This window comes from Carcharodon carcharias, chromosome 1 (genome assembly GCF_017639515.1).
Source record: "Carcharodon carcharias isolate sCarCar2 chromosome 1, sCarCar2.pri, whole genome shotgun sequence".
Taxonomy (NCBI): Eukaryota; Metazoa; Chordata; class Chondrichthyes; order Lamniformes; family Lamnidae; genus Carcharodon; species Carcharodon carcharias.
The window spans coordinates 261,308,847-261,411,688 of record NC_054467.1 but is presented as its reverse complement, the minus strand read 5'-3'; the positions used below and the strand labels follow the sequence as shown (position 1 = coordinate 261,411,688).

Here is a 102,842-nt window from a genome sequence, read left to right as displayed (position 1 = left end):
GTGCCCTCTCTATCTCTCTGGGAGCAGTTTAATTATACACTGCGCTCCCTCTCTCTGGGAGCAGTGTAATTATACACTGGGCTCTCTCCCTCTCTCTGGGAGCAGTGTAATTATACACTGGGCTCTCTCCCTCTCTCTGGGAGCAGTGTAATTATACACTGGGCTCTCTCCCTCTCTCTGGGAGCAGTGAAATTATACACTGGGCTCTCTCCTCTCTCTGGGAGCAGTGAAATTATACACTGGGCTCTCTCTCTCGGAGCAGTGTAATTATACACTGGGCTCTCTCTCCCTGGGAGCAGTGTCATTATACAACGGGCTCTCTCTGGGAGCAGTGTAATTGTACACTGGGGTCTCTCTATCTCCCTCTGTATCTCCCTCTGAGCATTGTTATTATATACCAGGATTTCTTTCTCCCCTTTCAGACTGCATAAGTACTTACCACAGCGCTTATATATTCCCATTTCACTTCCTTTACATCGGCGAGCAGCAACCTGATACTTGTGAGATGCAGGAAGTCTGAGTGCATGCATCCACTCAGCCCATGATGGAGAGAGCTGCTTTTGGTTCGAGTTTGGAGAGAAGGAGTTCTCAGCCGCTGTCAGGTATCCAGTTTTGGTCCTCTTGCTGTGATGAAGTGGATGCAGCTCATGTGCCGATAGGCGAGACTCTTTTATAAAAGGGCCTTTCTGTCAGGCACTTTCTGAGCTAAACCACATTCTTTGATGCTGGCTGAGAAACAGCTACAACCAGCCGAGAGTCTAGAGACTGACTGACTGATAGCTGAGTGTCTCAGTGACACTTTCCTACTGGTGTCGAGGTTGGCCACCCCCCCGGAGATGTGCCCTTGCGTAGAGACATGTCTGTTACTGCTTTCTGTCTGTCTTTCGAATGGTTGATCAATCAGGGAAGGGCACAGTACGGGGTAGGGGGGTGAGAGGTCAGGAGGCACCAGCACAACCTCCAAATTACTCGTTTGTACAGGGTTTGCTGTAGTACACCCAGAGTGATCGAGTGCACCCAAGGGATCCAGTGATCCCAAAGGTATCCAGTAGCCCTCGAGTGATCTAGTCATAACATTCTCCATTTCAGGAATTGTTCCTTTAGATTGGAAAGTTGTGAAAGTAACTCCTCTCTTTAAGAAAAGTGAAAGGGAGTAACTCAGAAATTATAGACTTGTTAGTTTAACAAGTGTGTGGAGAAGCTATTGGCATCTGTGAGTAAGGAGAGAGTGACTGTGCACTTAGAGACATTCGGAGCTGATTAAAGAGAGGCAGGTTTGTAAAGCGTAGGTCTAGTCTAACAAACCTCATCATATTTTTTGAGGATGTAATTCAATTAGTGACAGGGGATTGTCCATGGATTGAGTTTACATGAGGTTTCAGAAAGTATTCAATCGGTTTGCACACAAGAGACTGTTAGCTAGACTGTTAGTTATGGAAGCTCACAGAAACAAAGGTAAATTATTGACTCGTTAGGGAGGTTGTTTAGGCAATGGAAGGCCGAGAACAGGGGCAACGGGTGTGCACTGGAACCTGGACGATAGTGACAATGGCGCCCCGCAAAGATCTGTGCCGGGACCTCAACAATCCACTATATTTATCAAAGAGTTGGAAAAGACAGTCGAGAGTCATACATCCACGTGTGTCAATGGCACAAAGATTGGTGACATTGTAAGCAGTGTAGACTGGATCATTAAATTACAAAGAGTCATCGAGTGATGGATTGAATGGTTAATCTGTGGCAGGTGGCCTTCAACACAGGCAAGGTTGTGGTCATGCATTTTGGGCCCAAGATTCAAACATTATTTAAATGATCAGAATCTAGGAACAGTGGGAGTCCAGAGAGATTTAAAAGTACACGTACATAGCTCACTATTACGTAGCTGTACGATATGTATGAACTAGAAAGGCTAATGGAATGTTCACCTTTTATAATAAATGCTACAATACAAGGGAGAGAAGGTTTTGTTGCAGCTGTACAAAAACCCTGGCTAGACCAGACCTGGGGTACGGTGTACAGTTCCGGGCACCGGACCTTAGGAAGGATATATGGGCCTCGGAAGGAGTGCAAATTCACCAGAATGTTACACCAGAGGGTTGCAAAGGTCAGATTATGAGCAGAGATTATATAAACCGAGTTTGTATTTCCTGGAACATTAATTGGTTAAGGAGCAATTTGATTGCGGTTTATAGGATTTTCAAAGAAATCGATAGGGTAGGTGGGGAGAACCCTTTTCTGCCAGTGGAAGAGTCAAGGACAAGAGCGCATAACCTTAAAACCAGAGCCAGGTTACTCAGCAGAGAAGTTAAGAAATCCTTCTTCATGCAAGTGGGGAACTGTCTCCTACATAAAAACTAAGTTTATGAGGAACAAATGCTGCCAAATTCATAGTGAAAGAAGAAGTAGTTGAGACACTGGATGGAGTAAAAATTGATAAAGAGGAGGTATTAGAAAGGCTGTTTGTTGGTACATCACAAGAAATGGATGAGATGCATCCAAGTCCGCTGAGGGAGGTAAGGGTGGAAATTGCGGAGACACTGGCCCTAGTCTTCCAATGCCCCTTAGGTACAGGAGTGGTGCCAGAGGACTGGAAAATTGTTCAAAAAAGCAGTGTCGGGCTAAACCCTGCAACTACAGGTCAGTCAGTTAAATCTCACCCACCGGTGGGGAAGCTTTTAGAGACAATAATGTGGGACAAAATTAACAGCCACTTGGACACGTGCAGATTAAGGAAAGGCAAAGAGTTTGTTAGTGGCAAATTGTGTTTAACTAACTTGATTGAATTTTTTGATGAGGTGATAAAGCAGGTTGATGAGGGGAATCCAATTGACGTGGTGTATATGGAGTTCCAAAAGGCATTTGATAAAGTGCCACATGATAGACTTGGGAGAGCAGTTGAAACCCACAATAAAAGGGAAAGTGGCAGCATGGTAATGAAGTTGGCTGAGCGACAAGAAATAGAAAGTAGTGGTGAACAAAATAAAAGCAGAAAATGCTAGAAGTACTCAGCATATCTGGCAGTAGCTGTGGAGAGAGAAACAGAGTTAACGTTTCAGGTCTGTGACCTTACATCAGAACCAATCAGAAGTATTGGTGAATGGTTTCTCAGGTAGGAGAGAAGAAGGTATACAGCAGGGTTCCCCAGGGATCGATACTAGAACCACTGATTCTCTTAATTTATATTAATGTCCTAGGCTTAGACGTACAAGCAAACAATTCCAAAATTTGTAGATGGAACAAAACTATGAGAGAATTCAAGAGGACGTAGATAGGTTGGTGGAATGGATGGACAGGTTGGAGCAGCAGTTTAATGACGAGAAGTGTGAAGTGATAGGTTTTCACAGGAAGACCAAGAATAGGCAATTATGAGATAAAAAGTACAATTCTAAAGATTTACAAGAATGATTGTAGAGATGAGGGATCTCAGTTATGTAGATAGGTTGGAGAAAAGGTTGAGAGGAGACTTGATAGAATAATTCCAAATCATGAGGGGTCTGGACAGAGTAGATCGGGAGGAACTCTTCCCTTTGGTGGAAGGATGGAGAACCAGAGAGCAAAAGATCCAACGGTGACGTGAGAAGAACCTTTCCTTTGCACCAAATGTTTAGGATCCAAAATGCACCGCCAGAGGCAGATACAAAAAGGAGTTGGATAAGCATCTAGAGAGAAAGAATATGTAGGGCCTCAGTGAAATGGTGGGGGAGTGGGTTTAGCTGACTTGATCTTGCAGAGAGCTAGCGCTCACAGGACAGGCTGAGTGGTCTCACTCCGTGCTTTGACCATTCTATTATTCTAGAGATAGCTCCTCAATTAATAGTTTTAAATTGGGGATTGTTCAATTTTTGCAAGCCAAGGGCATTAATGGTTGCAGTGCAAAGGCAGCTAATTGGCAGTAGTGTACAGATCAGCCATCATCTCAGTAAGTGACTAGTTGAGTGATCTGGCCTGTTGAGAGTGCTCCTGTACATGTGAAATCACGCAGTACAAATAGAGTGATCCAGTCCACCCAGAGTAATCTAGTACACACTGTGATCTTGGATAGCAACTGGTGTGATCCAAAGAAAGATCTTGCATTTTAATGATGCTTTTAACAAGCTCTGGATCGCCCAAAGGACTTGACGCCATTGAAGTATTTTGAAGTGCAGTCATCGTTGTAAAGTAGGAAATGTAGCAGCCAGGTAGCAGAATGAGATCATGATCTGATCATCTGTCTTGGTAATGTTGGCTGTGGAATAAATGTTGGTCAGGATACCGGGGAGAAGTGTGCTGCTTGGTATAGCGACATGGGATCTTTTACACCCTTCATCCAAAAGACAGCAGCTCCAACAGTGCAGCACTCCCTCAGTACCACCCTGGGAGTGTCATCTGTATAGCAGGCTCACGTCTCTGAAACAGGACTTTAAAAAACATGTTTCCTTTCATGCCACGTGGGCATCACTGGCAAGGCCAGCATTTGTTGTCCATCACTAATTGCCCCTTGAGCTATGTTATTTCCAAGGGCTGTTTCATGCTGTGGGTCTGGACTCACACATAGGCCAGATCAGGGGAGGATAGCAAGTTTCCTTTCTCTTTCCTGAAGAGCATGAGTGAACCAGGTGGGTTTATAACAACAGTCAATGATAGCTTCATGGTCACCATTGCTGAGATTAGTTTTCAATCCCAGATTTGGATTAATTGAATTTAAACTCCACCAGCTGCTGCGGTGAGATTTGAACCCTTGTTCCCACAGCTTTAGCCAATGCTTCTGGATAACTGGCCTAGTGATGTTACTACCACACCACCATCTCTCCCTAAAACCCCGAAGCTTAAACTCATAATCTTCTGATTCAGAGGTGGGCGTGCTACACACTGAACCAGATTGATTGATTGGGTGTTGGGTGAAGGAGGTCAATTGACTCCACTTTGAATATTTCCATCACTAGCAAGAACACTGTCCTGTTAGAAGTCACTGTCGGCCTCCACTCGAGCCCTGTGCTATGTACTCGGCTCCTGGGCTGTGAGCCAACAAATATTTCCCATCAGTCAGGCGACACCAGGAGGAAGCTGAAAAAGGAACACATTGGCTGCAGTTCATTTTCTTTAACATGTTGAGGAAGTCAATTCTTGGGACTTTTTCCTTCAAGTAATAAAGGCTCAAAGGGCAGTTGCAGTTCTCGGACTGGGTTGGGGAGATGGTGGTGTAGTGGTAATATCACTGGACTAATAACCCACAGACCCAGGCTAAACTCTGGGGACAAGGGTTCACATCCTAGCACAGCAGACAGTGATGTTTGAATTCAGCTAATAAACCTGGAATTGAAAGTTGGTCTCAGTATTTTTTTTAATTCACTCAAGGGATGTGGGCTTCGCTGGCTGGGTCAGCATTTATTGCCCATCCCTAGCTGCCCTTGAGAAGGTGGTGGTGAGCTGCCTTCTTGAACCGCTGCAGTCCATGTGGTGTAGGTACACTCCAGTGCTGTTAGGGAGGGAGTTCCAGGATTTTGACCCAGCGACAGTGAAGGAACGGCGATATATTTCCAAGTCAGGATGGTGAGTGGCTTGGAGGGGAACTTCCAGGTGGTGGTGTTCCCATCTATCTGCTGCCCTTGTCCTTCTAGATGGTAGTGGTTGTGGGTTTGGAATGGCAATCATAAAATTATGATTGATTTATGTAAAAACCCACCTGATTCACTACCACCTGGAAGTCCCCCTCCAAGTCACTCACCATCCTGACTTGGAAATATATCGCTGTTCCTTCACTGTCGCTGGGTCAAAATCCTGGAACTCCCTCCCTAACAGCACTGTGGGTGTACCTACACCACATGGACTGCAGCGGTTCAAGAAGGCAGCTCACCACCACCTTCTCAAGGGCAACTAGGGATGGGCAATAAATGCTGGGCCCAGCCAGCGAAACCCACATCCCGTGAACGAATTAAAAAAGACTAATGCCCTTCAGGGAAGGAAATTTGCTGTCCTTACTCAGTCTGGCCTACATGTGACTCCAGACCCACAGCAATGTGGTTGACTCTTAACTGCCCTCTGAAATGACCTAGCATGGTCAGTTCAAGGGCAGTTAGGGATGGGCAACAAATGCTGGCCTTGCCAGTGACACCCATATCCCAGGAAAGAATTTTAAAAATGTTTTTTTTAAAAACCATGGTTCCCCAAGCTCTGTATTGGTTCAGCTGGTCTTTATGATAATTACCTGAACTTGAGGCATCATTTTAAAGTTTGCAGATGGTGCAAGGAGGAAGTGTAGCAAACAACGAGGAGAATAGTAACAGACTTCAAGAGGACACCGACCGGTAAAAAGGGCAGACGTGTGACATGAGGATATGAAATGCTGAGATGTCTAACATGATACATCTTGGTAGGAAGATAGATAAAAGGCAACATAAAACCAAGATATAATTTTGAAAGAGGTGCAGGAACAGAGAGACATTGGGTAGATGTATCTTTGAAGGTGGCAGGATATGTTGAGGAGTCTGTCAGAAAGCAGACAGGAACCTGGACTTTATCAATAGGGACATAGAGCACAAAAGCAAGGAGGTTAAACCTGTACCAAAGACTGGTCCAGCCTCAGCTAGAGTTTTGTGTCCAGTTCCAGGTCCAGGCGAAGAAGGATGTGAAGGCATTGGAAAGAGGGAAGAAAGAGGTTTACTTGAACGATTCCAGGGATGAGGGATTTTAGTTACACAGAGAGACTGACGAAGATGGGATTGTTCACCTTAGAACAGAGAAGCTTAAGAGGAAATTATTGATTAAGGTGGTTAAAATCATGAAAGATTTTGATAGAGTGAATAAGGGGAAACCATTTCCAATGGCAGGAGGGTCGATAAAGGGAGGACAGCGATTTCAGGTAATTGGAAAACAAGGGTGACATGGGGGATCTATTTTTTACCCAGATGGTGGTTGTGATCTGGAGCGTGCTGCCTGACAGTACAATGGAAGCAGATTCAATAGTAACTTTTAAAAGGGATTTGGATAAATACCTGAAAGGGAAGGGTATGGGTGGCTATGAGGGGAGGACAGGAGAGAGTGTGACTAACTGGATAGCTCTACAAAAGTGCTGACACAGGTATGATGGTCCGAAGCCTTCTCCTGTGCTGTATGATTCTCTGATCCTTTGATTTATTCTGTTTCTACCCGCAGCCATTGAAGAGAGTGGTCCCAACCTGAATGATGATGAGGAGGTGAGTTAGTTTAGGAATTGCAGGGAAGAAGGTGAGGTAAGGTGTGTTGTAAGGGTGGCCAAGCTGTGCTGTTAGTGATAGAGCTGATCTGCAGACACTTCTCGGGTGGAAACATTAAGTTTATTACCATATACTCAGCAGCAACTGCACGCTCTATCTCCATCTCCACACTGACTGCTGAGGTAGACCACGCTACTCTCCTATTGGTTACTACAGGTCATGTGATCTTTCCTAACACATATTATTCTTAAAGGTACATTTCACACTAAATAAAATAAAGCTATAATTACTACAAGGTGGATCTGAAAGGAACAGAATGATTTAACACCTACTCTAAATCTTTGTGCTTCTGCCTTTTGAAAGTACTGTTTGTGTTACAGCCGGCAGTGCAGTGGTTATGGTACTGGACTAGTATTCATAAAATAACGCAACACAGACGGAGGCCATTTGGCCCATTGTACCTGTGTCTGCTATCCAATGAATCCCACTCCGCTCCTTTTACCCCAAATTTCTGCTAATTTTTCCCCTTTCACCTTTTTTTTGCAAGTTACTATTTAAATCTGCTCCAACGCCCTTTCGGGCAGTGCATCGCAGATCCCAGAGAATGGAACTTCAAATCTCACCCACGGGCATTTGGAAATTTAAATTGTTATCTTTGCTAAGTTTGGAAATTAAAAAGGCTGGTGTCAGTAAAAGGACTCCTGCAGCGTCAGATTGTCAGTAAAAACCCCAACATGTTCACTAACGTCCTTTAGGGACGGTAAACTCGCCATCATTACCTGCTCTGGGCCTATTTTTTACTCACCCGAACATTGTTCTCCTTTAACATGATTGGCCACCTCAGACCACCTTGAGGCCTCTGCGTTGCTACCTACCTCCCCGGTCATTGTTTGCTCTTTGTGCCTCGTGAGTTTGAAGGGAATGAAGCCTTGGGCCTAATACCAAGGACAACACAGGCCTTGCCATTCAGGTTCAGGGATCATACCCTGCATCTCTTGTGGGCCCGAAATCGGGCTGCCCATGTTTCTGAACTAGAAATTGAAAGCAGACGGGAATGACAAGGGGAACCCATCAACATCTCCAACCCACTCCCCCTGCTGTGGATATTTTTTTAATTTATTCATTACTGGCATTTGTTGCCCTCATTTAAAAGGCATTTTTTCAAAGTCTACAACAGGTTTATTTATAGTGCTTTAAAATATTTCAGCAATCACAAGATGGAGGATTCTCTCTCTCTCGAAAGAGAATCTAACAATCACTGACTAGTGTCAGTGATACATCATCATCTATATCATACATTAAGGTATCCCATCTGTTAACCATTTATACTATGCCTCCCCGCAAGTACACTATCCTACTTTTTAACAACAACATGAAACGCTGTCTTTAACTATTTACATTAAATTTCTGTCACTCTCATTTTAACAACTACAGATCCTAGAAGGCTAATTATAACAATATTAAACAGGAACTGAGGAATCTAGACTGGAGGCAGATGTTTGAAGGCAAATCAACAACTGACATGTGGGGGGATTTCAAACATCAGTTGATAAGAATTCAGGACCAGCATGTTCCTGCTGGGATGAAGGATAAGCATGGCAAGTTTCAGGAACCTTGGATAACGAAGGATATTGTGAGATTAGTCAAAAAGAAAAGGGAAGCATTCGTAAGGGCTAGAAGGCTGGGAACAGATGAAGCCCGTGGAGAATATAAAGAAAGTAGGAAGAAACTTAAGTAAGGAGTCAGGAGGGCTAAAAGGGGTCATGAAAAGTCATTGGCAACCAGGATTAAGGAAAATCCCAAGGCCTTTTATACATATGTAAAAAGCAAGAGGGTAGCCAGGGAAAGGGTAGGTCCACTCAGGGACAGAGGTGGGAATCTGTGTGTGGAGCCAGAAGAAATGGGAGAGATACTAAATGAATACTTCTCATCAGTATTCACCAAAGAGAAGGACTTAGCGGTCGATTTGTCTAGGGAAGAGTGTGTAGATAGCCTGAATCATGTTGAGATCAAAAAAGAGGTGTTAGGCGTCTTGAAGAATATTAAGATGGATAAGTCCCCAGGGCCAGATGGGAATACCCCAGAGTACTGAGGGAGGCAAGAGAGGAGATTGCTGGGGCCTTGACAGAAATCTTTGTATCCTGTATGGCTATGGGTGAGGTCCCAGAGGACTGGAGAATGGCCAATGTTGTTCCATTGTTTGAGAAGGGTAGCAGGGATAATCCAGGAAACTACAGGCCGGTGAGCCTGACGTCAGTGGTAGGGAAATTATTGGAGAAGATTCTTCGTGACAGGATTTACTACCATTTGGAAGCAAATGGGCATATTAGTGAAGGCAGCATGGTTTTGTGAAGGGGAGGTTGTGTCTCACTAACTTGATCGAGTTTTTCGAGGAAGTGACAAAGATGATCGACGATGGAAGGGCAGTGGATGTTATCTACATGGATTTCAGTAAGGCCTTTGACAAGGTCCCTCATGGCAGACTGGTACAGAGGGTAAAGTCGCACGGGATCAGAGGTGAGCTGGCAGGGTGGATACAGAATTGGCTTGGTCATAGAAGACAGAGGGTAGCAGTGGAAGGGTGCTTTTCTGAATGGAGAGCTGTGACTAGTGGAGTTCCGCAGGGATCAGTGCTGGGGCCTTTGCTGTTTGTAGTATATGTAAATGATTTGGAGGAAAATGTAACTTGGCTAATTAGTAAGTTTGCAGACAACACTAAGGTTGGAGGAGTTGCAGATAGTGAAGAGGATTGTCAAAGGATACAACGGGATATAGATCAGTTGTAGACTTGGCCAGCGAAATGGCAGATGGAGTTTAATCTGGACAAATGCGAGGTAATGCATTTTGGAAGGTCTGATACAGGCAGGAATTATACAGGAAATGGCAGAAACCTTAAGTGCATCGATGGGCAGAGGGATCTGGGTGTACAGGTTCACAGGTCACTGAAAGTGGCAACGTAGATGGATAAGGTAGTCAGGAAGGCATATGGCATGCTTGCCTTCATTGGCAGGGGTATTGAGTATAAAAGCTGGGAAGTCATGCTGCAGCTGTATAGAACCTTGGTTAGGCCACACTTGGAATATTGCGTGCAATTCTGGTCGCCACATTACCAGAAGGATATGGAGGCATTGGAGAGGGTGCAGAGGAGGTTTACCAGGATGCTGCCTATTCTGGAGGTTATTAGCTATGAGGAGAGGTTGGAGAAACTTGGATTGTTCTCACTAGAGCGACGGAGATTGAGGGGCGACTTGATAGAAGTTTACAATATTGTGAGTGGCATCGACAGAGTAGATAGTCAGAAGCTTTTTCCCAGGGTGGAAGAGCCAATTACTAGGGGGACATAGATTTAAGGTGAGAGGAGAAAACTTTCGAGGAGATGTGCGGGGCAAGTTTTTTACGCAGAGGGTAGTGAGTGCTTGAATTCGCTGCCAGAGGAGGTGGTGGAAGCAGGTACGATAGTGGTGTTTAAGAGGCAGCTTGACAAATACATGAATAGGATGGGAATAGAGGGATACGGACCCCGGAAGTGCAAAATGTTTTAATTGGCGGGCAATATGATCGGCGCAGGCTTGGAGGGCCGAAGGGCCTGTTCCTGTGCTGTACTTTTCTTTGTTCTTTGTTATTTATTCACTCCCTCCACCACCGACACACAGTAGCAGCAGTGTGTGTGTCACCCAGAAGATGCACGGCAAGGAACTCACCAAGGCTCCTTCGACAGCACCTCCCCAAACCCACGACCACTACCATCTAGAAGGACAAGGGTAGCAGACACACAGGAACACCACCACCTGGAAGTTCCCCTCCAAGCCACTCACCATCCTAACTTGGAAATATATCGCCATTTCTGTCACTGGGTCAAGACCCTGGAACTCCCTCCCTAACAGCACGGTGGGTGTACCTACACCACATGGACTGCAGCAGTTCAAGAAGGCAGCTCACCACCACCTTCTCAAGGGGCAACTAGGGATGGGCAATGAATGCTGGGCCCAGCCAGCGAAGCCCACATCCCGTGAATGAATTTTAAAAAAAGCCCCACTTCTCTCTGTACACGGTTACTTCACTAGGGACAATGAGAAGAAATGCTCAGGATATGGAGGCAAGACAGTCTCACATTCAGGTACGAGAGGAAATTCCTGTAGACAACCAATTCGGGCACAAGGTTTCTTTATAAGACATAGGAGCAGAAATTAGGCCATTCGGCCCATCGAGTCTGCTCCGCCATTCAATCATGGCTGATAAGTTTCTCAACCCCATTCTCCCGCCTTCTCCCCATAACCTTTGATCCCCTTACCAATCAAGAACCTATCTATCTCGGTCTTACATACACTCAATGACCTGGCCTGCACAGCCTTCTGTGGCAATGAATTCCATAGATTCACCACTCTCTGGCTAAAGAAGTTTCTCCTCATCTCTGTTCTAAAAGGTCTTCCCTTTACTCTGAGGCTGTGCCCCTCGGGTCCTAGTCTCTCCTACTAATGGAAACATCTTCCCCCACGTCCACTCTATCCAGGCCTTTCAGTATTCTGTAAGTTTCAATCAGATCCCCCCCCTCATCCTTCTAAACTCCATCGAGTATAGACCCAGAGTCCTCAAACGTTCCTCATATGTTAAGCCTTTCGTTCCTGGGATCATTGTGCTGCCCGGGATTGTGCAGCTTTGGGACAGCTGAAGATTCTGCTGCAGCTTCTGTTCTGACCCAAGCTCTGAAGGGAGGAAGATTTTCAGCTGAGGTTGAAGTATGAGCGTCAACTTGACGTTCACCCTGGGAAGGTGCCAGCTCTTTAGCGGTGTGATCCTCATTCGACTCAGGCCTAACATTCTGTGCGGACCGACCCAATTTACGGAGCGATGCGAAGCCTCAGAGTGGCTGTGAATTATACCCGATTAAATGCTGGAAGCTCGGCCTGCCTCACGTACTGGACCCGCTTGATCCAAAGTCGATCTGACCTTTGTTCTGCAGGAAGTCGGAGAGCATCTCATTCCAAACACCCACGCCTCTGCTCGTCCTTCAGTGCCCCATCTCCACTAGAACTCGTTAGGCAAATAGGCCTGTTAGGAAATATTCAATGGAATCTCCAGGTCGTTGCAAGCGCTCATTAACATGTGCTCATTCTATTACTAAATTTTGTTGCAGGATAAAATAGGTGTCAATGGTTTTAATGACAAAATAAAGAATCCACAGTAGATTCTTGCACACCCTCCCCTAGGAGAATGTTATCTGTTACCAGGCCTATTGCATGAAGAAACGAACTGACTTGGAGATTTGGCTGTATTTCATGAGGACCTGTTGCTAGTTGATACCAGAGAGAATGGCGTTTCCATAACTCCCTCCCCTGCCCTGTCAGTGGGTGCCTGAGTCAGTCGAATGGATGGGACAAAGGGCAGGGACTGCTCACTTGGGTACGGCCAGCTGTACTTCTCTCAGTGTGTGCCTCCCCCCTACAGCTGAAATCTCTTGAGCTGCTTTCAATGGTTTCTTCACTCTCTGGTTCCTTCGGTAACACCTTTTACATCGGTGTCTCCATCATTGGTACTGTGTTCTGAGACTGGGTCCTTCTGTCTGGGTGTGGGGCTTGGTTATTAGACAGACAGTAGACATACTCTGGTATCTAGTTAACACTTGTTTTATTTGGACTACATCTACACAGGTTACAGAGTAGGTACGTAGCTCTTTGGCAGAAGCCCAACCTCTCTCTCTCGCGAGAGAGTCTAGCACACTAGTGTCAGTAGTAAACCATCATCTATATCATACATTAACATATCCCATCTAAAGTTTTTTTGGGAATTATGAACATGTCCCAACTCAAGTGACATTGTCACATGAGGGGACATGTAAGGGAATTTTTTTTTTCTATTTTTAATATTTTTGAAAGCAGAAGTGATCTCCCTGAGGCTGCACTTAGCCTCAAGGGGATGTGCGCATAGAGCTTCCCTGCAGACATCACGCTGGGCGGGCCTTAATTGGCCCATCCAGGTAAAATGGTGGTGTGCCACTGATCGGGAGCGCCGATTGGAAACGCACCCATCAATCAACTTCCCCCCCCCGACAGGGGGAAAATTCAGCCCCATGAAACTCTGCCTTTAACTATTTACATTAAATTTCTGCGACTCCCATTTTAACAACTACAGATCCTAGCCAGATCCAACTCCCACTCTTCACCTCCCCAAGCCACAGTCCTGAGGGATTCAATCCCCCTCAGTACTCTTGTCCCTTAGGGAAGATGCCTTGGAAATATTGGAGCATTCCCCTGCATCCAGTAGGACATCATCATCCATGGAATAGGACAGCAGTGTATCAGCATTGCTGTCAGCGTATCGTTCTTAGGCATGGTTCCACCCGCTCTCTATCGAGAGAGAGAGTCTAACACATGATTGGCTGATGTCAGTAGTACATCATCACCTCCATCATAAATTAGCATATCCCATCTGTTAACGCTTTATATTACAGATGAAAGCATTGAGTGCCACAAAACCCATTTTAGAGGGTGCATGAATAAATTTAAACTGAGCAAGAGGGAGAGTCGGAGGGAGCCAGACTAAAAGGCCAAGGAGACTGAAAAGGCTTTGTTATCCCATAGGAGCCCGTTGGATTCTCGGGTTAGGACAGCGGATGTGCAATAGCAGAGTTAATGCATTAGAGAATGGGTTTCAATGGGAGATCAAGTTGGGGTATTAGAAAGATGGGTTTAATTGGGAAAGTGAGGGTATTAGAGGAATAGGTTTTGATGGGACAGTAAGGGTATTATGGGAATGAGATTCAGTGGGAGAGTGAAGGTATTGGAGAGATGGGTTGCAGTAGGAGAGTTAGGGTATTAGGGAGATGGGTTTTGATGCGAGAGTGAGGGTACTAGAGGGATGGGTTTAATTGGGAGACTGAGGATATTAGAGAGATGGGTTGCGATTAGAGATTGAGCATATTAGAAAGATGGGAGAGTGAGGGTATTTGAGAGATGTGTTTCAGTGAGAGTGTGAGGGTATTAGAGAGATGGGTTTTGAGGGGAAAGTGGGGGTATTAGAGGAATGGGTTTTGTGGGAGAATGAGAGTATTAGGTGGCCGGATTTTGGTGGGAGAGTGAAGTATTAGGGGCATGGGTTTTGATGGGAGAGTGAGACAGTTCCAATCCTACTCCGGCCCCCTCCCACAACTCTTTCTCCGGTACATCAATGACTGCTTCAGTGCTACTTCATGCTCTCGTCAGGACCTGGAAAAATGTATTAATTTTGCTTCCAATTTCCACCCCTCCATCACCTTCACATGGTCCATCTCTGACACTTCCCTTCCCTTCCTTGACCTCTCTGTCTCAATTTCTGGTGATAGACTGTCCACCAATATTCATTACAAGCCTACCGACTCCCACAGCTACCTCGACTACAGATCCTCACACCCCGCTTCCTGTAAGGACTCCATCCCATTCTCTCAGTTCCTTCGCCTCCGTCACATCTGTTCTGATGATGCTACCTTCAAAAACAGTTCCTCTGACATGTCCTCCTTCTTCCTTAACCAATGTTTACCACCCACGGTCGTTGACAGGGCCCTCAACCGTGTCCGGCCCATCTCCCGCGCATCCGCCCTCACACTTTCCCCTCCCTCCCAGAACCATGATAGGGTCCCCCTTGTCCTTACATCACCCCACCAGCCTCCACATTCAAAGGATCATCCTCCACCATTTCCGCCAACTCCAGCATGATGCCACCACCAAACACATCTTCCCTTCACCCCCCTGGCGGCATTCCGTAGGGATCGTTCCCTCCGGGACACCCTGGTCCACTCCTCCATCACCCCTTACATCTCAACCCCCCTCCCACGGCACCTTCCCATGCAATTGCAGAAGGTGCAACACCTGCCCCTTTACTTCCCCTCTCCTCACCGTCCAAGGGCCCAAACACACCTTTCAAGTGAAGCAGCATTTCACTTGCACTTCCCTCAATTTAGTCTACTGCATTCACTGCTCCCAATGTGGTTTCCTCTACATTGGAGAGACCAAACGTAGACTGGGTGATCGCTTTGCAGAACACCTTCGGTCTGTCCGGAAGCATGACCCAGACCTCCCTGTCGCTTGCCATTTTAACACTGCACCCTGCTCTCATGCCCACATGTCCGACCTTGGCCTGCTGCATTGTTCCAGTGAAGCTCAACGCAACCTGGAGGAACAGCACCTCATCTTCCGACTAGACACTTTACAGCCTTCCGGAGTGAATATTGAATTCAACAACTTTAGATCATGAACTCTCTCCTCCATCCCCACCCCCTTTCCGATCCCCCTCTTTTACAATAATTTATATAGATTTTTCTTTTCTCACCTATTTCCATTATTTTTAAATGTATTTCCATCCATTGTTTTATCTCTACCTTTTGGCCTATTTCAATCCCTTCCCCCCCACCCCACCCCCGCTAGGGCTATCTGTACCTTGCTTGTCCTGCTTTCTACCCTTAATGTCACCTATTAGCACATTTCTTAGCTAATATCACCACCATCAACACCTCTTTGTACTTTTGTCTATGACATCTTTTGGCAATCTCCACCTATCGCTGGCCCTCTATCCAGCTCTACTTGTCCCACCCCCCCTTAAACCAGCTTATATTTCACCTCTTCTATTTTTACTCAGTTCTGTTGGAGAGTCATTCGGACTCGAAACGTTAACTGTGTTCCTCTCTGCAGATGCTGTCAGACCTGCTGAGTTTTTCCAGCTATTTTTATTTCTGTTTTTGTTTTGGATTTCCAGCATCCGCAGTTTTTGGCTTTTATTTTTGTATTACCATTTTCAGGGTGACAGTGGAATACGTTCCGATGACTGTAATGATACAGTGATGATGCGAAAGGAGATGGAATATGGTGAGTTACAGATTCCACAATTTGGATTCGGGACAAATGGCTCTGTCTCTGAGATTTGTGTCATCTTGGGGTTGTTACTTTTAGTCACATTTCATCAAGAAAAACTGGGGTCTAAATTGGGACAGAGGGAGGTCAGTAGGTTGAGAAAAAGTTATATATTGGAAGGGCTGGAGTAAGGAAGTGTGAGGGTGAGATAGGCAAAAGGTAGAGTGAATCAGAAAGATGGACAGAATGTGAGACACGGAAGCTGAGGGATAGAAAGAGAGATGGATGGACAGACAGACAGACAGACAGACAGAGGGACGAGATTGATCAGGGAGACTGTGAATGTGATTGAAGGATCTGTGACGTTGCGAGTCTGGTTACTGAATTCTGGCTGCTTGTTACTATTGGGTGGATAAACCATCGGTGTGAGACCCATCACGTGATCGCGGTGATTTGACCCAATCGTCCCATCACAGACTGATCCCCTCCTGCTCCACGCTGCTTTAAGATTGTTCCCTCATGTCTGGATTCCAGCAATAGGGGAACTACTTTCCCTGTATCTGCCCTGTCACATTCTTTAATTGGTATGTGGCTCTTGTGGTGCAGTGGTTCTATTAATACACGAGTAATACAGGCGCCTGGACTAATAATCTAAAGAGCTGTGAGTTCAAACCTTACCAAACCAGTTTGAGAATGAGAATTTTAATTCAGTAACGGCAGGTTGGTCTCAGTGAAAGTGTGTGTGAAGCTGTTGGATTGTCATAAAAGACCAACTGGGTCACTAAATCCTTCAGAGAATAAACCTGCCACCCTAATGCAGTCTGACCTGGATGTGATTCAAGTGCCACAGCTTCTCAACGAAGTGACCTAGCAAACCATTGGTTCAACACACAGGCGCCAGAGTAACCCCTTGGACAGCTTCCCGCCCCCTAAGACGGTGGTTTGCGCCGTGGTGGTTAACTCTGTGTTAAACAAGGCCTGGTGTGACCCAGGGGCCTCGCTCTGTCCTGACAGTCTCTGCCACATTTGCTGCAGAGGGAGACAGCGGGCTGGGAAGGTGCCCGATTCCGCTGGCCTCTGTTCTCCCTGGGCCTGCTTCTCGGTCAGCTGAGCTTTCCCTTTCTGCTCGCCTCTTCCACCGCCCTTCCAAACAGGGCATAAGACCGTTAGACCATAAGACATAGGAGCAGAAATTAGGCCATTCGGCCCATCGAGTCTGCTCCACCATTCAATTATGGCTGATAAGTTTCTCAACCCCATTCTCACACCTTCTCCCCGTAACCTTTGATCCTCTTACCAATCAAGAACCTATCTATCTCGGTCTTAAATACACTCAATGACCTGGCCTCCACAGCCTTCTGTGGCAATGAATTCCATAGATTCACCACCCTCTGGCTAAAGAAGTTTCTCCTCATCTCTGTTCTAAAAGGTCTTCCCTTTACTCTGAGGCTGTGCCCTCGGGTCCTAGTCTCTCCTACTAATGGAAACATCTTCCCCACGTCCACTCTATCCAGGCCTTTCAGTATTCTGTAAGTTTCAATCAGATCCCCCTCATCCTTCTAAACTCCATCGAATATAGACCCAGAGTCCTCAAATGTTCCTCATATGTTAAGCCTTTCATTCCTGGGATCGACATCACCACCTTCCCAGGGGCAATTAGGGATGGGAAATCCCGGTGACACCCACATCCTGTGAAAGAATAAAAACAAACAGGCAGCCTCGAGAGGTCCCGGCTGTCAGCGACTGTCTCCCAGCTGTCAGTGTCAATGTCCATCATCTTCATATCTCACTCACAGGGGTCCTTGTAGTGGAGGCATGGACACCCAGGAGGTTGTGACCCAGTGACCAGTTCACTGTACAGAATGTCTTTGGGTGTGTGGCCATCATTGACCTGATGAACATGAGTGAGCCAGTGCAGGCATCACCGGTTTAGCAGTGAGTGTCAGCTGATGGAATGAATGCACTCCAGAACCTCTGAGATGGTCACCAGGAGTAACCAAGGAAGAGCAATAAATGCCCAGCCTTCTCCAGGGACACTCACTCAACCCAAGAATGGACAGGAAGCAAATTCTAACCACCTCGATCACTCCTCGATGCTTCTAAACTTCAGGGAACGCAGCTTCCCCTCGTAGTTTAATCTGTCAAGTTTATAATCCCTGCACTGCCCCCCTCTCCAAAATTAACCTTCCTGACTTCTTAACATCCACCTCCTTATCTTTCAGCCTCCATGCAGATTATTGCAGAACTGGAAGAGCTGGAGACACAGCTGGAGATTGAGAAGGCTTGCCGTCAGAATGCAGAAGGATTCACTGTTAAGGTGCATTTTAAGACAGCGTGAGCTCGGTAATGCCATTTCCAAAGCCATGCAGGAACAGCGAGGGCTGTACATACACAAACCTTAGAGCGTGACAGGGGACGTTGGGAAAGCTGTTAGAAAATCAAGCAGGATTCTTATATAAAAGCAAAACACTGAAATCTGAAATAAACACAAAAAATGCTGGAAAAACTCAGCAGGTCTGGCAGCATCTGTGGAGAGAGAAACAAGAGTTAACTTCTCAAGTTTGAAGAAGAGTCATATGGACTCAAAACGTTAACTCTTGTTTCCCTCTCCACAGATGCTGCCAGACCCGTTGTGTTTATCCAGCATTTTCTGTTTTTATATAATCATCATTCTTTGCTTGATTCATCGAGGTACAGAATCGGAAGTAAGTTATGCTGAACCTTTGCAGGTCAGGCCTCAGTCACAGTATTATACGCAAAGCTGGGCATCAAAATTTAAGGAGGATGTCAAGGCCTTGGAGAGGGTGTCGGAGAGATTAACTCTATTGGCTCCAGGGATGAGGGATTCAGCTCTGTGGAGAGGCTGGGATTGTTCCCCATAGAGCAGACAAGGTTAAGCGGACATTTGATCAAAGTGTTCACAGTGATGAGGCATTTTATCACGAGACACTATAAATCTCCTTCCACTGGCTACCAACCACCCCTGATTGTGAAAACAAGTAGCGAAAGAACCAGATGGGAGGAGAGGAGAGTTGTCCTAATGCAGAGAGATATTCTGGTCAGGAAAGTGCAGCCTGTAAGTGAGCTGGAAGCATCAATGTAACTTTCAACAGGGACTTAGGGTGAGGGTATTAGAGAGATGGGCTTTGGTGGGATAGTGACGGCAATACAGAGATGGGCTTTGATGAGAGAGTGAAGGTATTTGAGGAATTGGTTTAAGTGGGAGAGTGAGGGTATGTATTAGAAAGATGGGTTTTGATAGGAGAGTGAGGGTATCAGAGAGCTGGGTTTCCGTGCAAGAGTGAGGTTATTAGAGGGATGGATTTTAATATGAGAGTGAGGGTATTAGGGAGATGGTTGTGATAGGAGATTGAGGACGTTAGAGAGATGGATTTCAGTGGGAGATTGAAGTACTTGAGGAATGAGTTTTGATAGAGTTAGTGTATTAGAGAGATTGGTTTCAGCGGACAGAGAGTTGGGTTTCAGTGGTGGAGTGAAGGTATGAAATAGACGGGTTTTGATGGGAGAGTGAGGGTATTAGAGATGGATTTTGGTGTGAGAGTGAGGGTATTAGAGATATGGGTGTTAATGGGAGAAAGAGGGTATTAGAGAGAAGGGTTTCTGTGGGAGAGTGAGGGTATTAGAGAGAAGGATTTTGATGAGAGAGTGAGGGTATTAGAGAGATGAGTTTCAATAGGTGGGTGAAGGTATTAGAGAGATAGGTGTCAGTAGGAGAGTGAGGGTATCAGAGAAATGGTTTTCAGGGAGAAAATGATGGTATTAGAGGGATGTGTTTTGTTGGGAGAGTGAGGGTATTAGAGATGGATTTTGGTGTGAGAGTGAGGGTATTAGAGATATGGGTGTTAATGGGAGAAAGAGGGTATTAGAGAGAAGGGTTTCTGTGGGAGAGTGAGGGTATTAGAGAGAAGGATTTTGATGAGAGAGTGAGGGTATTAGAGAGATGAGTTTCAATAGGTGTGTGAAGGTATTAGAGAGATAGGTGTCAGTAGGAGAGTGAGGGTATCAGAGAAATGGTTTTCAGGGAGAAAATGATGGTATTAGAGGGATGTGTTTTGTTGGGAGAGTGAGGGTATTAGAGAGATGGGTTTTGATGGGAGAGTGTGGTATTTGAGTGATGGGTTTCAGTGGGAGAATTAGGCTTTAGGGAGATGTTCTTCAGTGGAAGAATGAGGGTATTAGAGAGATGGGTTTCGATGGGAGAGTGATTGGGAACAGTTTAGAATTCAGCAAAGGAGGACCCAAGGGATTGATTAAGAAGGAGAAAATAGAGTATGAGAGTAAGCTTGCAGGGAACATAAAAACTGGCTGTAAAAGTTTCTATAGGTATGTGAAGAGAAAAAGATTGATGAAGACAAATGTAGGTCCCTTACAGTCAGAAACAGGGGAATTTATAATGGGGAACAAAGAAATGGCTGACCAACTAAATACATACTTTGGTTCTGTCTTCACAAAGGAGGACACTAATAACATCCCAGAAATGTTGGGGAACACAGGGTTTAGTGAGAGGGAGAAACTGAAAGAAATCAGTATTAGTAGGGGAATGCTGTTGGGGAAATTGATGGGATTGAAGGCTGATAAATCCCCAGGGCCTGATAATCTACATCCCAGAATACTTAAGGAAGTGGCCCTAGAAATAGTGGATGCATTGGTGGTCATCTTCCGAGATTCTATAGACTCTGAAACAGTTCCTACAGATTGGAGGGTAGCTAATGTAACCCCACTATTTAAGAAGGGAGGTAGAGAGAAAACAGGGAATTATAGACCAGTCAGCCTGACATCGGTAGTGGGGAAAATTCTGGAGTCCGTTATAAAAGATTTAATAGCTGAGTACGTGGGAGACTGAGGGTATTAGCGAGAAATGGGTTTCTGTGGGAGAGTGAGGGTATTAGAGAGATAGATTTTGATGGGAGAGGGAGGGTATTAGAGAGATAGATTTTGATGGGAGAGGGAGGGTATTAGAGAGATAGATTTTGATGGGAGAGGGAGGGTATTAGAGAGATAGATTTTGATGGGAGAGGGAGGGTATTAGAGAGATAGATTTTGATGGGAGAGTGAAGTTATTACAGAGAAATGGGTTTCTGTGGGAGAGTGAGGGTATTAGAGAGATGGGATTCTGCGTGAGAGTGAGGGTATTAGAGAGAAATGGGTTTCTGTGGGAGAGTGAGGGTATTAGAGAGAAATGGGTTTCTGTGGGAGAGTGAGGGTATTAGAGAGGTGGGTTTCTATGGGAGAGTGAGGGTATTAGAGAGATGGGTTTCTGTGGGAGAGTGAGGGTATTAGAGAGATGGGTTTCTGTGGGAGAGTGAGGGTATTAGAGAGATGGGTTTCTGTGGGAGAGTGAGGGTATTAGAGAGATGGGTTTCTGTGGGAGAGTGAGGGTATTAGAGAAATTGGATTCTGTGGGAGAGTGAGGGTATTAGAGAGGTGGGTTTCTGTGGGAGAGTGAGGGTATTAGAGAGATGGGTTTCTGTGGGAGAGTGAGGGTATTAGAGAGATGGGTTTTTGTGGGAGAGTGAGGGTATTAGAGAAATGGGTTTCTGTGGGAGAGTGAGGGTATTAGAGAAATGGGATTCTGTGGGAGAGTGAGGATATTAGAGAGATGGGTTTCTGTGGGAGAGTGAGGGTATTAGAGAGATGGGTTTTTGTGGGAGAGTGAGGGTATTAGAGAAATGGGTTTCTGTGGGAGAGTGAGGGTATTAGAGAAATGGGATTCTGTGGGAGAGTGAGGATATTAGAGAGATGGGTTTCTGTGGGAGAGTGAGGGTGTTTGAGAGATGGTTGTGATAGGAGGTTGAGGACATTAGAGAGATGGGTTTCTGTGGAAGAGTGAGGGTGTTAGAGAGATGGGTTTCTGCATGAGGCTGAGGGTGTTAGAGAGATGGGTTTCTGTGGGAGAGTGAGGGTGTTAGAGAAATGGGTTTCTGTGGGAGAGTGAGGGTATTTGAGAGATGGGTTTCAGTGGGAGAGGGAGGGTATTAGAGAGATGGGTTTTGATGGGAGAGTGAGGGTATTAGAGAGATGGGTTTTGATAGGAGTGTGAGGGTGTTAGAGAGAAATGGGTTTCTGTGGGAGAGCGAGGGTATTAGAGACATGGATTTTGATGGAAGGGTGAGGGTATTGAAGTGATGGGTTCCTGTGGGAGAGTGAGGGCATTCGAGAGAGATGTTTCTGTGGGAGAGTGAGGCTATTAGAGAGATAGATTTTGATGGGAGAGTGAGGGTATTAGAGAGAGATGAGGTTTCTGTGGGACAGTGAGGGTGTTAGAGAGATGGGTTTCTGTGGGAGAGTGAGGGTATTAGAGAGATGGATTTTGATGCTAGAGTGAGGGTATCAGAGAGATGGATTTTGATGGGAGAGTGAGGCTGTTTGAGGAATGGGTTTTGATAGACTGAAGAACAATGATTTTTGTATTAACATTTTCAGGGTGACAGTGGAATATGTTCCGATGACTGTAATGATACAGTGATGATGCGAAAGGAGATGGAATATGGTGAGTTACAGATTCCACGATTTGGATTCGGGACAAATGGCTCTGTCTCTGAGATTGGTGTCATCTTGGGGTTGTTACTTTTATTCACATTTCATCAAGAAAAAGCGAGGTCAGTAGGTTGAGAAAAAGTTATATATTGGAAGGGCTGGAGAAAGGAAGTGTGAGGGTGAGATAGGCAAAAGGTAGAGTGAATCAGAAAGATGGACAGAATGTGAGACATGGAAGCTGAGGGATAGAAAGAGAGAGATAGACGGACAGACAGACAGTCAGAGGGACGAGATTGATCAGGGAGACTGTGAGTGTGATTGAAGGATCTGTGACGTTGCGAGTCTGGTTACTGAATTCTGGCTGCTTGTTACTATTGGGTGGATAAACCATCGGTGTGAGACCCATCACGTGATCGCGGTGATTTGACCCAATCGTCCCATCACAGACTGATCCCCTCCTGCTCCACACTGCTTTAAGATTGTTCCCTCATGTCTGGATTCCAGCAATAGGGGAACTACTTTCCCTGTATCTGCCCTGTCACATTCTTTAATTGGTATGTGGCTCTTGTGGTGCAGTGGTTCTATTATTCTGTTCGCCTCTTCCACTGTCCTCCAAAACAGGCAGCGCATCACCACCTTCCCAGGGGCAATTAGGGATGGGAAATCCCAGTGACACCCACATCCTGTGAAAGAATAAAAACAAACAGGCAGCCTCGAGAGGTCCCGGCTGTCAGCGACTGTCTCCCAGCTGTCAGTGTCAATGTCCATCATCTTCATATCTCACTCACAGGGGTCCTTGTAGTGGAGGCATGGACACCCAGGAGGTTGTGACCCAGTGACCAGTTCACTGTACAGAATGTCTTTGGGTGTGTGGCCATCATTGACCTGATGAACATGAGTGAGCCAGTGCAGGCATCACCGGTTTAGCAGTGAGTGTCAGCTGATGGAATGAATGCACTCCAGAACCTCTGAGTTGGTCACCAGGAGTAACCAAGGAAGAGCAATAAATGCCCAGCCTTCACCAGGGACACTCACTCAACCCGAGAATGGACAGGAAGCAAATTCTAACCACCTCGATCACTCCTCGACGCTTCTAAACTTCAGGGAACGCAGCTTCCCCTCGTAGTTTAATCTGTCAAGTTTATAATCCCTGCACTGCCCCCCTCTCCAAAATTAACCTTCCTGACTTCTTAACATCCACCTCCTTATCTTTCAGCCTCCATGCAGATTATTGCAGAACTGGAAGAGCTGGAGACACAGCTGGAGATTGAGAAGGCTTGCCGTCAGAATGCAGAAGGATTCGCTGTTAAGGTGCATTTTAAGATAGCATGAGCTCGGCAATGCCATTTCCAAAGCCATGCAGGAACAGCGAGGGCTGTACATACACAAACCTTAGAGCGTGACAGGGGACGTTGGGAAAGCTGTTAGAAAATCAAGCAGGATTCTTATATAAAAGCAAAACACTGAAATCTGAAATAAACACAAAAAATGCTGGAAAAACTCAGCAGGTCTGGCAGCATCTGTGGAGAGAGAAACAAGAGTCAACTTCTCAAGTTTGAAGAAGAGTCATATGGACTCAAAACGTTAACTTTGTTTCCCTCTCCACAGATGCTGCCAGACAGGCCGAGTTTATCCAGAATTTTCTGTTTTTATATAGTCATCATTCTTAGCTTGATTCATCGAGGTACAGAATCGGAAGTAAGTTATGCTGAACCTTTGCAGGTCAGGCCTCAGTCACAGTATTATACGCAAAGCTGGGCATCAAAATTTAGGGAAGATGTCAAGGCCTTGGAGAGGGTTTAGGAAAGATTAACTCGATTGGCTCCAGGGATGAGGGATTCAGCTCTGTGGAGAGACTGGGATTGTTCCCCATAGAGAGCAGACAAGGTTAAGCGGACATTTGATCAAAGTGTTCACAGTGATGAGGGATTTTATCACAAGAAGCTATAAATCTCCTTCCACTGGCTCCCAACCACCCCTGATTGTGAAAACAAGTAGCGAAAGAACCAGATGGGAGGAGAGGAGAGTCGTCCTAATGCAGAGAGATGTTCTGGTCAGGAAAGTGCAGCCTGTAAGTGAGCTGGAAGCAGTTTCAACGTAACTTTCAACAGGGAACCAGATGAGATCTAGAAGGGGAAATACTTGCAGGGCTAAGGGGAAAGAGCAGGGGAGAGGAACTATTTCGAGAGCCCTTCAAACACACGACGGGACCTATGGCCCTCCTGCTGTAATACTGCATGATCACGAGTTGGGAGGGGGAGCTGAGTGATTGGTCCTCACTCCCCTGCAGCTCTCGATGGGGTTTTAATAAGCGCAGCAAAGTTTTCCACATGACGGAGAGACTGCGGAAGGACTCTGGTTTGTTATTGTTCCTCCCACAGCTGACCAAAGAGAATCAGAAACTCCAGCGCCTGAGCCTGGCTCTACAACCTGTCTGGGACACGCTCCCCAGTGACATCACACACCTGGCCCTGCAGGACAAGGAAAGCCCTGATCCCACTGCTGAGCCCGCCTTTTGTTACCAGCTCCAGGTCAAAGGTACCACAGCAATTCCAACTTACAGTGTGTATAGGAGGTCAAGCAGATCAGCCTTTTGACACCTAGAGTCCAGGATTAGGAGCATGTACAAGCTCCTACATCCAATCACCTCCAGTCAAACGCTGGAGGCATGACAATACATCAGTTACTGCATGGAATCAGGCCATTCGGCCCACCCAACCAATGCTATTGTTTACCTTCCACACCAAGTCAAATTCTCTTTTCTGTCCTGTTCAATCCCTTTCCCTACATCCACCTCTCCAATTTAATCTTGAATGTTAATCTGCCTCAACCACTCACCTTTGGAGTGATTCCCATAGCCTCCCAACTCTCTCTGTGAAGCAGCTTCTCCTCACCGCTATTCCAAACCTCTTACTTTTAAACTTGTGCCTGTGTCCCTCTCATTCTTGACCCCTTAACTACTGGGACCAATCTGCTTCTGTCCGTCCACCCTCTCATAATGTTAGCCATTGCCGTTAGGGTTATGTTAGCAGTGTGGTTACGTTGCTAGTGATTAGAGGCCTGGATCTATGTTCTGGTGACATGAGTTAAAATCCCACACAGCAACTGGGGAATTTAAATTTGGTTAATTAAATAAAGCTGGAATATAAAGCTAGTCTCAGTAATGACAATGATGAAACTACCCGATTGTCATAAAAACCCATCTGGTTCACTAAAGTCCTTTAGGGAAGGAAATCTGCTGTCCTTACCTGGTCTGGTCCGTACGTGACTCCAGACCCGCAGCAATGTGATTAAACTTAAAGACTGCCCTTACATGTTAATTGTACCAAAATGCTATAAGCACGATACAGACTGCGATGGTTTAGTGCTCACTACCACCTTCTAAAGGGCGATTAGGGAATGACAATAAACGCTGACAATGCCAGTGACGCTCCTGTGCATTAAAATATCTCAAGCAGAGGAACATGAGGCCCAACGGCCTTATCTAGGTGTAATCTTCCAATGGTGGAGCAGGGCTGAATGGCCTATCCCGTGCTCCGATTTCTTATTCCCAAGAGGGAACTGGGTGGGAGTTAGGCCACGAATAGTTCATGGAATCATAAAATCATAGAACTGATGCAGCACAGAAGAAGAGCATTCAGCCCATCGTGTCCGTGCTGGTTCTCCTAAGGACCAATTCACATACTGCCACTCCCCCACCCTCTCCCCACATCCCTGCACATTCCTCACTTTCAGATACTCAGAAAATTCAGAGAGATTTACAGCACGGAAGGGAGACAGGCCACTCTGCCCATCATTCCTACTCCAGCCGAAAAATGACCCACTCTCCCTAATCCTATTTTCCAACCGTTCCTTCACTGTCGCTGGGGCAAAATCCTGGAACTCCCTCCCTAACAGCACTGTGGGTGTACCTACACCACATGGACTGCAGCGGCTTAAGAAGGCAGCTCATCACCACCTTCTCAAGGGCAACTAGGGATGGGCAATAAATGCTGGCCCAGCCAGCGATACCCACATCCCGTGAAAAGAATTTTATAAAAGCATTCAGTCCGTAGGCCAGCAGGTTACAGCGCTTCAGGTGCACATCCAGACTCCTTTTTAAATGAGTTGAGGGTTTCTGCCTCTGCTACCCTTTCAGGCAGTGAGTTTCAGACCCCCACAACCCTCTGGGTGAAAGACCTTTCCTCATCTCCCCTCTGATATTTCTACCAATCACTTTAAATCTCTGCCCCCTGAGTCACTGACCTCTCTGCTAAAGTAAATAGGACCTTCCCATCTGCTGTATCCAGGACCCCTCACATCTCAATCAAGTCTCCCCTCAGCCTCCTCTGGTCCATGGAGAACAACCCCAGCCTCTCCAATCCTCCCTCATAGCTGCAACTTTCCAGTCCTGGCCACACTCCTCTGTAGCCTCTCCTTTCTGTAATGAGGTGACCAAGAACTGCAAACAGTCCTCAAATTGTGGCCTAACTAGTGTTTTATATAGTTCCAGCATAACGTCCCTGCTCTTGTATTCTATACCTTGGCTAATAAATGAAAGGGTTCCATATGTCTCCTTAACCACCTTACCAACCTGTCCTGCTACGGTCAGTGTTCTGTGGACATGTACTCCAATGTCTCTCACTTCCTCTACACCTCTCAGTATCCTCCCAGTTATTGTGTAATCCTTTGCCTTGTTTGACCTCCCCAAATGCATCACCCTACACTTCTCTGGGTTGAATTCCATTTGCCACTTTTCTGTCCACCTGACCAGTCCATTGATACCTTCCTGCAGTCTACAGCAATCCTCCTCACTATCTATAGGGAGCCAGATTATTACATTCCCTGGATCCCACGGGCTTTTATTTTTTTTAACCAGTCTACCATGTGGGATCTTGCTAAAATCCATGTAGACCACATCAACTGCACTACCCTCATCCATCTTCCTTGTTAACTCTGTAAAAAATTCAATCAAGTTAGTCAGACATTAGCTTCCTTTAACAACCCATGCTGACTGTCCGTGATCACTCTGTGTCTTTCCAAGTGACAGGTTATCCCATCTCTCAGAATTGATTCCAATAACGTACCCACTACCAAGGTCAGACTGACTGGCCTGTGATTATTCAGCCTATCCCCTGCTCTTATTTTAATCAAAGGTACAACATTAGCAGTTTTCCAATTCTCTGGCACCTCGCCTGTATCCAGTGGGGATGAGAAAATGATGGTCAGACCCTCCAAAATTTCCTCCCTGGCTTCTTTTAACACCCTGGGGTACATTTCATCCAGCCCGGATGATTGAAAAGGCCTTAAGACTATAAGATGTAGGAGCAGAAGTAGACCATTCGGCCCATCGAGTCTGCTCCGTCATTCAATGAGATCGTGGCTGATCTGATAATCCTCAACTCCACTTTCCTGCCTTTTCCCCATAACCTTCATTCCCTTACTGATTAAAAATCTGTCTATCTCAGCCTTGAATATACTTAATGACCCAGCCTCTACAGCCCTCTGCGGTAAAGAATTCCACAGATTCGCTACCCTCTGAGAGAAGATATTCCTCCTCATCTCTGTTTTAAGTGGGTGTCCCCTTACTCTGAAATTATGCCCTCTGGTCCTAGACTGTCTCACAAGGGGAAACAGCCTCTCAGCATCTTCCCTGTCAAGACCCCGAAGAATCTTATATGTTTCAATAATGTCGCCTCTCATTCTTCTAAACTCCAATGAGTACAGGCCCAACCTACTCAACCTCTCCTCATAAGAAAATCCCCCCATACCTGGGACCAACCTAGTCAACTTTCTCTGGACTGCCTCCAATGTCAGTATATCTTTCCTTAGATAAGGGGACCAAAACTGTTCACAGTATTCTAGGTGTGGTCTAACTAGTGCCTTGTATAGTTTTAGCAAGACTTCCCTATTTTTATACTACATTCCCTTTTGAAATAAAGGCCAACATTCCCTTTGCCTTCCCTATTACCAGTTGAACTTGTATGTTAGCTTTTTGTGATTCATACACGAGGATCCCCAAATCCCTCTGTGCTGCAGCTTTCTGCAGTCTTTCTCCATTTAAATAATATTCAGCTCCTCTATTCTTCCTGCCAAAGTGCAGAACATCACATTTTCCCACATTATATTCCACCTGCCAAGCTTTTGCCCACTCACTGGAGCTATATCCCTCTGTAGACTCCTTGTGTCATCCTCACCACTTGCTTCTCACCTATTTTTGTGTCATCCGCAAACTTGGCGATAGTACATTCACTTCCCTCATCTAAGTCATTAATATATATTGTAAATACCCACCTTCAAGGATGCTAATCCCTTTAATACTTCTTCTCTCCCTGTGTTTATCACATCCAATACTTCACACTCCTCCTCCTTAACTACAAGGTCTGCATCCTCCTCCTCTGGTTCTAGAATGATCTGTGAGGTCCTGAAGCCCAGTCTAGTATCAACACTGCTTATACCCTCACTGATGAATCTGTTGTTTTAACATCAGAATTTCAGGAAAGAATCTCTCACCTCCTGGAGGAAAAAAGGCAACTGGCCATCAAAGTGCAAGAGATGGAGAGTCGACTGATGGAATTGATGGAGCAAGTATGTGCTTTAATTATGGAACCATTTTTGAACCAAACACATGCAGCTGAAGCAGGAGGTCTCTTGTTAAACCATCGTAATATGGAGCAGACACTGCTGAGCACACACTGGGACTAGTTTTGATTACATTGATCCCTTCTCAGTCCTACATTCACACCCATTGCATTAGTTCCCAGTGAATCAAAGCCCTTCCCATTCACTCCCATTGTATCAAATCCAAATAGACCCAAACCCCTTCCCATTCACTCCCATTGTATCAAATCCAAATAGACCCAAAACACTTCCCATTCACTCCCATTGTATCAAATCCAAATAGACCCAAACCACTTCCCATTCACTCCCATTGTATCAAATCCAAATAGACCCAAACCCCTTCCCATTCACTCCCATTGTATCAAATCCAAATAGACCCAAACCACTTCCCATTCACTCCCATTGTATCAAATCCAAATAGACCCAAACCACTTCCCATTCACTCCCATTGTATCAAATCCAAATAGACCCAAACCCCTTCCCATTCACTCCCATTGTATCAAATCCAAATAGACCCAAACCACTTCCCATTCACTCCCATTGTATCAAATCCAAATAGACCCAAACCCTTCCCATTCACTCCCATTGTATCAAATCCAAATAGACCCAAACCACTTCCCATTCACTCCCATTGTATCAAATCCAAATAGACCCAAACCACTTCCCATTCACTCCCATTGTATCAAATCCAAATAGACCCAAACCCCTTCCCATTCACTCCCATTGTATCAAATCCAAATAGACCCAAACCCCTTCCCATTCACTCCCATTGTACCAAATCCAAATAGACCCAAACCCTTGCCATTCACTCCCATTGTACAGACTCTCAATGAACCAAAACCCTTCCCATTAATTCCATAGTGTAGGATCTCAGTGAATGGAAATCCTTCTCGTTCATGCACATTGGGCAGAATCCCAATAGAATCTCATTGGATAGAATCCCAATTAACAAACCCCTTCTGACTTACAGCTGGAATTAGCACCTGGACAGATGCAGCTATCAGGCTGGGAAGAGGTAATAGTGTAAGTCAGGAGAATGAGAAAATTGGAACCTGACACACTTTGTATTATCTCTTGAATTCACTATGGAGATGTTGATTAGGAGATGGAGCATCCCATCTCTTTGTTTGAGGGGAGGTAACATGATGAGTGGAAGAGATACATCAAAAAGTCACAGGAGCAAAGAATGTATCGTGTCCACTAGTCATTTGGATGATCAGGTTGCTAGTGAGATCTCTGGAGGTCCGGTACTTTGCCATGTTCCTAAAGCTGTAACTGGACTAGCACACTCACCAGAATACTGCAAGCTTTCTGAGACCAGTTAGCATTATTTGCCTTGGGTGAGTTGGTTCCAGCTGCAGCTCAGTGGGTAGTCATTTTGCCTCTCAGTTACTCGGCTGTGGGTTCAAGTCCCACTTCAGAGATGCATCATCGAAGCTGGCACCCCCAGTGCAGTACCGCAGGAGTGCTGCACTGTCACAAGCGTCATCTTTCAGGTGAGATATTAAACCAAGACTCCCCTCACCCCTTTGAGGTGGATATTAAAGATCCCACGGCACTATTTCAATGAGGAGCACGAGAGTCCTCGCCAGTGTCCTACCCCTGAACTAAAATCACTGAGAAGCCGAGAATCTGATCTTTTATCACATTGCTGTTTGTGGGATCTCACTGTGCACAAATTGGTTACCGCACTTTCTGCATTACAACAGTGACAACACTTCAAAAAGTATTTTATAGTTGCAAAATGCTTTGGAATGTCCTGAGGTTTTGAAAGGTGCTATAGAAATGCAAGCTCCTTGTTTTTTTTTGAGATAGGCTAAGCTGGGTTGTCTGGGGTGCAGTTTACTCCATACCCAGGGGCAGCGTTATAAAATCATAGAATCTTACAGTGCAGCAGGAAGTCACTCATCCCATTGTGCCTGTGCAGCAGAATACCACCAGGAGAATCTTCATTGATTTCTGGGCCAATCACTTATTCCTGTTTGTTAAAGTTCTACTGGTGTTTATAGTGTAATGACCTGTTCTGATTGGCCGCTCAATGACATATTGTAGGTGGAGAAGGAGCACGCAGAGAAGATGGATCTGCAGAAAGCCCTAGAGAGGCAGAACAAGAATCTACAACGATTCAACACAGGTGACAACTCACACTGCATTCGCTGCTGACATTTTATTTCCTTAAGGGTTGTTTTGATATCGATTATTGTACAAACTGTGCTTCTCACACTCACCTCAGCTACAATCTCTTTCAGGTTGTCTGTCTGTCTCTGTCTGGTGTGCTCTCTCTATCTTTCTTTCCCTCTCTCTCTCTCTCTCTCTCTCTCTCTCTCTCTCTGCTTCTCCCTCTTTGTCCTTCCCTCTATCTGTCTGATGATATCAAGCTATGTGGAAATCTGAGCTGTGGGAAGGACACAGAGAGTCTACAAAAAGATACGGACCGGGTAAGTGAGTGGGCAACAAGATGGCAGATGGAGTATAACATCAGGAAGTTTATATTCTCTGGAGTTTAGAAGAATGAGAGGTGATCTCATTGAGACCTACAAAATTCTGAAGGATAGATGCTGAGAGAAAGTTTTTGTTGGTCTAGGGGAGTCTCACAGTAAAGGACTGATTGTTTAAGATTGAAATGAGGAATTTCTTCATTCACAGGGTTGTGAATTTCTTGTGTTCTTGTGCCTCTTTATTGTTTACTCTGTTCCTTTGTCTCCATCTCTCCCTCTCTCTGTCTCTCTTTCTGTCTGTTTCTCTGCATGTTTCCCTCTGTCCCTCTCTTTTCCTCCCTCTCTTTTTCTCTCTCTCTTGCTGTCTCCATCTCTCTCTCCTTGATACCTCAGGATTAATTTGATGAGCGGATACATTAAGTGGGGAGCTGTGCCTGGCATGAGCACACATCCCAGATGCTAGCTCCATCCCTGATGTGTCAGCTCTCTAACCGGTAAGCACAGCGCCCCCCAACTGGCAGTGTGGGAATTATCTCAGTCCTTACTTCCCCCTCACCAACTCCAGACACCTCTCATCTACGTCAATTGCAAAATTCTTTCCAATAAATGTAGAATCCCGGAGAGAGGCCGTTTGGCCTATTGTGCCTGTGCCAACTCTTTGGCAGATTAACCCCACGGCCTCCTCCCCTTTCTCCTTAGCCCCATGTATATGACAGCTCCAAGCAATAACTAGGCTAATGTTTCCCCCTTTTCTTCTCGTCTCAGTCTCCTCGATGGTGACCCACGAATATGAGGAGCTCAGGCAACATCTGGAGCTGGAACAAGACCTCCGTCATGTGGCTGAGAACTACGCACATCAGGTAAAGGAACCATGAGGGTGCTCGGGCCCAGACATACCCCCCACCAGATTGTTGCACATAGGCTTCCGTGGTTGCCACCTATACACATCTGTATCAGAAATTCCAGCTGTGTGGTATGGCCATGGGGTCATGGAGCTTATAGGGAAAGTTACTACACTGATTGAGGGAGCGCAGTTGGGTCATATGAATAGTCCAGAGAACGCGAGTTTAAATCCCACCAGAGCCATTTGAGAATTTTCCCTCTGTTTCCAAATCTAGAACAACAAAATCTGATGTCAGGACAAAGTATCCATGGATACTGTCAGGTTGTCGCTGTGCGAGTGCCAGGAGGGGAGGAGGGGGGAAGCGAGCAGTGCCCATCGCTGAGCCTGTGGTTTTAATGTCGAGCCTAACGGAACTGAACTTGCAGCTGGAGGCCTCCAAGAGCCGCTGGTTAGGCCGCATTTAGACCTGGTTTTCCTGAACTCCTGCAGGCCAACTGTGTCCACCTCAAAGCTACATTGCAGAGGTGGGCATGGGTTTGGGTGGAGGGGGGTGTGGGGGGGGGGTGGTAGGGAGGTTAGGGGGGGTAGGGAGGTTAGGGGGGGTAGGAGTCCTCAAACAGGAATTAGGTCCCTGAGGGAGCAAAGACTAGTTTAGTCGCCATTTTGCTAAACTAAATATCACAGGAGTTGAACTCATACAGTTCCTCGTCACTCATTCCATAAAGAGCGATGCTCCTCCTGATTTCACAGTAATTCTGACCAGGGCATGTCCACGTTTAAAAAAAATTAATTCATGGGATGTGGGCTTCGCTGGCTGGGCCCAGCACTTATTCTCCATTCCCAATTGCCCTTGAGAAGATGGTGGTGAGCTGCCTTCTTGACCCGCTGCAGTCCATGTGGTGTAGGTACACCCACAGTGCTGTTAGGGAGGGAGTTCCAGGATTTTGACCCAGCGACAGTGAAGGAATGGTGATATATTTCCAAGTCAGGATGGTGAGTGACTTGGAGGGGAACTTCCAGGTGGTGGTGTTCCCATCTATCTGCTGCCCTTGTCCTTCTAGATGGTAGTGGTCGTGGGCTTAGAAGGTGCTGCCGAAGGAGCCTTGGTGAATCCCTGCAGTGCATCTTGTAGATGGTACACACACTGCTGCTACTGTGTGTCGGTGGTGGTGGGAGTGAATGTTTGTGGATGGGGTGCCAATCAAGCGGGTTACTTTGTCCTGGATGGTGTCAAGCTTCTTGAGTGTTGTGGGAGCTGCACTCATCCAGGAGAGTGGGGAGTAGTCCATCACGTTCCTGACTTGTGCCTTTGTAGATGGTGGACAGTTTTTGGGGAGTCAGGAGGTGAGTTACTCACCACAGGATTCCTAGTCTCTGACCTGCTCTTGTAGCCACAGTATTTATGTAGCTAGTCCAGTTCAGTTTCTGGTCAATGGTAACCCCCAGGATGTTGATAGTGGGGGATTCAGTGATGGTAATGCCATTGAACATCAAAGGGCGATGGTTGGATTCTCTCTTGTTGGAGATGGTCATTGCCTGGCACTTGTGTGGTGCGAATGTTACTTGACACTTGTCAGCCCAAGCCTGGATATTGTCCAGGTCTTGCTGCATTTGGACGTGGACTGCTTCAGTATCTGAGGAGTCATGAATGGTGCTGAACATTGTGCAATCATCAGCGAACATCCCCACTTCTGACCTTATGATGGAAGGAAGGTCATTGATGAAGCAGCTGAAGATGGTTGGGCCAAGGACACTACCCTGAGGAACTCCTGCAGTGATGTCCTGGAGCTGAGATGACTGAACTCCAACAACCACAACCATCTTCCTTTGTGCTGGGTATGACTCCAAGCAGAGGAGAGTTTCCCCCCTGATTCCCATTGACTCCAGTTTTGCTATTGCTCCTTGATGCCACATTCGGTCAAATGCTGCCTTGATGTCGAGGGCAGTCACTCTCACCTCACCTCGGGAGTTCAGCTCTTTTGTCCATGTTTGAACCAAGGCTGTAATGAGGTCAGGAGCTGAGTGGCCCTGGCAGAACCCAAACTGGGCATCAGTGAGCAGGTTAGTGCTAAGCAAGTGCCACTTGATAGCACTGTTGATGACCCCTTCCATTACTTTACTGATGATCGAGAGTAGCTGATGGGGCGGTAATTGGCCGGGTTGGATTTGTCCTGCTTTTTGTGTACAGGACGTACCTGGGCAATTTTCCACATAGCTGGGTAGATGCCAGTGTTGTAGCTGTACTGGAACAGCTTGGCTGGGGGTGCAGCAAGTTCTGGAGCACAAGTCTTCAGTACTATTGCCGGAATATTGTCAGGGCCCATAGCCTTTGCAGTTTCCAGTGTCTTCAACCGTTTATTGATAACACGTGGTTTACATCAAATTGGCTGAAGACTGGCATCTGTGATGCTGGGGACATCTGGAGGAGGCTGAGATGGATCATCCACTCGGCACTTCTGGCTGAAGATTGTAGCAAATGCTTCAGCCTTATCTCTTGAACTGATGTGCTGGGCTCCTCCATCATTGAGGATGGAGATATTGGTGGAGCCTCCTCCTCCAGTGAGTTGTTTAATTGTCCACCACCATTCACGGCTGGATGTGACAGCGATAAATGCTGGCCCAGCCAGCGATGCTCAGCCCCATGAATGAATTTTTTAAAATATTCAGGCAGAAAAGCAGCAATGTGGAAAAACTACCTGTCTGAGCAGTTCCATTAATACCTGGGGAGCCAGAGACAGGGAGCTCAAAGTGAAAACAGGTGAAGCATCATCATTTCAACCAACTGTAAAAAAGGATTTGAAACAGTAAAGAGTTTTCCACGAAAACAAGGCTTCGGGTTTTACTGTGCACATCTGCTCTCCACTCACCTCGACGGTTGTGATACCCAGAGTCTGGAAAGCTGCAAGAAAGGGAACTGGATGCCTTTGATACCAGGTCTCTTTGAAGGACTCTGGGTACACACTGGAGGGGCGTTGTACCTAACAATGAAGTAAGAAAACACTCAGAACAGCCTCCAGCTTCATCCACCATTTGCAAAGGATTGGCTAAACTGGTTTGGCTATGGCCAGCTGACAGCTGTCACCGAGGCCTGTCCATCAGAGCATGCAGTGGGATCCCACTAGATGTAGAAGAAGAGGGTAATCCAAGGTGAACCGGCTCCAGACTGTCAGTAAAGAGCACTGGAGTCTCGCGACGCTGGAGCTACTAACTTTCAGTCAGAAAGGGACAACCCCAGGACAATGACCAATCAGACCAACCCGTTCCTGTTGTGTAATCATTCCTTTTCAACTTGGCCTTAACCCTGGGCAGATTTCCTAGAGCCTTGGGTGAGTACAGAATGTTCACTTGCTTCTCTGGGGAAATGGGACAGATAGCTCAGGGAGTCCCGCTGTACTGTGTTCACTGCAGTTCTGCCAGGAAATTGTAGAGTTTGTGCATCTTTCTCGAATTACAGAGAACTTGCAGCACAGAAAGAGACCATTCAGCCCAGCCAGACTGTACTGGTGTGTATGCTCCACATGAGACTCCTGTACATGGGGTGTCGGACGTTCCCGTGTGTGTGGAGGCAGAGTCAGGACATGAGAGCACAATGTCCAGGACCTTTCAATCTAATGAAGGGTGTAATTATTTTAAAGAGAGGTCATTTCCTCTTTAATCGGCCTCTACCTCCTTGAATATAGATGCGTGTGCAAAAGCAGGAAGCAAACAGGCAAAGTATGATCCTCCTGGAGAACGTGACCCCAAGCACACAGCTTCTCAAAGCCTTGGAGGAAGTGGCCAATGCAACAAAGATCTTGGAGGAAGAAAGAATCCAACACGAACAACAGGTAAAGCAAGGCGGGGATGGAGAGGCTGCTCTCCCATTAACTGCCCTATCACCATGCAGCAACACAAGAGGGCCAGAGGCAGAGAAAACACCCAATGCCCATCAGAGTCAATCCATACAAAGGCCACCAGTCCCACTTCATCATGATCCCTCCGCCAGACACTCTCCATCGTTAACCCCCCCAATCCCCCTCCATCCCTAATCACCAATCCCTCTCGATTCTGAACCCCCAGTCCCCATCCATTCTGAACCCCCAGTCCCCCTCCATCCTGAACACCCCCAGTCCCTCTCCATCCTGAACCCCCCAGTCCCTCTCCATCCTGAACCCCCAGTCCCTCTCCATCCTGAACCCCCAGTCCCTCTCCATCCTGAACCCCCAGTCCCCATCCATTCTGAACCTCCAATCCCGCTCCATCCTGAACCCCCCAATCGCCCTCCATTCTGAACCTCCAGTCCATCTCCATCCTGAACCCTCAGTCCCTCACCATCCTGAGCCCACCAAACCCTCGCCATCCTGAAACCCCAGTCCCCCTCCATCCTGAACCCCCAATCCCCCTCCATCCTGAACCCCCCAATCCCCCTCCATCCTGAACCCCCCAGTCCCCCTCCATCCTGAACCCCCCAATCCCCCTCCATCCTGAACCCCCCAGTCTCCCTCCATCCTGAACCCCCATCCCCCTCCATCCTGAACCCTCAATCCCCCTCCATCCTGAACCCCCCAGTCCCCCTCCATCCTGAACCCCCAATCCCCCTCCATCCTGAACCCCCCAGTCTCCCTCCATCCTGAACCCCCATCCCCCTCCATCCTGAACCCTCAATCCCCCTCCATCCTGAACCCCCCAGTCCCCCTCCATCCTGAACCCCCAATCCCCCTCCATCCTGAACCCCCCAGTCCCTCTCCATCCTGAACCCCCCAGTCCCCCTCCATCCTGAACCCCCCCAGTCCCCCTCCATCCTGAACCCCCAGTCCCTCTCCATCCTGAACCCCCCAGTCCCTCTCCATCCTGAACCCCCCAGTCCCCCTCCATTCTGAACCCCCCCCAGTCCCCCTCCATCCTGAAACCCCAGTCCCTCTCCATCCTGAAACCCCCCAGTCCCCCTCCATCCTGAACCCCCAGTCCCCCTCCATCCTGAACCCCCCAGTACCTCTCCATCCTGAACCCCCAGTCCCTCTCCATCCTGAACCCCCAATCCCTCTCCATCCTGAACCCCCAGTCCCCCTCCATCCTGAACCCCCCCAGTCCCCCTCCATCCTGAACCCCCAGTCCCTCTCCATCCTGAACCCCCCAGTCCCTCTCCATCCTGAACCCCCCAGTCCCCCTCCATTCTGAACCCCCCCCAGTCCCCCTCCATCCTGAAACCCCAGTCCCTCTCCATCCTGAAACCCCCCAGTCCCCCTCCATCCTGAACCCCCAGTCCCCCACCATCCTGAACCCCCCAGTACCTCTCCATCCTGAACCCCCAGTCCCTCTCCATCCTGAACCCCCAATCCCTCTCCATCCTGAACCCCCAGTCCCTCTCCATCCTGAAACCCCAATCCCCCTCCATCCTGAACCCCCAGTCCCCATCCATCCTGAAACCCCCCAGTCCCCCTCCATCCTGAACCCCCAATCCCTCTCCATCTTGAACCCCCCAGACCCCCTCCATCCTGTACCCCCCCAGACCCCCTCCATCCTGGAGCCCCCCAGGCCCCCTCCATCCTGAACCCCCAGTACCTCTCCATCCTGAACCGCCCCAGACCCCCTCCATCCTGAACACCCCAGTCCCCCTCCATCCTTAACCCCCAGTCCCCCTCCATCCTGAACCCCCAGTCCCTCTCCATCCTGAACCCCCAGTCCCTCTCCATCCTGAACCCCCCCAGACCCCCTCCATCCTGAACCCCCCAGTCCCCCTCCATCCTTAACCCCCAGTCCCCCTCCATCCTGAACCCCCAGTCCCTCTCCATCCTGAACCCCCAGTCCCTCTCCATCCTGAACCCCCAGTCCCTCTCCATCCTGAACCCCCCAGTCCCTCTCCATCCTGAACCCCCCAGTCCTTCTCCATACTGAACCCCCAGTCCCTCTCCATTCTGAACCCCAAGTCCCCCTCCATCATGAACACCCAGTCCCCCTCCATTCTGAACCCGCCAGTCCCACTCCATCCTGAACCCCCAGTCCCTCTCCATCCTGAACCCCCCCAGACCCCCTCCATCCTGAACCCCCAGTACCCCTCCATCCTTAACCCCCAGTCCCTCTCCATCCTGAACCCCCCAGTCCCTCTCCATCCTGAACCCCCAGTCCCTCTCCATCCTGAACCCCCAGTCCCTCTCCATTCTGAACCTCCAATCCCGCTCCATCCTGAACCCCCCAATCGCCCTCCATTCTGAAACTCCAGTCCATCTCCATCCTGAACCCTCAGTCCCTCACCATCCTGAGCCCACCAAACCCTCGCCATCCTGAAACCCCAGTCCCCCTCCATCCTGAACCCCCAGTCCCCCTCCATCCTGAACCCCCCAATCCCCCTCCATCCTGAACCCCCCAGTCTCCCTCCATCCTGAACCCCCCAGTCCCCCTCCATCCTGAACCCCCCAGTCCCCCTCAATCCTGAACCCCCCAATCCCCCTCCATCCTTAACCCCCCAGTCCCCCTCCATCCTGAACCCCCATCCCCCTCCATCCTGAACCCTCAATCCCTCTCCATCCTGAACCCCCAGTCCCCCTCCATCCTAAACCCCCAGTCCCTCTCCATCCTGAACCCCCCAGTCCCTCTCCATCCTGAACCCCCAGTCCCCATCCATTCTGAACCTCCAATCCCGCTCCATCCTGAACCCCCCAATCGCCCTCCATTCTGAACCCCCCAATCGCCCTCCATTCTGAACCTCCAATCCCGCTCCATCCTGAACCCCCCAATCGCCCTCCATTCTGAACCTCCAGTCCATCTCCATCCTGAACCCTCAGTCCCTCACCATCCTGAGCCCACCAAACCCTCGCCATCCTGAAACCCCAGTCCCCCTCCATCCTGAACCCCCCAATCCCCCTCCATCCTGAACCCCCCAGTCTCCCTCCATCCTGAACCCCCATCCCCCTCCATCCTGAACCCTCAATCCCCCTCCATCCTGAACTCTAAGTCCCCCTCCATCCTGAACCCCCAATCCCCCTCCATCCTGAACCCCCCAGTACCTCTCCATCCTGAACCCCCAGTCCCCCTCCATCCTGAACCCCCCAGTCTCCCTCCATCCTGAACCCCCATCCCCCTCCATCCTGAACCCTCAATCCCCCTCCATCCTGAACCCCCCAGTCCCCCTCCATCCTGAACCCCCAATCCCCCTCCATCCGGAACCCCCAATCCCCCTCCATCCTGAACCCCCAGTCCCTCTCCATCCTGAACCCCCCAGTCCCCCTCCATCCTGAACCCCCCCAGTCCCCCTCCATCCTAAACCCCCAGTCCCTCTCCATCCTGAACCCCCCAGTCCCTCTCCATCCTGAACCCCCCCCAGTCCCCCTCCATCCTGAAACCCCAGTCCCTCTCCATCCTGAACCCCCCCAGTCCCCCTCCATCCTGAACCCCCAGTCCCCCTCCATCCTGAACCCCCCAGTACCTCTCCATCCTGAACCCCCAGTCCCTCTCCATCCTGAACCCCCAATCCCTCTCCATCCTGAACCCCCAGTCCCTCTCCATCCTGAAACCCCAATCCCCCTCCATCCTGAACCCCCAGTCCCTCTCCATCCTGAAACCCCCCAGTCCCCCTCCATCCTGAACCCCCAGTCCCTCTCCATCCTGAACCCCCAGTCCCTCTCCATCCTGAACCCCCAATCCCTCTCCATCCTGAACCCCCAGTCCCCCTCCATCCTGAACCCCCCAGTCCCTCTCCATCCTGAACCCCCCAGTCCTTCTCCATCCTGAACCCCCAGTCCCTCTCCATTCTGAACCCCAAGTCCCCCTCCATCATGAACCCCCAATCCCTCTCCATCCTGAACCCGCCAGTCCCACTCCATCCTGAACCCCCAGTCCCTATCCATCCTGAACCCCCCCAGACCCCCTCCATCCTGAACCCCCCAGTCCCCCTCCATCCTTAACCCCCAGTCCCCCTCCATCCTGAACCCCCCCAGACCCCCTCCATCCTGAACCCCCCAGTCCCCCTCCATCCTTAACCCCCAGTCCCCCTCCATCCTGAACCCCCAGTCCATCTCCATCCTGAACCCCCAGTCCCTCTCCATCCTGAACCCCCAATCCCTCTCCATCCTGAACCCCCAGTCCCCTTCCATCCTGAACGCCCCAGTCCCTCTCCATCCTGAATCCCCCAGTCCTTCTCCATCCTGAACCCCCAGTCCCTCTCCATTCTGAACCCCAAGTCCACCTCCATCATGAACACCCAGTCCCCCTCCATTCTGAACCCGCCAGTCCCACTCCATCCTGAACCCCCAGTCACTCTCCATTCTGAACCCCCAGTCCCCATCCATCCTGAGCCCCCAATCCCACTCCATCCTGAACCCCCAATCCCACTCCATCCTGAACCCCCAATCCCTCTCCATCCTGAACCCACAGTCCCCCTCCATCCTGAACCCCCCAGTCCCCCTCCATCCTGAACCCCCCAGTCCCTCTCCATTCTGAACCCCCCAGTCCCTCTCCATCCTGAAGCCCCAGTCCCTCTCCATCCTGAACCCCCAGTCCCTCTCCATCCTGAACCCCCAGTCCCTCTCCATCCTGAACCCCCCCAGACCCCCTCCATCCTGAACCCCCCAGTCCCCATCCATCCTTAACCCCAGTCCCCCTCCATCCTGAACCCCCAGTCCCTCTCCATCCTGAACCCCCAGTCCCTCTCCATCCTGAACCCCCAATCCCTCTCCATCCTGAACCCCCAGTCCCCCTCCATCCTGAACCCCCCAGTCCCTCTCCATCCTGAACCCCCCAGTCCTTCTCCATCCTGAACCCCCAGTCCCTCTCCATTCTGAACCCCAAGTCCCCCTCCATCATGAACACCCAGTCCCCCTCCATTCTGAACCCGCCAGTCCCACTCCATCCTGAACCCCCAGTCACTCTCCATCCTGAACCCCCAGTCACTCTACATCCTGAACCCCCAGTCACTTTCCATTCTGAACCCCCAGTCCCCCTCCATCCTGAACCCCCAATCCCACTCCATCCTGAAACCCCAATCCCACTCCATCCTGAACCCCCAATCCCTCTCCATCCTGAACCCACAGTCCCCCTCCATCCTGAACCCCCCAGTCCCCCTCCATCCTGAACCCCCCAGTCCATCTCCATCCTGAACCCCCTGGTCCCCCTCCATCCTGAACCCCCAGTCCCTCTCCATCCTGAACCCCCAGTCCCTCTCCATCCTGAACCCCCAATCCCTCTCGATCCTGAACCCCCCAGTCCCTCTCCATCCTGAACCCCCAGTCCCTCTCCATTCTGAACCCCCCCAGTCCCCCTCCATCCTGAACCCCCCCAGTCCACCGCCATCCTGAACCCCCAGACCCTCTCCATCCTGAACCCCCCCAGTCCCTCTCCATCCTGAACCCCCCCAGACCCCCTCCATCCTGAACCCCCAGACCCTCTCCATCCTGAACCCCCAGACCCTCTCCATCCTGAACCCCCCCAGACCCTCTGAATCCTGAACCCCCCCAGTCCCTCTCCATCCTGAACCCCCAGTCCCTCTCTATCCTGAACCCCCCCAGACCCTCTGCATCCTTAACCCCCAATCCCTCTCCATCCTGAAACCCCAGTCCCCCTCCATTCTGAACCCCCAGACCCTCTCCATCCTGAACCGCCCCCAGTCCCTCTCCATCCTGAACCCCCCAGTCCATCTCCATCCTGAACCCCCCAGTCCATCTCCATCCTGAACCCCCCAGTCCCCCTCCATCCTGAACCCCCAGTCCCTCTCCATCCTGAACCCCCAGTCCCTCTCCATTCTGAACCCCCAATCCCGCTCCACCCTGAACACCCCAATCGCCCTCCATTCTGAAACTCCGGACCCCGTCCATCCTGAACCCTCAGTCCCTCACCGTCCTGAACCCCCCAATCCCCCTCCATCCTGAACCCCCAATCCCTCTCCGTCCTGAACCCCTCAGTCCCTCTCAGTCCTGAACCCCCCAATCCCCCTCCATCCTGAACCCCCAGTGCCCCTCCATCCTGAACCCCCAATCCCTCTCCGTCCTGAACCCCCCCAATCCCCCTCCATCCTGAACCCCCAATCCCCCTCCATCATGAACCCCAAAATCCCCTCCATCCTGAACCCCCAGTCCCCCTCCATCCTGAACTCCCAGTCCCACTCCATCATGAACCCCCAGTCCCCCTCCATCCTGAACCCCCCAGTCCCACCTCCATCCTGAACCCCCAGTCCCCCTCCATCCTGAACGCCCAGTCCCCCTCCATCCTGAACCCCCCAGTCCCACCTCCATCCTGAACCCCCAGTCCCTCTCCATCCTGAACCCTCAGTCCCCCTCCATCCTGAACTCTAAGTCCCCCTCCATCCTGAACCCCCAATCCCCCTCCATCCTGAACCCCCAGTCCCTCTCCATCCTGAACACCCCCCAATCCCCATCCATCCTGAACCCCCAGTCCCCCTCCATCCTGAACCCCCAGTCCATCTCGATCCTGAAACCCCAATCCCTCTCCATCCTGAACCCCCAATACCTCTCCATCCTGAACCCCCAATCCCTCTCCATCCTGAACCCCCAGTCCCCCTCCATCCTGAACCCCCTGTCCCTCTCCATCCTGAACCCCCCCAGTCCCTCTCCATCCTGAACCCCCAGTCCCTCTCCATCCTGAACCCCCAGTCCCCCTCCATCCTGAACACCCCCAGTCCTTCTCGATCCTGAACCCCCCAGTCCCTCTCCATCCTGAACCCCCAGTCCCTCTCCATCCTGAACCCCCCAGTCCATCTCGATCCTGAAACCCAATCCCTCTCCATCCTGAACCCCCTGTCCCCCTCAATCCTGAACCCCCAGTCGCTCTCCATCCTGAACCCCCCCAGTCCTTCTCCATCCTGATCCCCCCAGTCCCTCTCCATCCTGAACACCACATCCCACTCCATACTGAACCCCCAGTCCCTCTCCATCCTGAACCCCCAGTCCCCCTCCATCCTGAACCCCCCAGTCCCCCTCCATCCTGAACCCCCAGTCCCCCTCCATCCTGAACCCCCAGTGCCCCTCCATCCTGAACCCCCAGTCCCCCTCCATCCTGAACCCCCCAGTCCCCCTCCATCCTGAACCCCCAGTCCCCCTCCATCCTGAACCCCCAGTGCCCCTCCATCCTGAACCCCCCAGTCCCCCTCCATCCTGAACCCCCAGTCCCTCTCCATCCTGAAACCCCCAGTCCCTCTCCATCCTGAAACCCCCAGTCCCCCTCCATCCTGAACCCCCCCAATCCGCCTCCATCCTGAACCCCCAGTCCCTCTCCATCCTGAACCCCCAGTCCCTCTCCATTCTGAACCCCAAGTCCCCCTCCATCCTGAACCCCCCAGTCCCCCTCCATCCTGAACCCCCCCAGTCCCCCTCCATCCTGAACCCCCAGACCCTCTCCATCCTGAACCCCCTGTCCCCCTCAATCCTGAACCCCCAGTCGCTCTCCATCCTGAACCCCCCCAGTCCTTCTCCATCCTGAACCCCCCAGTCCCTCTCCATCCTGAACACCACATCCCACTCCATACTGAACCCCCAGTCCCTCTCCATCCTGAACCCCCAGTCCCCCTCCATCCTGAACCCCCCAGTCCCCCTCCATCCTGATCCCCCAGTTCCCCTCCATCCTGAACCCCCAGTGCCCCTCCATCCTGAACCCCCAGTCCCCCTCCATCCTGAACCCCCAGTCCCTCTCCATCCTGAAACCCCCAGTCCCTCTCCATCCTGAAACCCCCAGTCCCCCTCCATCCTGAACCCCCCCCAATCCGCCTCCATCCTGAACCCCCAGTCCCTCTCCATCCTGAACCCCCAGACCCCCTCCATCCTGAACCCCCAGTCCCTCTCCATCCTGAACCCCCAGTCCCTCTCCATTCTGAACCCCAAGTCCCCCTCCATCATGAACACCCAGTCCCCCTCCATCCTGAACCCCCAATCCCTCTCCATCCTGAACCCCCAGTCCCTCTCCATCCTGAAAACCCCAGTCCCTCTCTGTCCTGAACCCCCAGTCCCCCTCCATCCTGAACCCCCCATTCCCCCTCCATCCTGATCCCGCAGAACCCTCCATCTTGAAGCCCCAGTCCCTCTCCATCCTGAACCCCCAGTCCCTCTCCATCCTGAACCCCCAGTCCCCCTCCATCCTGAACCCCCCAGTCCCTCTCCATCCTGAACCCCCAGTCCCCCTCCATCCTGAACCCCCCAGTCCCTCTCCATCCTGAACCCCCAGTCCCCCTCCATCCTGAACCCCCCAGTCCCTCTCCATCCTGAACCCCCAGTCCCCCTCCATCCTGAACCCCCCAGTCCCTCTCCATCCTGAACCCCCAGTCCCCCTCCATCCTGAACCCCCCAGTCCCTCTCCATCCTGAACCCCCAGTCCCCCTCCATCCTGAACCCCCCAGTCCCTCTCCATCCTGAACCCCCAGTCCCCCTCCATCCTGAACCCCCAGTCCCTCTCCATCCTGAACCCCCAGTCCCCCTCCATCCTGAACCCCCCAGTCCCTCTCCATCCTGAACCCCCAGTCGCTCTCCATCCTGAACCCCCCCCCAGTCCCTCTCCATCCTGAACCCCCAATCCCTCTCCATCCTGAACCCCCAGTCCCTCTCCATCCTGAACCCCCCCCCTCCAGTCCCTCTCCATCCTGAACCCCCCATCCGTCTTCATCCTGAACCCCCCCAGTCCCTCTCCATCCTGAACCCCCATTCCCCCTCCATCCTGAACCCCCATTCCCCCTCCATCCTGAAACCCCCATTCCCCCTCCATCCTGAACCCCCAGACCCACTCCATCCTGAACTCTTCCCAGTCCATCTCCATCCTCACCCCCCCAATCCCTCGCCATCCTGAAACCCCCCAGTCCCCCTCCATCCTGAACCCCCAGTCCCTCTCCATCCTGAACCCCCAGTCCCTCTCCATCCTGAACCCACCCCCCCCCCAGTCCCTCTCCATCCTGAACCCCCAGTCCCTCTCCATCCTGAACCCCCAGTCCCTCTCCATCCTGAACCCACCCCCCCCCCAGTCCCTCTCCATCCTGAACCCCCAGTCCCTCTCCATCCTGAACCCCCAGTCCCTCTCCATCCTGAACCCCCAGTCCCCCTCCATCCTGAACCCCCCCTCCAGTCCCTCTCCATCCTGAACCCCCAGTCCCCCTCCATCCTGAACCCCCCTCCTCCAGTCCCTCTCCATCCTGAACCCCCAGTCCCTCTCCATCCTGAACCCCCAGTCCCTCTCCATCCTGAACCCCCCCAGTCCCTCTCCATCCTGAACCCCCAGTCCCTCTCCATCCTGAACCCCCAGTCACTCTCCATCCTGAACCCCCAATCCCTCTCCATCCTGAACCCCCAGTCCCTCTCCATCCTGAACCCCCCATCCGTCTTCATCCTGAACCCCCCCAGTCCCTCTCCATCCTGAACCCCCCCAGTCCCCCTCCATCCTTAACCCCCCCAGTCCCCCTCCATCCTGAACCCCCAGACCCTCTCCATCCTGAACCCCCCCAGTCCCCCTCCATCCTGAACCCCCAGTCCCTCTCCATCCTGAACCCCCAGTCCCTCTCCATCCTGAACCCCCAATCCCTCTCCATCCTGAACCCCCCATCCCTCTCCATCCTGAACCCCCAATCCCTCTCCACCCTGAACCCCCCCCCAGTCCTTCTCCATCCTGAAACCCCAGTCCCCCTTCCTCCTGAAACCCCAGTCCTTCTCCATCCTGAACCCCCAGTCCCCCTTCCTCCTGAAACCCCAGTCCTTCTCCATCCTGAACCCCCCAGTCCTTCACCATCCTGAACCCCCCAGTCCCCCTCCATCCTGAAACCCCCAGTCCCTCTCCATACTGAACCCTCAGTCCCTCTCCATCCTGAACCCCCAGTCCCTCTCCATCCTGAACCCCCAATCCCTCTCCATCCTGGAACACCAGTCCCCCTCCATTCTGAACCCCCCATTCCATCTCCATCCTGAACCCCCCAACCCCCTCCATTCTGAACCCCCAGACGGCCTCCATCCTGAACACCCAGTCCTTCTCCATCCTGAACCCCCCAGTCCCGCTCCATCCTGAACCCCCCATTCCCTCTCCATCCTGAACCCCCAGTCCCTCTCCATCCTGAACCCCCCCAATCCCCCTCCATCCTGATCCCCTTGTCCCCCTCCATCTTGAACCCCCCAATCCCCCTCCATCCTGAACCCCGAATCCTCCTCCATCCTGAACCCCCCCATCCCCCTCCATCCTGAACCCCCCAGTCCCCCTCCATCCCGAACCCCCAGTCCTTCTCCATCCTGAACCCCCAATCCCCCTCTATCCTGAACCCCCAGTCCCCCTCCATCCTGAACCCTTGTCCCCCTCCATCCTGAACCCCCAATCCCTCTCCATCCTGAACCCCCCAGTCCCCCTCCATCCTGAACCCCCAGTCCCTCTCCATCCTGAACCCCCCCAGTCCCCCTCCATCCTGAACCCCCAGTCCCCCTCCATCCTGACCCCCCAGTCCCCCTCCATCCTGAAACCCCAAGTCCCCCTCCATCCTGAACACCCAGTCCCCCTCCATCCTGAAACCCCCAATCCCCCTCCATCCTGAACCCCCAGTCCCTCTCCATCCTGAACCCCCAGTCCCTCTCCATCATGAACCCCCATCCCCCTCCATCCTGAACCCCCCAGTCCCTCTCCATCCTGAACACCCCCCAATCCCCATCCATCTTAACCCCCAGTCCCTCTCGATCCTGAACCCCCAATCCCTCTCCATCCTGAACCCCCAGTCCCCCTCCATCCTGAACCCCACATCCCTCTCCATCCTGAACCCCCCCAGTCCCCCTCCATCCTGAACCCCAAGTCCCTCTCCATCCTAAACCCCCCAGTCCTTCTCCATCCTGAACCCCCCAGTCCCTCTCCATCCTGAACCCCCCCAGTCCTTCTCGATCCTGAACCCCCCAGTCCCTCTCCAACCTGAACCCCCAGTCCCTCTCCATCCTGAACCCCCAGTCCCCCTCCATCCTGAAACCCCCAGTCCCCCTCCATCCTGAACCCCCCCAATCCCCCTCCATCCTGAACCCCCAGTCCCTCTCCATCCTGAACCCCCAGTCCCTCTCCATCATGAACCCCCATCCCCCTCCATCCTGAACCCCCCAGTCCCTCTCCATCCTGAACCCCCAGTCCCTCTCCATCATGAACGCCCCCAATCCCCCTCCATCCTGAACCCCCAATCCCCCTCCATCCTGAACCCCCAATCCCTCTCCATCCTGAACCCCCCAGTCCCTCTCCATCCTGAACCCCCAGTCACTTTCCATTCTGAACCCCCAGTCCCTCTCCATCCTGAACCCCCAATCCCTCTCCATCCTGAACACCCAGGTCCCCTCCATCCTGAACCCCCAGTCCCTCTCCATCCTGAAAACCCCTGTCCCTCTCTGTCCTGAACCCCCAGTCCCCCTCCATCCTGAACCCCCCAATCCCCCTCCATCCTGATCCCGCAGTCCCCCTCCATCTTGAAGCCCCAGTCCCTCTCCATCCTGAACCCCCAGTCCCTCTCCATCCTGAACCCCCAGTCCCTGTCCATCCTGAACCCCCAGTCCCTCTCCATCCAGAACCCCCCCAATCCCCCTCCATCCTGAACCCCCAGTCCCTCTCCATCCTGAACCCCCAGTCCCCCTCCATCCTGAACCCCCAGTCCCTCTCCATCCTGAACCCCCAGTCGCTCTCCATCCTGAACCCCCAGTCGCTCTCCATCCTGAACCCCCAGTCGCTCTCCATCCTGAAACCCACCCAATCCCCCTCCATCCTGAACCCCCAGACCCACTCCATCCTGAACTCCTCCCAGTCCCCCTCCATCCTCACCCCCCCCAGTCCCTCTCCATCCTGAACCCCCAATCCCTCACCATCCTGAAACCCCCCAGTCCCCCTCCATCCTGAACCCCCAATCCCTCTCCATCCTGAACCCCCAATCCCTCTCCATCCTGAACCCCCCCAGAAGCATCTCCATCCTGAACCCCCCATCCGTCTTCATCCTGAACCCCCCCAGTCCCTCTCCATCCTGAACCCCCCCCCTCCAGTCCCTCTCCATCCTGAACCCCCCATCCGTCTTCATCCTGAACCTCCCCAGTCCCTCTCCATCCTGAACCCCCAGTCCCTCTCCATCCTGAACCCCCCAGTCCCCCTCCATCCTGAACCCCCCAGTCCCCCTCCATCCTGAAACCCCAAGTCCCCCTCCATCCTGAACCCCCCAGTCCCCCTCCATCCTGAACCCCCCATCCGTCTTCATCCTGAACCCCCAATCCCTCTCCATTCTGAACCCTCCCAGTCCCCCTCCATCCTGAACACCCCATCCCTCTCCATTCTGAACCCCCAGTCGCCCTCCATCCTTAATCCCCCAGTCCCCCTCCATCCTGAACCACCAGTCCTTCTCCATCCTGAACCCCCCAGTCCTTCTCCATCCTGAACCCCCCCAGTCCCTCTCCATACTGAACCCTCAGTCCCTCTCCATTCTGAACCCCCAGTCCCTCTCCATCCTGAACCCCCCAATCCCTCTCCATCCTGAACCCCCAATCCCCCTCCTTCCTGATCCCCCAGTCCCCTCCATCCTGAACCCCCAGTCCCTTTCCATTCTGAACCCCCAGTCCCCCTCCATTCTGAACCCCCCATCCCTCACCATCCTGAAACCACCCCCAAGTCCATCTCCATCCTGAACCCCCAGTCCCCCTCCATCCTGAACCCCCAGTCCCTCTCCATCCTGAAACCCCAGTCCCTCTCCATCCTGAACCCGCAGTCCCTCTCCATCCTGAACCCCCAGTCCCCCTCCATCCTGAACCCCCAATCCCCCTCCATCCTGAACCCCCAGGCCCTCTCCATCCTGAACCCCCAGTCCCCCTCCATCCTGACCCCCCAGTCCCCGTCCATCCTGAAACCCCAAGTCCCTCTCCATCCTGAACACCCAGTCCCCCTCCATCCTGAACCCCCAGTCCCTCTCCATCCTGAACCCCCAGTCCCCCTCCATCCTGAACCCCCAGTCCCCCTCCATCCTGACCCCCAGTCCCCCTCCATCCTGAAACCCCAAGTCCCTCTCCATCCTGAACACCCAGTCCCCCTCCATCCTGAAACCCCCAATCCCCCTCCATCCTGAACCCCCAGTCCTTCTCCATCCTGAACCCCCCAGTCCTTCTCCATCCTGAACCCCCAGTCCCTCTCCGTCCTGATCCCCCAGTCACTCTCCATCCTGAACCCCCAGTCCCCCTCCATCCTGAACCCCCACTACCCCTCCATCCTGAACCCCCCAGTCCCTCTCCATCCTGAAACCCCAGTCCCCCTCCATCCTGAAGCCCCAGTCCCCCTCCATCCTGAACCCCCAGTCCCTCTCTGTCCTGAACCCCCAGTCACTCTCCATCCTGATCCCCCAATCCCCCTCCATCCTGAACCCCCCCGTCCCCCTCCATCCCGAACCCCCAGTCCTTCTCCATCCTGAACCCCCAATCCCCCTCTATCCTGAACCCCCAGTCCCCCTCCATCCTGAACCCCCAATCCCTCTCCATCCTGAACCCCCCAGTCCCCCTCCATCCTGAACCCCCAGTCCCTCTCCATCCTGAACCCCCAGTCCCCCTCCATCCTGAACCCCCAGTCCCCCTCCATCCTGACCCCCCAGTCCCCCTCCATCCTGAAACCCCAAGTCCCCCTCCATCCTGAACACCCTGTCCCCCTCCATCCTGAAACCCCCAATCCCCCTCCATCCTGAACCCCCAGTCCTTCTCCATCCTGAACCCCCCAGTCCTTCTCCATCCTGAACCCCCCAGTCCTTCTCCATCCTGAACCCCCAGTCCCTCTCCGTCCTGAACCCCCAGTCACTCTCCATCCTGAACCCACAGTCCCTCTCCATCCTGAACCCCCAGTCCCCCTCCATCCTGAACCCCCAGTACCCCTCCATCCTGAACCCCCCAGTCACTCTCCATCCTGAATCCACAGTCCCTCTCCATCCTGAACCCCCAGTCCCCCTCCATCCTGAACCCCCAGTACCCCTCCATCCTGAACCCCCCAGTCCCTCTCCATCCTGAACCCCCAGTCCCCCTCCATCCTGAACCCCCCAGTCCCTCTCCATCCTGAAACCCCAGTCCCCCTCCTTCCTGAAGCCCCAGTCCCCCTCCATCCTGAACCCGCCAGTCCCTCTCTGTCCTGAACCCCCAGTCACTCTCCATCCTGAACCCCCAATCCCCCTCCATCCTGAACCCCCCAGTCCCCCTCCATCCCGAACCCCCAGTCCCACCTCCATCCTGAACCCCCAATCCCCCTCTATCCTGAACCCCCAGTCCCCCTCCATCCTGAACCCTTGTCCCCCTCCATCCTGAACCCCCAATCCCTCTCCATCCTGAACCCCCCAGTCCCCCTCCATCCTGAACCCCCAGTCCCTCTCCATCCTGAACCCCCAATCCCCCACCATCCTGAACACCCAGTCCCCCTCCATCCTGAACCCCCAGTCCCCCTCCATCCTGAACCCCCAGTCCCTCTCCATCCTGAACCCCCCCAATCCCTCTCCATCCTGAACCCCCAGTCCCCCTCCATCCTGAACCCCCAATCCCCCTCCATCCTGAACCCCCCAATCCCCCTCCATCCTGAACCCCCCAATCCCCCTCCATCCTGAACCCTCCAATCCCACTCCATCCTGAACACCCCAGACCCTCTGCATCCTGAACTGAGCAGTTAGAATAATGGTTATTTTACCTTGTTACTAATTCACTGTCCTGGGCTAATCCCACAGCAAAACCTGGGGAACTTAAATTCAATTGATTAAATAATTCTCAAATGACAAGCTGGTGTTAGTAACAGTGACCACACATATACCCATGGGGCGAGGAGCTTGTCCTATGATAAGAGGCTGAGTAAATTGGGTCTATATTGTCTGGTGTTTAGAATAATGAGAGACAATTATCTTGAAAATATAATAATTCTCATAATATTATTGTGATTTATTGTTAAATTAGATAAATAGTGGGGTTTGGAATGTGTGCGTGTGTGTGTGTGTGTGTGTGGTTGAACTGAATTGGAGACAGCTGGACTTGAGGCTTTGACTCACCAAAGGAAGTTAGATTTCTAATGGTCCACTTTAGTGAACCTTCACTGTAACATCTCCAAAGCAAGTATATCCTTTCTTAAATGTGGAGACAGAAACTGCACACACTGCTCCAGCTGTGGTCTCACCAAAACCCTGTACAATTGTAGCAAGACTTCTTTATTCCTGTACTCCAATCCCCTTGTAATAAAGGCCAACCTGCCCTTTACCTTCCTAATTGCTTGCAGCACCTGCATGCTAACTTGCTGCATTCCTTGTACAAACACACCCAAGTCTCCGAACATCAACATTTACACGTTTCTCACCTTTTAAAAAAATTCTGTTTTTCTATTCTTACAACCAAAGTGAATAACTTTGCAGCTCCCTTCATTATAATCCACCTGTCATCTTCTTGCCTACTCACTTGCCCTGTCTATATCTCTTTGCAGCCTCTCTGTGTCCTCCCGAAAGCTTAGCTTTCCACATAGCTTATTACATTGCTTTTAGTTACAGGCTCTAGTAAATTTTTGTTTCTGTCTCTGTTAGAGGGAGCCTATAAACTACTCCCTCCAGTGTTTTCTGACTCTTGCTATAACTGATTTGCATCTATACTGATCCTATGATCTTCTGAGGCCAGGTCCTTTCTCATTAAGGATTGCTGTGGTTCAAGAAGCACCTTCTTGAGGGCAATTAATGATGGTCATTTGATGCTGGGGGGCCCGGTTAGCTGAGTGTTCTAGTGCGTGGTTCGGATTAACACCAACAGCATGGGTTCATTCCCTGTTCCGGCTGAGGTAGACTTGGAACCTGCCTCCTCGCTCTGCCCCCCTGAGGGTTGAAGGCAATGGCAAACCACCACTGACAAAAACTGCCAAGAGAAATGGATCAGGCTGAAACACCAGCAGACCATGAGCAAAGGGACCTGTCCTCGAGGAAAGCTCGCATCAATAAACGAATGAATGTTGGCACTGCCAATGACACCCACATCTGACGAATGAATTAGAAAACAGTCCCACTCCACCCTGAGCCCATCAGGGGTCAGCCATGGATCGCTTTTTTGCCAGAGTAAGAAAGGTTTGGGTTTAGGTCCCACTCCAGTGACTGAAACCTATAATCCAGGCTGACGCTCCTAGTCCAACAGTGACGGAGTGCTACACTGTTGGACATACTGTCTTTCAGATGAGAGATAAAGTTGAGGCCCCATCTGCCCTTTCAGGTCCTCTAAGCACGATTTGAAGAAGAACAGGGAGTTCGTCCCCTTGTCCTGGGCAATATTAATCCCTCAACCAGTATCAACAAATGAGAACATCTGCACATTTTTCTCATCGCTGCTTGTGGGATCGCACTGTGCACAAAATGGCTCCTACTTTTGCCTGACTCGCCAGAGTAACTGCAGGTTAAAACCAATTCCTTGGCTAGATCATACTTTTGGACCATCCTGAGGATGTGACAGGTGCTATTTAAATGCATGTTCAGGAATTCAGTTAGTGGTTGAGAGAGAAACAATGCCAACATTGGTGATTAAATTGGAGAGGGGGATGTCCCTGAAGGTGGCAGGACAGGGTGGATACAGTGGTAAAGAAAGCATATGGAATGCTTTCCTTTATTGGACAAGGTATTGAATACAAAAGCAGGGATGTGATGATGGAACTGCATCAAATGCTGGTTAAGTCACAGCTGGAAATTTGTCTACAGTTCTGGCCACCACATTATAGGAAGGACATAAGTGGCCTGGAGACAGTGCAGAGGAGAATGCTGCCAGGGTTTGAAAACTGCAGCCGTGAGGAGAGATTGGATAGGCTGGGATTGTTTCCTTTAGAACACAAGAGGCTGAGGGATGACATAATTGAGGTGTACAAGATTATGAAGGGCCTAGATAGATTAGGCAGGAAAGGCCTGTTTCCCTTAGCTGAAGGGTCAACTACCAGGGGGCATCGATTTAAGGTGGTAGAAGGTTTAGAGGAGACACGAGGAAAACCTTCTTCACCCAGAGGGAGGTGGGTATCTGGAATTCACTGCCTGGTTTGGCAGTGAAGGCAGAAACCCTCAGCTCATTTAAAAGGTACCTGGATCTGCAGCTGAAGTGATGTAACCTGCAAGGCTACGGAGCAGGAGCTGGAAGGTGGGATTCAGATGGGCAGTTAGATTTCTTTCCTTTTTTGGCCAGTGCAGACACAATGGGCTGAATGGCCTCTTTATGTGCTGCAACTTTTCAATGGTTCTATGGGTATGGGTTGATGGTGGGTAAATCTGATTGGAACTGTTGCCTCAAGGGCCAGGGTATACAATAGTACAAGACTGGTTGGGCTGAATGGCCTGTTTTAGTGAGGCAACTCATTGTATTTCCATGTTTATAATGAAGAGCCTGTTTGCCTTTGAATGTTAGGTGAAAGAACTGCAGGAGCAGATTGAAGGATCTGATGCCAAGAAAGAAATTGACAGACTCCAGGTGCTGCTCCAATTGGCGGAAGATGAAAAGGAGGAGATGGGAACAAAACTTCAGGAAGCTGAGACAAGGAATACAGAGCTAGAGACAAAAGGTCAGGAAAATGCAGACACAGTCCTGCTGATGTAACCTGTCCTGGGAGTTTTTTTTTAAATTCATTCAGGGGATGTGGGCTTCGCTGGCTGGGTCAGCATTTATTGCCCATCCCTAGTTGCCCTTGAGAAGGTGGTGGTGAGCTGCCTTCTTGAACCGCTGCAGTCCATGTGGTGTAGGTACACCCACAGTGCTGTTAGGGAGGGAGTTCCAGGATTTTGACCCTGCGACAGTGAAGGAACAGCGATATATTTCCAAGTCAGGATGGTGAGTGACTTGGAGGAGAACTTCTAGGTGGTGGTGTCCCCATCTATCTGCTGTCCTTGTCCTTCTAGATGGTAGTGGTCGTGGGTTTGGAAGGTGCTGTCGAAGGAGCCTTGGTGAATTCCTGCAGCGCATCTTATAGATGGTACACACACTGCTGCTACTGTGCGTCAATGATGGAGGGAGTGAATGTTTGTGGATGTGGTGCCAATCAAGCGGGGCTGCTTTGTCCTGGACGGTGTCAACGTTCTTGAGTGTTGTGGGAGCTGCACTCATCCAGGGAAGTGGAGAATATTCCATCACACTCCTGACTTGTGCCTTGTAGATGGTGTCAGGAGGTGAGTTACTCCTCACAGAATTCCTAACCTGTTACAGGACATACCCAGGAATGGTGATGGTGGTGTCTGGGACATTATCTGTAGGATATAATTCCGTGAGGTTGATTGTCAGGCTGTTGCTTGACTAGTCTGTGAGACAGCTCTCCCAATTTTGGCACAAGTCCCCTGGTGTTAGTAAGGAGGACTTTGCAGGGTCGACAGGGCTGAAATTGCCATTGTTGGAGGCAGTTCAGAGGAGGTTTACTAGATTGATACCTGGAATGAGTGGGTTGTCTTATGAGGAAATGTTGGACAGACTGGGCTTGTTTCCACTGGAGTTTAGAAGAGTGAGGGGTGATTTGCTTGAAGTTATACAAGATCCTGAATGGCCTTGACAAGGTGGATGTGGGAAGGATGTTTCCTCTTGTGGGTGAGTCCAGAACTAGGGAGCAGTGTTTAAAATTAGGGGTCACCCTTTTAGGACAGAGATGAGGAGAAAATTTTTCTCTCAGAGGGTTGTGTGACTTTGGAACTCTCTGCCTCAGAAGGTGGTGGAGGCGGGGTCACTGAATATTTTTAATGCTGAGGTAGATGGATTTTTGTTAGGTAAGGGAATCAAAGGTTATCAGGGTTAGATTGGGGTGTGGAAATCGAAACACAAGAAGATCAGCCATGATCATATTGAATGGTGGAGCAGACTCAAGGGGCCAAATGGTCCACTCCTGTTTCTACTTCCTATGTTCTTGTGTTCTTATGATTAGAATTGTCACCTGCAATGATGTCTCGGTCAGAATTGGGTCTGGAATGTGTCTTCATTTCTGTTTCTTTGCTTCCAGTCAAGAATCTTCAGGAGAAACTGACAGCAGCTGAAGAGCCAGTGGATCCAGAAGCAGTGACCCCAAGCCTTCCGCCTCCTCCACCTCCCCCACCTCTGCCACCTCCCCCACCTACAGTTCCAGTGAAGTAAGCAATCGCACACACCAGGACAGCAGTGTTCCCTCCCAGGGTCTGCATGCCTCTCCTCTCACACTTCCTCCTCAGCCCTCGTCAATTCACCCCCATTTCAATGCTCCCTCTCTTAACTTCCACTCTCTTCTCAACTTTCTCTCAAGTCCTGCATCTCATTCATCTCAGCCTCCCGCTCCCTCGGCCTCCCGCTCCCCTCCCTCATGCCCCCCCCCCACAATACCTCATGCTTCCCCAATCCCTCACTACCCCAATCCCTCTCTTTTCCCTCCCTCACATTCCCCTCCCTCACATTCCCCTCCCTCACATTCCCCTCCCTCACATTCCCCTCCCTCACATTCTCTTCTCTCCCTTCATTCACTCTCCCCTCCATCACTGTCCCCTCACTCACTTATCCCTCCCTCATTCTCCCCTCGGTCACATTTCCTCCCCCTTCCCTCTTCCCTCCTTCACATTCCCCTCCCTCATGTTCCCCTCCCTCGCTCTTTCCCTCCCTCGCTCACCCCCTCCCTCCTGCAATCTGTCAGTTATATTAACCCACAGACTTGGACTCTTGCAGCTGCCTCTCACTGATGTCTCTTGCCTTGCTTCCTGCTCTATTCCGCTCCGCCTGTGTTGCCCTCAGCCAAGTTTTTGTGAAGGATCTGTGCTCTTGATCCTGATGGCACTGTGTGATTCCTCCACAGCCCCCTGGCTCAGCTGTTGCAGAGAAGACAGAATCAAAAGGGGAAGGCAAATAACAATGGTCAGTATATCTACCGCGAGAGCGGCAGACAGTTCTGAGCGGTGAAGTTGTGGGGTTTGTTAAGAGCACGTGTGGTCCGTGTGATAAGAATTTGTATGCGTGTATGTACATTTGTATGTAATTTGCAAGTGGTTATATTTAAAAATAACCCAGTAAACGTGGTTTATTCTTAAACAAGATAAAGGATAGTTTATTTCAAAACTACTGCTGAAAGTTACTTAATTAAAATTGATATAAAGTTATTCGCCAAAATACAGATGCAAAGATTAAAATATAGATCAAGGAAGATAAGATGAGATTTTCAAATCAGTCTCTGCGAAATAGCTTTGTGGGCTTGTTGCTTGAGTTTCTTCTTTCAGAAGTGAAGGAGTTGAACCTTGATGTTCAGTTTAGTAGCTGCGATGGCTTCTGCAGTGGACTGGTCAATGTTTGCCTTTCTCAGGTGGACTCAGCGGGTGAAACAGGCATTGGAAGTGAGAGAAAGTTTCTTGTTCCTCACTAGTTCTGTGGTTATAACACTTGGAGGTTGCCTAGATTTCTCTCAGCAGATCAACTGTTGATTTCAAGTTAACCTTCTGCTTTGACAGCTGATGACAGAGAGAAACACCTCCTGATGATAACTCTCAGGGTTGTTTATGGTGGCTCTGCACACTGCCACTCAAGAGGATTTCTCACAGCTTCCTTTATACTGAAATGACTGCTATGTTTCAGAATCACATGCTTGTGACAGGGTTATTTCTCCTCTGTGCCTGCCTTGCCTGAGTGGGCTTTGGGCCGGGGGTGCTGGTGGTCTCAGTGGTCTCTGGTTTCTCAGTGGTCCCGATGGAGCCGCTGGGGTCTCGGTGCTACTAGGGGTCTTGGTGGGGGGGGAGGTTGGTGTCCCAGGGCTCAGTGCAGCATTTGGTTTTTAGGCTCTTCACTATCACTAGTTGTTCGGTTTTGTTGAAAAAGACATTCTGTTGAAGCTTTTTATCTTGCGCTCATCAGGACAATTTCAAGAATATCAGTATCAGGGGAAGCAAGAACTTTATACTGTATGAGAAGAGACTGCTGATTGGCTGGCAAGTGGATACTGATTGGTAGAGGTGTTGCCATGGAGAATGCACCAGTTAATGGTGACTGACAGTTAATTACCAAACATGTTTGAAATTTAAACCAGACAGCTTGACCCTGATTGGTCAAGGCATTGCCCTGAGGAATGAGCCAGCGAATGGCTGTCACTTATTTTGCTTATCTGAAACAGGTGTAATGTGTGTACATGTTCTTTCTGTCTGCAAAGAACAGGGGCCTGTGTATTAATATATGTAGCTTCCAGTACAAGCAAATACACCACACCAGCCCAACTGACCACCTTAAATCGGTTGGCAGTGTAATTCTTAGCACACTGAAGGTTACTTAGCAAGTATTGTCCAATTGCGGAATCACATCAAATGTCGGACACTGTGTTTTGAGTTTTGCAAGTACAGACTGTTTGGGTATGGTCTGTACCCTGCCCTTTGTGAGTAGCAGCCAGGCTATGCTGTTCGATATGATCGGCCAGTCTTTGGGACGTAGGGTCTACATACCAAGCATCACACTGGCACTGAAATTCATATACCACGTTACTCATTGGTGCGATAGGCAGAATGTCTTTTTGGCTTGACGGCAGCATCCTGTTAGTGGTGAATACCACTCGTGTTGCTACTACATCATAGCAGCGTGACACAGCCAACTTCACCTGTTGCTCCAGTTTTTGAGATACCTTGCCCTCCCAGGGTAATCTGAGGTAGACTGGGCACTTTTCAGGGTCGAAAGTGATGGCCTTAGGCCTGTTCATAAGTTTGCGTGATATGCATTGAAATGATCTGATCAGGGTAGCCATTATCCTGCAGGATGCCTTTGATGCCCCTATTTCAGCATCAAGTTTGCATGAAGAGCAAGTGGCTTGGACCCAGTTTGCAAGGTTGCCAATAAGATCAATCTTATAGCGTGTGGAACTGTAAGAATCCCAATGTGTATATTGACCAATACAGGTAGGCTTGCGGTAGACCGTGGTAGAGAACCCCCTGGCAGATATCTCAACTAGAACGTCGAGGAAAGGGAGTTCGTTTAACTGCTCCATTTCAAAGGTGGATTTGAGTGCAGGAAGGAGCCCATTAAGACATGTAAGGAAATTATTACATGCTGTTATGTATTTAAATATAGCAAACGTATCATCCGCATATCTTTGGCAAAATGTCTTTTTTCAGCAATAGCCTTCACTATCCTTCACCTCAATGCAGGATCAAGGAACAGGAAATGTGGAGACGTCCAATTGCCCTAGTACACCTCCCATAACAGATCGTGCCTGTGACAGCAAGAACTCACAGATGTAGAACAACATTTTGCATTTATTTAGCACCTTTGACATAGTAAAACGTCCCAAGGTGTTCTAATACAGAATCTAACACGAAATCACATAAGGAGATATTTGGGCAGGTAACCCAAAGCTTGGTCAATGAGTCTTTAAGGAGCATCTTAAAGAGGGAATATGATGTTAGAAGTTTAGGGAGGGAATTCCAGAGTTTAGGGCCTAGGCTGATAAGGTAGATTCTTGTCATCACCCACTGTAGTCTGAACCAAATCAAGTTCCTGTACAGATGCCAGTAGATCGTGGGTTCAGTACCCACAGAGACTTGAGCCTCGTAACCCATTCTGACTCCGCGGTGATGTACTGAGGGAGTGCTGCACAGTCAGAGGTGCCATCTTTCAGATGAAACATTAAAGCAAGTCCTCTCCAGGGTGGATGTGAAATATGCCTTGACATTACTTCAAAGAAGAGTTGTGAAGTTCTCCCCAGTGTCCTGGACTGATATTTATCCCTCAACCAACATTGCTAAAAAAACACAGATTTTCTGACCATTATAACATTGCTGTTTGTGGGATCTTGCTGTGCACAAGTTAGCTGCTGCACTTCCTGCATTACAAAAGTGACTATACTTCAAAAAAAAAAAATCTGTAAAACTGTAAATGCTTTTAGACATCCTGAGGTCATGATGGTCAAAGTATAAGGAAAGACTTGGGTTAACATAATGTGATGTCACTTCAACCATCCATTTACTAGCTTCCACTCTTTAACCTCCAGACTCAGCAGATCTCAATGAGCTCAAGTTGAAAGCTGTAGATGAGATGATGGAGAGGATCAAAAGTGGCGTTGTCCTGAAACCCATGAGAAGGAAGCTGGAGGTACAATGGGGCATGCATTTCTATTAGCACATTGAATCGTAGAATCTTACTGCCATGTTAAGAAGGAGACCATTCAGCCCAGCATGCTTACACCAGCTCTTTGAAAGAGTTTCTTGATTAGTTCCTCATCCCAACCCTTTCTCCACAGCCCTACAAGTTAAACCTCTGTAAGTACACGTCCAAATGCCTTTTGACAGTTCTGATGGAATCTGATTCCGCCATCCTTGGCAGTGAGTTCCAGATCTTAACAACCCTCTGCGTGAAGAAAGTTCTCCCTGACTATTGCTGGAAAGGGAGACGTTGTCAAAGTTTTTCAGCTTGCACTCATCAGGACAAATGCAGGAATGCCAAATTTCAAACAATCACAACAATTTATACTTCATGAGAAAAGAGTGTTGATTAGCTGGCAAGTTGACCCTGGTTGGCTCAGGTGTTGCCATGGAGAAGGCAAAGGGGATCTATAGGGTCTCCAAGCACCTGGGTAATTCAAAAAAATTCTCCTGTAGTGTAAAATGTTGTGATAGTTTGAAATTTGACATTCTTGTGTTTGTCCTGATGAATGCAAGATGGACAGGAAGACAAAAATGTCTCTCTTTTCAGCAATATTCAAATTTTGCCTCATTTGCCCTCTAGCTCTTTTGCCAATTATTTTAGATCTCTGGCCTTTAGTTACCGACTCACTTGTCAGAGGAAACAATCTCTCCCTACTTGCCCTATCAAAACCCTTTATTTTGAAAACCTCTATTAACAATCCTAGCTTCTCAATCTCTCCACATAACTGAATTCTCTTATTCCTGGTACCATACTGGTAAAACCTCTTCCACATCCTCTCTAAGGTTTTGATTTGCTTCCTGAAGTATGGTGCCCAGAATTTCCCACAATGCTTCAGCTGAGGCCTAATCAGTGACTTGTAAAGGATTAGCATGACTGTCTTTTGTACTCAATGCCTCTATTTACAAAGCAAAATGTCAGATACGCTTCCTTAACTACCAGGTTAACTTGTCCTGCTACCTTCAAAGATTTTGAACCCCTTTATTCTTGCACTTTCTTATTTTTAATTAAAATTAATTTAATTATATTTTAATTATATTTAATTATATTAATTTAATTATAATTATTTTAAACCTAGCTGTATTATGATCGCTATTAGCTAGATGCTCTCCCACTGGATGACACTCCACTGGCCCTACCACTGCTGATCCAGCCCTGCTTCCTTCCTCATTGGGCTAGAACATACTGATTAAGGAAGTTCTCCTGTTTATGTTTTCAGGATACCTCACCCTCCTTGCCTTTACTCTGATTTCCTCAGCCTATATTAGAGAAATTGAAGTTTCTGTTTCACTGTTCTGGTATTTTTTATGATTCTCCAAAATTTGCCTATGGATTTGTTCCTAAATCTCTTTCTCACTTATAGTAAACATTCAGTAAAATATCAGTTCCTTTTCCGTCCCTCAACTCTAACCAAATTAATTCAGTCTTTGAGCTATATAGTATTTCAACCCTCTATATAATTGTAATATTATCATTCCAAACTTACAAACTCTACCAGCTATAATGACAAAAGCAGCAGGTGCATAGAAACACCACCACCTGGAAGTTCCCCTCCAAGCCACTCACCATCCTGACTTGGAAATATATCGGCCGTTCCTTCACTGTCGCTGGGTCAAAATCCTGGAACTCCCTCCCTAACAGCACTGTGGGTGTACCTACACCACATGGACTGCAGCAGTTCAAGAAGGCAGCTCACCACCACCTTCTCAAGGCTAAGTAGAGATGGGCAATAAATGCTGGCATGTCAATAGCGCTTGTATTGACCACATAAGATCGAAAGATCGTAAGAAATAGGAGCCGGAGTAGGGAATTCTGGTCCTCGAGCCTGTTCTGCCATTCAATACAATCATGGCTGATATGATTGTGACCATAACTCCATTTTCTTGTCTTCTCCCACCACCCCCCGATAACACTTGACTCCCTTGTCAATCAATAATCTGTCTAACTTGGCCTGGAATATAATCAATGACGAGTCTCCACTACTCACTGGGGAAGATGGAAAGAGACTAAAAATCTATATATATTCAACGTTGGAGCATCCACATCCCTCTGGGGTAGAGAGTTCCAAAGATACACAACCCTGTGGATGAAGTAATTTCTCCTCATCTCAGTCCTAAATGATTGGGCCCTTACCCTGAGACTGTGACCCTGTGTTTTAGATTCCCTGACCAGGGGAAACAATCTCTCAGCATTCACTCTATCAAGTCCCTTCAGAATTTTGTAGATTTCAATGAGATCGCCTCTCGTTCTTCTAAACTCCAAAGAATATCGACCCAGTTTACTCAGGCTCTCATCGTAGGACAACCCCCTCATCCCAGGGACCAATTTAGTGAACCTTCACTGTAACGCCTCTAATGCAAGTGTATTCTTTCTTAAATGTGGAGACCAGAACTGCACACAGTTTTCCAGGGATAAAAACAAAAAACTGCGGATGCTGGAAATCCAATGCAAAAACAGAATTACCTGGAAAAACTCAGCAGGTCTGGCAGCATCGGCGGAGAAGAAAAGAGTTGACGTTTCGAGTCCTCATGACCCTGCAACAGAACTGAGTGAATATTAGGAGAGGGGTGAAATATAAGCTGGTTTAAGGTGGGGGGGTGGAGAGAGAGAAGTGGGGGGGGGTGGTTGTAGGGACAAGCAAGCAGTGATAGGAGCAGATAATCAAAAGATGTCACAGGCAAAAGAACAAAGAGGTGTTGAAGGTGGTGATATTATCTAAACGAATGTGCTAATTAAGAATGGATGGTAGGACACACAATGTACAGCTTTAGTGGGGGTAGGGTGGAATAAGACTAACAGGGCATAAGAGGTATAGATTTAAAAATAATGGAAATAGGTGGGAAAAGAAAAATCTATATAAATGATTGGAAAAAACAAAAGGAAGGGGGAAGAAACGGAAAGGGGGTGGGGATGGAGGAGGGAGTTCAAGATCTAAAGTTGTTGAATTCAATATTCAGTCCGGAAGGCTGTAAAGTGCCTAGTCGGAAGATGAGGTGCTGTTCCTCCAGTTTGCGTTGGGCTTCACTGGAACAGTGCAGCAAGCCAAGGACAGACATGTGGGCAAGAGAGCAGGGTGGAGTGTTAAAATGGCAAGCGACAGGGAGGTTTGGGTCATTCTTGCGGACAGACCGCAGGTGTTCTGCAAAGCGGTTGCCCAGTTTACGTTTGGTCTCTCCAATGTAGAGGAGACCGCATTGGGAGCAACGAATGCATTTCACTTGCATTTCCCCCAACTTAGTCTACTGCATTTGTTGCTCCCAATGCGGTCTCCTCTACATTGGAGAGACCAAACGTAAACTGGGCGACCTCTTTGCAGAACACCTGCAGTCTGTCCGCAAGAATGACCCAAACCTCCCTGTCGCTTGCCATTTCAACACTCCACCCTGCTCTCTTGCCCACATGTCTGTCCTTGGCTTGCTGCATTGTTCCAGTGAAGCCCAACGCAAACTGGAGGAACAGCACCTCATCTTCCGACTAGGCACTTTACAGCCTTCCGGACTGAATATTGAATTCAACAACTTTAGGTCTTGAGCTCCCTCCTCTATCCCCACCCCCTTTCTGTTTCTTCCCCCTTCCTTTTGTTTTTTCCAATCATTTATATAGATTTTTCTTTTTCCCACCTATTTCCATTATTTTTAAAATCTATACCTTTTATGCCCTGTTAGTCTTATTTCACCCCACCCCCACTAGAGCTGTACCTTGTGTGTCCTGCCATCCATTCTTAATTAGCACATTCGTTTAGATAATATCACCACCTTCAACACCACTGTGTTCTTTTGTTCTTTTGTCTGTGACATCTTTTGATTATCTGCTCCTATCACTGCTTGCTTGTCCCCTACAACCATTCCCCCCCACTTCTCTCTCCCCACCACCCCCACCACCGCCCCACCACCCCCCACCTTAAACCAGCTTATATTTCACCCCTCTCCTAATTTTACTCAGTTCTGTCGAAGGGTCATGAGGACTCAAAATGTCAACTCTTTTCTTCTCCGCCGATGCTGCCAGACCTGCTGAGTTTTTCCAGGTAATTCTGTTTTTGCACAGTATTCCAGATGTGGTCTCAGCAAAACCCTGTATAATTGTAGCAGGAATTCTTTATTCTTGTACTCCAATCCCCTCGCAATTAAGGCCAACATGCCATTTGCCTTCCTAATTGCTTGCTGCACCTACATGCTAACTTTGTGATCCTTGTACAAGTAAGTCTCAGGTCTCTTTGAACATCAACGTCAAGTTTCACACCTTTTAAAAAATATTCTGCTTTTCTATGCTTCCAACTAAAGTGAATAACCTCACACTTCCTTACATTATACTCCACCTGCCATCCTGTTGCCCACTAAATTAGCCTTTCTATATCTTTCTGCAGCCTCTCTGTTTCCTCTCCACACTTTACCTTTCAACCTAAATTGGTATCATCAGCAAACGTACATTTGTCTCAACATCTTATTCATTAATATGGTGTTGCTGAAAAAAGAGACATGCTGTCTAAGCTTTTCATCTTGCACTCATCAGAACAGATCGCAAGTCTACCACCAGTAAAGGGAACAACAATTATACCGCATGAGAAGAGAGTGTTGATTGGTTGGCAAGTAGACTCTGATTGGTAGAGGTGTTGTTATGGAGAATGCAGCTGGGAACAATTAACTGCCAAGCTTTTGTTCAAATTCAAACCAGGCAGGTCAACTCTGATTGGCCAAGGCATTGTCACGGGGAATGAACCATGGAATGGCTGTCCCCCAAGCTCTATGTCCAATAACTGGTGGAGTGTATCAAACAGCACATGCCTTCAGCTGTTCACAACAGGCAAAGCACTGACCGTACCCAACAAGCCTGTACTTGCAAAACTCAAAACATAATGTCCAACATCAGATGTGATTCCATGATTGGACAACATTTGCTAAACAATCCTGATTGTGCTAAGAATTAAATTGAAAACCAATTCAAGATTATCAGCTGGGCTCACAGCGTGGCTCATTTATACATGCTAGAAGCCACATATGTTCACACATAGGGCCCTGTCTTTGTATATAGAAGGAGCATGTCCAAGCATTGTGCCTTTTTCAACTAAACAAAAGCTTGGGAACAGCCATTCCTGGTCCTTCCCCCGTGGCAATGACTTGACCAATCAAAGTCGACCTGCCTGGTTTGAATTTGAACAAAAGATTGGCAGTTAACTGTTCCCTGCTGCATTCTCCATGGCAATGCCTCTAACAATCAGAATCCACTTGTCAATCAATCAGCACTCTCTTCTCATGCAGTATAAAATGTTGTTCCCTTTACAGTTGGTAGGTGAGTGCAAGATGAAAGGTTTAGACACCATTTCTCTTTATTCAGCAACACCGAAGTTCTGTACTACTAAACACCTATCATTAAGGTAGATTGTAAATAGCTGAGAGGCCCCGGTATTGATCCTTGTGGGACTGCCTGCCAACTTCAAAAAAATTCAGTTTATGCCCCCTCTCTGCTTTCTATCCATTTACCAAATCTATTATCTGTGCTAATATAATATCCCCAACTCCATGAGCCCTTATCTTGCCTATTTTATGTGGCACCTTGTTGAATGCCTTTTGGAAATCCTGATATACTACATCTACTGGTTCACCTTTATCTATCCTGCTAGTTACATCCTCAAAAATCTTTGTCAAACAGGATTCCCCTTTAGTAAAATCATGGTGACTTGTTTTAATCACACTATGCTTTTCTGAGTGCAATGTCAAGACTTCCTTAATAATAGATTCCAGCATTTTCCCTCCTGATGTTAGGCTAACGGGTTTGCAGTTCACTGTTTTCTCTCTTCTTCCTTCCTTGAAAAGTGGTGCAACATTTGCCAACTTCCAAGTTGGTGGGACCCTTCCCAAACCTAAGGCATTTTGGAAAATCACAGCCAGCACATCCACTTTCTCTGCAGCTCCCTCTTTTAGAACCCCGGGGTGTGGACCATCAGGTTAAAAGCAAAATACTACGGATGCTGGAAATCTGAAACAAAAACAGAAAAGGCTGGAAAAAATCAGCAAGTCTAACAGCAACTGTGGAGAGAAAGATAGCGTTCACAGTACAATAAAGTACACTGTTTACAGTATAAATTTCATCATATTTTCACTTCTCTTTGGTTCTGAAGAAGAGTCATATGGAATTGAAACACTAACTCTGTCTTTCTCTGCACAGATGTTGTCAGACCTCCTGACAGACAAAAAATATTTGTTCAATGCTTCTGCCATTTCCTCATTTCCCACGATAATTTCTCCTGTCTCAGCTTCTAAGGCACCAAGGTTTATTTTAGCTGCTCTCTTCTCCTTTATGTACTTATAAAAGGTCTTACAATTGGTTAAAATATTCCTGTCTAGTTTACTCCCATATTCTTTTTTCCCTCTTTGTATCAACATTTTGGTGGTCCTCTGTTAGTTTCTAAAACACTCCCAGTCCTCAGACTTGTTGCTGTTTTTGCAACATTATAAACCTCTTCTTTTAATCTAATATTATCCTTATCTTCCTGAGTGAGCAATGGATGGAAACAGAAATACCTGGAAAAACTCAGCAGGTCTGGCAGCATCGGCAGAGGAGAGCACAGACCTGCTGAGTTTTTCCAGGTATTTCTGTTTCTGTTTTTGTTTTGGATTTCCAGCATCCGCAGTTTTTTGCTTTTATAGCAATGGATGGATCTTTCTTGCCGAGTTTTTGTTTCTCAATGGAATGTATTTTTGTTGAACATTTTGAAATGTTTCTTTAAAAGTTTCCCATGTCCATTTACCTCCACACCTTTTACTCTACTTACCCAATGAACCTTACCCCTCATACCTGTGTAAATGGCTTTGTTTAAGTTTAAGATTCTTATTTGTGATTGGAATATGTCACTTTCAAACTTAAGAGGGAATTACATTGGTACTATGATCACTATTTCCAAGAGGATCTTTTACCATGACGTTATTAATTAACCTCCCCTCATTACACAACCCTACATTTAAGATAACTTTATTCCACCGGGTTCCACAATGTATTGCTCCAAGAAACTGTCACAAAAAACACTCTACAAACTCATCTTCTAGACGGCTTTTGCCAATTTAATTGTCCCAGTCTATATGAAGATTAAAGTCCCCCACAATTATTATATTGCCTTTGTTACAAGCGCCAATAAATTCTTGCTTAATTCTCTGCCCAATGGTATAACTACTGTTAGGGGGCCTGCAAACTCCTCCCACCGGTGTTTTCTGGGTCTTGCTATTCCTAATTTCCACCCATACTGATTCTACTTCATGGATCTTCTGAGGCCAGATCCTTTCCTACTAATGTTTCATGTCACCCTTTGTATCCTCCTCACAACTTACTTTCCTACCTATCTTTGTATTATCAGCAAATTTGGCTACAATACAGTCGGCCCACAATTTGCCCACAGCAAGCTCCCACAAATAGCAATGAGCAGCGATGAGATAACCGAGCAGATAATCGCATTTAATGATGGTGGTTGGGAGATAAGTCTTGATTTCTTTGAGGATGTAACTAGTAGGATAGATAACCCCCGGTTTCCTTCAGGATAGTGCAATAGAAGATTCCACGTCTGCGAGGGAAGACAGGGCCTCAGTTTAACATCATATTTGAAGAATGGACCCTCCAACAGTGTAGCACTCCACTCAGTGCTGCACATGAGGGTCAACCTGGATTTGGATGCTCAGTGCCTGGAGGGGAACTTGAACACACATCCTTCTAGGTGAGAGGTTAGAGAGCTACCCACTCAGTCAGAACTGACACCCAGCTATTCACCAGTTTCAGAATTTCAATTTGGGTTGAAAGAAATCTGTGTGGAAAAATAAAAGGTTGATCTCAGTAAAGGTAACTGTGAAGCTGTCAGATTGCTGTAAAAACCCATCTGGTTCACTAATGTCCTTTAGGGAAGGAAATCAGCCATCCTTACCTGGTCTGACCCACATGTGACTCCAGGCCCAGACTAACATGGTTGACCCTTAACTGCTCTCTGAAGTGGCCCCTCGGTTGCACCAAACCTTTTGAGAAGGCACCTTGCCACCCTCGCAGCGTATCCTGGGATCAGCAATAAATGGTAGATTCACCAGTGACACCCACATCCCAAGATGAATGGGTGTTAAAAAAAAACTGCCTGCCAGGAGAGACTAAGCTGCATTTGCTCTGTTCCTGTCCACAGCTCCTGGATCCCAAATCTTCCATCGGCCGGAACAAAGGGAGTGCTGTGCATGAGCTGAAAGGGATACTGGTAAGTAGGGAAATGGTCCTTGGGGGAAGGGGGAGAGAGAGAGAGAGAGAGAGAATCTCATGCCCTCTAAGCAGGCCTTGGGTTAAGGTTCAGGGAACATGAAGATTAACTGGAAGGGGATTCAAACTCAAGGTTTGGCTGTCTTGACTGGAGGGGTCTGACGCCAGGAACCGGGGAATGCCAACTGACCCAGTTTGAACGCTGAGTCGGTAATCCGCAGTGACCCAGGGGGCAAAATGGGCACCGGAGGTTTCTGGAATCGAAATAGAGGCATGACCTCAAAACCTCTGACCCCTCCACCCACCCACCCCCCTCCCCCCTCCCCCCTCCCCCAACCCCACACCCTACCGACTGCCATCTCTGTGAAATACAGAGGGTCAATGATTACTCAATTTCAGGGCTCAAATCCCACTTTGATCGGATCCAGCCAGTTGAGACCCGAGCTCCAGCTTGGAATTCAGAATCGATGCTCGGTGATATCAAACAAAAATTTCACTCTGAGCCACCGAAGGAGGTATTAGCTCAGATGACCAAAAACTTCAGCATAGAGGTAAGATTTAAGGAGGAGGAAGAGGCTGAGAGGTTTAGCCAGGGAATTTCACAGCTTCGGGTCTCAGCTGTCAAGAGACCAGACCGACCAGACCAGAATTAGAGGAGTGCAAATAATTCTGAGGGTTTTGAGGGGGTTACAGACAGAGGGCAGGCCAGGCCAAGGAAGGTGTTATACTGTTATAGTATTCATAAAGAAGCAGGTACTAATTTTTATGAGACTATCGATTTGGGGTGCCACATTTACTGCTGCTTTGCAGTCATGTGCCATGTGACAATGTATCAGTTTACCAGTCCGTTAGCCACATGGGGCTTCAAGCAATACACTTGGAGTCTAACCTGTGATTATGTCATACTTCTGGGTACCAGGAGACACAGATCAGAGACTAGAAATTGGACAGAAAATAACTCACCTCCTGACTCCCCAAAGCTTGTCCACCATCTACAAGACACCAGTCAGGAGTGTGATGGAATACTCCCCACTTGCCTGGATGAGTGCAGCTCCCACAACACTCAAGAAGCTTGACTCCACCCAAGACAAAGCAGCCCCGCTTGAATGGCACCACATCCACAAATATTCACTCCCCCCTCCACCGACGAACAGTAGCAGCAGTGTGTACCATCTACAAGATGCACTGCAGAAACTCACCAAGGCTCCTTAGACAGCACCTTCCAAACCCGTGACCACTACCATCTAGAAAGACAAGGGCAGCAGATAGATGGGAACACCACCACCTGGAAGTTCCCCTCCAAGTCACTCACCATCCTGACTTGGAAATATATCGCCGTTCCTTCACTGTCGCTGACTCAAAATCTTGGAACTCCCACCCTAACAGCACAGTGGGTGTACCTACACCACATGGACTGCAGCGGTTCAAGAAGGCAGCTCACCACCACCTTCTCAAGGGCAACTAGGGATGGGCAAGAAATGCTGGGCCCAGCCAGAGAAGCCTACATCCCGTGAATGTGTAAGAACAGAGGGATTTGAAGATAAAAATGTAAGCTATAAATTTGACGCATGCTTGACCAGGAGTCAATGTAGGTCAGCGAGTGTGGGGGTGGATAGGTGAACAGGACTAAGTAAGACGTGAGCAGCAGAGTATTTGATAAGCTTACGTTTACGGAGGGTAGAATGTGGGAGGCTAGCCGGGGATGCACTAGAATGGTCGAGTCGAGGAGTAACGAAGGCGTGAATGAGAGTGACATCAAAGGTGCAATCACTCGGGTTCAGGCTTGGACAGTTGCCAGCCAGTGAGAGGGATGGAGCTGGCGGCTAGAGAATGGAGTTTGTTTCAGAGGCCGAAGACAATGTCTTCAGTCTTCCCAATATTTAATCGGAGGAAGTTTCTACTCAACCAACACTATGTCGGATAAGCAGTCTGATCATTTATCAACAGTGGAGGAGTTGAGAGAGGTGGTGGTGAGGTAGAGCTAGGTACAGTGCACTAACACTGTGCTTAGGGATGATGTCACTGAGGGGTGGCCTGTAGATGAGAAATAGGACGGGACCAAGGATAGATTCTCGGGTGGGGGGGGAAACACCAGAGGTAACGGTGCGGGAGCAGGAAGAGAAGCCATTACAAGTGATTCTCTGGCTATGATTCGATAGGTAAGAATGGGACCAGGTGAGAGCAGTGCCACCTAGCTGGACGACAGAGGAGAGGGTTTGGAAGAGGATGGTGTGGTCAACACGTCAAAGGCTGCAGATTGATCAAGAAGGACGAGGAGGGGAAGTCTACCTTTATCAGGGTCACATCGGAAGTCATCTGTGACTTTATTAAGAGCTACTTCAGTCCTGTGGCTGGACTGATTGGAGGGATTCAAACATGGAGTTCTGGGGAAAACGGGAATGGGGATTTGGGAGGTGACAATCTGTTCCAGCACCTTCCATTCCCAATGATACTAGCTTGGTCTCATGGCCGGTTTGTGCGCATGTGGTTAACACAATGTAAATCCCTTTGAAGAATACGATGACGAACAGAAAGGTCCAGCAATACAGTTGGAAAAGTGAGAAGAAACAGAGTGAGCTGGAAGGAATCTTGCAGAGGCGAAGAAAAGTAACAGACATAACAGCAGGACCCGGCAAAAAAGACACGGAAAATCCAGGTACGGATCACGGAGACCAGACCTGAGTCACTGAGAGGCAGCGGACAAGGGAAGAGAGAGAGAGGGGGAGAGAGACGGAGAGGGGGGAAGAAGAGAGAGAGATGGGGAGGAGAGAGAGATAGAGGGAGAGAGAGGGGGAGAGAGGGAGAGGAGAGAGAGGAGAAAGAGGGGGAAGAGAGGAGAGCTGGAGAGAGGGGGCAGGAGAGCGAGAGAGAGATGTGGAAAGGGGTAGAGCAGAGGGGGGAGAGGAGATAGAGAGAGAGAGGGGGAGAGAGAAAAGTGTGAGGTAATGAACTTGGGGAGGGCAAACAAGGCAAGGGATTACATTATGAATGGTAGGAGCCTGGAAAGTACTGAAGATCAGAGGGACCTTGGTGTGGATATCCACAGATCCCTGAAGGTAGCAGGACAGGTAGATAAGGTGGTTAAAAAGGTATATGGAATACTTGCCTTTATTAGTCGAGGCACAGAATACAAGAGCAGGGACAATGTAAAACGCTGATTAAGCCACAACTGGAGTACTGCATGCGGTTCCAGTCACCACATTATAGGAAGGATGTGATTGCACTGGAGAGGGTGTAGAGGAGATTCACCAGGATGTTGCCTGGGCTGGAGGGTCAGAGCTATGAGGAAAGATTGGATAGGCTGGGGTTGTTTTCCTTGGAGCAGCAAAGGTTGAGAGGGGACCTGATAGAGGTGGATGAGATTATGAGGGGCATGGATAGAGTGGACAGGAAGGTACTTTTTCCATTAGTAGAGGGGTCAATAACCAGGGGCATAGATTTAAGGTAAGAGGTAGAAAGTTAAGAGGGGAGTTGAGGAGAAATGTTTTCACCCAGAGGGTGGTGGGAGTCTGGAACTCACTGTCTGAAAGAGAGTCAGAAAGTCTCGTAACATTTAGGAAGTATTTAGATGTTCACTTGTGTTGCCATAGCCTCCAGGGCTATGGGCCAAGCACTGGAAAATGGGATTAGTGTAGTCAGATCTTTGTTGACCAGCAGAGACACGATGGGCTGAATGGCCTCCTTCTGTTGCTGTAAACACCCATGAGTCAATGAGATGGGAGGGAGGAGTCAGGGACTGGGATGGGAGGTTGTCGGGGGGGGAGAGATGAGAGGGGGAGAGATGGGAGGGGGCGAGATGGGAGGGGGAGGGGGGGAGAGATGGGAGGGGGAGAGGGGAGAGATGGGAGGGGGAGAGGGGAGGAGAGATGGGAAGGGGAGAGAGGGGGAGAGAGGGGGAGAGATGGGAGGGGAAGGGGGGAGAGATGGGAGGGGGAGGGGGGGAGAGATGGGAGGGGGAGAGATGGGAGGGGGAGAGGGGAGGAGAGATGGGAAGGGGAGAGAGGGGGAGAGAGGGGGAGAGATGGGAGGGGGAGGGGGGAGAGATGGGAGGGGGAGGGGGGGAGAGATGGGAGGGGGAGGGGGGGAGAGATGGGAGGGGGAGAGATGGGAGGGGGAGAGGAGGGAGAGATGTGAGGGGGAGAGGGGGGGAGAGATGGGAGGGGGAGAGGGGGGGAGAGATGGGAGGGGGAGAGATGGGATGGGGAGAGGAGGGAGAGATGTGAGGGGGAGAGGGGGGGAGAGATGGGAGGGGGAGAGATGGGATGGGGAGAGGAGGGAGAGATGTGAGGGGGAGAGGGGGGGAGAGATGGGAGGGGGAGGGGGGAAGAGATGGATAGGGGAGGGGGAGAGATGGGAGGGGGAGAGATGGGGGGGAGAGGGGGGGAGAGATGGGAGGGGGAGGGGGGAAGAGATGGGAGGGGGAGAAATGGGAGGGAGAGGGGGGGAGATGGGAGGGGGAGAGATGGGGGGGAGGGGGGAGAGATGGATAGGGGAGGGGGAGAGAGGGGGGCTAGAGATGGGAGGGGGAGGGGGAGAGATGGGAGGGGGAGAGGGGAGAGATGGGAGGGGGAGAGGGGAGAGATGGGAAGGGGAGAGAGGGGGAGAGAGAGGGAGAGATGGGAGGGGGAGAGAGGGGGAGAGATGGGAGGGGGAGAGGGGAGGAGAGATGGGAGGGGGAGAGGGGAGGAGAGATGGGAGGGGGAGAGGGGAGGAGAGATGGGAGGGGGAGAGGGGAGGAGAGATGGGAGGGGGAGAGAGGGGGAGAGATGGGAGGGGGAGAGGGGAGGAGAGATGGGAGGGGGAGAGGGGAGGAGAGATGGGAGGGGGAGAGGGGAGGAGAGATGGGAGGGGGAGAGGGGAGGAGAGATGGGAGGGGGAGAAATGGGAGGGAGAGGGGGGGAGATGGGAGGGGGAGAGATGGGGGGGAGGGGGGAGAGATGGATAGGGGAGGGGGAGAGAGGGGGGCTAGAGATGGGAGGGGGAGGGGGAGAGATGGGAGGGGGAGAGAGGGGGAGAGATGGAGGGGGAGAGAGGGGGAGAGATGGGAGGGGGAGAGAGGGGGAGAGATGGGAGGGGGAGAGAGGGGGAGAGATGGGAGGGGGAGAGAGGGGGAGAGATGGGAGGGGGAGAGAGGGGGAGAGATGGGAGGGGGAGAGAGGGGGAGAGATGGGAAGGGGAGGGGGGAGGGGGGAGAGATGGGAGGGAGAGAGATGGGGGGGAGGGGGGGAGAGATGGGAAGGGGAGGGGGAGAGATGGGAGGGGGAGGGGGAGAGATGGGAGGGGGAGGGGGAGAGATGGGAGGGGGAGGGGGAGAGATGGGAGGGGGAGAGAGGGGGAGAGATGGGAGGGGGAGAGGGGAGGAGAGATGGGAGGGGGAGAGGGGAGGAGAGATGGGAGGGGGAGAGGGGAGGAGAGATGGGAGGGGGAGAGGGGAGGAGAGATGGGAGGGGGAGAGGGGAGGAGAGATGGGAGGGGGAGAGAGGGAGGAGAGATGGGAGGGGGAGAGGGGAGGAGAGATGGGAGGGGGAGAGAGGGGAGGAGAGATGGGAGGGGGAGAGGGGAGGAGAGATGGGAGGGGGAGAGGGGAGGAGAGATGGGAGGGGGAGAGGGGAGGAGAGATGGGAGGGGGAGAGGGGAGGAGAGATGGGAGGGGGAGAGAGGGGGAGAGATGGGAGGGGGAGAGAGGGGGAGAGATGGGAGGGGGAGAGAGGGGGAGAGATGGGAGGGGGAGAGAGGGGGAGAGATGGGAGGGGGAGAGAGGGGGAGAGATGGGAGGGGGAGAGAGGGGGAGAGATGGGAAGGGGAGGGGGGAGGGGGGAGAGATGGGAGGGAGAGAGATGGGGGGGAGGGGGGGAGAGATGGGAAGGGGAGGGGGAGAGATGGGAGGGGGAGGGGGAGAGATGGGAGGGGGAGGGGGAGAGATGGGAGGGGGAGAGAGGGGAAGAGATGGGAGGGGGAGACAGGAGGGGGAGAGAGGGAGAGATGGGGGGGAGGGGGCGGAGAGATGGGAGGGGGATAGAGGGGAGGGGTGATGGGGGAGATATGGGAGGGAGGGGGGAGAGATGGGAGAGGGAGAGGGGGAGAGATGGGAGGGGGAGAGATGGGGGGGAGGGGGCGGAGAGGTGGGAGGGGGAGGGTGGGGAGAGATGGGAGGGGGATAGAGGGGAGGGGTGATGGGGGAGAGAGGGAGAGATGGGAGGGGGTGAGGTGGGAGGGAAGGAGGGAGAGGGGGGGATGAAAACAGGGGCCCTGAATTTTTAGAAGGCCGGGGGCTCAGAGCACATCCCGGCCGACTCCAGCTGCCCCTCGGCCATTTTGTGCTCAAGTGAGCGTTGATTGGCTGCAGGCAGGACTTCCCCACCCCCCACACTCAGGAGGAAATCTCGCCTTGGCGATTGGCCAATTGGTCAGTCCCTGCAGCAACAGCGCTGCAGTGGCCGGAAAAGGAATTGCACAGAGCTGCCCACGTCTCAGTCCTGGGAACCGGACACCCGGGTCAGGGTCAGGGGTCAGAGGTCGGGGAGGGCAGGGAAGGCCTTGGGTGACGCGAGGGCGGCGATTGGAGTCTGAGAGGATAGGCTGGGGGGCAGGGAGGGAGGTCCAGAGGTCACCAGGCCTTAAGCGGAGGCCAGCCCCAGTCAGAAGGGGCCGTCAGATGGAGGTGCCCCCCCCCCCCCCCCCCACTCTACTGGACCCCCTTCCCACCCTTTATTTTGGGGACTTCCCCATGGATTCAACCTGCCTGCCTGCCTAACAATTGTGGCTGGGTGGGAAACGGACCTTAAGGGTCCATTTATTGGCCTCAACTGGGGGGCGGGGGCTTTCTTCTCCAGGCCTTGCCCACCCCAGGGTATAATGGCTGTGAGGTGGGGTCAGACTGAACTGCAGGGAATCCCATTTCTGCAGTTGCACGTTCCCTCCACCCCTGCCTAAAAACCCGCCGGGCCAGGGTTGGGGGGTTGGGGGCGGGGGGTGGGGGGTGGTGGGGCGTGGGGGGGTGCGCAGTGAGTGCATAATCCTGGCCAGGGAGTGAGACAGAGAGAGAGGCAGGGCCTGAGGAGAGAGAAGGAGCTGCAGCAGGAAACAGGCGAGGGGAATGAGAGGTCGAGGCAGGGGCAAGAAGACAGACCTAGATGTAGAGAGAGAAAAACAGGGGATGAGGCACAGAGAGGCAAGGCTGGGGGTGAATAGAGAGAGAGAGACATAGGGAGACAGGGAGACACTAGGCCCGAGGGGAGAGAGAGAGAGAGAGAGATCCAAGACATGGAGACAGGGGGCCAAGGAGAGATACAGGAGGACAGGAGGCAGGGGTGCAGCACACGGACACAGGTTGCAAGATACGGAGACTGAGTTGGGGGGGGAGTGGAGTGAGTGAAGGTACTCAGAGGTGAGGAGGGGTCTAGGGTGGGGGAGCAGGGTGAGTGAAGGTAGAGGTGAGGAGGGGTCTAGGGTGGGGGAGCAGGGTGAGTGAAGGTAGAGGTGAGGAGGGGTCTAGGGTGGGGGAGCAGGGTGAGTGAAGGTACTCAGGTGAGGAGGGGTCTAGGGTGGGGGAGTGGGGTGAGTGAAGGTACTCGGAGGTGAGGAGGGGTCTCGGGTGGGGGAACAGGGTGAGTGAAGGTACTCGGAGGTGAGGAGGGGTCTCGGGTGGGGGAACAGGGTGAGTGAAGGTACTCAGGTGAGGAGGGGTCTAGGGTGGGGGAGCAGGGTGAGTGAGGAACAACTGTTAAGGGGAACACGTACTAACCCAGAGTGGTATTTATATAACAGCAATAAAGATACAACTGCTTATGATGAAGAGAAAGAGGCAGAGGGAGACAGCAAGTGAGAGAGGCAGAGAGCAAGAGAGAGAGAGCGAGAGAGAGGGAAACCAAATGGAAGAGAGGCAGAAGGCGTGGGAGGCAGATGGAGAGAGACAGACGAAGAGAGGATGAGGGTGATAGAAAGAGGGGAGAGAGCGAGAGAGAGAGGATGAGAGAGAGAAATAAGAGGGAGAGAGACAAAGTGAGAGAGAGAGTGAGAGAGAGGGAGAGAGATGAGGGAGGGAGACAGAAAAACGGGGAGAAGGAGAGACACACACGAGAGAGGGAGATACAGGGAAAAAGAGATGCAGAGAGGGAGACAGAGGGGTATAGAGGGGGAGAGGAAGATAGAGAGAGAGTGAAACAGAGGGAGAAGGAGATAGAGACAGAGGGAGAGACAGCAGGAGATAGAAAGAGATTCATGAACTCACTCGCAGTTTCTTTTCTGTCCCCCAGCAGCAGTACCACATAGAGAGGAATGGGAGGCTGCCAACCCTGGACTGCCCAGAGCTTCCAACAGTAACCAATCGATGGGACTGAAACGAGGGAGATGGATGCAGCAGAGTCGGAGAACTTCAGAGATCACAGCTCTGAACAGGCGCAAGTCACAGGGCACAGGGAACCCAGAAATACAGCCGCTTCCTGGCGAGTAAGGAGCTGGGACTACTGACACAAGCTCAGTGTGCCTGTGATTGCACTGGGTGACTCGCGGGTGACTCCACATTCACTGTGTTTCAACTGATATAGAATAAAGCAGCTTACCAACCTCAAAGTGATTTATAACTCAGTGCTGAGTCAACCTGCCTTCAAAGGAATATACGTACTGGGAGGTCAGGTACCATCAGCAGACAGCTTCACTGGTGTTCAACCTGCTCCCATGAACTCACAGCTTCCTACTAGTGAGGACAGAGCAGTCAAGGTTAACCTCTGGCAGAGGGTTAGCCACTAGACTGCTTCATGGACTGACCAACACAACTGGAACTCAAGGATCTCCCTGTGAATTCATTCCAAACAATCGGATAGATACAGAGTAAAGCTCCTGCTACCCTATTCCATCAAACACTCCCAGGACAGGTACAGCACGGGGTTAGATACAGAGTAAAGCTCCCTCTACACTGTCCCCATCAAACACTCCCAGGACAGGTACAGCACGGGGTTAGATACAGAGTAAAGCTGTCTCTACACTGTCCCCATCAAACACTCCCAGGACAGGTACAGCACGGGGTTAGATACAGAGTAAAGCTGTCTCTACACTGTCCCCATCAAACACTCCCAGGACAGGTACAGCACGGGGTTAGATACAGAGTAAAGCTCACTCTACACTGTCCCCATCAAACACTCCCAGGACAGGTACAGCACGGGGTTAGATACAGAGTAAAGCTGTCTCTACACTGTCCCCATCAAACACTCCCAGGACAGGTACAGCACGGAGTTAGATACAGAGTAAAGCTCCTCCTACACTGTCCCCATCAAACACTCCCAGGACAGGTACAGCACGGGGTTAGATACAGAGTAAAGCTCACTCTACACCGTCCCTATCAAACACTCCCAGGACAGGTACAGCACGGGGTTAGATACAGAGTAAAGCTTGCTCTACACCGTCCCCATCAAACACTCCCAGGACAGGTACAGCACGGGGTTAGATACAGAGTAAAGCTCCCTCTACACTGTCCCCATCAAACACTCCCAGGACAGGTACAGCACGGGGTTAGATACAGAGTAAAGCTCCCTCTACACTGTCCCATCAAACACTCCCAGGACAGGTACAGCACGGGGTTAGATACAGAGTAAAGCTCCCTCTACACTGTCCCCATCAAACACTCCCAGGACAGGTACAGCACGGGGTTAGATACAGAGTAAAGCTCCCTCTACACTGTCCCATCAAACACTCCCAGGGCAGGTACAGCACGGGGTTAGATACAGAGTAAATCTCCCTCTACACTGTCCCCATCAAACACTCCCAGGACAGGTACAGCACGGGGTTAGATACAGAGTAAAGCTGTCTCTACACTGTCCCCATCAAACACTCCCAGGACAGGTACAGCACGGGGTTAGATACAGAGTAAATCTCCCTCTACACTGCCCCATCAAACACTCCCAGGACAGGTACAGCACGGGGTTAGATACAGAGTAAAGCTTCCTCTACACTGTCCCCATCAAACACTCCCAGGACAGGTACAGCACGGGGTTAGATACAGAGTAAAGCTGTCTCTACACTGTCCCCATCAAACACTCCCAGGACAGGTACAGCACGGGGTTAGATACAGAGTAAAGCTTCCTCTACACTGTCCCCATCAAACACTCCCAGGACAGGTACAGCACGGGGTTAGATACAGAGTAAAGCTCCCTCTACACTGTCCCTATCAAACACTCCCAGGACAGGTACAGCACGGGGTTAGATACAGAGTAAAGCTCCCTCTACGCTGTCCCCATCAAACACTCCCAGGACAGGTACAGAATGGGGTTAGATAAAGAATAAAACTCTGTAAAATTCAAACCAAAGTAGCACACTGTAAATCCCCCAAAGTAAACATATCACACTAAATGCAACACAGAAACCTTAGTGGTACAGTAAGATTGTGATAATGTTACTGAAGTAATAATCCAGAATCATGGATTAATGATTACTGATTACTTGAGTAGTAATCCAGGAACGTGGATTAATCATTAATGATTACTGGAGTATTAATGCAGAGAATCTTCTATCCAGCTCTACCTTCCCCACCACTGCCCCCCCCCAAACCATCTTATATTTCACCTCTTTTCTATTTTTCCTTATTTCTGTTGAAGAGTCATATGGACTCGAAACATTAACTGTATCCCTCTCCGCCGATGCTGTCAGACCTGCTGAGTTTTTCCAGCTATTTTTATTTTTGTTTTAGTAATCCAGAGAATGGATTAATAATTACTGATTACTGGAGTAGTAATCGAGAGATATGGATTAATGATTACTGGAGTAGTAATCGAGAGATATGGTTTAATGATTACTGGAGTAATAATCCAGATAAAAAATTTTTATTCATTCGCGGGATGTGGGCTTCGCTGGCTGGGCCCAGCATTTATTGCCCATCCCTAGTTGCCCTTGAGAAGGTGGTGGTGAGCTACCTTCTTGAACCGCTGCAGTCCATGTGGTGTAGGTACACCCACAGTGCTGTTAGGGAGGGAGTTTCAGGATTTTGACCCAGCGACAGTGAAGGAACGGCGATATATTTCCAAGTCAGGATGGTGAGTGACTTGGAGGGGAACTTCTAGGTGGTGGTGTTCCCATCTATCTGCTGCCCTTGTCCTTCTAGATGGTAGTGGTAATGGGTTTGGAAGGTGCTGTCTAAGGAGCCTTGGTGAATTCCTGCAGTGTATCTTGTAGATGGTACACACACTGCTGCTACTGTGCATTGGTGTTGAAGGGAGCGAATGTTTGTGGATGGGGTGCCAATCAAGTGGGCTGCTTTGTCCTGGACGGTGTCCAGCTTCTTGAGTGTTGTTGGAGCTGCCCTCATCCAGGCAAGTGGGGAGTATTCCATGGATTAATGATTACTGATTGCTGGAGTAGTAGAGCATAATGATTACTGGAGAAGTAATCCAGGGACATAGAACCGTAGAAAAGTTACAGCACAGAAGGAGGCCATTCGGCCCATCTTGTCCATGCCAGCCCGAGGACACCCAAGTGCCAATTGTAATCCCACCTTCCTGCACCCGGCCCATAGCCCTGCAGTTTACAGCACTTAAGGTGCAGATCCAGGTACTTTTTAAAAGAGTTTAGAGTTTCTGCCTCTACCACCAACTTGGGCAGCGAATTCCAGACACCCACTACCCTCTGTGTAAAAAATTTCCTCCTCATGTCCCCCCTACACCTTCTGCCACTTATCTTGAATCTATGTCTCCTGGTTCTAGAATTCTCCATCAAGGGAAACAATTTTATCCTGTCCACTCTATCTATTCCCCTCATAATTTTGTACACATGGATTAATGATTGCTGGAGTAGCAATCCAGAGACATGGATTAATAACTACTGATTACTGGAGTGGTCATCAGAGATGTGGATTAATGATTACTGGAGTAGTAATCCAGAGAGATGGACTAACAATTACTGGAGTAGTAATCAAGAGACATGGATTAATGATTACTGGAGTAGTAATCCAGAGACATGGATTAATGATTACTGGAGTAGTAATCCAGCAACATGGATAAATGATTACTGGAGTAGTAATCCAGAGACATGGACTAACAATTACTGGAGTAGTAATCAAGAGACATGGATTAATGATTACTGGAGTAGTAATCCAGCGACATGGATAAATAATTACTGGAGTAGTAATCCAGCAACATGGATAAATGATTACTGGAGTAGTAATCCAGAGACATGGATTAATGATTACTGGAGTAGTAATCCAGAGAGATGGATTAATGATTACTGGAGTAATAATCCAGAGACATGGATTAATGGTTACTGGAGTAGTAATCCAGAGACACGGATTACTGACTACTGGAGTTGTAATCCAGAGATATGGATTAGTGATTACTGGAGTAGTAATCCAGGGACTTGGATTAATGATTACTCGAGTAGTAATCCAGAGACACAGATTAATGAATACTGGAGTAATAATCCAGAGAGATGGACTAATGATTAATGGAATAGTAATCCAAGGACATGGATAAATGATTAGTGGAGTAATAATCCAGAGACATGGATTAATTATTATTGGAGTAATAATCCAGAGAGATGGACTAATGATTAATGGAGTAGTAATCCAGAAACATGAATTAATGATTACAGAAGTAGTAATCCAGATACATAGATTAATGATTACTGATTACTGAAATCATAATCCAGAGATACGGATTAATGATTACTGGAGTAGTACTCCAGAGAGATGGACTAATGATCACAGGAGTAGTAATCCAGAGACGTGGATTAATGATTAATGATTACTGGAGATGCAATCCGGATACATGGATAAATGATTACTGGAGTAGTAATCCAGGGATACAGATTAATTATTATTGGAGTAATAATCCAGAGAGATGGACTAATGATTACAGGAGTAGTAATCCAGATACATAGATTAATGATTACTGATTGCTGGAGTAGTAATGCAGGGACGTGGATAAATGATTACTGGAGTAGTAATCCAGAGACACGGATAAATGATTCAGAAACAAAGCACAGGAGCTGGGGGATTTAAATTTGATTAAGTAACTAAATCTGGAATAGAAAGCAAGTCTCAGGAATGGTTACCACAAAACTACCCGATGGTATGAGACGCGAGTTGGCTATGATGGATTGGGAAACGTTACTTAAAGGGATGACAGTGGATAGGCAATAGCAAACATTCAAAGAGTGCATGGGTGAACTGCAACAATTGTTTATTCCGGTCTGGTGCAAAAGTAAAACAGGAAAGGTGGCCAAACCATGGCTTACAAGGGAAATTAGAGGTAGTGTTAGATCCAAGGAAGAGGCATACAAATTGGCCAGAAAAAACAACAGACCTGAGGATTGGGAGCAGTTTAGAATTCAGCAAAGGAGGACCAAGGATTGATTAAGAAGGGGAAAATAGAGTACGAGAGTAAGCTTGTGAGGAACATAAAAACTGACTGCAAAAGTTTCAATAGGTATGTGAAGAGAAAAAGATTGGTGAAGACAAATGTAGGTCCCTTACAGTCAGAAACAGGGGAATTTATAAAGAGGAAAAAAGAAATGGCTGACCAACTAAATACATACTTTGGTTCTGTCTTCACAAATGAGGAGACTAATAACATACCAGATATGTTGGGGAACGCAGGGTTTAGTGAGAGGGAGGAACTGAAAGAAATCAGTATAAGTAGGGAAATGCTGTTGGGGAAATTGATGGGATTGAAAGCTGACAAATCCCCAGGGCCTGATAATCTACATCCCAGAGTACTTAAGGAAGTGGCCCTAGAAATAGTGGATGCATTGGTGGTCATCTTCCGAGATTCTGTAGACTCTGGAACAGTTCCTGCAGATTGGAGGGTACCTAATGTAACCCCACTATTTAAAAAGGGAAGCAGAAAGAAAACAGGGAATTATAGACCAGTCAGCCTGACGTCGGTAGTGGGGAAAATTCTAGAGTCCATTATAAAAGATTTAATAGCTGAGCACTTGGAACACAGTGGCAGAATCGGACAGAGTCAGCATGGATCTATGAAAGGGAAATCATGCTTGACAAATCTACTGGAATTTTTCGAGAATGTAACTAGTAGAGTTGATGACGGGGAGCCAATGGATATGGTTTATTTGGACTTTCAGAAGGCTTTTGACAAAGTCCCACATAAGAGATTAGCGTGTAAAATTAAAGCGCATGGGATTGGGGGTAGTGTATCGAGATGGATAGAAAACTGGTTGGCAGACAGAAAACAAAGTGTAGGAATAAATGGGTCTTTTTCTGAATGGCGGGCAGTGACTAGTGGGGTACCGCAGGGATTGGTGCTGGGACCCCAGTTATTCACAATATATATTAATGATTTAGATGAGGGAATTAAATGTAATATCTCCACATTTGCAGATGACACAAAGCTGGGTGGGAGGGTGAGCTGTGAGGAGGATGCAGAAATGCTTCAGTGTGATTTGGACAAGCTGAGTGAGTGGGCAAATGCATGGCAGATGCAGTATAATGTGGATAAATGTGAGGTTATCCATTTTGGTAGCAAAAACAGGAAGGCAGATTATTATCAGAATGGCTATAAATTGAGAGAGGGGAATGTGCAATGAGACCTGGGTGTCCTTGTACACCAGTTGCTGAAGGTAAGCATGTAGGTGCAGCAGGTGGTAAAGAAGGCAAATGGTATGTTGGCCTTCAAAGCCAGAGGATTGGAGTTCAGGAGCAGGGATGTCTTGCTGCAATTGTACAAGGTCTTGGTGAGACCACACCTGGAATATTGTGTGCCGTTTTGGTCTCCTTTGGTCGAGAGGACTAGAATATAAAAGCAGGGATGTGCTGCTGAGGCTTTATAAGACTCTGCTCGGACCACATTTAGAATATTGTGAGCAATCTTGGGTCCCGTTTCTCAGGAAGGATGTGCTGGCCCTGGAGAGGGTCCAGAGGAGGTTTCACGAGAATGATCCCAGGAATGAAAGGCTTAACATATGAGGAATATTTGAGGACTCTGGGTCTACACTCGATGGAGTTTAGAAGGATGAGGGGGGGATCTGATTGAAACTTACAGAATACTGAAAGGCCTGGATAGAGTGGACTTGGGGAAGATGTTTCCAATAGTAGGAGAGACTAGGATCCAAGGGCACCGCCTCAGAGTAAAGGGAAGACCTTTTAGAACAGAGATGAGGAGAAACTTCTTTAGCCAGAGAGTGGTGAATCTATGGAATTCATTGCCACAGAAGGCTGTGGAGGCCAGGTCATTGAGTGTATTTAAGACCAAGATAGATAGGTTCTTGATTGGTAAGGGGATCAAAGGTTACAGAGAGAAGGCGGGAGAATGGGGTTGAGAAACTTATCAGCCATGATTGAATGGCAGAGCAGACTCAATGGGCCGAATGGCCTAATTTCTGCTCCTATGTCTTATGGTCTTATGGTCCTTATCTGAGGAAGGAGGTACTTTCTATAGAGGGAGTGCAGCGAAGGTTTACCTGACTGATTCCTGGGATGGTGGAACTGACATATGAGGAGAGATTGAGTTGATTAGGATTATATTTGCTGGAGTTCAGAAGAATGAGGGGGGATCTCATAGGAACCTATAAAATTCTAACAGGACTAGACAGGGTAGATACAGGAAGGATGTTCCCGATGGTGGGGGAGTCCAGAACCAGGGGTCACAGTCTGAGGATACGGGGTAGACCATTTAGGACTGAGATGAGGAGAAATCTCTTCACCCAGAGAGTGGTGAACCTGTGGAATTCATTACCACAGAAAGTAGTTGAGACCAAAACATTGTATGTTTTCAAGAAGGAGTTAGATATAGCTCTTGGGGTGAAAGGGATCAAGTGATATGGGGAGAAAGCGGGAGCAGGCTATCGAGTTGGATGATCACCCATGATCATGATGAATAGTGGAGCAGGCTCGAAGGGCCGAATGGCCTCCTCCTGCTCCTAGTTTCTACGTTTCATTGTCCTCCAAACCCAACCAATTGACTGTGTCCTTTGGGAAGGAACTCTGCCACCCTAACCCTTCATGTGACTCCAGACCCACAGCAATGTGGTTAACAATGTGCCCTCTGAACTGCTCTGTCAAGGCACTCAGTTATACTCAGGAAGGCAGCTCACCGGCACCTTCTTCAGGGGCAATTGGGGATGGGCAAAAGATGCCAGCGACACCCCTGTCCCATGACAATGCAGAACTGAGCAGCCAACCTGCCCTCAGCTGACACACACTGTGCCCTGAGCTGATGAGAGCTGCCTCAGTTAACAGGGGGCTGGCTGGCTGGCTGGCTTGATCTCTTTGTTACACCGACCGCTCCCTTTGATGCTTTCACCTGCACAAGATGTGAACCATAATACTTGTCGGCTAAACTGGTGCTCCTGCTGCCCGGCGCCTTTAACTGTTCCCCGGGGACTGTCTCCCACAGCCGCCGCCTGCCGCACTGACTCTCCAGCATCACCTCCAGGACACGGGGAACGGGGGGTGGTGGTGGGGGGGGTCAGTTCGGTAAGAAACACCACTCGGATCCAGCAGGCAGCGGGTATCGCTGAGCCGGGACAGGAGCTGCAGCTTTGGGGAAGTGTTGGCAGGTGGGTCCCATCATATCACTGAGCAAACTCTCTGACACATCATTTCATCTGGTCACCATCACAGTCCGGATCTCTCAGTGATCTCTCCGTCCACAGATCTCTCAGTGATCTCTCCGCCTACAGATCTCTCCGTCTACAGATCTCTCAGTCTACAGATCTCTCAGTCTACAGATCTCTCAGTCTATAGATCTCTCAGTCTACAGATCGCTCAGTCTATAGATCTCTCAGTCTACAGTTCTCTGTGATCTCTCAGTCTACAGATCTCTCAGTCTATAGATCTCTGTGATCTCTCAGTCTACAGATCTCTCAGTCTATAGATCTCTGTGATCTCTCAGTCTACAGATCTCTCAGTGATCTCTCCATCTACAGATCTCTCAGTCTATAGATCTCTCAGTCTACAGATCTCTCAGTCTATAGATCTCTCAGTCTATAGATCTCTGTCTATAGATCGGTGATCTCTCCGTCTACAGATCTTTCAGTCTACAGTTCTCTGTGATCTCTCAGTCTACAGATCTCTGTCTATAGATCTCTGTGATCTCTCAGTCTACAGATCTCTCAGTGATCTCTCCATCTACAGATCTCTCAGTCTATAGATCTCTCAGTCTACAGATCTCTCAGTCTATAGATCTCTCAGTCTATAGATCTCTGTCTATAGATCAGTGATCTCTCTGTCTACAGATCTCTCAATCTACAAATCTCTGTGATCTTACAGTGTACAGATCTCTCAGTCTACAGATCTCTCAGTGATCTCTCAGTCTACAGATCTCTCAGCCTGCAGATCTCTGTGATCTTACAGTCTACAGATCTCTCAGTCTACAGATCTCTCAGTGATCTCTCAGTCTACAGATCAGTGATCTCTCAGTCCAGAGATCTCTGTGATCTTGCAGTGTACAGATCTCTCAGTGATCTCAGTCTTCAAATCTCTCAGTGATCTCTCAGTCTGTAGGTCTCAGTCTACAGAGACCTGTGATCTCTCAGCCCACAGATCTCTCAGTGATCTCACCATCTGCAGATCTCTCTGTGACCTCAGCCTGTAGATCTCAAACTCTGTAATTTACACCCTGTCTATTTCGCTCCCTTCTGTCCCTCGCTATCATCCTGTCTCTCTCCCTCTCTCTCTCTCCTGGTGTATCTCTCCAATTCTGTAGCTCTTCATCTCTACCCCCCACCCCCAGCCCCATCTTTTCTCTCTCTATCCCTCCCTCTCTTTCTCTCTAATTGTCTCGTTCCCTGTCCAGCCCTCCGTTCTGTGTCCAGGGTCTCCCTCTGTATCTCTCCCTATCTCAGTCTCTCTGTTTATCTCTCCCTCTATCTCTCCCTCTCTCTCTCCCTCTGCATGTTTCAGTCCATCTGTATCTCAGTGTTTGTCTCAATCTGCAAACATTCGGTTTAATATTTCAATCCACACAGTCTGTGCACTGAACCCTCTTTCTCTGATTGTATCAGTCTCTTCATCTTTCAGTCTGTGCTCCTCACTCCGCCTTGTCTTTTTCTCTGTGCTCTCACACTCTGTCCATCCTCTGCCTCTCTTTATTCTGATTTCTCTCTCTCTCTCTCTCTCTCTCTCTCTCTCTCTCGCTGTTGCTATTTACTGTCTCCATAGCGACGCCAAAGCGTCCCTGGTTTAAAGGGATCGGCAGCTGCACGTTAAATCCAACAATTCAAATCGGCTCAATGTGAATGGAGGAGGGGGCAGCAGAGGGAGGGAGGGGGCAACAGAGGGAGGGAGGGGGCAGCAGAGGGAGGGAGGGAGCAGCAGAGGGAGGGAGAGGGGGAAAAGTGAGGGAGAGAGGCAAAAGGGTGAGGGAGAGGGACACAGGATGAAGGAGAGGGGGCAACAGAGTGAGGGAGAAGCAGAAACGGAGGTAGAAAGGGACAATAGAGTGAGGGGAGGGGACAACAGAGGGAGGGAGAGGGGGCAACAGAGTGAGGGAGAGGGGTAAACAGAAAGGGAGAGGGGGCAACAGAGGGAGGGAGAGGGGTAAACAGGAAGGGAGAGGGGGCAACAGAGGGAGGGAGAGGGGGCATCAGAGTGAGGGAGAGGGGTAAACAGGAAGGGAGAGGGGGCAACAGAGTGAGGGAGAGGGGTAAACAGGAAGGGAGAGGGGGCAACAGAGGGAGGGAGAGGGGGCAACAGAGTGAGGGAGAGGGTAAACAGGAAGGGAGAGGGGGCAACAGAGGGAGGGAGAGGGGGCAACAGAGGGAGGGAGGGAGGGAAACAGGGGGAGGGAGAAGGGGTAACAGAAGGAGGGAGTGGTGACAACAGAGTGAGGGAGAGGGGAAAACAGATTGAAGGAGAGGGGACAACAGAGGGAGGGAGCAGGAACAACAGAGTGAGGGAGAGGGGGCAATAGAGTGAGGGAGAGGGGGCAACAGATTGAGGGAGAGAGGGCAACAGAGTGAGGGAGAGGGGACAACAGAGGGAGCGAGAGGGGGTAACAGATTGAGGGAGAGGGGGCAACAGATTGAGGGAGAGGGGGCAACAGAGTGAAGGAGAACAACAACAGAGGGAGAAATGGAGCAACAGACTGAGGCCGAGGAGGCCACAGAGTGAGGGAGAGGGGGTAACAAAGTGAGGGAGAGGGAGGTAATAGAGGGAGGGAGAGGGGGCAACAGAGGGAGAAAGGGAGAAACAGAGTCAGAAAGGGGAGAAAAAAGTGATAGAGGGAGAAATGGAGTAAGAGAGGGTGGACAACAAAGTGAGGGAGGGGGCAATGTAGGAAATGAGGGAGCAACAGAGGGAGAGAGATGCGGGTCATATGTTCTCGCTGGAGATCATTAACGTTAAAGGGCATTGCTGAGAACAGAGCTGTGTTGTTGAAGCTTTTCATCTTGCACTCACCAGGACATAGGCAAGAATGCCAAATTTCAAAAGGAGCAACACTTTACGCCGGATGTGAAAAGGCAGTTGATTGGTTGGCAAGTCAGTTCTAATTGATTGGTTGAGGCATTGCCACGGAGAATGCACCAGAGAGCTATTGTCCCAAATGCTTTTTTTAATTCAAAAGAGACAATTCCTGGACAGGTTCCTTCTGTTTCAGAGGAAAGCTCCATGTGTATAGCTTCAAACAAGTGTAAGTGAGCTACCTCATGAGTCCGACTTAAACCTTTACTGTAACAAATGACTAAAAAAATCCCTGTTGACTAAACAATCATTTCTTTTTGTAGGCAACTTATATATTTTTTAATTCATTCATGGGATGTGGTCATCGCTGGCTGGCCCAGCATTTATTGCCCATCCCTAATTGCCCTTGAGAAGGTGGTGGTGAGCTGCTTTCTTGAACCGCTGCAGTCCATGTGGTGTAGGTACATCCACAGTGCTGTTAGGGAGGGAGTTCCAGGATTTTGACCCAGTGACAGTGAAGGAACAGCGATATATTTCCAAGTTAAGATGGTGTGTGACTTGGAGGGGAACTTCCAGGTGGTGGTGTTCCCATCTATCTGCTGCCCTTGTCCTTCTAGATGTTAGTGGTCATGGGTTTGGAAGGTGCTGTGTAAGGAGCCTTGGTGAATTCCTGCAGTGCATCTTGTAGATGGTACACACTGCTGCTACTGTGCGTCGGTGGTGGAGGGAATGAATGTTTGTGGATGGGGTGCCAATCAAGTGGGCTGCTTTGTCCTGGATATTGTCAAGTTTCTTGAGTGTTGTGGGAGCTGCACTCATCCAGGCAAGTGTTGAGTATTCCATCACACTCCTGACTTGTGCCTTGTAGATGGAGAAAAGGCTTTGGGGAGTCAGGAGGTGAGTTACTCATTGTAGGATTCCCAGCCTCTGACCTGCACTTGTAGCCACAGTATTTATATGGCTAGTTCAGTTCGGTTTCTGGTCAATGGTAACCCCCAGGATGTTTATAGTGGGGAATTCAGTGCTGGTAATGCCATTGAACATCAAGGGCTGATGGTTAGATTCTCTCTTGTTGGAGATGGTCATTGCCTGACACTTGTGTGGTGCAAATGTTAGTTGCCACTTGTCAGTCCCAGCCTGGATATTGTCCAGGTCTTGCTGCATTTGGACATGGACTGCTTCAGTATCTGAGGAGTCGTGAATGGTGCTGAACATTGTACAATCATCAGCGAACATCCCCACTTCTGACCTTATGATGGTAGGAAGGTCATTGATGAAGCAGCTGAAGATGGTTGGGCCGAGGACACTACCCTGAGGAACTCCTGCAGTGATGTCCTGGAGCTGAGATAACTGACCTCCAGCAACCACAACCAGCTTCCTTTGTGCTGGGTATGACTCCAACCAGCGGAGAGTTTCCCCCCAATTCCTATTGACTCCAGTTTGGCTCGGACTCCTTGATATCTCACTCAATCAAATGCTGCCTTGATGTCACCTCACCTCACCTTGGGAGTTCAGCTCTTTTGTCCATGTTTGAAGCAAGGCTGTAACAAGGTCAGGAGCTGAGTGTCCCTAGCGGAACCCAAACTGGGTGTCAGTGAGCAGCTTACCTGTACAAGAAGGACGGGTTGCATCTAAACTGGAGGGGCACCTGGTTGCGAGTTTTGCTAGTGTCACTCGGGAGGGCTTAAACTAATATGGCAGGGGAGTGGGAACCAGAGCAGTAGGTCAGCAGGTGAAATAAAGGACTGGGAACCAGTGAATATGGCCAGTAGGACTAAGAGAAAGGGCAGGCAGGGAGAAATTACTGAACACAGTGGGACTGGGTGTCTGAAATGCATTTGTTTCAATGCAAGAAGTATAACAGGCAAGGTAGATGAGCTTAGAGCTTGGATTAGTACTTGGGACTATGATGTTATTGCTATTACAGAGACTTGGTTGAAGGATGGACAGGATTGGCAGATAAACGTTCCAGGATTTAGATGTTTCAGGCAGGATAGAGAGGGATGTAGAAGAGGTGGGGGAGTTGCACTGCTGGTTAAGGGGAATATCACAGCTGTACGATAGGAGGACACCTCGGTGGGCTCATGCAGCGAGGCAACATGGGTAGAGCTCTGGAATAGGAAAGGTGCAGTCACAATGTTGGGGGTTTACCATAGGCCTCCCAATTGCCAGCGGGAGATTGAGGAACAGTTATGTAGGCATAAAAACAAAAAACTGCGGATGCTGGAAATCCAAGATAAAAACAGAATTACCTGGAAAAACTCAGCAGGTCTGGCAGCATCGGCGGAGAAGAAAAGAGTTGACATTTCGAGTCCTCATGACCCTTCGACAGAACTAGGTGAATCCCAGGAAGGAGTGAAATATAAGCTAGTTTAAGGTGTTGGGGGGGGGGTGGGTTTGGGTTGGGGGGAGAGAAGTGGAGGGGGGTGGTGTGGTTGTAGGCAAAAGCAGTGATAGAAGCAGATCATCAAAAGATGTCACAGACGGCAGAACAAAGGAACACATATGTGTCGAAGTTGGTGATATTATCTAAACGAATGTGCTAATTAAGAATGGATGGTAGGGCACTCAAGGTATAGCTCTAGTGGGGGTGGGGGGAGCATAAAAGATTTAAAAATATTTAAAAATAATGGAAATAGGTGGGAAAAAGAAAAATCTATATAATTTATTGGAAAAAAACAAAAGGAAGGGGGAAGAAACAGAAAGGGGGTGGGGATGGAGGAGGGAGCTCAAGACCTAAAGTTGTTGAATTCAATATACAGTCCGGAAGGCTGTAAAGTGCCTAGTCGAAAGATGAGGAGTTGTTCCTCCAGTTTGCGTTGGGCTTCACTGGAACAATGCAGCAAGCCAAGGACAGACATGTGGGCAAGAGAGCAGGGTGGAGTGTTAAAATGGCAAGCGACAGGGAGTTATGTAGGCAGATTTTGGAAAGATGTAAGAGCAATAGGGTTGTTGTGGTGGGTGATTTTAACTTTCCCTATATTGACTGGGAATCACTCAGTGCTGGGGGTTTGGATGCTGCAGAATTTGTAAGGTGCATCCAGGAGGGCTTCCTGAGATAATATGTAGATAGTCCAACTAGGGAAGGGGCAATACTGGACCTGGTATTAGGGAATGAACCTGGTCAAGTGGTCGAAGTTTCAGTAGGGGAGCATTTTGGGAATAGTGACCATAATTCAATAAGTTTCGAGGTACTGGTGGATAAGGATAACAGGAGTCCTCGGGTTAAGGTGCTTAATTGGGGGAAGGCTAATTATACCAATATTAGGCAGGAACTGAGAAATCTAGACTGGTGGCAGATGTTTGAGGGCAAATCAACAACTGACATGTGGGGGGATTTCAAACATCAGTTGATAAGAATTCAGGACCGGCATGTTCCTGCTGGGATGAAGGATAAGCATGGCAAGTTTCAGGAACCTTGGATAACGAAGGATATTGTGAGATTAGTCAAAAAGAAAAGGGAAGCATTCGTAAGGGCTAGAAGGCTGGGAACAGATGAAGCCCATGGAGAATATAAAGAAAGTAGGAAGAAGCTCAAGTAAGGAGTCAGGAGGGCTAAAAGGGGTCATGAAAAGTCATTGGCAACCAGGATTAAGGAAAATCCCAAGGCCTTTTATGCATATATAAAAAGCAAGAGGGTAGCCAGGGAAAGGGTCGGCCCACTCAGGGGCAGAGGTGGGAATCTGTGTGTGGAGCCAGAAGAAATGGGAGAGATACTACATGAGTACTTCTCATCAGTATTCACCAAAGAGAAGGATTTAGCAGTCGATTTGTCTAGGGAAGAGTGTGTAGACAGCCTGGATCATGTTGAGATCAAAAAAGAGGAGATGTTAGGCATCTTAAGGTGGATAAATCCCCAGGGCCAGATGGGATCTTCCCCAGAGTACTGAGGGAGGCAAGGGAGGAGATTGCTGGGGCCTTGACAGAAATCTTTGTATCCTCACTGGCTACAGGTGAGGTCCCAGAGGACTGGAGAGTGGCCAATGTTGTTCCATTGTTTGAGAAGGGTAGCAGGGATAATCCAGGAAATTATAGGCTGGTGAGCCTTATGTCAGTGGTAGGGAAATTATTGGAGAAGATTCTTCGCGACAGGATTTACTACCATTTGGAAGCAAATGGGCGTATTAGTGAGAAGCAGCATGGTTTTGTGAAGGGGAGGTCGTGTCTCACTAACTTGATCGAGTTTTTCGAGAAAGTGACAAAGATGATCGACGATGGAAGGGCAGTGGATGTTATATACATGGATTTCAGTAAGGCCTTTGACAAGGTCCCTCATGGCAGACTGGTACAGAGGGTAAAGTCGCACGGGATCAGAGGTAAGCTGGATACAGAATTGGCTTGGTCATAGAAGACAGAGGGTAGCAGTGGAAGGGTGCTTTTCTGAATGGAGAGCTGTGACTAGTGGAGTTCCGCAGGGATCAGTGCTGGGACCTTTGCTGTTTGTAGTATACATAAATGATTTGGAGGAAAATGTAACTAGGCTAATTAGTAAGTTTGCAGATGACATTAAGGTTGGAGGAGTTGCAGAAAGTGAAGAGGATTGTCAAAGGATACAATGGGATATAGATCAGTTGGAAACTTGGGCGGAGAAATGGCAGATGGAGTTTAATCCGGACAAATGCAAGGTAATGCATTTTGGAAGGTCTAATACAGGCAGGAATTAAACAGTAAATGGCAGAACCCTTAAGTGCATCAACGGGCAGAGGGATCTGGGTGTACAGGTCCACAGGTCACTGAAAGTGGCAACGCAGGTGGATAAGGTAGTCAGGAAGGCATATGGCATGCTTGCCTTCATTGGCAGAGGTATTGAGTATAAAAGCTGGGAAGTCATGCTGCAGCTGTATAGAACCTTGGTTAGGCCACACTTGGAATATTATGTGCAATTCTGGTCACCACATTACCAGAAGGATATGGAGGCATTGGAGAGGGTGCAGAGGAGGTTTACCAGGATGCTGCCTGGTCTGGAGATTATTAGCTATGAGGAGAGGTTGGAGAAACTTGGATTGTTCTCACTAGAGCGACGGAGATTGAGGGGCGACTTGATAGATGTTTACAATATTATGAGTGGCATGGACAGAGTAGATAGTCAGAAGCTTTTTCCCAGGGTGGAAGAGTCAATTACGAGGGACATAGATTTAAGGTGAGAGGAGAAAACTTTCGAGGAGATGTGTAGGGCAAGTTTTTTTACGCAGAGGGTAGTGAGTGTCTGGAATTCGCTGCCAGAGGAGGTGGTGGAAGCAGGTACGATAGTGGTGTTTAAAAGGCAGCTTGACAAATACATGAATAGGATGGGAATAGAAGGATACGGACCCCGGAAGTGCAAAATGTTTTAGTTGATGGGCAATATGATCGGCGCAGGCTTGGAGGGCCGAAGGGCCTTTTCCTGTGCTGTACTTTTCTTTGTTCTCTTTGTTCTTTGTTCTTATTGCTCAGCAAGTGCTGCTTGATAGCACTGTTGATGACCCCTTCCATTACTTTACTGATGATGGAGAGTAGCTGATGGGGCGATAATTGGCCGGGTTGGATTTGTCCTGCTTTTTGTGTACAGGACATACCTGGGCAATTTTCCACATAGCCGGGTAGATGCCAGTGTTGTAGCTGTACTGGAACAGCTTGGCTGAGGGTGCAGCAAGTTCAGGAGCACAAGTCTTCAGTACTATTGCCGGAATATTGTCAGGGCCCATAGCCTTTGCAGTTTCCAGTGCCTTCAGCTGTTTCTTGATATCATGCGGAGTGAATTGAATTGGCTGGAGACTGGTCGAGATGGATCATCCACTCAGCACTTCAGGCTGATGATTGTTACAAATGCTTCAGCCTTATCTTTTACACTGATGTGCTGGGCTCCTCCATCATTGAGGATGGGGATATTTGTGGAGCCTCCTCCTCCAGTGAGTTGTTTAATTATCCACCACCATTCACAACTGGATGTGGCAGGACTGCAGAGCTTAGAGGATCGCTTAGCTCTGTCTATCACTTGCTGCTTATGCTGTTTGACACACAAGTAGTCCTGTGTTATAGCTTCACCAGGTTGACACCTCATTTTTAGGTATGCCTGGTGCTGCTCCTGACATGCCCTCCTGCACTCTTCATTGAACCAGGGTTGATCCCCTGGTTTGATGGTAATGGTAGAGTGGGGGATATGCTGGGCCATGAGGTTACAGATTGTGTTTGAGTACAATTCTGCTGCTGCTGATGGCCCACAGCACCTCATGGATCCCCAGTTTTGAGTTGCTGTTTGAAATCTATCCCTTTTAGCACAGTGGTGGTGCCACACATCGTGATGGAGGGTATCCTCAATGTGGAGACGGGACTTTGCAGCTTATTGTTTACAACCATATATATTGTGATGTTGGTTAAGAGATAAAAATTGGCCAGGACCCTGGAGTTAACTCCCCTGCACATCTTTGAAATAGTGACATGGGATTTTTGAACATCCAGCAGAGAGGGGCACCTTGGTTTAATATCAAAGCTGAAAGACGGCACCTCTGACAGTCCAGCATCCCCCCCTGTACTGCACTGGAATGTCAGGCTAGATTGTCGTAATCAAATCCAAAAGTGGGACATGATTGCAAAGCCTTCTGACTCAGGGAAGAGCATGCTACCATAGCTGACATATGCATGCCAAACGTAGAGCAGTGTATAATGCTCAAAAGGTAGGGACCGATCCATACCCACCAGTGACAGTGATCCTAACAACAGTTATAGTGTCATTATATGGTCTGTGTTATTCATTACCATTGAACATACCAACCCTACACTCATGATATCTCTATCAAACCTGCTTGTTATAAATATACATGCACACAGATTTCCATGATTTTATGATTTTTCACCTCCATCTGTTACTTGCACTGTGTTCACAGGAATCAGCCCCAGGCTATATCATAGAAATATAGTATGGTTACAGTTCAGAAGGAGGACATTTGGCCCATTGTGTCCAAGCTGACTCTCTGCCAGAGCAACTCACCGTCTCACTCCCCCACCCTTTCCTCATAGACCAGCAAACTCTTTCTCTGCAACTGTTTATCCAATTCCCTTTTGAAAGCTTCGATTAGACCAGCCTCCACCACACTCTCAGCCAGTCCATTCCAGATCCTAACCCCTCACAGAGTTAAAGAAAAGCTTTTCCTCAGGTCACTGCTGATTCATTTGCCATTTACTCGAAATCTGTGCCCTCTGGTTCTCTTCCACTAGTAAGAACAGATTCTCCCTATCTATTCCATCCAGACCCCTCATGATTTTGAATCCCTCTATCAAATCTCCTCTCAACCTCCTCTACTCCAAGGAAAACAGCCCCAACTTCTCTGATTTGTCTACGTGACTGAAGTTCCTCATGCCTGGAATTGTTCTCGTGAATTGTTTCTGCACCCTTTCTAAAACCTTCACACCCTTCCTAAAGTGTGGTCCCCAGAACAGGACACAACATCCCAGTTGAGGCTGAACCAGTGTTTGAGACAGGTTTATCATAGCTTCCATGCTTTGGTACTCTATGCCCTTATTGATAAAGCCCAGAATGCTGCGCGCTTTATTAATGGTACTCTCAACCTGCCCTGCCACCTCTAATATTTTGTGCACATATACCCCCAGGTCCCTCTGTTCCTGCACCCCCTTTAGAATGATATCCTTTATTTTTTATTGCCTCTCCATGTTCTTCCTACCAAAGACGTTTCACTTCACATGTCCCTACATTAAATATTATCTGCCCATTCTGCCAAATTGTCTATGTCCTCTTGAGGTCTATCACTATCCTCATGGTTCACAATTCTCTCAAGTTTTGTGGTTGTCTCCAAATTTATTTTTCTTTTGGAAGTCCATGTACACCACATCAACTGCATCACCCTTATCAACCCTCTCTGTTACCTCATCAAAAAAACTCAAGCAAGTTAGGGAAACACAATTTGCCTTTAACAAATCCATGCTGGCTTTCCTTAATTCATCCACACTTGTCCGAGTGAGATGGTGAACTTACCAGGATGATGTTGTGTTTTGCAGTAGCCTAGTGATTGCAGTTCTGCGGCAGTAACTCAAATATCCTGACCTCAAATCCCAGCAGGCAAGTTTGAAACGGAATTCAGCAAATTGGATAAAGTATCGCCTGGCACCAGACAATGGGCAAAGCTTGTGGATGGTTGTAAACACGTGATTGGTTCATTAACTGGCTTCAGAGAAGGGAGCCTGCCATCCACACCCACTCAGTCTTCAGTCCCACACTCCCGTCGGATAATAAGTACTAACCACTCACTACCACCCTCATCCTAAGCAGTAACAGGCATCAATGGAGTTTCTCAGTTCCATGCCCCAGTCAACAGTCAGCTGCTATATCCTTGTCACTGACAAGAACACATTGCTTCCTTCTGGGAGTGGAGTTCAGGCCCCCTAATTGTAACTAAACAGTCGGACAGAATATAAAAGAAGAGATAATGGGAGCTTGTTAGAAAGGTACAGCAATAATCATGGGGGATTTTCATCTACATACAGACTGCAAAAATTAGATGGGCAAAGGTAGCAACGATGAAGAGTTCATGGCATGTTTTTGGGATAGTTTCTTAGAACAATACATTCTGGAGCCAACCAGAGAGCAGGTTATACTAGACCTGGTATTGTGCAATGAGATAGGATTAATTGATAACTTCATAGTGAATGCAGCCCTAGGTAGCAGCGATCATAATACGATTGAATTTTACATTCATTGAGTGCGTCCAAGGCTAGTATTGCAAACTTAAATAAGGGCAATTATGAGGACATGAAAGCAGAGCTAGCTAAAGTGAACTGGCCGGTGAGGTTAAGGGATATGTCAATATGGACGGCAGCAGCTCAAGAAGGCAGCTCACCACCACCTTCTCAAGGGCAACTAGGAATGGGCAATAAATGGTAGGGCACTGAGGACTGCGGAGGAACAAAGGGATCTGGGAGTTCAGATACATAATTCCCTGAAAGTGGCATTACAGGTAGACAGGGTTGTAAAGAAAGCTTTTGACATACTGGCCTTCATAAATCAAAGTATTGAGTGTAGGAGTTGGGATGTTATGGTGAGGTTGTATAAGACATTGGTGAGGTCAACTTTGGAGTATTGTGTGCAGTTCTGGTCGCCTAACTACAGGAAGGATATCAGTAAGATTGAAAGAGTGCAGAGAAGATTTACTAGGATGTTGCCGGGTCTTCAGGAGTTGAGTTACAGGGAAAGATTAAACAGGTTAGGACTTTATTCCTTGGAGCGTAGAAGAATGAGGGAGATTTGATAGAAGTTTACAAAATTATGAGGGGTATAGACAGAGTAAATGCGAGTAGGCTCTTTCCACTTAGATTAGGAGAGATAAACACAAGAGGACATGGCTTTAGGGTGAAAGGGGAAAGGTTTAGGGGGAACATTAGGGAGAACTTCTTCACACAGAGAGTGGTGAGAGTGTGGAACGAGCTACTATCTGACATGGTAAATGCGGGCTCACTCTTAAGCTTTAAGAATAAATTGGGTAGATACATGGATGGGAGAGGGCTGGAGGGTTATGGACAGGGTGCAGGTCAATGGGACTAGCGGAATAATATTTTGGCACAGACTAGAAGGGCTGAATGGCCTGTTTTCTGTGCTGTAGTGTTCTGTGGTTCTATGGTTCTAAATGCTGGCCCAGCCAGCGAAGCCCACATCCTGTAAATGAATTTAAAAAAAGTTCAGGGGCAGACATTTAAAGGGATATTTCAGAATACACAGAAATTCCAAGAGAAAGAAAAATTCCAAGGGGAGGACCCACCATCTGTGGTTAACTAAAAAAGTTAAAGACAGTATCAAACTTAAAGAAAAAGCATATAATTAAGCAAAGCCAGGTGGCAGGTCAGAAGATTGGAAAGGATATAAAGAACAGCAAAGAATAACGGAAAGATTAATAAGGAGGGAGAAGTTAGAGCCTGAGAGAAAGCTAGCTAGAAATATAAAGACGGATAGCAAGAGTTTCTATAGATATTTAAATAAGCAAAGAGTTAACAAAGTGAGTGTGGGCCCTATACACAGTGCGTCTGGGAATTGATAATGGAAATTAAGGAGATGGTGGGTGAATTAACAAGATATTTTGCTTCGGTCTTCAATATAGAGGACAGAAGTAACATCCCAGAAATAGCTGTAGAATCAGGAAATGGAGGATGTGGAGGAACTCAGGAAAATTCCAATCAGGGCAAATCATTGGGGCTGCATTGGGGCTGACAAATCCCCAGGTCTAGATGGACTTCACCCTAAGGTCTTGAAAGAAGTGGCGAGTGAGATAGTTGATGCACTGGTTTAAAATTTCCAAAATTCCCTAGATTCAGGGAAGGTTCCGTTGGATTGGAAAATAGCAAATATAACTCCTTTCTTCAAAAAGGGAGGGAGACAGAAAGTGGGAAACTATAGGGCCATCTGACCTAACATCTGTCATAGGGAAAATGTTAGAAGCTATTAGTAACGATGTTATAGCAGGGCACTTCAGAAATTTCAAGGCAATCAGGCAGAGTCAACATGGTTTTGTGAAAGGGAAATCGTGTGTTAACCAATTTATTGGAGTTCTTTGGAGGAGTCCCATGTTCTATGGATAAAGGGGAACCAGTGGATGTGCTGTACTTAGATTTCCAGAAGACATTTGAAAAGGTGCCACATAAAAGGTTATTGCAGAAAATAAAAGTTCATAGTGTAGGGGGTAACATATTGGCATGGATAGAAGATTGGCTAGTTACCAGGAAGCAGAGAGTAGGCATAAATGGGTCTTTTTCAGGTTGGCAGGATGTGACGAGTGGTATGTCACAGGGATCAGTGCTGGGGCCTCAACTGTTTACACTTTATATAAATAACTTGGATGAAGGGACCAAAGGAACAGTGGCTAAATTTGCTGATGGCACAAAAATAGATAGGAAAATAAATTGTGAAGAGGACATCTTCCTGAAGAGGGCTCAGTATTGGGACCCTTGCTTTTCCTGATATATATTAACGATCTAGATCTTGGTGTGCAGGGGACAATTTCAAAGTTTGCAGATGATACGAAGCTTGGGAGAGTTGCGGACTGTGAGGAGGACAGTGTGGAACTTCAAGAGGGCATACACAAGTTGGTGGAGTGGGCAGATAGGTGGCAGATGAAGTTCAATGTGGAGAAGTGTGAGGTGGTGCATTTTGGTAGGAAGAACATGGACAGACAATATAAGATAAGGGGTGAAATTCTGAAGAGGGTGCAGGAGCAGAAAGAGCTGGGTGTATATGTGCATAGATCATTGAAGGTGGCAGGACAGGTGGAGAGAGCAGTTAATAAAGCGTACAGTATCCTGGGCTTTATGAATAGGGGCATAGGATGGCATTTCCTGTCAGCGAGTGGGAGGGCAGGGCCAGCTCGCCAACGTGTAAAATGTCGTGTGGTAACGTCAGCCGGACATCCCAACGTCACCACACGTCCCTCAGATTTTCAGTTCGGAGGCTGCGCCCCCCCCCCACCCCATTAAAAATTAATGAAAGTAATTAACTGAGCTGCTGAACAACCTTAAGGTTGGCAGGGCTGGGGTCGGGGTGGGGGTGGTGGGGGGGTGGGGGTGGTGGTTTGGGGTTGGGGGGGTGCAAAGAGCCCAGGCAGCCCTCACATTTATCACAAAACTTCATCCACGGGCGGGAGGAGGTTTCATTGAAGGATTTATTATTTAAATAAAAATGTTTGAAATAAATAATGGACGTGTCCCAGCTCATGTGACAGTTTCACCTGAGAGGACATGTCCTTAAATTTTTTTCCCACCTTTATTCATATTTCCATAACTTAAACATGTGTGAAAGAGTGCAGGGAACCACTCAGGGAATCTCCGCACCCCACACCGCCCCCCTCCCACCCCCACCCCCAGGTCCACACGGGGAGCGCTCAGCGCTTCCGGCCGCAGGTCACGATGAGCGGACCTTAATGGACCCGCCCATGTGAAAAGGCGGCGCAGACCCGCTCAGGGGCACTGATCAGATTCACGCCCACCCCTGAACAACCCCCCCCCCCCACACCAAAAAGGGGGGAAACTTCTGGCCATAGAGTACAAGAGCAAGGAGGTTACGCTGAATTTATATACGACACTCGTTAGACCTCAGCTGGAGTATTCTGTAGAGTTCTGGGTGCCACATTATAGGAAGGATGTGGACACATTGGAGAGAATGCAGAAGAGGTTTAAAAGAATGGTTCCAGGGATGAGAAACTTCAGCTATGAGAATCGATTGGAGAGGTTGGGGCTGTTCTCCTTGGAGAGAAGGCGGCTAAGAGGGGATCTGACAGAGATGCTCAAAGTCATGAGGGGGCTGGACAGAGTAGATAGGGAGAAGCTATTCCAGCTCGTAAAAGGATCAAGAACGAGGGGCCACAGATTTAAAGTGATTTGCAAAAGAAACAAACATGACATGAAAAAAAGACTTTTTCACACAACGAGTAGTTCAGGTCTGGAATGCACTGCCTGGAAGTGTGGAGGAGGCAGGTTCAATCGAGGCATTCAAGAGGGAATTAGTTGATTACTTGAATAGAAACAATGTGCAGGAGTACAGGGGAAAAGGCAGGGCAATGGCACTAGATCATAATACTCATTTGGAGAGCGGGTGCAGACACAATGGGTCAACTGGCCTCCTTCTGTACCTTTAAAATTCTGTGATTCTGTGATGTAAGGAGGCTGCAAGGCGACATAGGCAGGTTCAGTGAAAGGGCAAAGATCTGGCAAATGGAGTATAATGTGGACAAATGTGAAATTGTTCATTTTGGCAGGAATTAAAAAAAAGGGAGCGTATTATCTAAATAGTGAGAGATTGCAGAGCTCTGAGGTGCAGAGGGATCTGGGTGTCCTAGTGCATGAATCACAAAAGGTTAGTGTGCAGGTACAGCAGGTAATTAGGAAAGTTAATAGAATGTTATCGTTTGTTGTGAGGGGAATTGATTACAAAAGTAGGGAGGTTATGCTTCAGTTCTACAAAGGAGACCACGTTTGGAGTATTGTGTACAGTATTGGTCTCCTTATTTAAAGAAAGAGGTAGCAGTTCAGAGAAGATTTACCAGACTAACACCTGGAATGGGCGGGTTGTCTCATGAGGAAAGGTCGGAAAGACTAGGCTTGTATCCGCTGGAGTTTAGAAGAGTAAGAGGCGACTTAATTAAAACCTTTAAGATCTTGAGGGATCTTCACAGGGTGAATGTGGAGAGGATGTTTCCTCTTGTGAGAGAATCTGGAACTAGGGGTCAATGTTTAAAAATAAGGGGTCGCTCATTTAAGACAGAGTTGAGGAGAAATTTTTTCTCTCGTAGGGTCGTGAGTCTTTGGAACTTTCTTCCTGAAAAGGCAGTGGAAGCAGAGTCTTTGGATATTTTTAAGGCGGAGGTGGATAGATCCTTGATTAACAAGGGGGTGAAAGGTTATCGGTTGGAATGTGGGATTGAGGTTACAATCGGATCAGCCATGATCTTATTGAATGGTAGAGCAGGCTCGAGGGGCTGAGTGGCCTACTCCTGCTCCTAATCCATATGTTCATATGTACATATCTTCGTCTGTACGTTTGTATGTTTGTCTGTACAATAGCGTGTAAAGGATTTCAGCATTTTGAATATTCCATGTGAAACATTTTTTGTGGGTGTACAGCGTCCCCAATTGATTTCGTTCTTCCTTTAGCCACAGCTCAAACATTCTCATTCTGAAGAAGAGTCATATTAGACTCAAAACGTTAACTCTGTTTCTCTCTCCACAAATGCTGCCAGACCTGATGAGTTTTCCAGCATTTTCTGTTTTTATTTCAGGTTTCCAGAATCCACGGTATTTTGCTTTTATTCAAACATTCTCTTACTATGCATGTACATGTTAAATGTCAAACCATAAAAGGCTAATCTCTCCCTCCATCTCCAGTCCCTCTGTGTGTCTCTCTCTTCGTCTTCAGTCCCTCAGCCTGTCTCTACTTTCAACCTCAATCCTGTCTGTCTCTCCCTCCATCTCCAACCACGCAATGTCTCTCTCTCTCTCTTCATCTTCAATCCCTCAGTCTGTTTCTCCCTCCATCTTCAACCCCTCAGTGTCTCTCTCTCTCTTCATCTTCAATCCCTCAGTCTGTTTCTCCCTCCATCTCCAACCCCTCAGTGTCTCTCTCTCTCTTCATCTTCAATCCCTCAGTCTGTTTCTCCCTCCATCTCCAACCCCTCAGTGTCTCTCTCTCTCTTCATCTCCAATCCCTCAGTCTGTCTCTCCCTCCATCTCCAATCCCTCAGTCAGTCGCCCCTCTATGTCCAACCCCTCAGTGTGTATCTCCTTCCTTTACTCAGGTTAAGTTTGAAGGAAGTAACGATACCTTGGCTGCTGCCAGCACGGTGCTAACGTGACGGGTGCTCTGGAGTTTGTTCTGGTGACCCCTGCAGGTACCTGGGACAGTTAGTGAAAGGAATCACCATGACGATGAACAAGGTCAAGAAATGGAATCGCGGGGAGATGATGAGCGATGAGCTGATGGCTGCCTCTGTGGGTGATGTTGATTGGCTGCGAGTGAGTCTACGCAAAGCAAAAAACAAGATTGCAGTAGATCAAAATGTAAGTGTTCTCAGCTGGCTCCATTCTTATTTATCCAGAGGATCACCTATAATGGCTTCTTTTCCCAAACACTCCCAGGACAGGTACAGCACGGGGTTAGATACAGAGTAAAGCTCCCTCTACACCGTCCACATCAAACACTCCCAGGACAGGTACAGCACGGGTTTAGATACAGAATAAAGCTCCCTCTACACCGTCCCCATCAAACACTCCCAGGACAGGTACAGCACGGGGTTAGATACAGAGTAAAGCTTCCTCTACACTGTCCCCATCAAACACTCCCAGGACAGGTACAGCACGGGGTTAGATACAGAGTAAAGCTTCCTCTACACTGTCCCCATCAAACACTCCCAGGACAGGTACAGCACGGGGTTTAGATACAGAGTAAAGCTTCCTCTACACTGTCCCCATCAAACACTCCCAGGACAGGTACAGCACGGGGTTAGATACAGAGTAAATCTCCCTCTACACCGTCCCCATCAAACACTCCCAGGACAGGTACAGCACGGGGTTAGATACAGAGTAAATCTCCCTCTACACTGTCCCCATCAAACACTCCCAGGACAGGTACAGCACGAGGTTAGATACAGAGTAAATCTCCCTCTATACCGTCCCCATCAAACACTCCCAGGACAGGTACAGCACGGGGTTAGATACAGAGTAAAGCTCCCTCTACACTGTCCCCATCAAACACTCCCAGGACAGGTACAGCACGGGGTTAGATACAGAGTAAAGCTCCCTCTACACTGTCCCCATCAAACACTCCCAGGACAGGTACAACATGGGGTTAGATACAGAGTAAATCTCCCTCTACACTGTCCCATCAAACACTCCCAGGACAGGTACAACATGGGGTTAGATACAGAGTAAAGCTGTCTCTACACTGTCCCCATCAAACACTCCCAGGGCAGGTACAGCACAGGGTTAGATACAGAGTAAATCTCCCTCGACACCGTCCCCATCAAACACTCCCAGGACAGGTACAGCACGGGGTTAGATACAGAGTAAATCTCCCTCTACACTGTCCCCATCAAACACTCCCAGGACAGGTACAGCACGGGGTTAGATACAGAGTAAAGCTCCCTCGACACTGTCCCCATCAAACACTCCCAGGACAGGTACAGCACGGGGTTAGATACAGAGTAAAGCTCTCTCTACACTGTCCCATCAAACACTCCCAGGACAGGTACAGCACGGGGTTAGGTACAGAGTAAATCTCCCTCTACACTGTCCCATCAAACACTCCCAGGACAGGTACAGCACGGGGTTAGATACAGAATAAAGCTCCCTCTACACTGTCCCCGTCAAACACTCCCAGGACAGGTACAGCACGGAGTTAGATACAGAGTAAATCTCCCTCTACACTGTCCCCATCAAA

General features: G+C 49.0%; 1 protein-coding gene across 5 annotated transcripts; it reads left to right on the top strand.

Moving 5' to 3' along the window:
• Positions 1-453: 453 nt before the first annotated feature.
• On the top strand, positions 454-76,167 carry shtn2 (shootin 2). 5 transcript variants are annotated; one of them, XM_041192553.1, is made up of 18 exons: positions 454-602; positions 7,132-7,172; positions 15,940-16,006; positions 18,214-18,308; positions 22,436-22,502; positions 23,706-23,800; positions 24,871-25,027; positions 28,959-29,056; positions 31,142-31,223; positions 32,293-32,387; positions 36,052-36,198; positions 53,680-53,833; positions 55,250-55,376; positions 56,066-56,124; positions 59,228-59,328; positions 67,529-67,597; positions 70,111-70,252; positions 75,852-76,167. In XM_041192553.1, the coding sequence occupies exons 1-18, from the start codon at positions 542-544 to the stop codon at positions 76,046-76,048; spliced, it is 1,854 nt and encodes a 617-aa protein (XP_041048487.1). In that variant the 5' UTR covers positions 454-541; the 3' UTR covers positions 76,049-76,167. The 5 variants fall into 5 exon arrangements, with proteins under 5 accessions (XP_041048487.1, XP_041048479.1, XP_041048471.1 ...); XM_041192545.1 differs by lacking the exon at positions 454-602 and adding an exon at positions 2,482-2,637 and having other exon boundaries at positions 75,855-76,167; XM_041192537.1 differs by lacking the exon at positions 454-602 and adding an exon at positions 2,482-2,637.
• Positions 76,168-102,842: the final 26,675 nt, after the last annotated feature.

Excerpts from the sequence above, each read along its gene's own strand:
- shtn2 (XM_041192537.1), top strand. The coding sequence starts at position 2,490 with ATGCATCCAAGTCCGCTGAGGGAGGTAAGGGTGGAAATTGCGGAGACA. Across the intron at positions 2,638-7,131 it reads GCTAAACCCTGCAACTACAG|CCATTGAAGAGAGTGGTCCC; the intron begins GTCAGTCAGTTA and ends TTCTACCCGCAG. Across the intron at positions 29,057-31,141 it reads TGATGGAATTGATGGAGCAA|GTGGAGAAGGAGCACGCAGA; the intron begins GTATGTGCTTTA and ends GACATATTGTAG.